At 44.5% G+C, this 144179-nt stretch overlaps 1 protein-coding gene across 1 annotated transcript; it reads left to right on the top strand.

Annotated features, from left to right (window-relative positions):
- Window positions 1-61175: 61175 nt before the first annotated feature.
- On the top strand, window positions 61176-139370 carry SMAD3 (SMAD family member 3). Its single transcript, XM_075159723.1, has 9 exons — window positions 61176-61690; window positions 118099-118292; window positions 119168-119302; window positions 120007-120081; window positions 120773-120823; window positions 126824-127036; window positions 128413-128550; window positions 130908-131052; window positions 134462-139370. Exons 1-9 carry the CDS (start codon window positions 61485-61487, stop codon window positions 134583-134585), a joined length of 1281 nt encoding a protein of 426 aa, XP_075015824.1. The 5' UTR covers window positions 61176-61484; the 3' UTR covers window positions 134586-139370.
- The last annotated feature ends 4809 nt before the right edge of the window (window positions 139371-144179 follow it).

Raw genomic sequence — 144179 nt, 5'->3', positions numbered from 1 at the left:
ATGGTATGAGGGTTGCAAGGTGCCAGCACAGCAGTACTGCGCTCGCTGTGGGAGCAACCCCTAGGGATTTTAGGATTTTAGATCAATGTGAGTAATGCAAATGCCTCTGCCTCAGTTTCCCACCCCCGAGTGGGGCCTGGGAGTATCTGAGTTGCTGCAAGTAAACGACAAGGAGTAAAATGCTTTAACAAGACCCGACAATGAGTCTGCGGAAAGCACGAAGGCTTCTGCTCAAGTAGCTCTGAGCAGCTTCTCCTGCCTCCTCCTGACCCGAGGAACCCTTCCCAACCCTCCATGCTGGTACTTCCCAGGTCGAGCTTAGCCACAATGTGGTCTGGATCGCAAGAAAAGCCCCTTAAAAAGGAAAAGTGAGCAAATGGCAGCCAGGACCAAGGGGGAGATGGCCAGAACCACTGTCAGCAGCGTCAGGGAGCTCATTTCATCTCCAAGCAAAGCGGGGCTGGGGATTAGCTTTGCATAAAAGATTGTTCTGAGGGGGGAAAATTTACTAATTAATTTGATTTTCATTTGGAAAAGGGGCGGTGATTTGAGAGCTGAAATTGCCTGATTATTGCCAGCACATAAATTTCTCCCAGAAATGTGTGTGCAGTTTATCCTAATCATATTCAACTTTAGGCAATGAAAATACTTCTTGCTATTTGTTTTGGCTTCTCTTGCTGTTACAGCGTCTGCAAAAATATGTCATGCATGAAATGCTCCCCTATAGTTTGACAAGTTATTCCTTATGCTCGCTAATTTTTCATTAAGAAAAATGACAGAAATGCCAGATACCCAGTAAGGTCTCCGTAATAGCTGTGCATCAAGATTAAAGACTGAGAAGTGTGGGTCTGCTGGAATTGCTTCATCTCCATTATTTGAATGTATTTGTTAAAAAGAAATTCTCCCGACCCGTTCCTGCACTTCTCGGCTACAACAGCTGGAATTTTGCCTCGGTAAAACATGCACGATAGGTTGTAATGTATAGTTTGTACAAGGCAAATCTGCTGGCGAGCCTGAGCTGTTACACGTGTGTTCAGCCAAAAACTGCCTCTAGCTGGCTCTGGGTGCTGCTGGTTGTTGAAGGGGGGCACTTAGTGTTATTATAGCAGAAAGTAGAGGTTCCAACCAAAACAAAGGGGTTGGTGGATTAGGCAGTCTAGAAAAAGTGAGTGCAGACAGTCTCTGCTCCAGCTCCGAATAACTCATGGGCAGGGAGATGCGCTGGGCGCAAGGGAGCACAAGGTACCCGGGCAGGTTGCTTGGGGATGCGGAGCAGAGCATTAGTCGTGGTCCATGCCGATGCCTTAAGGAAGAGCAGGAGTGATGCTCTGGGGGTTAAATTCAAGGCTGAAGCCTCTGCAGATACTTTCTCTAAATTCTTGCGAGGCCTGGGGAGGTCGGAGATGGGCAGAGGGCCCAGTGCGTTGATGAGATGATGGGGGTGAGAGGGAGGATTTAGGGATGCGAGGACCCCAGGAGCTGAGGCTGGAGAAACCGCTGCGAGAAAGGAGGTCAGATGTTTTGAGTGCAATAAGTGGTGCTTTTTACAATGACCAGTTTTATAACCTGCTGGAAAAACGGCATTGAGTGGTGGCCACGTGGAGTTTGGTGCAGCGGTGGCAGGGAGCGAGGCAGGTCCATCCCCAGCCCGGGAGTGCCCTTGCAGAAAGGGAATGTGCAGACATGAGGTAACTGGTATTTTAGGGTATTTTTAAGGCCGTATTGTGCATCTGCCTCCATACCCCTACCTTGTATTGCCAGCTTCCTAAAGCAGAGAGAAGTCTCTTATAAAACCCATTAAATGGGATGTTAGGACTGAAGTGCACAGCTTAACTGAGCAGTGTCTGATAGACGGCTCCTGCAACAAAGCAGCAGTAGGTGAGAAAATTGGTATTTAGGTACCCAAAGTAACAATTTCGCCGCACAGATCAGCCCATGCCTTAAAGCACGGAGCCAACTTGGAGATGCAGCTGCGGAGAGCCCGTGTACCAGCTTCCCGGGCTGCTTCTGAGAAAGGGGGTGAGGCTTTGCGCAGAGTCATTTACATGGTAATTAATAGCGTCTGTGCATGCGGAGGAGCGAGGGTGGGTGTCTCCCCGGGGAGCTGCCTCGTCCCAGTGTGCTCGCGGGGAGCCCTCGCCCCCGAGAGCGGGGAAGGAAGCGGAGCCCCCGAATAGCTTCATTTCCTCAAGGACTTTCCCAAACAGATGGGATAAAATTGCTATAAAAAAAGGAATCCCAAGACAGGAAAATATAATGAGCTATGGGCAAGGGGAAAAATAAATGCTGAGGGATATTTATGCAGCATGGGGAGTAGATACATCAAATCAGAAATTCCAATTAAGTCCATAATTTATTTCAACGGAAATAATAAAATTAGAGATGGGCCCAAGCGGCGAAATTCAGATTGGGATCCCGATCCAAATGGCGTGTTTGGGCTAGGTCCATGTCTAGCAATCTCCATCCTATCATAACGGACAGCATAGACCTGCACCCGGGGGCAGGCCCTCCAAAAGTTATGGTGGAACCTGGTTAGGCAAAGTAGCAGGCATTCAAAGGGCATCATAAATGGTAGATATTGTGAGACAGGATAATTTTTTAAAAATACATAAATATCCCTCAGCATAAAATTCACAAGAGGAAAGGATACATGATGCAAAGACAAAATATATACATTGAATACAAGGAGAAGGGTTGGTTTCCTAATGCATTGATTAGAAAGAGAGGTATTTATCAGGCCCAACAGCCATTGCAGTCACTGCTGAAAAGTCCTGCTGGCAAAAATGAAAAATCCCCTTGGTCTTTCTCTTCTTTAATCTAGCAAACTGGACCGATGTCCCAGCAAAAGCAGGCATGCATCCTTGCTAGGAAACCAAGGCAAACTCCAAAGAGAGTTTGAGAGGGACAGAGAAATGTAGTTGGGGCTTTTTTTCCTGTGTGTCCAAGTGTCTGCAGCTGCAGGGCATGGCTGGCACGTGGGTACGCCGGCACTGGTTTGTAATGGGAAGATGCAATTGTAAAAACGCGGCCAAGGAGCTGCCCTGCTTGCTGTAGAATTGCTCTTCACGGTACCAGTCTGCCCCACTATAATTCAGCATCAGAATCACTGGGATTGGCACAAACACAAACATTTCCCCAAGCTCAAAGAAGGGAAGGGGCTGAACAAATTTTTTTGACCCCCCTAACAGCAAGTGACAGAATCCCTTGAAACACAAAGGGGTGGTGAAGACAGATCGTTGTCTTCAGCTTTCACGTTCCAGCAGCCTGTGGCGAGCCCGAGGAGGACGCAGCAATAATCAATCCTCTGCAAAGTGCGTGAACCAGAGCTCCCTCCGCCCTGAGACCCGATCAAGAAATAGCACATAACACCCTGCCCAAACGGCCCTGGTGAAGCAAGTGGGAATTAGCACTGGGGAATGCCCAGAACTAAGAATGAGCAGTTCCCCTTTCACATGGCTTGGCTTATGATGGGAGGAATTAAAGACTGGTAAAAGCCACTGCAGATTTATAAAAGGATGAGAGCGCAGCATTTTTAATCTCATTTCAGCAGGACTCCATGTTGCAAGTAGTTACTTATTATAAAAAATTTCTCAGTGCTTGACCTGAAAATACTCTGGGTTTGGTGCAGGGCTCAGCTCCGTCACTATTGTGGGTAGCGTCCTGGGAGGGTCTGGGCAGCGGCCGCGGTGGCACGCAGCCTGTCCCAGCACCCTGCGCATGGCCGGGGTCGTGACTGGGACGTCCCCGCTGCCTTTGAGTCACTGGTGCCACTGACATGGGAGTTTTGAGGAATTACAAGGGAAAAGCCTCATTTTCTTCTGTAAAAGAGTGACCTGAATGAGCGTCGTCTTGGTGGCTGTCTGTGCAGCTTGCATTAAAAATAATAACAATAGGTAGCAAGGAGTGGGTCCGTATGGTTTCTTTCTGCCCGGGTCGCTCCCCGAGCATCTCGACTCAGGTGTGTGTTATGATGCTGTCTGGGATCCTCATCCCCTGATCCCTGTGCGCTGGCGGATGGGGTAGAGGGATCCCACCGCTGCAGATGCAACCAGGGACACCGAGGCATCAACAGTAGCAACCAAAGCTCTTCTGCAGGCCGGCAGGTTAAACCCCGCACGGCCGCCCCTGCCCGCGCTGCCGCTCCAGCTGCCGGGCTTTCGTTTCAAAGCCTCGCACCTCCTCGGGAGGCCGGTGTTAGCGTTTCATTTTAGCCTTCCAAGTGCTATACGTCCACAGCACTTGTGAGTCATGTTTTTCCACCCCCTATTATTTAACACAGCGCTTTCAGCCAACATATTTTATGGACCGAAGTCGTCGTGATTAGAAATGTATGTTTTCAATAATGACAACGTACTTTCCCTCCCTCCACCCCATTCAAACCCTCAGTTTACAAAACGGAGAAAAGTATTTTAAACATGTAGATCAAAATTACACGCTAGCTTAAATGTGTCACTTTTTGGCACAGCCATCTCATTTCTCAGCCAAGACTTGCAACTAAGATTTCTGCTCCTCTATTTTATTGATTTCTTTTTTTCTTTCCAAGAGCACAAATAGCCACTTAACAAAAAAAAATTTAACCCCTAAGCAACTGCTCCATCTGCTTCCTTGGGGCTTGGTTTTTGTGCCAATCCGCAGCGTTTCCCAATACCGTGGCGGCTGTTCATTCACCATGTGAAGTTTCTCAGCTGCTTCAAATTGTCTCAGGTCCTTCACTTCTGGCTGAGACCAGCTGATGGCTCCACCTGAGGGGTCCTTCAGCAGTCATGGGTTTTTCTAGGTGCAAAGATGGGTTTCTTAAATAGGAAGGTCCCAATCCTCTGTAAATAGAGGCTAATTTATATCCTAGCGTCTCATTTCAAAGGACCTCTGAGTTTCTCAGAGGTTGTAGCCTTTCATGCACTGTGTAATTAGAAGGGGGATCATAGCTGCAAGCGCGAATGGCTGCATTTGCAGCTGGAAAAAAAAAGAGAATATGAAACAGTATTTTGCACTGTATTTGTGCAACAGGAAGATCCCACCAGACAAGGGGGGTTGAGATGTTGAGGTTGGAAATGGAGTATATTCAATGACATGCTGCACAGAGGACATTTTGTCTCCTGGCACATGCAGTATAAACCCCAACCCTATTGTGCAGTTTAGGGGTTTTCCAGGCTTCTCTGCTGTATTTTGAACTCTGTGGCCTCAGGTAATAAATACATGCATACACACCCCCACGTTCATCGTTATCCCAGACTAGGAATTAACCAAAACAGAGAAAGGGCATCCCTGGTTGCGTTCAGTCACCAAAGCTGCGCTGGAGCAGCCAGGTTAAACCTGAGCGAGGGCTTTGAGCAGCAGGAACCAAGGGGACGGTGTGTGGCCTCCTGGGTTTGTGTCTCTGGGAGGCTGCGGGGCACGGTTTGGGGGTGGCTGGGAGTACGGGGTTTGCCTCCTGCTCCTGCCTGATGCCAACGGCAGCAGAGCTTAGCTGCCCGTTCGCAACGCACCTGGAAGCGAGCATCGTCCTTACCCTGCAAAGCAGCGAGCAAACCTCGTCCCCGTCCCCGCGGTGACAGCTGCACAGGCTTCCCAGGCTGACGGTATGTGACAGGTCTGATGGGAGCAAGGATTTTCATTTACACTATGTAGCAGTTAGCAACAGATGGAACCATAAGATCAATATATAGTCCAAATAATTAAGAATCGTGTTTTTAATTGTGCCTTTTCAACAAGCATTTCAAATGCTTCTTAAATCAGCTGTGCAGTTGTTGATATAGGGAACAGTTGCAAAATATTTCTTTTTGAGAGACGCATTGAAACTGCAAAGAGACTGATCCAAACAAGACAAGCGAGTGCCTTGTGTTTGTAAAAGGTTTTTGGCAGCTCCGGGGGGGTCACTGCGCACCATCACTTGCAGATGGGTGTGATACCCAAGAGATTAACGTGGCAGGCAAAGTAAAGCACAATTGATTTTATCCTTCTGAAAGCTTTGGGCTTTATCCTTCCAAATGCTATGCTTTCCAATGAATCAAACTGTTTTAAACTTTCATAGCTCCTGCGTGAGTTCAACTTTGTGGTATTTGGGTAAACTGAGGCACAGAGGTCCTATGGGCCAGGCTATTTGGGGGGGAGCAGGAGCACTGAGCTCTCCTTGCTTCTTTTTGCTTTGCTCAAGTGTTTGACCCAGTAGGACTAAAAGCCTTCCCAAAAGCGATGTGATCTAGCAGTGTTACAGCAGAGTACGATCCGAGCAGCCTGTTTTTAAACTCAGATGAACTGGATGTTCCCTAACATCAGTGTTCTCGCTTGAAAAGCTGAAATGAAAGATTTTGCATTCTTTGGAAAAAGAATCCTATTTGGCTATTCTTTTAGGCATTTAACCAAAGTAACTGGCTGAAAATCAAACGTCATAAACCAACAGCTTGGAAGCTGTCCTGTCGCCTGCCGCCCTTCCCCAGGCGCACAGCAGGATGCTCAGATCGGCAGCCTCCTCGCGTGCCCCTGGGAAGGGGCTGTGCCCACCCAACTGCAAGCAGCCCGGTGCCGGTGCTTGCACGGGTGCTGGGAAAGATGCTTTACTGGGCGAAGTTGGGAAAACATTCCCCCCTGGCCGTGGGACCAGTGCCCCCCAGCAGCCTTCTGCATGGTGCCGCACCGATGCTGCACGTGTGCACTAACGGTTTTGATTTTGGGAGAAAAGGTGTCACCCAGCTGTGTACCCCAGCTTCCCACCACCACAGGATGGACCTTGGGGGTCTCCCGAGATGAGCCGGGTGCAGGCATGATGGTCGCGCCGCAGCTCTGGGCTGCCTTTGCAAACGCGGGGGGAGATGAAGCCATGCCCCCCAACATTATGTATTTTTTACTATATCTTAGAAGGCCATTTGATAGCATCGCTTGTTCTAAGGGGTTTCAGCACCATAGCAAGGTGCTTTTTGGTTGTTTCCATTCACTAATATAATTTTGGGAGGTCATTTGTTTATCCTCTGGTTGGAACAGGAGATAAAGCCGCATCCAGATACGGCCAAGAACCTGGAGGAGCCTACACAGGTCAAGTGCCCAGATTTGCCGCTGGCCTCGTGGGTCCAGTCCCCCGGGAGCCTCGGCCGCCCCGTCCGAACAGGCTCAGCCCCAGGTCCAGCCCTGCCCTGCAGCGTGGGTGCTCGCAGGCTCGGGGGGCCGTGCCGCGGCAGCGGGGAGAAGGGGGGATCAAAGGGAGCATCCAAGCTCCACCATCCCCAGCATCTACCGGCACGAGTCGGACCACGAACGCTTCCTGCGCGTGGTTACTCCCCGGCTTAATTTATATTAAATGTGGCCACATCATTCAAACAATCTCCGCGCTCTTCTGTTTGTGCAGGTAATGATGATATAGACTCATTTATGCAAGATTATCCTTTTATCACATTTCCAGACTCATTTATGAGGCTCATGTTTTCCCCCCAAGGGCATCATCAAGTGAGTTAAGTTGTACTATTTGCCTCCCGCAGTGAACTGGCAGGAGCCTACTTCATTGACTGATGAGGGCTGCTGCCTTCGCCAAATAGGGTCTGTGTGATGGATATTTTACTTGTGAATATTATAGCTGGAAATTAGCATGTTTATTGAGGTAGAATGCGTTTGTTTACATTCTGCTACCCATGGTATTACCTTTTATGACCTGAGTTATTTAGCTGAAGATAAGCATAAGCGCTCCCCATCTGGGGGAGGGGAGAGAGGAAATAAAAAAAAAAAATTAATGAACTACTAGATATCAAATTATGCCTTAAGTAAGTGACAGCGATGCCTCTTTGGGAGCTGCCCCCATCCCCTCACCTGGGCTGCGCCAGCTTGAGCACCAAGGGGTGGGGGGAAGGGACTCGGCTCAGTTTTACCGACAGTTTTACCTATTTTTGCCTATCAAGAAAGAGGCTTTCCAGGGAGGAAACCATCCCATCCCACTGGAAGCATCCAACAGCAATTGGGTGCCCCAAGGCGGGGATGGTGGGTGGGAAGAGCTCAGGGTCTCAGCCCACCCTGCAGAGCAGCCCCTCCGGTCCTCTCCTTTCCAGGTTTGTTCACCATCCCATTGCCTTGGCTACACGGTGAGAGCCAGGGCGCAGGCAGGATAAAAGATTAGGGGAAGACTGATTTACTTTATATTCCTCAGGCAGCAGCTGCTAAATGAACTATTCCTGATTGTTAAAAGGTTAGGAAAAAAAATCTAAACCTCAGGTTGCAAAGCCACCCGGCGCGGTTTTCAGCATTACGGGAGCGTGCGCAGCACAGCGCGGTGGGTTCGTGCCACGCCTTGAGCTATGGGTGGGTAGATGCTGTCTTTCCCCATTTGCTTCTATCTTCCATTTTTCTCGCGGATGCCATCCATCCTTTCTGGCATCGCCTACCTCCGCGAGGTCCGGCCAGCTCACGGGCGCTGACTCTCGTTCCCTCCATGATGCGCGGTTGCTCCTCTGCGGTGACGATGTCAATTCATCGATGAGTGACAAACTCCCATGGGTTGTTTAGGGCTGGAGGGAGCCTGACCAGCACGTTTCAGAAGGGACATGCTTTCCCCAACCAGGACAAGCTCTGGCCTATAAGATAATACATAAAGTGACCCTGATTGTCTCAAATTTTCCTAAAAAGAGTCATTCCTTGCCTACTTAAAATGCCGCTGATACATTCATTATGGGAATTACCTGGACACAGAGCTGACCACCATCTGATGCAGCCCAGCCCAGCGGTCAGTAGGGTCTGGAAAACAACGCATTCCCAAACCCTACAAAATGGATGTTGTGAAACGTACTTAAATCCATACATTAGATCCTTGGGAGCACAGGCACGTTCTCTCCATATTCAGAAATGCCTTCCTGGAGTAGGGAATTTGCTTGGGCAAGTAGGGGACTGGGGACCCTGCTCCTGGGCAGGAGGTGTTTGTGGAATTACAGACAAAGCCTGCCCCGCAGTCTGCGTCAAGATTTAATTTCATTTTAAACGGTGCCTGCCAAGCTCTCTTTTACTTGGTGCACGTCTGCAGACAAAAACGTGTTTTATATCAAGTCGAAGAAATGCTCTTTTTCTCTTTCAGCAAGATTTGGCTCTAATTTTTATGGCCTTTAAATATATATTTTCACATGAGCAAAAGAGAAGGGAATTAGTGTCGTGTCAGCTAGAGAGCACAGAGGAGGCCTCAGTGATGGGCCGTGTCAGTGCCAAAGCTCCCACTGCGCCGGCTCATGAGCTGCGTCGGACAAAGGGGGGCCAGGAAATCCTCCTGCTGCCCCAAAGTCCCAGGAGCCTTTCCCTGGTCTGCCCTGGTCTGGGGGTCGAGACTGAACTCAGACCTACATCCCCACCTCCGTTCACCAACGTGCAGGGACCCCTGCGCGTCGGTGACGCGGTGGCCTCGGAGGACGTGCAGCTGGCACCGGCAATGCCGCCGCTTCGTCTGCAAGAAGTGACACCTTCGGAGAGCGGCGATAGCTTTACCCCCTCAGCATCTGCCTATCTTGCTTTGCTTACCGTGTTAATTTGCTGCTGCGTGACTCTCCAGGGTAAAATGGAGACAAATATGACTTCACTGTTACAATAACTAGTAATAAAAATTATGATTGCCAATATCTGGGAGGCACGCACTTGTGAATCGTAAGATGAAGCGAATTAACAGCTTGAAAAATTGTTGGCCCTGGTAGAAAGCAACGCTGTAAATGCTGGGATTATTTCCCCTGCGACTCTGCTGTCAGCAGGGGATGGTGCAAGCGGGGATGTTCTCCAGCCCCCAGAAGAAATCATTTCCCCTTTCCCTCGGCTGTGCAAAGCTCTTCGTCACAGGCCTCTGTGGGGCTTGGTTGGAGTGTTTAATATATGGCAAATGTGGACATGTTATGCCCAGCGGTCTGTGAGTGTGTAAATCTGCTTTCGCAGGTCGGGTCCGGGAGCATCCCCGGGCCACGCACGTGTGACAGCAGCCGTGATGGTTTTGTACCCATGAAGTCATTTCTTCCCGACCTCTTCCCCAACCACTTGGCCAAAACCTGGTGATTTATCCTGGTTCTGTACCTCTTCCTGCTCTCTAAAAGAGTTCTCAACACTCTCGTTATCGACGATTTCTCCTCATCCTACTTTTGGCCTTAAAGATACCATGATGTAACAAATTCTTGGGGCTAATTATGCGTTATGTAGCAAATATTCAAAGCAAACAGTTTGCCCAATGGGCTAAAATACATTTGCATGAAGTGTTTATTGAGCAATTATGAATAACCTACAAGTTTTAAAAACAGCCTCTCTGTGGATAATTTGACTGTTTGCTGCAAAGTGCAGCATTTGCTGAATTAATGAGTCATTACAGATATTTCACCGAGCTCTGGTGGCACTGCCTGCTGCTGCATGAAGGGGTTTTTTTCTTCCATTGCACCTGTACCATTTCAGCGACATGCAATGCTTAATTTCTGCCAATTACTCCTACTAGAGCAATATGAAATACAACTAACTTGGGGGATGGAGAGGTATACTTTAATTAAATCATCTTGCAATTAGTCCTTGAGTGATGAGGTAAGGTGTTTTATCTCTGTGCAAGGGGTAGCAAACCACCGAGGAGATGCACAGGGAGGGAATTCCAGAATTGGACATTAAAATCAGATGAGTTGTTCAACAATTTGAGATTTCGTAAAAGCAGCCAGCTAGCTATTTGGGGGTTACTTTTGCTGATTCCTTGGGACCATCCATATTTACAGCGTTGGAAGAACTGATTCAATTAAAATCGATATTTTCTGGAAGTGCATTTGGGCCCTAAGGACGATGGCAAAATACCCAGGCAAATTAAAATATGCCATCGATCAGGTGTTTGGTGATGAGGAGGATGCACAACATTGCATCTCTTGTGTGTAGAAACTGGATTGGGTCCTTTGAGGTCTCCTTCTCAGCTGTGGACTCTGGCTCTGCTCCTCTGCTCTCCGCAGCACTTTTGGGGAGCGCAGAGTGAGAGACTGTTAGCCATTCACACCAAATGTGGGTGCGATGGTCCCGTGTGTCCCTTCCATGGTGACACTTGCACCCTCAGAAGTCAGAGATACGGGCGCCATCTGAAACATCTCCAGGGTGGGATAGAGTTTTCACCACTCATTTCCTTTTGGATTCTTTGCTGGAGAAGGAGATGAATGGCTGAATGCTTCCAAATATATAACTCCCCCGACAGCATTTAGCACGGTGTAAAGTTTTCTTAATGATTTATTGTCCCTAGTGTTTTAGACAGACAAAATATGTTTGTAGTCTGTCCTGCCCGACACTGAAAACCTGGGCTGGCGTAGTAAGCCCTCCAAAAGAGAAGAACGTCTTGTTTGAAGACATCTAAGAGCCTCTCGGGAAGCAAATGTGAATTCCTCTGTGTCTCTGGTCTAAGTGTACGTCGCAGTTTGTGCAACCCAGGGCCAAGCCCCACGTGCTCCTGTAGCACAGCAGAGTCATTATTTATATTCAAGCCCAAGAGCCTTGTATACAAGCACTGCGCCAACCTCCGTTGTCTGAGCGTTGGACCGAGTTCAGGCGAGGTCTAAGAAGTCCGTTTCATCGGCTCTGGCAATGGCTCGGTTGGGCTTTTAATGCAGACGGAGTCATTCTTGCTGTCAGGTTCGTGCTCAGGGAAACTTGATTTCAAGGAAGGGAGCAGGCAGAGGCACTGGGGAGATCCTGTCCCAAAGTGAAGGGCAAGTGTCAAACAAGGGCAGGTGTAGGATAAACCCATCCTTAGACCGCTATTGTCCAGCTTAAAAAAAATAAATTTAGTCAAAAAAAAAACCCTAAGTGCAGTTTAGTAGCAGGATTTGAAATAAAATCATCAAAAGCAAGGAAATTCAAAGTGGCAGCAGCAATTTCTCCCTCTCCTCCCAACTGACCTGAGTGTTACAAGAAGGAGCGGGATGCGATCCAGGGACCTGCTCAGGGGTAGTTTCATGCAAAATGTCATTTCTTCGAAGTTTAGAAACCTGTGTATATAGTAATATAACATCAGGTTCATCTCCCCTGTGAAGCTAATAAGTAGCATGTTCATGAGTACATATACACGTACAATGGAGACAACAATAAGCAGAGCCCGGCTTGAATTTAGATTTTTGGCTTGTTTTAGATTGCATAACAACCTTAATGTTACTTAAATGTAGGTGTTTTGTGTGTGGGTGCACGCACGTATGTGTGTATGTGCATTAATAGCAATTTGTGATAGATGCCTTTGGGGCTCACACATTCAATAAGAAAAAAGGAGTTTTTATGGGAGATAACATAACTGTTTGCAATTTGGCTATTCATTGTATCTTTGGCATTTTATGTACTGCATTAGCTGAGGCAATTTCATGCATATGGATATAATGCATTAAGTAGAAGCATTTAAATATAGTGAAACTAATTTTATGATGATTAGTTGAAGGGAAACATTGCATTCGTATCATCTATATAGGAGCCAATTTGCATGAAAATGCCCAAAGTTGCTATGCCAACATTTTCTGTGTTGTCGGTCGGGGTCGTCTCTGTGTCAAGACTTTGTATTAAAAATCGGTCTCCAGTGCCCGTGTCTTTTAATTCATTGCAAGCTGTAGGCCATTTGCTCACAAAGCGCTTGCAGTAAAACAAATGAATAGCTAAAATACTCATTTGCATGATTCCCATTTGAAAACGATTCCCCTGAAATTAAGGAAGCGTGTTACTCGGTTGTGAAGATGGATGGGCAGATGAGCCATGCAATTAATATTTTTCGGCATTCTCTTTTAAAGCCCTCCGAAGACTAAAAGCAACACATGCTGCCTTCCAGACAAATTGGGTCCCGCAACAGTTCCAGGGCTGCCATGGCAGCAGCTTGTTCCCACTCTCTCCCCTTTATTGTCTCACTTACATTATGCAGTAATTAAAACTATTTACCATTCCTACTTATCTGCCATCTGCTGCCATTGAAGTTTCCTCTTCTTTATAAAGCCATCTTAAGCAGCAGCAAGAAAAGTAACGGATTCAAGGACGAGTGGGGGGGAAGAAAATTCTCCTGCTTTTTATTAACAGGTAGCGGACCAGGACGAGGGCTGAGTATTATAAACAACTGGGTACTTTCGTGTAGTGTGTCATTTACATCCAGGCCACCGCCATAAGAAGAGCTTTTTCTGGAGCAAACGTGGGCACGTGGTAGAGGGAAATAGATACAACGGATGTATATGGTGCTATAGGCGCAGCGGTGGGATGCTCCTCCAATTACACCAGGGTAAGGGGGAAGAAGGATTGTGCTGATGGTTTCATTCACTCCTCAGCCGGGTCGGGGGGACCGAATGAAAGATTTTGATTTGAATGGAGGCTGGCTTCGAAGCAGAGATGATTTTTAGCAGATCCTTGAATGGGACCTCGGTTCACGCCGGATGAAATCCTGTAGGATGCACTAATTGCAGTCAGGCGTGGGGGTTAGGCAGAAGCAGCACTTGCTGTCAATACAGCAGAGAAGTGGGGATGAAAATACCCAGAGACCTCCAGGCGACCCACGGTGCTTGCAGGTCTTACTGTGGAAAATAGGCTTAGTGCTCGTGGCCTGAAGAGTGCTTAAATCATCCCTGGTGCTGGCGGGACGGGGAGCGATGACAGCCAGGTAAACGGAGCCTGCGGGAGACTCCGGAGAGCCCAGCCCCGAAGGCAGATTTAGGGAGGGCAAGACGTACCCCAGCAGGGCTGTTATACAGCCAAATGGGCCAATAAAACAGCTCCCAGTGTGCTGTCGGTAATAAAAAGTGAAGAAGCCGGCAATTACTGTCGCCCTCATCGCATAACTCATGCTCCATATTATTTACAGTGACTCTAAAATTTAAAAAATCCAGTTAGCTTAATTGCCTTTCCTCCTGCACGGATGCCAGCAAGGGAGGGCGGCGCGAGCCGGCTGCTCCGGCTGCGAAACCCACGGACGGCTCCCGGGGACCGGCTCGCCCGGAGCTGGGTCTGGGTGGGGTAGCCTGTACCAATCCATAGAAACATCTAACTTTGCTGGGTAGCTGCTCAAAAGCAGTTTTGGTAGTATATTCTCCTTTATTAAAACTCTGGCAGTCTGAGTTACTGCTGCATAAACCCAGCCGTGGCACAGAGGATTCTGGCTGAGTTGGTTTTTTTCTTAGAAAGCCGTGGCACTTTCATTAGTTTTCCATCATTCGACTACAATTGATTTTCTCAGTATTAATTTTTTTTTTTTTAATAAACAGTCAGTTCTGTATTTCAACTATTTTTCATGAGAGTCTCTGTTTTTGCCACCATCTCCTGGCCTGAGTAAAAAGTCAAGGAAAAGAAAGATAAGAAAATGTTTAGTTCTGGGTTTGGGTGGGTTTTTTTAAACCCCAAGTCTTAAACATTGGTGATATTGGTGTAAAGCATCATCCAAAAAACTCCGGCAGAAATATTCCCAAATCTATAAAAATATGCAGCATGGAGAAAATTATATGTTCGCCTTACAAACAATGCTGGCGAAGAGCTGGCCGTTCACTGGGGTGGCTTATTCAGTTTTACGGATATTTCATTCTCCCCGCATCTGGAAGGATTTAATGGTTAGGTGAGAAACAGCATCCAGTTTTTCAGCACTTTGTGCGATTTCTCAAATACAGTGGAAAGCCTCACGTTCAAAACGACAGTCATTTTCCAATCCATTAAATTCCTTTGTTAACGTGCAAATACTTTTCGTTCCTTCCGAAGTACAGTAGAGCAGGCATTGTTGCACCAAATTATTTACAGACACACAGCTGAAACCTGAAAACACAGGGCTCTTTCTAGTCTTTTTTTGGTAACCGTAGTGGGCTTCTCCCCAGATCAAACGCCCTTCAGACACGGGGAGATGGAGCACCTCAGACGCATCCGAGGCCGTCCCGGCGGGACGGGACCACCCTGCTCTCCCCATCACGTTGTTTCTGCCTAGTGCAGAAACCTCATCCAGCTATGGCCGATAGCAGCAGGAGGATGCAAACTGGCCCCAGAGCAGCGTCATTAGCTTTTTGCTTGGTGCTGGGCTCCTCCTTGCAGCCTCCGAGCAGCCGTGGTGCGGTTGGGTTCCGAGAGGTGCCCGGCCGTTGTCACCTCTTGAGTGAAGGATCTCCTTCAGCACCAGAAAACTGTCAAATATTCCCTTCATCCAAAGCTGAAAAACTAGCTGAGTTTTCTTGACGCCATACAGCATTCCCATCCCTTTTAATAAATGATTTTGCATCACAACCCCGCAAAAAAATTACCATACAGATCCCATTTAAAGCAAGGGAAAAAAAAAATATGTAAAAGGAAATATTTTAGGTAGGAGTTGAACAGCAAATGCTTTTTGGTCTCTGTGGGGAGTAATGATCCACAACAAGGACACAATTCTATATGCATGTAATATTATCACATGCTTCAAAAAGCTTTTAAATCACATAAATGCAGTTATGGACCATTGTACAAAATAAACATTCCACTTGTGTTTAGGCTGTTTTTAGTTCTTTGATCTAAAGTGATGCTTGCAGATTTTATTGCTTTGTAAATTAAAGCGGCTTTGATTTGATTGAACTAAATTAATAAGACTTCTGCCTTGTTGCAAGATAACGGCTACAGTGTATTTTGGCTGCACTGCACATAAGAAAACTGCAGTCTGTAACAATTCCACTGAAGCTTCATGGAGGATTTCAATACCTATTTTAATTAAAACAAAAGCCTATGTAGCACTAATGTGTTCCTTAAAGAGCAAAAACTTAAAGTGTCCTTTTAAATCTATTTTAATATGTCTTAAGGACTGGAAGATAAATGGCAGGAGAACTGGGCTCTGACAAGGTATTTTTTCTCTGCCTGTTGAATTTTCTTCTTGCACGTCCAAGGCATGTCTCCTCTTAAATAATAAATCCCACATGGAAAAGCGAGCAGTTTTCAGGCATCCTCTCGGGCGCCGAACGATGGCAAGAGCTTTCAACCCAGCCTCAAGGACCACAAAAATCATCCCCGTCCGTGGGCAGAGCCGTGGGGTGCTCATCCCCGCCCAGCGCAGGGCAGCCCACGACCACCCCAGCAGGGATCCATCGTCAGGGCGGCTCCCACCCCACCGGCAACGTCCTCCGCCCACGCTGGCCAACGTGCCATTGTGCTTTTCTAGCAAATACCTCATCTGGGGGTCTTTTTAGCTACGGGGCCGCTCGGGGTGGCTGTGCATTGCTAGAAGAAGGGGGAGCCCCGACCGAACTCATAGCGCAGGCACCGTCTTTTAGATACTCCCGATAGCTCCCAGCAAGGTTTGTGACATGGGCAATCGTGGGATGAGGGTGTTTTAAACCTGCGGATGATTTTAAGCGAGCTGCTTGCTGCTTGTGGGTCTCATTGGCTTTTTTTTCCCCTCGTGCAGACTCGGGAAGTTTGAAACTGGCAATGTTTTTTGCTTAATTCCATTTACCAAAAATCCTTAAACAAAAGCAGCTCTTTGAAATCTGTAACAATAAAACAAAGCAAGTGCCAAAAAAATGGAGCTGCCTCATGCCGACCGCAGGGGCACCACGGGAGGAGCGGGGAACAGCTTCCAACAGGGAAACACGGGGGGCAGGGGGGCTGCGCCCCTCCACCCACACCCCCCGGCGTCCCCGCGGCCGGTGCATCCCAGGGCACGTCCGCATCCAGGGGAGCTTGAGCTACAGCTTTCCCCTCCACATCTCCCGAATGTGGAAACAGCCAAAGGCAATGTAGGAGCAAGGTCTCCCTCTAAACCTTCATGCTCGCGTCCCCCAGTCCCTGGTTCAATGCTGCTGCACGCAGACCCCCGGCGCGGTGCTGAAACTACGCCGGTGCTTCTGCCCCGGCCGAGGGGGGATCCGGGCGATGCAGGACAGCAGCGCTTGTTTGCATCCACTGTTTGTCTTGCAGTTTTCTCCTTTAAATTGAAAAGGGGAAAAAAAAAATCTTTTAATTGCAGGCACTGCAAACTTTGCCTGGAGTTGAGAGATCAGCAAATACGTCAAAGGGACGGTGTTTGCTCATCGACTGTAGCGTGCTCGTGGGCTCCATCCCTTTTGTCCCAGAAGCTGTGATCCATCCGATTCTCCCTCCTTCACTGTGACGGTGGCCCCATACAATAGTGCTGGGAGGTTTTGGGATGCTTCCCGGTGCCTCGCTAACCGAGTCGGAGGGACAGAGCTGCTGTCCCAACCTTTGCATGGGCAGGTGACCCATGGTTCTGTCGCTGAGACCCGGCTCAGCATCCCGGCCCCCGACACACCGCCCGTCTCTGCTGCGAGCTCAGTAGCGGGATGAAAAAATCCCCCCAGGCTCGTCTCCCCCAGCAGCAGCCCCCGCTCCCCATCCTTCCCCTCCTTCTTATCCTTTTCATAAATAATTTTAATACAGTACAGAGTGGCTCAAAACAGGAAACTCTGCTGTTTTAGTTTGGTCTGGAGTCAATTTTCCTAATCCCTGCGGTGGAGTTGCTAAGTTACCCTATCCCGGGGCCCTTGCTGCTGTTTTCATGTGGAAAAAAAAAATAGTAAAAAAAAAAAATCTGTTCTTCACTAAAGTACTGGAGTTTGAAAAAGCCGTGGCTCATTACTGCGCGAAAGGTCCAGCACGCCGTGCATTTACAGCGTTGTCATTTAGAAATCGCGTTTACCGCAGCTGAAATCCGGCCAGCGAAAAGCAAAGTCTTTGCCGGCTTCGCCGAGGTCAGGCGGGTCAGACATGAGATGAAATGAAAGACAAACAGTGGCCGTGGAAAGCTTTCACTGCCATCTCCTCCGGCGTAATGAGCCCTGGCTGCGCGCTTGGACAGAGGCCAAACATTCATTTACCACAAATCTTCTGTAAATGATTACATTACCTTACATTAGTTTCTGTAGTACCCCCAACTGTTCCTTCCAAAGCAAGTTAAGCAGAAGGAAAGCTGCCACTTCCCTGTAATTATTCTCCCGTGGCCAACGGGGGACGTTCCTCCCATCCCTCCTGCCCGGAGGTGTGGGATGGAGGAGGGACAAACCTGCCTTCCCGCAGTGGCTCCTTGGATGCTGTCGCCTGGGACGGAGGAACGGTGGTGCCACCGTGGATCGAAGAGCACGGATGCAGCCAGAGGCGCAGAAGCTCCCTGAAATTGCAGCCGGGAACGGGAGCAGACACCCGGCATTGCTTCATGCCCATGGGGGACGGTTTGCGCTTTTGCTCCTGAGTATCTCCTTTGCTGCTGGAGGTCCCTTGGGTTGAATTTTGGACCTCAGCAAGCATGATGTTGGCTCACACAAGGGAGACCGTGGCGTTTGTGAACCCCCGCGGTCCAAGCAGGGTGGAAAGCCGGTGCTTTGAATCAGATAACTCTCTGGCTTGCAAGCTCCGAGTCTAGCGTCATTCCAAGGTCCAAGATCTGGATGTTTTAGAGAAACCCCATATCTCCCCAAGCAATCCCTCTCTTCTCCCACTCTACCTCTTTCTTTCCCTGACCCAGATGAAGGCTAAAGCAAAAATATTTGACATAATCCCTCATCTTCATCCACGCTGATATCCCCAGCACACTCCTCTCCTGTACCCATTTGTTCAAGCTGCATTCAACTTCTGGGGGCTACTTTATACAGTTCAGCCATATGCACGTGGGTGATGAAAGAACAACCGGGACGTTATAGCCTGGTGTAAACTCACAGTCTGCTGGTGTGAACTAGTTTTCCTAGACGGGAGTGACAACCACGCAGTGATTTCTCCCCTCTCCAGTGCTCCTCAGATGACAAATTCCTGTGGCTTGCAATATGGGGCCAGTTTATTTATTTTTTCCAGTCCTACATGTGCAGCCCACGTTGCAGAGAGGCAGAGCGATCCCTATCCCGACGGCTTTCCATTTCTCCGAGGCACAGGAAATAGCATCGCTTCGCCGGCCAAGACTTACAGTTATGCTAGAGGCTGATGTTGGGGGAGCATGCCGCTCAAAAAGCCCTGGCAAAGATGCTGTGAGATGAGCAGCAAACAAAAAATGGGAGTTAAGCCCTGCTTAAGTTAAGCCGGGGAGCGCCGGCGCTTTCTGTCGTTCCCAGGTGTGCTCCCCTATGTCTCTCCCCATGTCCTCCCTGCCCTCTTCCAGCCTTTTCCCAAGGCCTTCTGCAAATCTGCCATTTGTTATCGATTTTATTTAAGCCGCAGCAGTTTGTTATTATTATTAATTCCAGGCGCATTTTTAACAGCACTAATAGGTTGAAAGAGAGAAATGCTCTCATTTGCACACTCCTTCTTTAGGCTGGCTGTAGCTGATTTAAGTCCATGCCTCTCCCCAGCACAGAAACAAATGGGAAAGGAAGATACAGGCTGTTAACAGTGTTTTTAAAATGCTGAAGTACAAGTGTGAAAGAGTGAGAGGCAATACCACGAGGTGTTTAATTGTCACCCTGGACGAGCACGGGGTGTTAAAAAGAATTGAGCTCATGCTGCCTTATGGGAACACAGAAAAACAGCAGTAATCCTGCAGCTCCTCCCCGTTAGATGGGCAGCCTTTTGCAATATTGCCCGAAAGGCAAGTGTTGTAATTTGGCCACAAGTTAGGAACTCGCTCTTGAATTTGCCCTTGTGCTGAAATCCATAGGCTTGGGCTGATGGAGGGGTGGTGGAGAAAGCATTACCATTCCTCATCGTTACATTTCTTATCTTGCTGCTAAGGTTTTGTTGCTGCTACGATGCAGAGGATTTTCCCAGGAAAGGAGAAGGCATTTGTTGGTGTGAATTTTGGACTAAACAACTCCTGACGTATGCTTGGAAAGTGCTGGCGTGTGTGGAGACAACGTGCACCCGCAAAGCACGAGGGTGCCCTTGGGGCTCCTGCCCTTACGCTGTGGCTGTGAAAACCAGCAGCATTTTCGCCACCGGCATCACCCCCTTCACCTCCTGGAGCGCAGGAGCCTTTGGCCGGGGACAGGGAAAGGTCACTGCTCGCCGTGAAAGACCTCGCGCGGGGCAGGAGCCGTCTCCGCGCTCCCGTGGGCGATGCGGAGCCGCAGCCGTGCATCCTCCCGATGCCATCATCACCATCGCTTCTGGGCATGCGACGCCGCTGTCCCCCAGGCTGGCAAGCCGGGAACCCTCTGGGCCTGCTGTAAATTAAAGCAATCAGATTAACAGTGGGACATAAGATGTGCGTAGGAAAAACCCAATTTTAAGGCATCACAAAGGGGCCCCGGGTTGAACCGAAGCTTCTGCTCCCAGGAAGTTTGCCTTTTGTTCGATCTATTTTGCACATCCCTATTAAATAACTAATTATTTAACATCTTTTAAAGCTTTGCTATATATTACAGCAGGCAGGACACAAATGGCTGCTTTTAATAATATAAAAGCCCATTAGCTTCATTTACTGTTAATGTTAAAATAAACATGAGGCAATTTAGATATACTATTCCAATTTCACGGAAACTTTGATGTTTTTCTTCTCCACTCACATAATTAAGGGAAAAAACTACTAATGATATTAAGTTTGTACAGTGTTAATGACAGAAACAAGCTGCAATAGAAATTGCAGCCATTAATATGGAAAAATAAAATATTTAACACAGGAGATAAATGAAAGCAATTTTAATAAAGTAAAATGAAGAAAATTAATTCTAGAAACTTTCAGCATTCCTAAAATGCTATCGGTTTATGACACGGCTTGCGTATTTTCCTGGTTGGGATTATTTATGGGTGGTATGGAAATCTATCCTCAGTATTACTTTTAACACCTACCTGTTTTCTCTTTCTGTTGCCCATTGTTTTCTCTGAAGGCCAAACTCTGCCCTGATTTACACCCCGAGGTCTGGCAGCAGCTAAAGGTAGGTTTATCCCTGTGACATGCTTTATCGCAAGCTTTTTGGGGAGGCAGGAGCCCTTCAAGCATCTCAAACAGCCGAATGCCATGCCGGGATGCAGGATCGCACCATCCCGCCTGGATGGGGCTTCTCCGTTACTCCTCCCAGGCGGCACCGGCGGCTTTCCAGCACGGACATAGAGCGTTTGAAGGGAGCAACGTCTGTGTGCGGCAGGGCTTATGTCTCTGGGGGGGCTGCGGTTAGGGGTTGAAGGCTGAGCATCAGTAACACTGGGAGCAGCTGACGGGGCTCTGCTGCAGGTGGGTCTGGACTGGGATCTACTGGATGGTGGAAATTTGAGTCCTCAGGGCAACCTGGAGCTTGAAGAGGAACAAAAAAGAGTCTGTACTGAGGTGGGTTGGAGCAGAGATAACCCGGTGGGTCCAGCAGCCGAGCACCGGCCTGTGCTCCCATCCCGCTCTGCTGCGATGGAGACGAGACCAGTGGGGGACATTGCTCCGCTTCTCAATTCAACCTCCCTCCCCCGGGAGAGAGGCAGGGGGCTGCACCCAAGGAGAGAGGCTCTTGCTACATGGCTCAGCCGCCCTGTCCCCAGCATCCCGCTCACTTTGGAGCCCCTCGGTAGCTAAAGCAAGTCCGTTCCCTAAGAAACTTCCCACATTTCCAAAGTTTGGAGGAAGGATGACTGGGATCCACTTAATATTTCAGCCTCTCTCCTCGGGTGCGAGCCTCTCTCCAGACCATCAGCTCCATCACGCTAACATGTGGCAGCCTTTTACAGCAAACCATTTTTAGAAACAACGCAGTGATTTATTTTATTCTGATGCATTTATTTACAGGAAATGATTAATTAAATCAATTCTTTTCATTGCCATTAATTGTTTTGCAGACAACCCGAAGAGATAATCATCCCATGCTGACAATCACTTGCCATCAATTATCCACTCGCCGCTGCTGTCAATGAATCACAGCCCCTACCTGGTGGGAGAGTCACTGCTGGTGCCACTGAGGCATTTCGCCAGTAATGTATAACGGGGGAGGATATTAGACGCTATTTTCAGACAGGCTGAGAGATTGATATGCAAGCCAAAGGGAAATGCATTAAACTATTTAACTGCCTGGAAATCCAGCATAATGAACATCCAAAGGTATCTTATTACTAGTTCACTGTTGCTTGCCTTTATTTATTTGTTAGCATTTAAATTTTGTTCAAATTAGTTCTTGGGTTGCAAACACTCTTGCTGCCAGCGTAGGTCCTGCTCATGCTCTGCTGAAGGCCATGGCTGAAGACCCTCAGGTCTATATTTGCTCAAGTCACTGCAACAGGGGGTGGAACGGGAGTGGGACGTGGGGTGGCAGACCCCGGGCACAGGCAGGTCGAGAGTCGTGACAGCGCTTGCGTGGACCCGGGGTCGTGGCAGTTGGGTGGGCATGGGTGAGCATGCCCCTGCTTCTGAGTGTGGTTGCCCCTTGAAGTCGCGTGCCCAGGATGCTGCACCTTGCCGCCGGGGCAATGTCCGCCGTGCTGCAGCCCAGGGCTTAGAGCAGAGACTTGCCAGGCACCGCCATCCTCGTGCCCAGGTGATATTTCTTATTGTGCTCGGGGATGGGGGAGAAAAGCAAGTGTCCTCTTTCCCCATGCCATCATCTCCCACCAAAGGCCCTATGAGCTGGGCTGGGGCTCATCACCACCTTCACTCCCTTTTCCCAAGTCAACGCTGAATTTGTTTTGCTGGTGCTGCCTGCTGCCACCTCCGGCATCGTGCCGGTTAGGTGTTTTAGAAAGAAAACCAAAAACTTCCTCCCGCGGCCAGCCAGGGCTGTGCGTCCCCCCCGCCGGGCGAGGGGACGCGGGGATGTGTGGTGGACTCCTGCTCTCCCTGAACCTCCCACAGCTGGCAAGAGCGAGGCACCCAGCGAGCAAAGTTGTTGTGAAACCGGACCAATGTGCTCAGCGATGTCTGAGCTTCTCAAACATGCCAGAAGGACATTAAATTGAATGTATTCAGTGCTAAGAATTATGGTATCTTTAGAACCTAAAGTGTATAATTAAATTATAGCATCTGAAATTGGAATTGCTTTTTCACTTGTAGGGGAAAAAAAATAAGACATTTTAATAACATGTCATAAGTTTTACAGTTATTGGATTTTCAAATTGTTTACAAAAGCAATATTGTTAAATTGCATAGTTGTTTTTTTTTTCTTAAGTCTTTTGATAAAAAGAATAAACTAACAATAATGTTCCCAGGAGGTAAAACAAAATTGCATTTCACTTTTGTTATTTGTTTAATTATCCATTCAGCCAGTCAGTATATAAAACTCATTTTCAGCAGATTTGTTCTGAAAGTCTCCGGCTCCAGCTGTAACTGCAAAGAGCATTCAACTTTTATTTAACATTAATAAGCCAAGGAAAAACCTGGCAGTTAAGGTACTACCAGCACCTTGTCTGCAATTCCAGCAGCCTTCAAAAGGGACGTGGGTAGGAGGGGGCATCAGGCTGGTAATTCCCGATTTTTAGGACTGGGGGGGGAACTCTGGGTCATAGTGTTCCATTTATTTTAAATAGGGAACAACTGGGGATTCTTCCTAAAAATCAACAGTTCCCAGTGGCCTAATATCAGCACTGTTTTACAAACCGTAATGTCAATTAAAGCTGGGTAAATCTTGAGCAGTTTGAGAGGGTTGGTGAACTCTCAACTCTTTGTTGGGTTTTTTCCTGGCTGTTTCTCCCCGTGGCTGGGAGGAGAAGGGAGCCCGCGCTGCAGGAGCCGGACCCCCCGTGCCATAAACTGGGCGAGGTGCACCTTTGAAAGGTGGCTTGGCTCAATATCGGAGGTGTCCCCATGGCTGGTTTGGTTGGTGGTTTTGAGGAGATTTAATGAATGGATTTCTGCCTCCGTCAAAATTCTGATATTTTTATGCAACCATCCCTAGTTAGGTGTGTATTTTTAGCAAAGGTGGTTTCAATAGCCTTTAAAACCATGATTTTCTTGACAAGGGGAAGCTTTGCACAGCTGGAAGCCTACCGAATCGCTCTCTGCGTAGATGCTACAGGATTAGTACACACTGCACGATACTTCCATAGCTGTTTTCTCTCTTTTCAGCATCTTATCCCAGAGGCTGATTTCTGCTGTGCTTGAAGCACCGATGCTGATACACAATATCATCTCCCAACCTCCTACAACACCAGAGAGCTGTTCTCAGGCAGCAGCAGGAGCCTACCCGTTCCTGGCAGCTTTGCAGGACGCGCCGTTGAAATGAGCTTGCTCTTTTGGACTGACTGCCGCGTAACCCACAGAGCAGCACCTGAGCTGGGGCCGGCGGGGAAACAACCAGAAACAGGTGATAAAGAGGCATAAAACCGAGCCACCTTCTTTCACTGCCTACAGGCAGCGGGATGAAATGAAAGAAGAAAGTATTTCATCCCCCTGGATGGCCAGCCTGCTCCTCGTGACAAAGCGCATCGGCTGTTAAATGCTTACCCGAGAGTGGGAGGGAGGTTATTAAGAACAGTGAATTCCTTCGATAAGTTCTCAAGTCATAAAGATGTTTGACTCCTCATTTGCACGTTTTCTCTTGGAATCAATCAAAGCGGAAAAGCTTGAGGATAAAAATCGATAAGGGAAAACAAGTCTGTGCAAGGCATGGTAAGACATATAGATACGGATGCGTAGGTGCAGGGCAATCATTTAGTGTGCTACTAGATGGGAAGATGATAATTCAGAATTGATCAGATGCTGCCTAAGCCGATGCGATTCAGCAGCTCCAGAAGTCCTGGTCTGGAAGATCTCGCAAAGGGATGCTTGGATTAGCTACGCGGTTCCCAACCCACTTAGCTGCAGGTCTTGGCAGGTATATTTATAGCACAGGGGAAAAGCAAAACGAGACTTGCTCTGGGTTAAATACCTAATAAAGCAGGACTTTGCTAATAAGTGCTCTCACTACTCCAGTAGGTATTCATCGCCCACTCCATCTTGCACCGTATGGATTCAGGGGCTGTCACTGCACCGCACGTGACCCACAGCCTGCTCCCCCTCTGAAAACTGCACTATCAGCTTTTAGCAAGCTTTGCCTTCCACCAAAGCATCACAGGACATCGGGGATTCATTAATCCTCCCGACACCCTCGTGGGCTGGCATTGATTCTGTCCAAAAGTCCCAGCAGGGAAACTGAGGCACAGGGAAAGTGAAGCATCTCAGTCTCATTCAAAGGATGGAGAAGACCTGTTTGCTCTTGAGACCCACCATGGGAGGAGATCAGAAATGTGCACCATAGCTGTTCCCTGTAGGTTGCACATTTTTTGCAGGGTGGTCCCAGGCAGGAGGCACTGCTGGTGTAGGACGCGACAGGAGTCTTCCCGCCCGAGGCTGCTCTTGAGAGCACGGATTTGACATTCCCAATAAGTATTTCTGGATGAAACTTCACTTGAACACACAAGGGAAGCCTATGGACCCTTTTTTTTGGAAGGCATGCAATAAGATAAACCAGCTGCGCATACCCTCCGGGGGGAATTTCATGGCAAGGCTGTGGGTCAGACTGTGCTCCGATTCCCCTCCAGGTAACTCTGCTGTTGGATGGCACCGTCCATGCAGTTCATTGAAACAAATGACGCTTTGAGGCCAATTTCTGGAAGATCTGCCCTTAACCTGAATGGGAGGAAGGTTTTAGCACGCAGAAGCCCATGGAAAACCCACCTCTGCTGCATGGCTCTGGCAGCGACCCCACCACCAGAGCTTTGGTGCCAGCCGGCTTCCATCACTGGAAATTTTGAAGAGCAGGTCAGGAAAACATGTCCAGGAGAGTTGAGATGGAGCTGAGCCCTGGGGCAAGGAGGTGGTAGGTGAGCAGGCAAGGTCCTCCCGCGCCTGTGCCCCTTCCTCGGCTGCAGGGTGCTGCCCGGAAAGGGGCTTTGGAGGTGCCCAGGTACCTTGGGCTTTTTCTCTGCCCTGCAGCCAAAAAAAGGAAAGGAAAAACAAATTTCTTGGTAACAGCTGTGTTTCCTTAACAAACAAATGTTCCCTTAAAACATCCAGGATGATGAGTTGACAGTAATGAAGTAACATCTGTCCAATCAGTGCACTTTTTGGCAGCTCCGGAGCCTCCGAGTGAACGTTCCCTAATGTTCACCAGACACTCGCAGCACCTGCTCTTCACCCCCAGCCTCGTACCGCTGCCTCCAAATGCAGAACAGATGTGAAGGCTGAGATAAAAAGCTTCCCCAAACAATCTATCAGTTTAATAGCATTGATCAAACAAAACAATCTTGGAACATCACTGGTTTTGCTCCGGGCACCTTCTACCTTGCTGGGGCATGAACCCTGCCATTAACCCTTGCAGGGATGCCAGAAGGGAGGACTGGGGCTCTCGGGACCTGGCAGGGTGCTTGAACGGTGCCTATTATGGACTATCGCTGGTGCTGGGACTGCAGCACTTAGGGACATACAAGAGTTGCTGCAAGGGTCTGCTGGGAGTAATAGGGGGACAGAAAGCCCATCCATGTAGGCATCAGCCCCAGGGTAGCTCTGAGCAAAATGCAAAGCAAGGACACACCAAGAGAGGTATTTTCCATGGAGGCAGGGGAACGTTGTTGGCATTGCACATGAGCTGGGGAGACCTGGTATATCCAGTGCAGTTCTGGTTGCTCGTACCCAAGACTGATGCAAGCAGCCTGGAAGGGCAGCTTGGACACTTGGGCAGCTGCAAAGTTCATCTCCTGAGAGGCAGCTTCTCCTGCCTGGCCCGGTGCAGGTAAGAGCAGCGCTCTGCAGCTTGGGAGGGAGGGAGGGAGGGAGCTACCTACAGTGCGAGGCCGGTGCTGTCTCGCTGTCTGCATCACCCCCGGGTCCCCGGCACCGTGCGAGGTGCTGTATGGGCAGGGCACAACAATCGCCCCGGCTGCCTGCGTTAGGCTTCTTGGCTGACGCCTGCTCCACTTAACTCTGCAACAACAGGGTGGGTGTTTTACACCCAAATTCAGTCAATGAGCATACACCAAGGGCGTATGAGCCACGAAGCCGCAGCCCGGGGGGTTATCCTCCCCGCGGCCAGCCATGCGTGGCATCGGCACTGACCCCATGTCTCCTGCTGCCTGGTCCCATTCTTTGGCACATGAGGTGGCGTGGGCCATTCTCCGCGAGGGCAGCCAGCCTGCCCAGGCAAGTGGCACTTCAGGACTGTTTATTTTCTATTTAATTAGCTCAGCTCTAGTCTGCAACTCGGGGGTCAGCAGGTCCCAGCCCTGAAAGGTGCTGCCATTGCTGGTTTGTTGCTATTCATTTCTCAACAGCCTCTTTCATCCCCTAGGCTTGGTGCTCTAAACCCCCCCCGAGAGGGCTCCCTCCGGGCTGGCCTCCTCCCTAATGGGGGCATGTTTATAGGCCTGCAGAGTGACAAAAAGAGCAGCTCGTGTCCTTGCTTCTTCCTCTGGTCTTGTCGTGAAAGGAAAGAGCAAACCTCTCTGCTCCTTCTGATGTGTGAAAGAGCCTCGAGCGTGCTGCTGCGAGGGCCCCAGGGACACCCCATGGGACACCCCATCCCTGGGATGGAGCTGCTCCCACGTGCCCAAACCCCAGGGCATGGCACAGCACCACCAACGTGGAGCATCAGGGAGGGGGACTGTGCAGGACATGGCCAGCGCTGGTATGAAAACGTGTCCCACGCTGATTGCAGCACAGGTTAAGTAAATGGAAGCCTTATTAGTCATAAAAGATGTGATATGGAAACACTTAAGGCGACCACTCAGATAGAAAGAGCCAATTTAGAAATCTATTAGGTGCAAAAAGCACAGCATATGTGGTGCAATAAGGGAGAGCGATGCAATCACCAAAGCATATGGACACCTTCCCGTGTCTAAACATATCTATTAGCTTGGCGTATCAGTTCCTGCGAGCACTGTCGCTCAGGATTATTAATGTGCTGTCTGAGCACTTGCAGGGAACAGCCACCGGCTCCTCTCTGGGTCACAGCCACAGCTTGCGTCTGTAACCAGCCTGGCCCCAAAACCCAGAGGCGGGGCTGAGGTCAGAGAGGTCTCGGGCGCTGCTTGCTGCTGGCTGGCACAGGGTGATATCCCCGCCATGCGTGCAGAGAGTGACCCAGCCACAAGCACGTACTAAACGGCGTCCGCTTGCTTCGGGAGCGGTGCCCTAGGCAGCTGCAGGTGGGGAAGGCTGAGTTGCTCTGCATGGTTTTCCATGGACTTGCCTGCAAAATGGAAACGGCAGCTGTAGACGGTGGGTCGTCGTACCCACCAGCCACTCACACTGTGTTATTAGGCCACTTTTATTTGCTGGGCTGTGAGAAGTAGAGATTGACACAGATACCGGGAGATACCAGCTGTGCTCGGCAATTAGATGGGATCCTTTCCTGCCATCCCAGTGCCAGGAGGCGGCAGGATGATGCTGTCTTTGGGGGGCCCGTGTGCTCCAAAGTCTTTCCAATACCATAATCTCCTGCCTGTGGTCGGACTTGGCAGCGCAGCAGAACAAAAAAACATCCAAGGCCATGAAAATAGCAGAGGCCACAGTCACAGCACGTCAGTCCACGACATCGTTTTGAGCAGTTAATGGCCCTGGCTGCCTAGAAGGGCACTAATCTGGAAAGAAACTGCCGCTGCCCGCTGCAGCAGACGCTGGGAAGTGCTGTAAGCCAACATTCACCCACACTAGGGCCAGGAGCCCCACACCTCTGCCCTGCCCGAGGGCTGCATCCGCAGCGGCGTCTCAGCCCCTCTTGCTTTCAGGGCAGGTGGGGCTGTGGGTGCAGCCCAGGAGGTACCCGGGTGCAGGGGCCCCCTCCGCCCACCCCTCCCCAGGCCACCAAGCCATGCTCCTGATCGTCTGGTCTGTGCGGGGTCACTGAGCAGCACCAGCTGTGGGTGCTGGAGAAGCACCCAACTTGACCCACTGCCGAGAGGGACGTTAAAAGCGGGGAGCAGGAGGGGCTGCCTTTCGTCTTACGGGGGCCCATCCTGAGGCAGCTGCATGGGGAAAACAGCAACACACAAGGTGTGGAAGCATGCACAGACCTGCCAGAGACCCCACATCATGGTCTTGGGGTCAGCGACGTGCCCGGAAGGGCTGGGCAGCGGGCGCTGGGCACCGTGCAGCCTGTGCCGTGCGCTGTGCACCGGGCAGCGGGCGCTGGGCACCGTGCAGCCTGTGCCGTGCGCTGGGCAGCGGGCGCTGGGCACCGTGCAGCCTGTGCCGTGCGCTGTGCACCGGGCACCGTGCGCTGGGCACCGTGCAGCCTGTGCCGTGCGCTGTGCACCGGGCAGCGGGCGCTGGGCACCGTGCAGCCTGTGCCGTGCGCTGTGCACCGGGCAGCGGGCGCTGGGCACCGTGCAGCCTGTGCCGTGCGCTGGGCAGCGGGCGCTGGGCACCGTGCAGCCTGCGCCGTGCGCTGGGCACCGGGCAGCGGGCGCTGGGCACCGTGCAGCCTGCGCCGTGTGCTGGGCACCGGGCAGCGGGCGCTGGGCACCGTGCAGCCTGTGCCGTGCGCTGGGCACCGGGCACCGTGCGCTGCGTGCAGGCAGCCACAAGAGAGAGCCCGTGCACCGGGAACGGTGCCGGCGCCGGCGCTGCGAGGGCAGAAACCATCCCGGCTGCTGCCGGCTCTCAAGCGCTGCCAGCTGCATTTGTTTTGCTGGCGTTGTTGTGTTTGGGGGCTCAGGGATATTTTGGCTGTTACCGTAAGGGTGATCCGAGTATACGGAGCGATGCGGTGACTTGAAAGCATTTGGTGTGAGTTTGTGTTGTCACTTCACGAAGTTCACAGGGTTTCTCACTTCCCATTCTCTGGTGCAGAGGCTGGTTTTAGAGCAGAAATTGTCCTGTTTTGTTGGCTCCTCTCTAACCATCATGTTCCTGCTCACGTAACATAATGAGTTACCTAAGCCTGGGCCACTCGTAAAGGTGAAATACATGAATTAGTAAGAATTAATATCCTTTAAAAGTCATTGGAGCCACACAGATTTATTCCAGCTAAAGGTCTGGCTCAGAGCACATGTGTGGACATACTATGGTATCTTTTGAGCTGGAACTGAATTTAATATTAAAGTAAAATATCCTGCCAAAACCTTCTGAGCTTTTGGGATAGAGATTGCCCTCCCGGGCTGACTGTAGAGCATGGCAGGGCGTCCTGCCTCTCCCATGCCTGCAATGATTAGATCTATTCTTGAGACCCAAAGCTGAATTTGTTGTCCCATTAACACAAAGCGAAGATGAATTAGCAAAGGTGGAAGGTGAAAGGTCTGTCTGCAGGCTCGCCCAGAGTCAAATAGAGGGGTCTCAGCTCATTTTGCATGAAGCGCAGCAAAATAAAGCCTCAGCCTTGGGGCTTACGGCCATTGAGTTTATGTATATTGATTTCACACCTTCACTCATTTGCCTCAGCTTTCCATAGTGCTTTCATGCGGACAAATTTAAGGCCCAGCAGAGAAAGAACATCCTTAGCTGGAAAAATCAACTGTGGCAAATTCGCGATAAAAGTCAATCTTCCATGCACCTTTGTTTTACTATGTCTTGTAAGAGATTAGACATTTATTTTATCCAGCTGGATTTTCACCCTGAGCACGCTGAGCTTTCCTTGGTATGGATGAAATGGGAGGGAGGTTGCTGTGTTTCACTCTCCCAAGAGCCCAGCCCAGCCGGCAGCCTCCCGAGAGCACACCAGTTACCTGAAAATACAGACCCTTATAAGAGGATGCTGGCGGGGGTGGTATTTCTTTTTAGGCAAATTCCAAGCAGCTGTGGTTTCTGATTGACTTTAATTTTAGGAAAATCTAATTAGCCGTGTAGGCACGTTTTGCTGAAGTGGGTGATATCGGTCCAATGTTGCAGCAATGAGGGGGTCACCTCTCCCCCCTCATTTCTGGTGCTGTTTCTGGAGCTATAGCCCCTTTCCTTTCTGGTTCGGTTTGATCTGAGCATCCCTGGGGCTCCCCAATGCAAACACTGGCTTACAGCTAGTTTACTCTTTCTTCCTGCCTTATGCTGCGACCTGAAACAAGTCGTTGCACTTAACACAGGACAAAATAAAGTCTGTATTGTTTCCTGCATCCTCTCCAGTCCCCATCCTCTTTCTCCACTCCAAAGAAGCTAAATCCAACTTATAAATTTGGCAAACACAACTTCAGGGCACTTCTAACCTCTAACCAAGATGGTTTTGTGGGCACCAGTGCGATCCTGGGCATGTTTTGCAAGAAGCACCTCTCAGCACTGAAAGCTGAGGGTCCAAAAGTGGGTGCTGCCGGTGCGAGTGGGGTCCTATCCTTGCGTAAAAGCCTTACCTGTCCTTGCGGAGGGACCCGCTCCTTCTGCAGGAGAGCTATGGGCCACCCTCGGATTTGCTGAGTATTTATCCCACTGAATGAGTGCAGCTCCAGCTTGCAAGTCACGAAGCTCGAGCTGGCTGAGGCATCTCCATCCAGTGCGGCTTTGTTTGGATTAAGCAGCGCCGCTCCCAGCTGCAGTGTGTTTGATCTTTTCCCAGGACTCGAGATAACAGCAAGATCACCACCGAGTTAGGAAATCCTCCCTGCCCGCCGGAGCTGGGGGTGAGGCGAGCACTGTGTGCAGGGCTGGGACCCCCTGAAGGATGGGCTGGTTTTCTCACAGTCCCGTAAATCAGGACTACAGGCTGCTCTGCCACCGGTGCAAAGCAGGGGAGGGTCGGCAGAGCAGGTTTTAATCCTGGATCTCCTCCGAGAGCCGTGAGTGTGCACTGGAGAGGCAGAGCTCGGTCCAGGTCTGGGGCTGTGTGTGCCAGTGTGGGCCGCTCTGCCGTGAGCTTTCATTCATAATTGGCAATTAAGAAGAGAGAAGGTCAAGGAAAAACACCTACAAAGTCATCATGCTTTCACCCAGAAGAAATACAGCTGGGTAGAAAGGGAGAAGAAAGAGGAGGAAGAGGTGACTAAGGGAAGGGGAAGAGGTTGGTTAATCTGGAGTAAGGAACGACCAGGTTGGCACCGCTGTGAGCCCCGTGCGGTGCAGCATCCTCCTCGTTCACAAGCATCAGCGTTGGGGACAGCTATAGGAAAAGAGTGACCAAAACTCCTTCTCCAGGCATTACATGGGCTTCGTTATATGTATCCCACAAAAATGTGCTTTAATCCTGGAGTAACGGGGGGAGAAAGTCTGTGATTTCATCCCTAGCATCTAAGCAAGGGATAAAAAAACCCCTATCTCCGCATACCCATAAATGGCTAATTTTATTAGGCAGAGCTGCGGGAACAGGGTGACCTGGTTAGGGGTGATTCATGCACGCCGGGGCAGCAGGCATTCCTTGTTAAAGGTGTCTTTCCCTCAATCTGCTTTGTCGCTGTGTGAGTAACAGGGAACCTCGGCGCTCTGTTATTAACATGCCATCGAACCATATGTTCTCAGTCTCAGCCCATATGTATTTTTGAAAAGAACCACCTGTGAGTAATTCTGCCTCCTCAGAGTAGCGAGTAAAATCTGCTGCGGTGTGTGTGCTGCGCAGGGAAGGGGGGCTTCAGCCTTGTACTGAATGTGTAGGAATGTCGTCGTCTTAGGGTCCTCCCTGTTGCGCTCAGGGGTTACCCCGGTCCCGTGCCATCAGTCGTGCCAGCTCAGGCACCTCACTTCTGCAGGAAACCAGCCCCAAAGAAGAGGCTGTTGTTGTTTTTCAGCCAACTGATGGGTCTGTTCATCTCAGGTTATTTTAACAGCTGTCATGAGCGGCTCAGTTAGGAGCTGGTATTTCAGCCGGTACCGAGGCACTGCCGGTGCCAAGGACAAAACCCAGACCTGCTCGGGGATGCCAAGGGTGAAAGGCTGACCTGCTCGGGGATGCGGGCGGTGCTCAGTCACCCCAAATAGGCAGAGGTGTGTGCCTGACGCTGGCCATCGGCTCCCTTCTATTTTCCTCTACTTCATTTTTAAAGGATCTCGAATGGACCGAGGCCCTTTTCGGAGCTCTCGGAGCCTCTCACCCGCTGCAGCCCCGGGATGCGCTGCCAAAGGATGTCCCAAAGACAGTTGTGACTTTCCCATTTTCTGAGGGCATCAGGACTGAGGGTTCAATCTCAGCCCCTCCGAGATGGTGGGGACAGCCGCACTCCCAGCCGGGAAGCAGGAGAAAGGCAGAGCCGTTCAGAGGGGTGGCTGTCACTCAGAAAAAAAATTCACCTTTTTGGTTTCGAGGAGGCTAACGTCTTTACCAGCAGCGATCACGGGCCAGTGAAAGTCTGGAAGTAGCTATTGTTTGCAGATGCAAGAGAAAATGTTTGCTAAACACGCTATGAATCAGTGTTTTAATGGATTGAAACCACATGCTTGTGTGGCTGGTGTGTATATTTTTTCACGGTAAAATGTTAATGAAAAACTTTTGGGCAAGCCGGTTCCAGTAAGCCATATAGCCCCTGTCTGTGCAATGCTGGGAATGCACGAGAAAGAGGGGCAGATTTACTGCTCCATCAGAGTTTAAAAAAAAGTGCTGTATAGGAAAGGCCGAGTACAACAGAGGAGTTGTTTCGCATCCCCTCCGTGCCCTGCCCGTGCTATCCTCACTCGCCCGGCACACACGTGGCGGAGGGCAGCTCCAGCACCTGGGATTATTAATGTGGCTTCCAGGATATTGCGGAGGGAAGTCTGCGCATGTGGAAACCTGGCACCTTGGATCACTCCCCTCTGTCTGAGCAGGCTGGCTGGAACTCACAGAGACTTTTTTTCCCTTGCAGACGGAAAATATTCCTCAGTGGAGCCCCAGTATTTGACTGACAAAACAATAATACTCCCTTTAAGCGTGTCAGGCAGCCAGGTAAACAGAGGCTTTGCTGGCATCGCCGGGAATGCGCTGACACCGACTCCTGGCCCCGACTAAGGGCTTCGAAGCACAGCACCATGCTTTCCAACGCCAGCCCTTAGCAAGCGGGGTTGCACCTGAAGATTTACACCTCCAGGCTGGAAGGAGTGAGCAGGAGGACAGGGCCCTGCTGAAACTGCGCTGCAGCCGGTGCCCAGGTATTTTTCCATCACAGGGTGCCTGCGGGGGGGTTAAAACCACCTGAACTTTACACCCTAGCTTTTACCAATGCCGGAAATTTGGGTCTAGGGAAAAAACCATGCTTTTGGGCAAGTTGTTAGATTTCGATGCTCACTGCAGCCGGTCAATGGAGCCATTCAGAAATGCCTGCTGCAAAGCCCCGTGCCTTGGGAGAGACGGGGCTCGGATCTGCTCCTCTCCCCCCAGCTCCCGGCACACGGTCCGATGCAACGGAGAAGCGCGTTCCCGAGGAGGTCACCTTGGGCATAGGGACAGCAGCATCACCAGCAGGCAGCGAGCTCCCAGGCACCCACCAAATGCCATTTTGGACAGGAGTAAGGCCAATTGCTGCTTCTCTGTGTCATCCAGGGCACTGAGTCAGCAAAGTCCTTCAGCCTACACTTAACGTCAAGCCCATTCAAGATTCAGTTAAACACATTTACTTATTTTAGTGCCTAGATGTGGCTCAGATACCAGATATGTTTGCTGTAGGTGCTTATTCCCTTTCCGGACTGCTTTCCTTGCTGTATCATTTGAGCAGCAAGTGCTTGCTCATCCCCGGTCTGCTCCGACTGCAAAGTTTCATTCTTGCTTTGAAGAAAAATTAGGAGGTTGTAAATTCTGCAAATGAAGGGTGCGTGTGTGGTGTGAGAGGTTCGTTCGTTTAAAAGCAAGAAATGAAGAGCAAAAGAGCCCAATGCAACTCAGAAAACAGAGAGGGGAAATAGTTCGAGCGAAGATGCATTTCAGGCCCACCGGCATTACCCATCATGTGTCAGGGTCTGGAAGGGGAATGGGTTTAACAGCTCCTTCACCTTTCTTTTATCTCCCTGCGTCGCAGTGGCGTGTGTTCGCAAGGGAACTCACTTCACCGGCTAGTAGCACCTTTTTCCACTCCTGGTATTATCCTTCTGGTCTCAGACAAAGCTTCAAACTCACTGAGGTCTTGTCCTCCGTAGCAGCGGCTTCCAGTGTGTAGTACCAACACATTGGCTTGTTATGGAAAGAGTTTGTACCGGTGAAGGACACGTTTCCTTATACGAGAATACCATAAGGTATGGCAGCAAAAGTCTTTCTTGGCTTGGTGCAAGAGCACGTGTGGGGCTCTGCCTGGTCCCGAAATGTGGTGAAAACCCACACTCCTAAGCAGGGAAGCTGTGCGAGGGAAAGTTTCCAGGGCAGACCTGGCCTTTGTTTATGAATCATTTGAATCATCCATTTAATGTCATGCAGAAGGATTAACCCACTACAGATTTTTGAAAGGAAGCTTTAGAAAGATCACACTCATATGTTGTAGGAGGTTTTTTAGAGCAATGACTCAATTTAATCTTTCTGGAAGCTATTGTTTAAGCCTGTTAAATTCCATAGGATTTCTCATGGGATTGAGGATGAGCGAGAGGTAGACAGACAGCTGATGACCAACACTGACTACTCCAGCTGCTGTTTTCTGTTCAAGGACTCTCTTTAGTGGGGGCAATCTTAAATGTCATGCCTTGAACAAGAAACAGAGATATTTCAAGGTCCCCTTTCCTGGTGATCTCATGTCTTCACCAGGGAAACCTTAATTATAAATCGTAGTAACACCAACGACAATGTATCATACCCATCCCTGCAGCCCCTCCTTGCAGCAGGAGCTCCGTTCCCAGCTCATCCCCCCTATCTGCTCCCTCTCAGACAGTGTTTACAGCAGCCTCCCAGCGCTGGCGGTCGGAGCAAAGGGAGGAGCGGGGTTTTGGCTTTAGGGATCAGGACCAAAAATAAAACCCTCTGCTGAAAGCCACGCAGCGCTGGGAATCTTGAGAAACGCTCCCGCCCAAACACACAGACGGGCTTCCTTGGGTGGAAAATTAGAGATGGGTATTGGAGCAGGCGTGGGCGGCGGGTCGCTTACATAGAATTTGCAGAAACCGATGCTGCCTTGACATAGACATCTCCAGGGCTCAAATAACCGGTGACTTACACTGGTGTAAGCAAGAGCAGATCCTGATGGGCTGTCCAAGCCCAGGTAGTTCAGGAGGAAGCCCCAAAGTCACCAGGGGTAACCATGTGGGTGAGGAAGCTGGGCCAGTGCTGCTGAGTTTAAGATTCTCACCGGCGTTTGACTTTCAAACTATGTCTTAAAAACATAAAGTTCGATGCTGCTCTTTCTCGAACTGGTCTAAGAAAAGAAAGAGTCCCCTGAAGCTCACGATTAGCTGGTGCAGGTCATGCCTCCGTGGTGATCCTACTTGGTGCCCTCACCATTTCCAAGATAAGCCCCGAGCCACAGCCCCCACCTCAGCAAAGGGCTAATTTTGTGAAAAGGCTTAAAATGCCAGATCGCTGCCAAGCACAGATGTCATTAACCAACCACTAATCATCCGGGCACCATCACGACAAAGCGTGGGACACAACAGCCCTTCAGCAGTACCACTTCTTACCTCCCCAGAGCACGTGTGTTTAATCTAAGTCAGAGGAGGTTCGGCTGATGGTAGCTGCGGTTTGGTAGAAGCAAGAAAGGAATCACTTCTGGGCAGTTATCTGTTTATTCCCTCCCACAGCGTGACTTAAAACATCCTGTCTGGATAGTTTTGCATAAAATGAATCCGATTTCATTCCATACTGCTGAATACATGGGATTAATTCTTTAACCTTAACTGTTCATCCTAGTTCATTGACCCGTTCCTATACAAAATGCAGCTGGAGTTTTAGAGGATTGAGTGGGAGATCAAGGAGCAAACTAGAGGTGTGTTTGTATAGATTAAGATTGAAACTGTAGAAGAAAGGCTTCTCAGCTAGGACCAGCAGGCAGGCAGCCGTCTGCTGGTGCAGGAACCCTCATGCCAGAAACCCCAAGCCCCACAGATCTAAAAATCTCCTGATCTTGCAAAACTACTCTAAAATTAGTGAATCACTGACATTCACCATGCATGAGCGGCACGGCCATTCCCCTGATCGGGGCAGCTCCAGCACAGCCAGGCGGTGGTTTTTCCACCCGTGATTTGGTTACACACCTGCAACACGGGTGGGTGTACCGCTGAACTACTGTGTCTCCAGGCAGGTACTGACCCCAGGGCCACCACCGCTGTGTTGGCCCATCTGCTTTTTAGTATTTTGAGGTCTGTCCTAGAGACACTCTTCTGGCAGCTACGAAGCCCCATGCTGCCTGCTGGACCAAACATCTCCCATAGCCTCAGGTAGGCACGTGCGGCGTGTAGCCCAACTAGGGTCAACCACTTTTCTTCAAAGACAGTTTCCACATTATTGATATTGATACATATTGTTTTGGCCTTGGCTTCTGGCCTTTGTCACCTATGCTTGAAAATGTCTGGTGTGACAAGACCGTTTTGTGTCACCGGCTTAACAGGTAACAGCAGGCTCTGGTGTGTCTCTCTGTTCAGATGTGTCCCCAAGACTTTACTCCTCCATCTGTCTCTTCTGATGCACCAAAAAATACCTATGGCTTTTGAAAACCCATAGAGTCAATCTCCAAATTCGTATTTGCAGAAAAACATTAATGTTTGCATGTGGTGTCAGAAGAAGATAAGTGTCTCTGCAATTAAGAAACAGCTGTTGCTGGCAGTCTGCCCCGACCAGTCTCAACAAGGAGCAAGACAGGTAGCCTGCTTTCATCAGACCCTGGAATCCCTTTCAAACCACCCCAGCATATTCACACCAAGAAACTAAAATAAACATTTTTATTAGCCTGTAGGAATGGCACGTTGGTTTGGGTCCAACGCACGAGATTAAGTTGTTCTAAGACATAATGCACTGTGGCGAGGACAGCATGTTTCCACAAACAACACCTGGCAGAAGGAATTAAAAACAATGCTGAAATCGCGCCAATCTAAAGATTTTCTGAAGTCGATAGTGATGCGAAACGAGGACAGGTGTGGCCATATTTGCAAAATCGCCCAGAGCCAGTGTTTCAGGAACTTGGCAGCAACTGGCAGGGCCAGATTTTCTAAGGAGGTCAGCATCCAAGACGTGGAGCTTGCCTGAAAGCCTGTCCCATAATATCTAGCAGAGAAATACATACCTTGAGGGTGTCACAAATGTTTCCCCACTGCACCGAACGCAAGGAGACCTAAGCCCCTTCTCCAGACCCCTGGACACAAGCTGGCAGTGCTAACTACCTCTCCTACTGCCATTCAGAGGCGAAGGAGGAATCCCTTCGAGTCATCTGGCAGCTTGTGGCTTGGAAGCAACGGCTGTTGTTTCTGAAATAAAATCTGTGCAATTCCTTTTGCTTTCTCTCCTTACCTCCTCTCTTTTCTTTCACTCTTGATTCGTCCTGTAATTGGCTTTAATTTCCAAAGCATTATGATTTGCACTTGTGATTCATTAATTGTATCATAGCGGGGAGCGTTCCCAGCACGATGCTGGGAGCTGTACAGACACCTCCGTCTGTCCTGCTTTCCCTACCCGGGGCTCGGGCAGGGTGGAAGCAAGCCAGCTCCTCGGAGCCAGGGCGGGATGCTCACCCCGCCTGCCAGGGCTGATGCCCTGTATGAAGAGGTGCCTCCAAACCATCCCTCTCCGGCCTCGGGAGAGGTGGGAGTTGGATCTCGGCACTTGGCATGCTTCATACTGGGCTGAACCAAACCCAGACAGGGACACCCATAAATTCTGGGAAAGTCTGGTTCTGAACTCTGTGGCTTGGAGTCCTCTTTAATTACAGGTCACTGGTAAAGCTGGTTGGAAAATGTTATATATATTCTCTGCTAAAATGGTTGTTCAGTTAAAAATTTTTCACAGATTTCGTTCCTTGATTATTGTATCTTTTTACTGAGGCCTCACACATATTTAGTTGTCCGTTTTTTCACTTAGCTTCCGTTTTTCCAATAGAGGCGCAGATTAAGTGACAGAAAATCAAAACCCTCTTGTGCATTTTTGTCCAAAAACTTGGAAAATTCCAACCAAAACAAAGAAGTACTTTAGCCAAGAGCCATTTTTGTCAATGAAGTGCTCTGTGAAAAACAAGATTGAAACCAGCCCTGGTCACAAAGCTGAACTGGCTGCCACCGCATCCACAAAGTGCTGTGGGAAGCAGTTACCCCAGCCCTCACCCACCCGCTGCTCCCTCACCCTACACCCAGGGCTGTTGTCCTCTGCCGAGAAACCCCACCGCACAGCTGGAGGTGGAGCAGGCTCTGCCGACCTCCAGCCAGCTTGTGCCCCGGGGTGGTGTCTCCACTCCTTCCTTGTCTTCAGGGCCGGAGAAAGCCATAGCCGCTGCGAACGCAGGGTCTGTGCACAATGTGCAAGTGGTGCCGTGCTCGGGAGGATGATCCGAGCGGGCAGATGTTCCCGGGAAGTGAAGGGTGTGGAAAGAGAATTTCTGCAGCACGTCAGTGGAAAAAGAAAAAAAAAAAAAGGCGGCCAAGTGTCTTAAGCAATGGTGCTTCCTGCAGAGCCAAACAACAGCGAGGACAACCGCCTTTGGGAATTGATGAGGTAGAAGTGCTCTTCTACCGGAGGAGGAAGCGAGGAAGCGGGAGGAAGCAAGTCAGCAAGAAAGGCCAACGCTTCTGAGCAGCTTGACCCACATCCCATTGAAGTCTGCATTTTATTATTAGAATCATTATTATTTGTATTGTGGCAGCATCCAGTGGCCCCAACTGGAAGAGAGCCTCATTGTACTAGGCACTAAACAAACACAGAATAAGGGACACTCCCTTCCCCGTGGGATTTGCTGGCAGAGAAGACATACGGAGGGCTGCAGAGGACAGGAAATTATCATTTACTGGCTTTCGTTATAAGTAGAACGGCACTTCTGTGCTAATGAGGCTGTCTCCCACTACCCTCATTCCCACCTAGGGCCTGATCCAAAACCTGGTGGAGTCGGTGGAAACGTGGACTTGAGCACAGCACAAACCAACACATTTATTGTGCTCCCTTCCTGCATGCCTGTCCACAGAGCTCCTAAATATGCAAGAATTCTGGTTTCCAGCCACCACTTGCTGAATAAAGATGCAGCCTCGAGACAGAGGAGAGACGGGGAGATGTGCTCATGCTCCTCCCGGAGCTGGTAAATCTAATTTTAGGTTTATCAGCCTTGATTAGGTCCTTTTAAAGACTGACCCAGCAGGGAAAAGCTAACTATGCAGCTGTGCAGAGGCCACGCACAAGGATCACAAGTCCCTCTGATTCCCCCAGCCTTCAGCTTTGTAAGATGGAGATTACTGCAGCAGCCTCAGAGGGAAACCTGAGATAGATCCAAGGTTGACAGGTCTCCCTGGATTAAGGTCACTTGTTTTAAAAATTATTTATTTCCACATTCAACGCTTTATATCTAAGTGACTGGGAGTCACTGCGTACATCTCCAGGGAAGCATATTCTCCAGGGACCCAAATCCCGAAAGACAGCCCTTGTGCTGCCAGATATGTGACAAATAATAGTTCCAATTTACACCATTTTTCATTCTTCTGTTTTATTCAACTGACTAGTACCAGAAGTCCAAGTCTGGCAGGTGATGAGCACTTTGAAATCCATTCGAAATGATGGGAGCTGCAGGGGAAACTCAGCATCACAGAGTTGCAGTGGACGGTGCTCCAAGGGAGGCATCACTCTGCTTCAAAGGCAAGGTCCAAAACCTTACAGTGGGTCATAGTAGGAGATCCCTTCCATACCCACATGCAGTCTGCTCGTGGACTGACACATAAGACTACATATTCCTAATGCTCTTGCCGAGCCTGACAAAAAGTCTCTGCCCAACCCAGCAGAAAAAAAAAGCTAGTGCTCCAACACTGCTCCCCCTGCAACGCGTGGGAGTTTTGCCATTTGCCACGGGCATGATCAAGGCTGTTGTTGGTGGAGGTGGAACAGAGCTACTCAAATCTCAAGCAGAAAAAATCAAATGTGCTGCTGGTGAACTCCAACCTGTGTCTCTGCATTGCTGATCGAGAAGCCATGGGTCTTTTCTCTCATTCCTATGTCCGGCACATGTCTGGTGGGCAGCGTTGTGCTGCTTGGGGCTGGCTGGCATGGCAGAGCAAGGGCTCCAGCCTTAGCCTGTGGCCAAAGGCCATCCTAGGGTTATGCTGAGTGTGGATGCACATTCTCACTGTCCATGCAGGGCTGCTCTTCATCTTCTGCTTGTGAACCCTGTGCCAGACACAACCCACCACCCGCTCTCCCCAGCGTACAGGACCATGGCACAGAAGGAAAACCCCAGCACCACACTGCAAAGCCTGAGCCACAGCCTTGGGGTCTATGATGGAAGAGATCAGTGAACGGTATTTAGCAGGTCGCTGGGAGAGCTGCAGGATCTGGCAGATGCTCTCCTAAGACTTACAGGCATGTTCTAGCAAGGGCTGAGACCACGCAACTCCCTGCGGCCTTCCCCAAAGGTCTACCTGCTGGTTCCCAGGAGAGGTGACCTGAGTGCAGACAAACACAGCAGCTTCTGCCCAGGTTTGTGGCAGCTCTGAGAACAGGAAACTCTCTCGACAATTTTTCAGAGAGGTGTGGGCAGGGAACCATCTGTGGGCAGAGACCGAAAAGAAAGAAATCTTTTCCAGCCCAAAGTGACCCCTAACCCTCTTCATTGCGCACAAGGTATCTACCTTCTCTCTGACTTGAGCTATGCTGCTTTTTCAGAGGAAGACTTATTTTGGTACTCAAGTGTCAAAATCAAGTACTCAAATGGTGATGAAGTCAGGTACCCAAAAGATAGGAATTGCCACTAAGAAAGAAGGATGCTCACTGAGTCTATTTGAACGCATATGTGCCCTTGTGTTACGATGTTATCTTCTACTATACGACTATGCACAATTTTCCTCGTAAGGCTCCTGTCTCTTCCCATGTACAAACTTGCTCAGTGAACCATTATTCAACCTCGTGTTCTTCCTTGTTGTGCAATGTGTGGCCCCATGCCTTATTTACTGCACACTCTTTGAATCCTGCTATGAAGACAGAATTATTCATTTCCTTATGAGCTCTCTTAGGGCACTGATGACAAGCATTAGTGAATTTATTTTTCACCGTTCCCCTGTGAGATGTGGGGGTGGTGTTATGCTTGGTTTATAGATGACATTTGAGGCAGAGAGAAATCTAGTTCAAAAGTATTCACCAATTCTGGTTTTGGACACGATGCGTCTGCAATCATAGTCCCATGCAGCGCTGCAGCTTCTCGAAGCCCGGCTGTCTTCAGATCCAGTCGGGAGTCAGGAACTCGGCGAATGAAGAATGGATATTTAGTGATCATCTGGGAGTATTTTATTTAAGTGACTTGCCTAATTCTGCTCAACAATTCTGTGGCAGAAGCAAGGATTTTACAGACATTTTTCCAGGTCGGTTTTCAGCTGCATTAACTGGTTCTCTTTCTAATTTCCTCTTTAATTCACTACATTCTTCTCACCTTCTGCCACAAACGGAGCAGGGACCCATCAGGCTATAGCCTCCATCACCTTGCAGTCCTAATTCACCCCTTAACAGGTTGTTGCCTACATGCTGGTAGAAACTGAGGGGAAAACAAGGACGTGGTTGTATAATCTGTATAAATGGGTTTGTGGGGGCCACAGGAGGATGACACAGACAGATCACCAGGTCTGTGTCTTCTCTGGTTCCTTCCACAACTCCTACCCATTTCCAGTTCTAGTCTTTCTCCCCACTCCCCTTCTGCACGTATCTCCTCTTCCATCCTCTAGCGCATAGCCAAGATTTCTGCCCTCTCTTCTCTCCTGCACCGGCATCCATTTCCAGTTTCATCGCCCAAACTTTATTCTGCGTGATTGCCACAGCTTCCAGCTCCTCTCCGTGTAGCATCTGAGGCCGACGGACCCACACTGCCTGCAGCACCCATGAGCTGCGGTGACAAAGCCAGCTCCGCTCAGCCTCCCTGGGTGCTGGGCTGATCCTGCTCTGCCAGACCAGGCCATCCACAGAGGACAAGTGAGCATCCAGCAGGTCCCTTCTGAGAGCTTCCAAACTCTTCATAGGTTTGTAATTTGGGAAAACTTGAGTGATTATTTTCCAAAAATACTCCCCTTCCCTTGCCAAATTTCAGGTTTCTCTTCTGGCAAGTAAGGATGTTTCTCCTTTCTAGAGGAAAAGTCAACAGAGTTATTGTAAAAAAGGCAAAATAACCTATTTTACTCTGAAATGGTTGAATGGTTTCACTTGATTTAATTTTAATCAAAAGAGCAAACAAAACCTCAAGGCAAACCAGACCATGGCAGGCCTTTGACATGAAAAGCTTCAACCCAAGCGATGAAAGTTTGGCAAAGATTTCAGCACGCCTTAGCATCGAGGCGAGCTAGAGCATCAACCGTAATAGTTGTGTTTTACTCAAGAAGACTGTAATGACCTCATACTGTTTTGCAACTAAAGAAAGTGAGACGAGACAGTGATATTAAAGGTATTAAATCATTAAAGATTGCAGAGGTGGTAATCTTTGGTTCAAAGAGTTTGCACACCCTTGTGCTGCCGGGTAGAGATGGCTGAAGACAGGGCTGAACTCTGCGCCCATCAGCAGGGACACCACCGTGCCTGGAGCTCTCTCCCGTGCAGCGGCTGTGCTGAGATTCCCAGAGAGAGAGTTAGACCAAGTCTTTGTAGCTCTTCCTTTCATTTCTTACGGTGGATTTCCAGGTGCGGAAGTAGTTTATGACAAAACTGATTCACTCCCATGTATCTTTTAAAACTATACAGGCTTTAAAGGTGAAAGCTCTTCTTTCGCAAAAGCAGGGCTGACTTGAGTCAGGGACCCATGTGATGTGATCACCGAAGTGAGGGGTTAGTAAAGGAAACGTAGAACAAGTTCTGTCTTGAAAAAGGCAACAGAAGTCGGGGAAGAGGGTACATTTTACCTAAAGTTTTAACCTGGTGGATGGAGCCATGGCAAGGGGAGCATTCCGATAAAGTAGGATCTATCTGGCTTATCCGGGAGACCCTTTCGGACGTCGGGAGGGGAGGGGGCTTGCCTTCCTTAAAACTCTCATAGTGACCTCCTTGCTGTTTAACAGACGGCTGGCGATGCACTTTGGCTGCCTGAACCTACTAAAATCGGAGATCAATCGGGACACAAAACTCAGATGTGATAAGCAGGCAAATGGTCTGTAGCTTCAGGATTTATCAGCATGGGTCTAAATTCACTACCAAGGCCTAAAGCAATGGCTCTCTTTCGAGTGGCAGATACTAATCATGGAAGTCCTTGGTCCTGCAGGTTCCAAAAAAATGGAATAAACCCTTCAAGGCTACTCTGCACTCTCCTCTTGATGTTAATACATGCTGCTTAGTTCAGCTTTGCATCAGCACAACTGCCCCGTGCACGTGCTTTGGGACAGGTAGCGTTAGTGCCCAGCAGTTGTTTTTAATTGCTGTGCGGTTAAGGAAAGTTTCACAAGAGGTTATATATTGCTCATAAACTTTTCCTCTAAAAAGTCTTCTGTTTAGAGAACAGAGTAACCACCATCCCTTAATATAATATATTTAAACATCATGATAAAAATCCTCTCTGGAGAATCTGACAACACACTATTCCACCAACATTATAATGGATGGTTTTCTTCTTTTAAATGCCTTGCCATTAAAGTTTAACGAGCAATACTTACTTTCATTCTAAACTTATTTTTCTCCTTGACAGATTGGATACTTAGTTTGGATTTGTTAACATAGCTAGTCATAAAAATGTCTGCTTCAAAGAAACGGATAGATACTGTCTTTAGGAAATCGGGCTTTGATGCCTTATTTGATTTCCATGGTAAAATAAGTTTATATTTTCTTATTTGGAAGAAATGAACATGAAGTGCTATACTATATAGAGCAAGCTAATAAGCTCATGCCCCTTTTTATTTGCCTGGAATTTAAGTTTATATCAAGCATAACAGATTGTGTAGCTCAGAAATGTCCTAACTCAGGACTGTACTTTTTAACGACAAGGGGGTTCATTTGTGGAATTTCTGACCTAGCTTTAGATGTTTGCAGGACCTTCCACCTTCTAATCCTTTACTTTAAAAATATGTAGTGGTAAAAGGAGTAACCAGAAATGAAATTGAGACTAAGGCTCACCTCTTTACGTAGAGGTTATTTATGGCATCACACATCTTAACCAAGTGTCTGGTAAACGCCCTTTGTAGTGTTTCCAGTTCTCATGGTTTTACTTTGAATCTCACAATATTAATATTTCTCTTAACCTCTCAATTTCCTTCCAGAAATTATTTCTATCCTTAAATTTGGAAAGGAAAGACTGAACTTGTGAATTCTCATGCTTCAAGACAAGTATACATTTTTTTGAACCATAAATAAAAAGAAACTGCAAGGAAGGAGGGATGAACCTGACTCTTACATTCAATCTGTCCTTCCTCTGATATATTCAGACTCTTTTAGAATAGTCTCTGTGATCTTGCCAAGCTTTGTGCTTCAAGAACAAACATTTGAGGAAAAGCTCCTTGACCCCCTTAGTGCTGTGGTGCCTAACGTGTTAGTATGTTGTTAAGAGTTACAGTAGAGGAACAAAGCGAGCGATTCAAAGGCTTGCTAGAAATATTCATGGGAAAAAAAAGCTGAGCAAGGACATTCAGAATTTCTTTAGCATCATTTCCTTACAACAGCTGCCGTCGTTACCCTCCTCTCCAAAGCTGAGCTACAGTACCTACTGATGAGCCTTTTCCTAGCTCAGACGAGGGCAACAGGCAACCGCTTGATACTTGAAGACACTAAGATCCGCTGGAAAAGAAAAAAGCAGACCACAAATAGACGGTAGAAACCCATACAACATCGCAGCAAACATTTCCTAATTTACTGCAATGCCAGAAGATGATTCACCCCAGTGTTCCTGTTGCATAATCTTCCCCACAGCTCGGGAGAGTGAAACTAGAAAACCAAAGGTCTCGCTGGGCTTTCAGTGACATTTATCTTTAGACTGAACTTTCAGTTAGGAAAGAGTGAGTTTTTCTCTGATGACAAAGGAGGGGGAACCGATATAGTAAGGTGTTGTTTCAGAAACGATAAACTACTGAGTGTACCAGATTGTCATCTCCCTTGGCCCAGCGTAAACCCCGAGCCAGACCACAGGCTTCGTTTGCCCTTCCTGGCTTTCACACGGGTCCCGTCGCGATGACAATCCGGCCCATTCAGCCTGCCTGCTCCCTGGGACGTCACAGCTGGACCCTGAGAGCCCTAAAGCCCCTCCAGATAAGCCATGCCAGGGTGCCCCAAGGCTTGGTTATCGGGGTGGAAGGTACCGTGGCGTCTCCCCCCCCGCCAGACCTTGCAGCAGCAGCAGGAGGTCTGGAAACTCCAGGCACGTTTGCTTTGCCCGAGCGTTGTGCACATGGTAGGTCCAAGGCTTTCCAAAAGCACCAGGCTTGCTGCACGCCTGCAGGATCTCCCAGGCTTTCAGGGAGCCCCGGGCGTAAGCACAGCTGCCAAACTGCCTGGGTAGTCACCGGGGAAATTCCACCCAGGCAGCCACTTGCTGAAGAGGGCAGGGAGAAGGGAGTAAGAAAGCAGCAGGCAGCCAGGATCACTACTTCAGAGCCTCTGTATCATATATATACAACTATGTGTTTTAGGGGCCCAATCTACTATTTTATTCCTTAAAATCAAGTCAAGTGAATTAGTGAACGCTGCACATCTTCAAAGGCATGCCAGGCTGAAGACTCTACATTCTTGTTAGGCTAAGTTCTCTTGGGTTAGTGACGGGGTGCCAGGCATTTTTTCTGGGCTGATTTGGTGAATACCGTTGCAGAAGAGCCAGCGTGAGCAGCACGAGTCCTCCACACCTCAGCAACTTTCCGCTCTCTGTTACACCAGAGCGAACCAGGTTAGTTCCTCCCTCAGGGCAGCATTGCTACAGGCAATGTAATTTCTTCCCCTCCCTGTCGAGAGTAGAAAAAATTTCCTTTATTCAGAGAAGAAAAAAAAAAAAAAGCTAAGTGTTCTGAGGGTGGCTTTGTTTTTCTCAGCGTCTCTTTCTGTGGGATTTCCAGTGTTGCCCTATTTCACATCCCCTCTTTCCAGCTGATATGCGGCACGGCCTAAGTGAGCTGCCACTTGGCAGTTTGTGGGGCAGATAAGACATTTGCTGATCACTTGTCTCGAACAAATGCCCCTTTTGGTAGGGAGGGGTGTTCTTCAGCATGGCCGTGGCTCGGCAGGTGCGTGGCCCTGACTCACGAGGCAGAGCTGTCTCTTTCCTGCAGCAGGGAAATTCTCCTGCTGGCTCTCTGCCCGTGCTCTGCCCTCTCGCCAGGTCTGGACGCGCCGTCTGCATCTGAGGCTGTATCTAAAGCATCCATGGGCCCGGCCTCGAGGAGGATCCCCAGGTGATCAGCAACAGCTGCTGTCAAAAGCTACGGGGAATCCCTAAACTAAAGAGACTTTAGGGTTTGAAAACAAAAGGACGGACTGAGGGCAACCTCAGTCAAATGGAGAACACTGTAAGCCTTGTGTTAAGGTTAGTGAAATGAAGGTTCCTCACATTTTGCCGGCGGAGACCACAAACCCAACAGGCAGCTGCCTGTGGGTGAGAAAGGGCTGCCTGACTCACCGCCTCTGAACACTTCTTCATGCCACCATGGGATGAGAGCGGAGAGCTGAAGCAGAGCTTTATCCCTATGAGCTAGGGTGAAGCTAAAGTAGGAGCATATGCCAAAAAGGGAACAAAACCTCATCAACTCAACCACAGCTGTGGCTAGAGAAGGGAAGATGGGGTTTCACAGCCTCTCTCCTCTCACATCGGGACTGCGTGCCATAGGGAAGGAGGGGTAACCCACATTGCTCCCAGGCACCGCTTCTCTGTGGCTGGGAGACAGAGCTTCGCAGCACGATTCCCCCATCCCGCTACGATCACTGCCCTCGGCAGCAATGTAGGCAAACCGCTGTGTCATTTGGATGAGGATGGGGCTGGAGAGCCCTGCCAGCAGGCAAAGACATCAAGGTGTAGGTGCCTCCTGCATCCCTAAAGCTGTTACATTAAACGGAAAGTCATCCATGAGTGGTAAGCAGAAAAAGAACAAACTGGGTATGTTGGTGGAAAGGTCTTAGTTGATAGCCTGAACAGAGAGACAAAAAGCTGGGCCTGTATTGGTAAAGATGATGCTTTACCAGGGCTTACAGAGCACTCTGAGGTCCTCAGCTGCGTCATATAGCAAAAGGAAAAATATAAATATGCGTGTATTTAGAAGCTACCTGAGAAGCCATAATTCATACCATAGACAATTCGTATGTCATGTTCTGTACCCTGAAGATTTCAACTAAAGAGTGCAGCTTTCCCTTGCACTGGTGAGCAAGACGGTGTCACAGCTCACTCAGAGAGATGAAGTTGTTTCGAAAGGATGAGAATACCTACCCAAAAGGAAACTTTATAAATCACAGATATTCTGCACTAAAATACTTGTGGAACATTCAAGACTTGGGAGGAGGGAAATGTCTTCAGAATTGCTGAAGGACTGATAATTTTCGATGCCAAGTCTCAGCTTGAAGCAAGTATTTATGGCCAAGTTATTAAATGGTGCCTATAATGTTTCTAATGGAAAGGCTGGCACCACCTTAACTGTAGTAACTCTGGCAGGGGCTGCTGTGGCTGATACTAACATCAGCCGTGGCTGCAGAAATAGGAAACAGCCTCTTGTTTGTTCCTCATTCTGAAGCAGGGAGGGCATATGTGCCTCCCGTGGAGAACCCCTTCTTCCTCTTGTATTCTCTAATTTGTAATTTTTAATATCCTGTTTTAAGTGGAAGTTATGATTTTAGCTTCATAATGCTGCCCACGTACTAGGAGTATGAAACTGAAGCACGGCACTGACTGCATGTTGACTTCAAAGTCCTTTTGCAAAGCAAATACATGTTTAAGTGTTCACTCAAATCCATTCTAAATCAGGAAAAAATACAAAGATCTTTCAGTGTTTTGATGAACAAAGGCAGATTTAAGCAAACACTTAATTTATTTGCAAAATTTGGGCCCAGGGCCTGCTCCAGAAGTGTCAGGAGATGTTCCCTTTTATGGAAGGTCTTTTAGAGAATTCTCTTTCCAGAGTCCAACGTTATTATTCTATCTTAATTCATTACAAGCTAGACTTTGCCATTTCCATTAATGCAAACCTACCCCTTCACACTGAGATGAAAATAGCTAAAAGTAAATATCTAATTTAACTCTTAAAATGAAAAGAACATTTGGAAGGATATGTTACCAGAGAGCGTAGGTTCTGCAGTGCTTGTTTTCTGTTTTATCTGTGTTAACTGCTGTAGCATTCAGGCCTTTGACAAGCATTGTTCACTGGAAATGAAATTGCAGACTGTCATAACAGCCTATTAACAGCACTGAATTTCTGCAGAACTCTACCTCTTCTCTAGAAGATAACATCTCTCTTTCCTTCCAAGGATAAAATAGCTTCCTTTCTTGCAGCAGTACATATAATGGTGCTATTGCTTGACGGGGATGTCAAGTTCCCTTGACTATTAAGGAGAGGGGAAATGTCTTTGTTACACATTTCAGTTCTCCTTTTATCCTCTTCAGAGAGGCCCCCAGCTCAATCTAAACAAAATAAAGCCAGGGTATCATTTAAAAACAAAACCATTTTGAAAACTCTTTCATCTCCCTGACTTCCTGTTAAATATACAATCGGCTGTTTCTCTACATCCTCGACCACTGCAGATCTGATCTTCTCTACAGTTTATGCTGTCTTCGGCACTACACAAAATTAACATAGCATTGGCTATAAAATCTCTTAAGGACAAAGAAATCCAAGCCCTCCTCAGCTCCACCTTTGCCTTTCTGTGTCCTCTTCTTTTCAGCGCTGCAACCTTTCTTTTTACGTAAGAGGACCCTGAGGTTGGTCTGTCTCTTTCGTTGAACTCCCGTTTTCCAACTCTTCTGTCAGTCCATCCTCCCCTTTCCCCAGTCCAGTGAAGATCCCTTATACACGTTAGCCCTGGAAAAGCCTCAAGGCCTCTTCACTCAGCTCTTTTCCTTTTGTATCTACACACTGTTCGGTTGTGTTTTTTTGCTCTGAGAAGCTTCTCCTGCCCTGCTCCACCAGCACTGCTACCAGGTCACGCTGTTGACTTTGGTCTTCTCCTCCACCATGGTGACTTTCTCCTCCACTCTTGCCCGAGGCTTGCACCATCCTCTGGGTGGGGAAGAGCATCGTTTACCCCTCCCCATGCCTCACCAGCGGCCCTGCACGGTCGGGCCCTGCCTTCCCTTGTCCTTCCCTTTCTCCTCACCGCTGACTCTCACGTAGCTCAGCACTCAGCTGCATCTCAGCCCTGCCATTCTCCCTCTTCAGAATTTAAAGTTTTCCAGTCTATTCATAATGCCATTTCTTCTCTCTCAAATGGCTTCATGCCTTCATCCTCACCCCATTGTAATTTGAACAATTGCCTTGTTTCTTCCTCTTTTTTTTTTCTTTTTGTCTTTTTTTGTTTGAAGGGATGAGAATGGGTGGATGGGAATGAGACAGCTCGCTGTCAACTTTCTACTCCTTAAGCTTCTCTCTTAACTGTCCAGTGTTCATCAGTTCTGGTGCGTTAATGACTCAGGCAACATATTTTAATTATTTAGGGTGAGAAGGGAGTTATATCTGATATAGATGAATAGATGGTAAGGTATTTAGGTCTCACTGTATTTGTGCAAAGCACTGCACATAATCTATTGAGCTCTACAAGTAGCAACAGGAAGTCTAATCCTCTGTACTGGCAAACTGTTGACTTGGTCTCTTCCAGATTTAATTACACCGGAGAAAAACAAAACATTGTAGCTTTAAGGACTAACTGCTCCATTAAGTGTAACATTTTAAGCAAGAGAAATGTTTGCACACAATGGAGAGACACATGATGTTGCTCCATGCACAAATCAGATAAATTGTTCTCCAGCTTTAGTGACAGCAGAGACAAAAGGCTCTGTCTCCCGCATTGCGGCAGCAACATCTGGGTGGCTGCCTTCAAATTTCTCCCCCTACTTGAGGCCTCTGTGTTCAAATAGCAGCAGAAAGAACGTTGTTTCACATACCTCAGGTAGTACCAAAATCGGCCAAAGCCTGAAGCAGGCTGTGGGAGCGTGATGGATGCAAGTTTTGACAGGACAGTGCAAAAGTGGGAATTGAGTTTGCATGCATCGTGGGGAGATTTGCTGTCAGAATAACAGATCTCATGGGGCTTTGAGTGGCTGATCAGAGAATTGTTTTGCAACTTGCCTGGTTTCCCTTCTTGACTCAGAGGTATTTTATAAAATGAAGCCAATATTTCATAAAATAAAGGGCTCAGAATATCAAACCAAATTGCTACGTAGCACAGTCACTTAGGTTACCAAGTACCAACGAAATGCAGACCAAAGGCCGAATTCTCAGCTTACCTAAATCCATTCAAATCCTTGTCTTCATCCCACCTTGCAGAGCTCTCATAACCCCAGTAGCAACGGCCCTTTTCAGGATTCTCCTCCCATAGAAGCACAAACCGATGATGAAGAAATGACATGGGTATTGGATCTTCTTCTTCCCTGCTCACAGCACCCTTATAGCCGCCTCCGCCTTGCTCCCCGGCCCCCATTTTAATAGTGGGAACTATTGACAACTGGGCGGTGTCTAAAAGCCACCCTCCGCACGATGCCAGGCTGCAGACCCAAGAGATCCTCAGGTTACAACTCAATAATCTTTGAGGAAAACTCGCAAGCCTCAGAATTGTCAGGAGAAATAAAAAATGGGCTGGCTGATTTCAAATGTGCCTCAATCCCCACCTCAGCAAGCTTGGTTAAGTTTTTTAAAACCAAGCCAGAAAACACAAGCAAAACTAAAACCAGAAATCAGAGTTGAAAAAGACCATCTTTGTACCCTTTCATTGCAAATTTAGTGTCTAGCCTTCTAGGCTTCCTTTCTTTTGGGAACAGTGCATCTCTTTGGAAAAGATCAGTCCTGCGAACCTTTGTACCTCTGGTTTGTCATTACCGCATCTGCTCAGAAAGAGCGATGGTACAGGAGACGAGTTAACCATTTCTCATTTACTGAGTCAGCTTCACTAAAAGAAAGGTCAGCCAGGAGGTCAGCCCCTATAGACCAGTGCAGAGATATGGGCCCATTTACCAAACATATGCTTTATCTAGCAGCACATTCAATATCCTGTAAGTATATAGCATAGTGAGGTTTCTGCCTAAAGTGGTTGTTGCTAATATTTTCTGTACCCTCTTGTTATAAAAATATTCTTACTTTCAGCAGTTTGTCTACATGACTAAAGGTCAAGTGTTCTGGGCTTAGGCCATAACAATTTATGCAGTATTACTAGTGATACTGAAACGTATATGCATTTTTTTTTATGTGAATGTATATGAGAAAGCAAGGAATCAATGAACACTTAATAACTGAGTTATAGCATTCTGTGTTTTTTCACCCAGGGATCTTCACACTCATTACAAACCCAGATTTCTTGCCTGCGATGGGGTTTGGATCAGGCCCCCCAAGATAAAGAAGCCAGTTCTCTTTTACCCAGCTCCTTCTTTGCACTGTAGGCGTAAATTACATTTTACTTTCTCTAAGTGGGGAGCTGCAAACAGCTCTGGTGCCTTTGGGGTAGGCGGGGAAAAGAAGTATGGCTGATTCTAAATAAAAGTTACTTGTCAGATCAACCTTGATAGCAGAGATAATGAGGGTGATCACATGGGAATATAGATTCAGGGTTTAGTTTAATCATCGTTCTGTATCAGCTGCACTGATCCAGTTCTGCGTGACTAAGTCAAATAAATGTTAGGTAACTGAAATTATCTGTAGCTTCCTTACTTTTCACTCCCCCCTCCAGTACTCACAGCGTTTGTTTCAGTGACTTTAAAATAGGTAAATCTATAAAGGACATCTATAAGTGCTAATAGGCAAACAGAGGACAGAGTTTTCATAAAGAGGTATCTGAAGTTAAGCTATGAAAGAGATTTCTAAAGGCAAAAAATAGTAGTAAGGTCATAAAAATCACATGTGCCTTTGAAAATCTCTATCAAGGCTGTACCCAGGTGCCTAAATTGGCTTCCATTAACTTCACAGGGACTCTCTGAGTGCTGAAGCACGTGATTTTCAATTCTACTTCCAAATCTATGTTGGGGGAAAGACCATCAATATTGAAAAAACTGCTTTTTGATACATTACAAAAAGCGTTATAACCAGTGATGTGGCATTATCATAAAAAAAATTCCCAAAACCTCATATCAAAACCAGCAAGAAGCTTTACATGGGCAGCTTTGGGCTTTGGTTAGAAATCTTGATGCAGGTCTAAATTTTGCTTTCTAAAAGAAAGAATCCTAGTGCAGGATCCCAACATGTTATAATAAAGCAGCATTTGAGGTTTCCTTAATTTGTTCAGTATCTCAGGTAAATTTATAATTAATTGCATTTTCTCCACAGCTCTGGTTTCTTTTGCACTGCTCCTACCTCTCACAAGTTTACTGCAAGCCTCACACAGGTGATGTTTCTTAAAGCCCTTAGCTCTTGGAAACATATAATTGCATCAGAACCTCAGCCTTCAGCTCATTTCATTTCGTCTCTTATGTGGGCCAAGACGAGGTAGGAAACATGAACCCTTTGAGATGCAAAAAGAGCAGAAAAAAGGTAACAGCATTATTATTTTAATTTAATTGCTACAATTTTAAGCCCATTTGATGATATGCTGGGGTCTTGACTCAGGAGTTTTTAATGCTTGAGTTGGTAATTCTGCCTTTAGCCTCCATATCAAGTACTACACTGTGTGCTTAAACTGAATTTGATTTGAGTTTAGTTTTAATTTAGGGCAGTCTGCCCAGAGTGCTTTCCCCTCTCCTGACAGACTTGGCAATGCTTTAGCACGGCCCTGAGAGCATTTCAGCCTCACGAGCAAAGAGCCCTCACACAAAGCACTTTATTTCCCCCCAGAACAAATAAACAAGGAGTAAACATCCCTCCTCTCACGCATGGAGCAGGAGCATTTCTTTGTGATTCTCTTCCTCTTCTGTGCCGTTCCTATAGCCTAAGTAGACTTGAGCTTTATGAAAATTTTATGAAAAAGCAAAGCTGCATTTTTGCAATAGTAAGCACCCAGAAGACTAAAGAAAAGAGTAAACCCAAGGTTTTTGTATATGTACACACACAGCTCGTGGACTCTCTCCAGTTCGTGTTTGAGGATCCCCATATTAATGTGACTGTGCGCTCTTCAAAATGTAGTGAAATCCCCAGCAGAAAAGAAGAGCAGGCCGATTGTAGGGGTTTGATTTTCCTTTTTCACACTTTTTTTTTTTTTTTTTGATCCTGAAGAATGCACTTTCTGGGGTTACACATTAAACTGTCAGGAGGCAAAATCAACACTTGGGATTCTACATGGAGCTTGAAAAGTTGCTCCACAAAGCATGGCCATACAGAGCTTCTCCCATAAATCTTCAAGTTGTTTTTCTTATCTAAGCAAGCTATGTATAAATATTAACATATTATTCATGGGCAAATACTTCCACACAACTTCTTACTGCTGCCTTAAAGAGGATTCTTGATTTAAAGAGGATTCTTGATTGAGATGAGGTTGACAGTCCTTTTGTGGGGCCTCAACTGCATTTCAGGTTAAAAGAATTAAAACGAAAAAGCAGGTAATGGCACTTCTTAATTAAGTAAACCTCAAAAATGAAAAAGTAAGCAGCCATTAACTGTTGGTATTAATGTAGAGGAGACACCACATAAAAACTACCGGCTAAACTCTATAGTAATTGGAATTAGTGAACTCCCACTTGACTTTGGTGAGGCAGGGCTGAGATCCAAAGCATTTGTTCTCCGGTGTGTGTGAGCATGGCTGCGTGTTACAAGCGACCTCAAGCTCTGCCTGGCTTCAGCAGAAATGCTATAGGTAGCAGACAGTGTCTGAGCCACGCGGTTTGAATCTGGATCAGGATCTCCCTGTAGTGCTGGGGGTCAGTTCCAGCACGCTGGCCGGGGTGGTTTCTGCTACCCAAGACTGCAGCACAATACTGGGATTTCCCCCTGCAGCACGGGTGAATTTTTTCGTTAAATTGTTCTTTAAGAATCTCCCTTGTGCACAACAAGGAAAAGTGTATTCCTCCAGAAGCGTATTCTTCCTGTAGAGGGTTTGACATGCCAGCAGTTGTGGACAAGAGGCCATTGCAAGTGGAACATGTGAAAACAGGGGCCTATTCATAAAAATAATATATTTATATTTACTTGTTAAAGGCCTTTGCTTAGGATCTTTTTTAAAGTTCAGCTGGATTTAAAATGCCCACTTCAAAAGCCAAAATGAAGACTTTAACAGATGTGCCCTGGCAAAGAAAAGGGTGTAGACACAGCAAGGAATTCAGAAGGGACAGACAGGCATATATGGACATAGGAAAAGAATCTCAAATAAAATGCTTGTGGCTGGGAGCTGGTGTTTTTGTGTTACCTGTAATGAGCCTCTGTGTTTGGGACTTTGGGGCCCAGCCTATTCCTTTCTTTTTTCTGGCTGCAGCTTTTTTACTGGCACTTTTTGTACCACAAGAGACTATCTATCTGTGTAATTTTACATGGACCCCGGTCATTCCAGAGGTAAAGAGGAGGGAAATGTCTTATAAGGAGAAACTTCCCTAAAATTGAGAATTTGGATCTTATTGCATGGCATACTTTAAAAAATACGAAATTTCAGGTTGCAAGACTTGGAACAGGCAAGTGTTTGTATGTGTGTGTGTTTGCAATTGCACTGAGGAGCAGCCTGACAGCAGCTACTTGTATGCAAAGTCCCAGCAGTGCTGAGCGTTTGCAGGTGCTGCCACCTCGCAGAGCCGGGTGTTGAAAATACTCCACTCCATGCCGTCAGGATATCTGCATGGCCTAATGGATGTCTATAGTAGTAGGCAGTTTTATCTCCAGGTTAATTGAAAGCGTATTAATTTCAGGCTGTTAACACATTTGTAAAGATTAGATCAGGCCTTATCCAAGTGACTGTGGTTCAACCGAGGGCTCAGCCTCAGGAGGCTTTTGTGTCCCTGCGTCACCTCTCGTGTCCTCCGAGAGCTGTGCAGGGGAAGATGCCGTGGTGTCCCCAGCAAGATGCTTTATTATCTCTCATGAAACAAAAAAAAAAACCAAACCAAAGAACTATCCTCCATACTACTGACTGCCGTCTCCTGTCACTCACTGGACACATGTAAACCATGTTAAGCATTATCATATAAGGTATACTAAGATTTCAAAGCCAAGCCTTCAATGAGCAGGGAAAACCAGAATTAGGATTGCCATTTTCAAAACGCTGCTAGATGTGTGTTTTTAAGGAGGTCCTTAAGGACCCTGACCCCCAGGACGTCCCGCTTTAGTGAAGCAGAGCTCTCAGCGGCTTCCCGTGCAGCTGCGTGTGCCCTGCTGCAGACCTGACCCCAGGGGAGCAGCCAGACCTGCCGAGAGTGAGGTGCACACAATAAACACGCACCGTTTTGGCTGAAGTTGCCTTGTATCACGCAGGAGCAGTGACAGAGAGGGGAAAACTCCAGTTTCCCAGGAGAGCACTCGCCTGCCCTAACCACAACACTGCCCTTTCTCTTCCTTGGTATGTCACCAAGTACTGTCCAGTTTGTAAAATAAGTAACGAGGGAATCTTACAGGCGATGTATTTTTGTTGGACAACTTCAGTTCATCTTTAGAGTAGCTCTATTCTGTGTCGCAGATGGGACGCGGGGGTCTAGTGGAGGCTCCCATACATTTAAGTTGGAAGCAGAGAGGTCTTGGTAGGAATGGCCTACCCGTGGCTCTCCAGGGAGGTCAACTCCAGTTCAGGAGTGCCTACACAAATAATTACCAAAAATTGGGAGAGTGTATTAGAAGAAGGATCACTCTGGACATGTATTTTTTCCTTAGGGAAGAGGTACTGCCACGGTCACAGACAGGATTCTGGCTTAACTAGACCTTTGGTCAGAGGTGGTTGTGTGATTTTTACGCTAATGAGCCTCTTGGAACATGCGGGTGAACTAGCTTGTGTGTATTAAGTATTATGAATTTTCAACAAAGCAACTTTTTATTGTATATATATATGTTTTCTCATATGTAGAGAAGAATAATTGCTGTACCCTGAAAGGATTTGTCTGAGCTGTGTGTTTCACAGCATTGAACTTAACTCTGAAGACATTAACTTAGAATGACCTTGCTTTTTTCATGACTCACCCCAAAAGTTATGTTCCTGTAGGTTTGTTCTGGGTGATTAAGATAGGTTTGCTTGCATATAAATGCTGTTCTACATATATATATATATAAAAATATATAACCTTAACCAAGGAAAGCTCCCACACTTTCCCTTGTTTATGCATATTATATGTGACATAGATTCAAAGTTAAATGTCATAGCTCTTATTTACAAGTTAACATATGACTATAACCCAATTAAAAGCTATCTCCTCATTTTCACTGCTGCCTCTCTCACCCTTCAGTGGGGCTGCTACTGACGTAAGGTGGAGCAAATCGAGTTGAGGAGGCCACAGCCCTCTTAGCTGCTCTCGTAAATCCCTCTCTACTGTGAACTTCACAGGTTGTCCACCTGCTTCTCGGCTGTCTTGGTCAGTGCCATTGCAAAATTCCCTTCCACATACAAGTAATGCCCACATAGGAAATTATACTTAATATTTCAGTAAGTGAGTGAAAGAGAGATGGGGGCAGTACATTAGAAGCTGGTTCTCAACCACTCCCTGATTTTCAAACTAGCCACAATTGCATGTTAAGACAGCCTGGGAGCTGTTTCAGCAGGCACCAGGCTCCCCTAAGAACCGTCTGTCGGCTGAGCGTAGCCAGGGAACAGCGTGCTCTGGCCACGCTTCCTCCAGCCTGCCTGTTCCAGCACGCCCCTGCACAAGGGCTGTCGGGGAGAGCGGCGGGAGCGGATGGAACCTGCTTCGTGTCTGCCTGAAAATCCCTCGCTCCCCTCTCACTGCTTGAAAGCTATAAAGGGAACATAGGCGAAGCACAGAAGCTATTCTTCAGTCTCAAAAGCTGTTAAAAATATTTCTAATAAAGGTACATATGCGCGCGTGTGAGCTTCAGAGGACACCTTCTTGTTTCTCCTGCTAATTTTATGTTGTTCCTGAATCAAAGCCCAATTTTTCTCTTTGTGAAAGTGAAGTTTAAATTCTGTTCCAATTTATTGATTAATCCTATTAATAAACAAGGCATGTAGAGATTATTTTTTAGTAATTGTTAAGATGCTCGTGTATTAGTAAAAGGTTAAGAAATGCAAGATAGCCATAAAGGATATGGGTTTTTTCTTCGAGTATGTGAACCAAGTACATGGTTTTGTCACATTATTGCAGACTATATATATCTTTATTTTTCAGTAAAAGCAAACTGCAATAAGTGAAGTCGCTGAACCCGTACTATGCCACAAACATACAAAGATAATGAGTTTCAAAACGCAAAGAAAAAATTATATCACAAATGAATGCATAAACTTATCCTGCCTAGTGGTAGCTTCCAAGACGTCAGACATTTTGTAAACCAGCAAACAGATCCAGACCGTGCAAAATTGGGATGGTCCCGTCTTTTCCTGTCTGTTATTTTTTCCATTATGAGTGTGTCCAAAACTCTCTGAAATAAAGGATTACTGTCTAGGGGTTCAGAAAGTCATATTTTCATAGAACAGTTCATTCTGACAGGTAACCCCAGCAGGCACACGAGCTGTTCCATAAAATGTAATGTCCCTAATCTTACAAATGAATTCTACATCCCAAAAATAAATGTTTGTTTGTTTTTAGTACTGTTCACAGTGCTGCCGTGGCTCAGGGTTTACATCAGTGATTTAGCTGCCTACACCTCGTTTATGACACTGTAAGCAAGTGAGACCCAGTTCGGTTCAGCGTTTAGCAAATTCTATTCGCCCTCTTGCCACTAAATCACTGTACAAGTGTGAGCAAACCACTCGGCTCGTCCTCTCCTTCCCCTTATTCAAATTTACCCAGTCGATCGCTTGCGATATGACTGTAACAGAGTGAAGATTAGCCCATGAATATGTACAGAAAATTCTGGAAGCCCTGCTGAACTGAGGTCACAGCATGAATTCTGAGTGTAGAGATGAGATTTGAGTATTACTGCAAACTTTCTGGATGAAAAAAGTATGGAATGTCCCCATGATTTTCTAGGCAGAACAGCTAGAAAGAAACGGATACGGTCCCCAGCAGAAATCTGCACTGAGATCACCCTGACGTAGCATTGATTTGCCAGGTCTGAGACAGGTCCTTCAGGCTCAGTCTTCTTCTGGGCTTCTTTTAATTGCACAATGTGCTGGGTCAAGAACTAGGAAAATAGAAAAAGATTACTTTAAACTTCACCACATTTAAAATTGTAATAAGTACTTATTTCTACATAAAAAATGTATTTCACTTCACCATCTGTGTTTCGCTTGGTTCACATATTCAGGTTATTCTCTAAAGTTGGGAAAAAAAATTTTTTAAATGAAAGTTCAGGTTCCTAACTAATCAGCAGCTATCAGGAACCAGGCCTTTTCAGAAAAATGCAAATATGCAGCAAGTCAATGGCACTAGCAACAGTCAGTAATTTAGGCATCCTGCTTCTAGTGTAATCAGTGTTAAAAAGTTTTTGCGTTGTTTTAGAGGTATTGAGGAACTATTTCCTCACATGATGTCGGGATCATCTACAGGGGTTCCACTTCTCTGTACTTCAGGCATCTCAACCGAGGCAGCCAAAAACTGGGTCAGGGCAACATTCCAAAATTTTAGTGGTGAGCCTCCAAAATTCAAGACACTCAGGGAATGCATGTTGGGGAATAATATGAGAATGTTGGAGGGAAAAAAAAAAAAAAAGAGAAGGGAGTATTTAATTTGTACTCACTATTGATATTTTCAAAATTTGGTACTGTCAATTTGGAATAAAACATGCTATTTGTTTTAAATCCCTGTGAAAGCCAAGCCAATTGCCTCTGAGCCTCAGACGCTGTCTGAACCCATAGGTTCCTAACTTGCCACAAGGCAATCTGTATGGCTGGCTGCTTCGAATCCGCAGGCACGGGAAGTTTTTGGATGCCGGCTTTCGAGGAGTCTCCCCACTGGGTTGCACTGGAACCTGGAATATGAGAATGTGGGTTGGCAAGAACCTGCATGTCTGGGAGCTGCCGAGCAGCCCCGGAGGCTTCCCGAATTTGGGCTCACCATCATCCCTTCTGATAGGATGGGGAAGACTGGGAAGCATATCTCAGCTCGAAACCTCAGAATTTGGGAGCCGGGTCCCCCGAAACTTTTACCCCTTTGTTCCTGGGCAGCTGTTGCAAGGAGCTGTGAAGCAGCTGGAGTTCAGAAACGGGAACCAGCCTCAGCGGAGGCACCTGGTGACTCTGCAGGTGGCCCCCAGCCTCCTCGCTGCTTGCCAAGCTGTTACGCGTGCCGCTTGGCACCATTTCGGGGTGGTTTATCAGAGAACTGGAGCCCTGAGGAGCTGTGGTTTGTATTCACATGGGTTTTAGGGCCTGGGCTCCCTTTCGGCACCGAGGTCGTGATGCTAGAGACTGGGGAGTGTGACAGCCCAGTCTGTCCAGCGATGGAAAGTGAGAAACTGGAAATTTACCTGGATGCCACCCCGCGTCAGCCAAAACTGAAGCATCTCTACAAAACACCTAGATCTGAACAAACTGCCATCCTCTGACAAAAATATTCCGTCTGAGAATTTCTGACCAGGTCTGGTGGTAAACATCTCCAGGGTGTCATTTGTGCCTGATACAGGCAAGAATTATTCGGGTACCTGGTGCTCGGGGTGGAAAGATGAGGGAATGGAATAGTAAATTAAAGGGGTTGAAACAGTAACTGCTGATTGTCTGAGCACGACTGACCAAGCTGTGTGCAGCCATCTCTGTGTGGAAACGCACCTTTCCACAGAGGAAACAGCCGTGGCGGGGGCCACATCCATCCCACCCTGCCCGAGGACCCTCCATCCCTTCCCTTCCCTTGCTTGTTTTTATTTTTGCTGCTTCCCCCTCGGGGATTTGTCCCAGGCACCGCTGCTTAGCTCGCTTCTGGGCTTTTACGGCCGCGCTGACCCTCTCTGTGAGCCCACGGCTCCGGCGGCCCTGAGGAGGACGAACCCGCACCGCCGGCCTCCCTCCGGGGAGCAGCCGCCTCGGCGGGTCTCCGCGCTGTGGGGAGGCCGAGGGGACGCGGCTCGGGCGGGCAGAGCCCACGCGGGTCTCCCGGAGCGGGGTGAGGACGCTCCTTCCCGCCGCGGCGGCCCTGAGGGGAGCTTCCCGCCCTGAGCTCTGAGGGGGATCGCGGCGGGAAGGCCGCGGGTGCGCGACGCCGCTGAGGGAACGCCGCGCTGGAGCGGGACTGAGGGAGGGAGAGCCCCGTCCCGCCCGGGGAGCAGGGGCCTCTGCCGGGAGCGCGGGGGCTGCTGCCGGCGGCGGGGAGGGGGAGAACGGAGTTCCCGGCGGGCCGGCCGCCTCCCCGCCCTCCCTCGGCGGCGTGAGTGAGCGTGTTTGGGAGGGAAGGAGGGGGTGGAAGCCGGGCCGGGGCGGCCAGCAGGCAATTTGCATGAGAGACAGACTGGGAATGAGCTGGAGTGGGCGCCTCTCCGCGCACACAGAGCGGGGCAGGAGGGGGAGGAGGGAGCTGCCGCCGCCGCCGGGGAGAGGCGGCGAACTCCGGGCAAAGTTTGGTGCCGCGGGCCCGAGGCGCTGAGGCACCGGCGGGGCGGGCGAGCGAAGCGACGCGGCGCCGGGCCAGGCCAGGTCACCGCCGCCCGGGGCCGGGCTTTGTGCTGCCCGCGGCGCGGCGGGGCCTGCGCGGAGCGGAGCGGAGCGGCGCGGGGGGCGGCGGGGCGAACGTGGAGCCAGCGGCGGGGCGCTGCCGGCCCTGCCGGGCGAGCCAGCATGTCCTCCATCCTGCCTTTCACTCCTCCCATCGTCAAGCGGCTCCTGGGCTGGAAGAAAGGGGAGCAGAACGGGCAGGAGGAGAAATGGTGCGAGAAGGCGGTGAAGAGCCTGGTGAAGAAGCTGAAGAAGACGGGGCAGCTGGACGAGCTGGAGAAGGCGATCACCACGCAGAACATCAACACCAAGTGCATCACCATCCCCAGGTAGGGGGGGTGCGCGGGGCGGCGGTGGGGAGCACACGAAACGAGGGTGGCCCCCGCCCGGGCACAGGAGCCCCCCGCACGGCTAACCCGAGGGGTCACCCCCGGGGCGGGCACGGTGGTGCTCGGAGGCCCTTCGGTAGCAGCTTTCTCCCGAGGGACTCGGCATGCTCTGGCACAGCCCTGGTAGGGGGCTTGTTTTGCTTTGCAGCCCCGCCGCACTTCGGTGCGGTGTTAGTCCTCTCCTGCATGCTCTATCCTGGCTCTATATATAGTTTAAAAAAAAAAAAAAAAAACTGGCTACAGAATTGGATTACTGTCTAGTAACAAGAGAGGAAGAAAGTAAGAGCGGAATGTAGGGGAGAAAATATGTCTCCAGCCGAGATAAAAAAAAAAAAAAAAAAAGTTGGAAGCGCTCTGGATTACAGTTATACTTACTGTGGATACTCTCATTGTCAAAAGTTTCAGCGTGTTCTCTAGTACTGTTACATTAAGATTTTCTTTTGATTAATGTATCAGGAAAATGGTTTTGTTTGGGTTGCTTGGTTTCTTCCATATTAGCTAGACAGATATTACGCTGAGGAGGTGATTTAGAGCCCTGCTGTGCATATGTTTTCAAATTACTTTTTAAATCGGGAATGCAAATGGCATAGCTGAAGGGGATTGTTTGGAGTGCAAAAAAAAGCATGTGAGGGTGAATATAACTATTTTTTTTTCAATTTTTTTGAATTAACATAGATTTTATTTTTAGCCTCCATTCCGAGATCGATCCCTAAGACCATTATAAATCATAAAGGACGTGTATATAAGTATCCCATCTAAGAAAAATTTTCCAAGTAACTTTCAAATAGCTGGTCACAAGTGGTGTTTTATTGCTGAAGATTTGTTGATTTCTGTAAGCCTAACCAGATGACTGCTGATTCTGTTACTGATTGTTGTTTGAGGGTACTTTTTTTTTTTAAACAAAGGCCAAAGTTCATTCCAAATATTTGAATGCTGCATAATTGTATGCTTCTGCGTGAGAAGATATCTGTGTGTGTGTGTATTCATGCTTCTCTCTCGCGCAAACAAATGTATGCTTTCTTGGTTGTCAGAATGATTTAATATGCAGTAGCTAATACAAAGCAGCATCTGTTGCATGAAAAAGTGAAGCAAGTAGTTTAGAAATGTAGATATTTGGAACTCCTTAACTTTTCTTCCAACAGCTATAGTGGTTTTTTAAAGTAAAAATAAAGTCTCCTTATCTTTTTGGTGGTGAATGACTGTGGCTAAGATTTTGGCCAGTAATGCAAATAGACCTCTCAGCCTTTGTTAGAGTTACTCTAGCTTCGCCTAGTTGAAGCAGAAATCAAAACCCGTAGAGCTATCACCTGATACAAATGCCTTAAAACCTATATTTTCAAATTCTTGGTAAGCAGTGTGCTTTCCACATAGATAACACGTTCTTTAAACACTTCCCTGAAATACTTGTCATTTCAAAAGAAGAAAATTACTTGAGCAGCCCTGCTGATGTGACCTGGGTATTGTGTCTAGCTGATGCTGACCTGTTAGGGCGCAGAGTGTGAAGCCTCTTAGTACTTCTTTTACTAGTAACAAGGTGGTTTAGATAAGGGAGGAAGGTTTTGATATTTTATGATTCAAAGGAAGCAAAGAGATGGGTAGAGTATGATGCTTTAATTTAGAAAAATAATTTTGAAGCTTGAAAATAAGTAACAACACAAGCAGATATCACAAGTCATAAATATTATCACCTCCAGAGATTGTCCTGGCTGTGCAGAAGTGAATGTCCATTTCTCTTAGACCTTGTTTTGTTAAAGGACATCTGTACAGAAATTAAAACATTTCATGTTCACTTATGACACAGAGCCTGGATCCTGCAGATCTTAAACCTTGGTATGGGGGAAGTGTCAGCATACTTTGATGGTAGCTCCTTATGCCTTGGCACTAGTTTTTAAACACGACACTGCATATGGACTTTTATTGTTGTTTAGTATGTGTATTACAGAGATGCAAATGAACGTGGTTAGGTTAGTCTGTGCCGGACCCTCTGCAGCAGCATACTGAGAGGTTAGTATCTATATATCAGAGATTGGGGAATGGTGTGGAAATGCAAAACAGCTTGTCTAGAAGTCAGTGGCAGAGCTGGAACTATAACCAGGCCTTGTGACTTTAAGTGCTGCGTCTTCTCCTCCGGACTGCGCTGTTTATCCTAACATATCTGTGAATCTGATTATCGTGTCACTTGAAATTAGCGTTTGCAAGACAATTTTAGTATGGTTTTAGTTTTTTGTTTTTTTTTAATAATTCTACATATGTCCTTTTACTATTTAGTCAACTAAGTATGTTGGGGGGGAAAGGGGGAAAAACCCATCATTAAGGATTAGATCATGTTGTGCATTGTCTGTAATGCATCAGTAGACTGAATTACAGTGGAGCTATGCCAGTGATGACTCTGGCCCAGCAGGAGTAGGGTAAGTCCAAAATTAGCTATTGTATCCATGAGACGAAGCAAGTTTCAGATGTAAAAGTGCTTGAGCTTTGCAGAAACATTGCTCACGGGAATAAGGGCTACACAGCAAATTCCTGTAGTGATCAGGTGGGATTGGTTTAAGACAGAACAAGAAAAAATTATTTTTGTGATAGGGCTAAAGAATTAGAATGCCAAATTTATTCCTGCTGTCATTTTTATCTACTTGGAACTGGAAATATATGTACTACATTCTATCTCCTGATGGATTATTAAACAATGAATAGTTTATTTGCTTGTGTATTTGTTCAGTATGTATTACTTTTCCAAGTGCTCCATTTTTAAGATTGATGTGACAGATGCCTCAGGCCCCAGGTTTTTCTGTTGGAAGGGCCTGGGGCAGACAGCAAAAGGCTGGAGAGACCTTCGAGGATTTCAGTGTAACACTCTGCTGGCGTTTTTCCTTCTCGTTTTTTTCTGCTGGAGCAGGAAGTAGTTTCCAGCTGAAAAACCTACCAGTCTCAGACCATCTGATTGTTTCTTGTGCCACAGTTACTGGTGCTTGACAGAATGGCTGGTTTAGAGGACCTTCCTCCCTCCCTCGTCTGGCGCGCTGCTGCCAAAGCCCATCCTTCTCCAGAAGGGAGCTGACTTTAAACCTCTAGGCACTAAGCTGGTGGGCTTTCGTGTCAGGAGCTGACCTAGTGAGTTGTAGCAATCTGGGTCTGCATGGCAGTAAGACATTTTTTCATTCTGTATTGGGTGATAAAGTTGAAAACACACATTCTTTTGCCCATTAAAACATATCCTTTGTGGTAGTTGCGTTGATCTTGAAAGCCCATCTTTCAGGATGGATATTTCTATCACTTTTCAGACAAGCTTGAGGGTAGTGTGCCATTAGCACATACCCTGGCACAGCCACGTGTTTGAGTTTGTGGCCTCTCTAATTTAGGTCTACTCTCTCAAGCTTAGGTCTACTCCAGCTGCTGTCAGATATTTTGAATTTTTGATGGCTCTATTTGTTTCCAAGATCAAAGAGTACAGTAAGCATGGAATCTGATGGCAGCAAAGTCTGCAGCTGGCATTACCCGCAGAACCCTATGGACTTAATCCTTGGGAGAAGAGCAATGAGTTTCTAATACTATTCCTGATCTGAAGAGAGGACATACTGTGCACCTGACAAACTGTCAGCATTTTTCCCTAGAAATGAAGTGCGTTAGGCTGAACTGTGATGAGTGTTTAACTCTTAACATATATAGGGGTCTGAACTGCAGAAGCCAGGAACATGTGATGAGCACTTAGTAATTTCTAAAAGCTGTGCAGTATATATAGTTTTGCTGATATGGGATGAGATAGTAAATACTTTGTTTCAAGAGCTTTAGTGGTACTACACATATTAAGACATAAATCTCATGACATTTTGTGATATATTTTCATATGCATATTTTTCTTTTGAACCTATTACTGTATTTGGTTTTTTTATATCACCAGTAGTTTTAGGGGAGCCAGGGTTCTTGCATGTAAGGAACACCTTTTAAGTGGTGTTTTTTTTAATTTAGAAAATAGTTTTGAAGAGAAGTGGGTGTTATTTCTTGTGGAACTCATCTGATAAGGATAAATGTACCAACTGAAATGGAAACGTGGCACATTTGCTTTTTAAAACCAGCTGAACAAGGTGTTCCTTAAATGATTTACATTTTGGTGGGGAAAACCACCATAAGTGATTTTAGGAACATCTTGGGTGTGAGCATACCTTCTGTTGTGTTGGTAGTTGACCGTACAATGTTTACAAGAATTGATCATGTTCTTAGAATTGCCTTGATACCAGGAAAATATGAAAACTGTAACTATAGTAAGTGGCAGAGGCTGTCTGCAAGACCGTGAAGCATGTTCTTCTTCTGAGACTGGTGCCCATCTGGTTTCAGTAATAAGCAAAGGGCCAGTCATAGTTTTGTGTGTCCACGCGCAAATTTGTATATTGTTTTTTAATGCCGATTTTAAACTACCTTATTTTCAATTTGGCCTGTCCCTGTATGTGAGGAGCTTTAATATTGCATAGAGTTGTTTAAGAGTGTCTGCGCTTAAGATTAGGTTGTCGTAATGGTGGTGCACTGGAGATGATTACAGTACAGTCCCTGTGTGCAAACACAGTCCTAGCTGCCATTATAATTGTTAGCTCCCTGTTGCCGGTAATTTTACTGCTACAAAACCATGTGCACTAACCTGTGTACTTACCTAGCTTTATGGGCAGGCTTTTACAGCCCTATCCTAACCTTTGTGCTGCCACAACTGTGCTGCTGGCAGTATCCACGTGAGCTAGTTTAGCTGTGGCAGTGATAGCTGCAGGGTAGACACCGCTTTACAAATCTCTTTGTAACTAGCTTTTGTGGCATTAGTGTAACTTTGCAGATCAAGTCTAAAGGTGAAAATACGGTAAGTAAGTGGACAGAGGCCTTTAGTCAGGTGTACTTTCTGCCCGCAGTCCCACCTGTCCATCAGTACCTTTCTCATCTTCCTCCTTGTCATCTCCCCAAAGTTCAAACCCCTCCTCTCCGGGCACAGAGGTTTCTGCTCCCCACAGCCCATCCAACTTCTTCTCTCCACCCTTGCATCAGAGTTACTGCCTCTTATATTAGCCTGTATAATAGCATTTGTAGTTGACTTCTAGCCCACACTATGCCATTTTAAAAAACAAAACGCTACTGTTAAGCTAAAGCAATAACGTTGATACAACCAGTTAGGGAGCAACTACACATTCAGTTATGTTGGCAGAGACGAAGGAACTGGGGAAAGGGGGGAGGTCAGGGGAGAAAGCATTGTCCAGCATTGCAACCCCTTTCCTCAAAGTAGTTGCTGCTGGAATAGCATGTCAGACCCAGCCCTTAGTAAGATATCTTAAATTTGTAATCTCTCTGTCAGCAGCCAACACAATTCAAAACCTTTTGTCTATATAATTTTTTTTTCCCCTGAGATGTGCAGGCCAGCTAACATTTTGCATTAAAATGGGCGGTAAAACTCCTCTTGACTTGAAAGACAACACAGCAATGTTTATATAGAACGTTGAAAGGCTAAGGGGAAAAAATGTATTTTACTGTTTCTTGATATGTTTTCAAACATTCATATCTCTGCCTTTTTTTCTTCCCCCCTTTCTCAAGAGACTAAAATATTTAAAATAGCTTCTGAAAGGACTCATAAGATTCTCATTATATTGTGTAGTAAGTGTTGAATCTTTGTGAAATAAAATGTTTAAAATGGTTGCTTAACTTTTATACTATTAGGAGAAGACCCTGAACATTGCAGTCATTTAAATATAATGAGAAATAAATGCAAAAATTGATGAAATCAAGAAATACACACTGTATGGGATTATCACATCAGGGATCCAATTAAAATGAGCTCTTCTAATAAATATTGGTTTAATAATGTAAACTTGTGATTGCTATATTATTGCAACAAAAATAAAATTAACAAGATTTAATGGACTGAGCAGCCATTAATTTTCACTTGTTAATTTATTAGGAGCTTTTAATGCTGTTAGATGCACAATAATGCCATTATCCTGCATGAACTACTTTATGAAATAAATAGGGCCAAACGGTGCTTGAATTAAATTGAAATCAGATTTTGTTCCCAAATTATCTTTTTCTGTTTTTTATTTTTTTATTATTATTATTTTTTCTAGCTTTCCTCTATTGAGTGCAATTAAATTTTCAGGGATGGGAAGCAGCACTCTCTTCCAGTAAGGCTTATGAATAGTCCTAATTAACTTTTGTCCTTGTCTGCCTTGATGTGCTGTGTAAAAAGCTTTTTCCAGTCCAAAGCTGATTGTGTTGATTGGCAGTGAAGAGAGCAGACAGGAGCAAGGGGAATAAAGACAGGGCAGAGGTTCTTGTCCAGACACTCTAGTTCTAGTAGGCTGACTCCACCAAGCTTAGCAAATGTTTGCTAATTACATTTTGTTACATGCGACTTGAGTCCAAACATAAAGACAAGGAAGTTGTTAATAATTGGGCTCTTGTACTTGTCACTGGTAGCACAACTTTCTCTGTAACTGAAGAGACAATAATGTGTCAATTGTTGCAGTTAATACTGCTTTTAAAGATGTTTTGAAGCCTTTTAGACCTGATCCTCATTTGCTCACGCATCTCTTTACCATCACTGTCAGAATGGTGGGACTTGCCCTTAGGCAAGCAGGAAAGTTTGATTGCTACTGGTACGGTGGCTCTGCAGAAAGAGAATAAAAAGCCCGAGCTCGCTCTTTCTGTGTTAAAGGCTTGGTCCCTCAGAAGCATAGGTCACAAATGTGAGTAGGAATAAACTACTTTTGCATAGTAATAGAAGCCCTATTTAAAAAAAAAAAAAAAAAGGTAACCCTCACCTTCAGAAGAGGCCAGCCAGGCAAGAAATAATAATGCCCTGCTTTTTAGAGGATCACCCAGGAATTGTGTGAGCTCCAGAATAGGAAATCTTCATTATCAAATAAGAAGCCCGTTAAACCTAAGCTGCTGTAGCTACACTGTTTCGGGTATCCAAATTTGCTCATTTAGCAACAAGGTAGGTTTCTCTATCCTACGTGGCCATGTGTGGTGCAGACAGACTTAGGCTATTCAAAATGAGTAGGTCACAAAATCCGTGGGATTGTGTGCCCCAGCAATTTCTCCAAGTATTGAGCCATCATTCCTTTCTCTACAGCAGAGAACCTCCATGTGAACAGGCATTACTCAGCGTGAGCAGTGATTGCTGCTATTGGCCTTGCTTACATCAAGAACGCGTTTCTGAAGTAGCAGATGTCAGTGAATAGGAGCAGCTCTGGGGAAAGGACACCGGGAAGCATGGGGAGAAAATGGTAGTTGTTCCTTGTGAGTTTGATTCTTCAACCTGCTTGTATTTAGAATCATGTTATTCCACAAGGAGTCGATTTGATTGCATTTTTAAAGCATTAGGAGCTGCTGTTGATGTGGAAGACACGATGAAATTATAAATCTCATTGGTGAGCCTCATGAAAGAACAGGCTGAAAAATCCAGTAGGAACTACCTGTTAGAAATGTAACCGGTGTAAGTCTAGGAAAGGTCAGTAGGTGATCTTGATAAATTTTATTGGTCACTAGAAATATCTTTACGGCCCACTTGCTGTTCAGCACTGAGGTTTTGATGGCAAAGAAGTTGCACGTTTCAGGTAGTCGTGTGACTGGGGTCTGTGTGTACCTACCTTGTCCTAGAGCACCTGCACACTCACCACAGATGGGCTGTGTGCCTGACCCTGTGAACAGGAGCATCTGCTTTTCGATCTCTGGAGGAATATGCATCAGTTTATGAAAAGTGAGGTCTGTGAATCATGGAGAGAAATTGCAGGGGACAAGGTGTCAGGAGAGTTGGTCTATCTGCCTGGGGCCCTTGCTTCCTCCAGGCTTCGAGGTCCTCAGGAAGGAAAGTCTCAGGGTCAAGGTATTAGGTGGACCATCCTTAGCTCACTTAATAATTTGTAGTTATCTAATCTGAAAATTTCTTTTGCTTACAAATTTTTTGCTTACAAATTGTGTCATAGGAAAGGTCAGAGATTATCTTTGAATTGGTGACGTTCATTAACCATAACATAATCATTTTAAAAAAGGAAGTCAAAACAGAAATTTCCTCCTTTGTGGTGAAGTTGCAGTCAGCAATGGTTGAATGATGGATGCTGATACTGACTCTCCTTTTTCACAACAAAAGAGGAAAAACTTTGTCCTTCCTGTTCTATTTGCTTGAGTACAAAAAGAGAAATTCACTTACTCTTCACAGATGTAGAACAGTTAAAAGTTCACAAAAATATTGAGCTTAGTAGAAGACATCTGTGGAACATGAGCGTCCCTCTCTGTGTTCATGTTGAATGAGCAACTGTTGTTGCTTTGTCTACCTAACAGCTAGAGAACACTTTTCTCCCCAAATTTCCTTTCCCTCCATGACTGGATTTTAAGTGTTGCTGTGTGGGAAGACCCAGCTACAAGCACCTTTAATTTTGTTATACTCGGAAAGACCAGATGTGGTTTTTTTCATAGAGATACAAAGTCTGTGGTTTCTACACATGTGGAACTGTACAGAAAGGTCCTTTTCTTCTTATTATTTGTTGAACAAATTGTTGTTCCCCTTGAGTCAGATGCATAGCCAATTTGTAGCAAACGTGTAACAGTATCTGAAAAATTATATCAGTGTTTAAAAAGCACTCTTTGCCTAAAAGAAAGGCTAATAAGCAACTGGAGTCTGAGTCTTTTCCCAGTCTTTTTGCATTTGTGTAATTACATGGATTTCGGTAAATTTACTTCTGATTTACATGCAAGTGAAAGGAGGGTCATGTCAGCACAAGAAAGCAGGGAACTGAAAACAGAGGATAGAGGTGTTTGTAGGTTGAATATTGTCCATTTTTCTCTTTTAAATTCAGGGCTTTGGGGGCTTCTGTGGGTTCTTCTTTGCAGGACTTGAAGCCTGCCCAGCAGAGCCTGCGAGAACTGAGGGCTCCAGTCCCACGAAGACTGGACTTGTCAGCCCTAGGCTGGAAATCTGGCAGAAAGCCAGGCAGGATTTAGCTGGAAGTTTGTTGAAAATGATACTTCTCTGCAAAGCATTTAATTTTTGGAGGAGTTCTCACTCATGTTTCATTGAGGGTTTTCTGATGGGCACTAGTGTGGCTTGGCAGAGGCCCTCCACATTTTGTAGCTGAGATACCACTGGCAGTGGGTTTGGCATTGACAGTGGCTCCTGATCCTCTGCCTGTGCAGAAGGCGGCATTTGGCTATTCTCACTGTGGGTTTTTTTCTTTTTCTTTTTTCTTTTTTAACCATTTTTAATCAGCTTGCATACCAATGGTGAAGCCCTTATAATGTGCTTCTCCCTGAGCCCCCTTCCCACCTCCCCTGGCACACAGCTATACAAATACAGGAAGGAGTAAGGGTTTCCTCTTGCATGGCTAGATAAAGCCCACCTACAATTATAGGCCTTGAACTCAGAAGAGCACAAGGTCTGCTAATAACATCTATCCTTTCTTACTTCTCCCATGGTCAGCAGCCTGTTGGAGGAAAGGTCTAGAATAGTTCTTGATGTTGGCCTGGAACCTTCAAGCAAAACTCCAGTGAACTCTGGAGACCCCAGATTAATTACCTTGTAAGAGTTTCATGAGCTTGGAATGGTGAAACTTGCATATGATTTGCCTAATCTTTTTCCGTATCTGCTTCTTGGGCCTACATTTACCTGACTTACTGAGCATGAGCTTTACCGTAAGTCGGCACTATCTTTTTGGCCTGTTTAATGTTATTGTTTTCTTTTCAAAATGTTGTGGCTTTTTTTTTTTTTTATAGCCAGTGGAGTTTTTGCAGAAGACGACTGTTAGAATAGTGGAAAGTGAAAACCAGCTGATTTGAAACCACTGCATTAGAAACAAGCTTTACAAAAGAACTAAATGTAAATGTTTTTTAAAAGTAGATAATCACTGTCTGATTATTAAAGCTAATACTACTTTATAGCTGATTTCTGTCGCCAGTAAAAGTCTGCTGGCAGTCTGCAAACTGTTTTGAGCTTTGCTCTGAATTAGATGCCGTAAATAACTTGTGTGTAGGTAGACAGCTGATCACTGAAGCTTTTTCCCAAATCTGGTTTTGCTTGTTTGGTAGAACTATAGGCTGAAAGTTCATGTATAGAGTTGCAATTGCATATTTGTTTTTCCCAGTCATAACTGAATTAAGATAGGTTTTCAGTTGTGGATTACTGCATAATGAATGTACGTTGTGGTTAGGGAAGACTGAAAACATCAGGTTTTGTTCCATACCACTATGTAGCATTGAGCAAAATGTTTAACCTGCTTGTACCTCACTCTTAACTACCTAGCAAATACAGTACTTGCCTCACAAAGATGTCAGAGAATTTAATAACAGTTGTGAAAAGCTCTTAAAATCTCGAGAGGTAGACTCTGTTGCAAAACTGAATATCTCGCTACTTTAAAAAGCTTTCTGTTGCTGTTCAGCGTCTTATTTGTATTAAGAATGCAGTTTTATTTTTTGTTGGAAACTTTCTTTGAAAATATGTAGATGCTACGTCAGTGAGAACATTAGAATTCCGTAGATATTTAGTGGTAAACCTTAACTGGGTTTGCATAATATTTATCTATTCATCTCTGTGCTGGTGCCTCCTGTACACAGGGAATATTTTGACTGGTTGATACACATCATACCACAGAGTCTGCTACTGAGCTTAAGTCTGAAGTCTGTTAGCACAAGTCCAGGGGAAACACTATACATGTAGCCTCATGTTTTCATTTAAGTAATATTATATAACCATATGTGAATTTAATGCCATCCAAATACAAAATGTTAAATGAAATAAATGTGTGTCTGTCAAGTGATTGTGCTGTTGTTAGTGGACTTTTACGACCATGACCCACAGCAACATGGGTTGGAAAAACTAACCGCTGTGTCTTTTACTGAACATTTTGGCAGCCACTGAGAGTGCTGGGCAGTCACATCTATTTGCTTTATAACTCCTTTGCATCTGAAGACTTCTGGTGAATTGTTTCGAAAGAGATGACTGAAAACTAATAGCTGGCCATCTGGCTGGAAGCAACTTCATTAATTAAGCTTTCTCTTTTAAATCATTTACAAGTTTGAAATAAATGCTCTTTTCAAGGTATTGAAGCAAGTTGAATTTGAATTCTTTCTGTGGGAAACAGTGTATTTAATGTATCATTTCACTAAAATAAAGGGTCGAGAAGTAATGCTTGAGATCATGGTTACTTAGATTTCCTGAGAGCAAAACAGCCTCTGCATTAGTCCTTGTGTGTTTTAAATGGTTACTTTCTATGAAGGACAACAATTAAGCTCAGATGCTGTCAGCTACTCCCTTCCATTTAAAAATTTAAAAATCTTTACTATGCAATATTCATCAAGTCCTTTTAAAGACCTTTTCATTATGGCCATTCCACAACCTGTTGAAGGGCCCATGCCCTGTTGAGGGAGGAGTGTTTGTGACTTGTCATTTTATACCATGGATCTTGAGTCTCTTTATAGGAAAAGGATTTTTACCTCCTTTTGCTGATGGGGAGAGTGAAATCCTGAGAATTTGGTTCACTTGTCTGAGATTCATGGGGGGCAGAGTCAAAGCAACATTTAGAGTGCAGACATCCTAAGGCCTGCTACAGTGTTCCATATACAAGATAGAAGTGACATTACTCTTCAGAGTGCATCTTCCCATGCTCTGGTTGGAAAACGGATCAGTTTGAAAGTTGCTCTTTCTGCGTTATAACCAGTAATTCATCACATATTCGTAATGTAGCATTGATAATGATATTCATAAAACTAATGTTCAGTTAAATGCATGAAGAGGTCTGTAGCATTTTAGAATCGCGGAATCATAGAATGGTTTGGATTGGAAGGGACCTTCAAAGATCATCTAGTCCAGCCCCCTACCATGGCCAGGGACATCTTTTACTAGACCAGGTTACTCAAAGCTCTGTCCAACCTGACTTTGAACACTTCCAATGATGAGGCATTCACAACTTCTCTGGGCAACCTACACACAAAGAAAGTATGAAAGTGCTGAGGATACACCTCCTTGGATACTTGAGAGATGGTATTTCGTTATGCATGCATATTTTCCAGACTTAAGATGGGTACAGCTCCCTGTTGTCTTGATTTTTCAGTACCTTAAGTGTACCTAGCAATTCTTATTGATATGTTTGAGGACCAGAAGAACAAGCTTTAATTAAAACCTATCTGTAAGTATTGCAGTTCCTGATGATTGCACTTGGAGAATATGTATCTTAGGATATCAGAAGAACTGTATAGCCATTTAGATATATGGAATGGTGTACAGTTGTGAAGGGAGAACTCTTAAATAGTGTTCTGGGTTAAAAGAATAGTTTAATGTAAACATCCCCTCAGTTTCCTCCCTTTAGTTCTCCATTTTTTGCTAATGGTGTCGGTGCTGTAAAATATTGGTGTGCCAGACACAAATGAACCCGTATAAGCAAGTGAAGGCCTTGGAAATTATGGCTTGAAATTGAGTTTTGTAAGTCACTGCTTTGCATGCCAGGCTCTACTGGTTTGAAAGCCCTGTTGAGATAGCTGCTTCTAAACAGGAATAAAAATAGACATTTGAGTGTTCTGATTTTAGAAAAAAAAAAAAAGCATTTATTGGATTATGATTGGCTGATGACTTTGAAGCTGGAGACAGTTTTATATTACAGAGCTTCTCACTCTGCTTATTCTCTCAGTTCCCGTTCTCCCCCACCTCTTTTTTTTTTTTTTTTCTCTTTTCTTGCTTTCTATTTTTAGGATGGCATTTCAGAGTTTCTGCTGTACTGGCAGGCCAGCTATTCCAGAAGAAAAAGAAAGAGGAAAGGTGGGAGGTAGAGCTAATGAGCACTAATAATCTGTTATTAATTTGGCTTTTGAGTGCTTACATTCAAAAGTTTATATTTTCCCAATTTATCTGATGGTTGATGAAAGATCTGCTTGCGCTTGAAGCTATTGATTACATGCATTTTGACAGTCTTTGTGCACTTCAATAGAAGAGAGGAAAAAGTAGGAAGTTTAGGACTAGAGAAAGGCCATTAGAAGTTTTAGGACAATTCTTTGTGCATTTTATCTTTTTTATATGTGTATATATATATATTATTTTTAAAATATGTGTATATAAATAAATAAAAAACTGCGTCCAGTAGAATTAGCTTCAAGTAGATACTAGCATTTTAATTAACCATTCTATGGAGCAAAAAAAAAAGAAAGTATTGTAACTTCATTAAAAAAAATGTTAATGCTCTATTAATATTTGAACAAAATATGAATAGCCCTTGTTTAGTATGTACATGTGCCTATATAAATGAAATAATGGGATAATGGTTTTCCAGTCAGCTCTAATGCTGATCAGAGATTTGTGTTGCTTCAAGGGCATAAAAGGGAGCGGGAATTCCACAGGGATGGAGTAGGAAGTGCATATGGATGTGAAATTCCTCCATCCCTCCTAGTGAAGGGGCCGTGATGCTGTGTGGCCCTGCTAAACTGTTTCGTGAGGTGCAGCTGACCATAGGCTCTTTGCTCATTTGTGCCTTTGTGACTTGCATTCTCCTGTATGTGTGTTTTTTAATTTGTTTGTTTGTTTAGGGGTTGAGGTGGGGTTTCTTGTTTAAATATTATTTTTCTTCCTTGTGCTGTGTCTGAGAACCTTAAACAACAGGGAAAGATGGTTACTTGGAGGGTAAAGAAATGAACAAAAATGTTCTCTGTTATGAAAGTGTGACAGTTCGTAAAGCAATCCAGGCATAGGCGTTCTTGGTTTTGAAGCCTGAGTGGGATTTGATTTTTGTTATTAGTTCAGTAAGTCACATATTTTTTCATCTGTGTGAACTTCAGGGCTGTCATTTTTGCACATGCAGGGCAGCTCTGAATTTACATCACTATGAGAGAATAACTGGGGAAGCGTAAAAGACTTTGTCTCACTTTTGCTTTAGAATCACATCTTGATTTTACAAGTCATACTGTATTCCATCCTTAATTTTGGTTTGCAGTTACTGTGCTACTTGGATCTATGAAGAATACTTTTCTAGGTTCATTTGAGGGTTGAGTGTTGTCAAAAGCTGGCTGAAAGTTGGTGCAGTGTGACTGCATATGTAATGTATTGCTATAAATTAAAGCACTGAAGAATTATTTTTAGAAGACAAGGATTATTTCAAAACACAGGCCATAACTTTTCTAACAGTGATTCAGTAACTTATTCCCGTCAGTTAAAAATTGCACCTCACGTTGAGTTGGATCCAATGCTAGCTTGCAGGATTTTTAAAAAATTTTTATTTTTTTACAGCAAGTGAGGTTGTTACTCAGAGGTACTTAGCCTCCTTAGAATAAACATGTCTTTAGAATAAACAGGAGACAAATATGTCTCTTGGTTCACAAAAGCCAATATGCGTCGTTCGTTTTGTAGCTATCATGGGGACCGAGGTCTGCTTCTTAATCTGAAGTTGGCAATCCTTTGGGAATGCAGTGTACAGGCTTGCTCATAGGATAACCTTTCTCCGGTTTTGTTTTCTGGTATTATCTCCTGGCACAAAAGACTGGAGGAGGAGTAAGCAAGTAAAGTGTTTAAAATTTGCATATGTTTATATCTACTGCAGTAGTTTTCAGGGACTGAAGAAGAGGTGACTAAGCAAACTATGTTCGTGTGTGTTGTGCAGCAGTCTACATGGATGAAACTGCTCATGCGGTCTTTTCTTTCGGGAAAATTTAAAAAAGTTTTCCACAGGCTGAAGAAGTTGAAAGCCACTGTGAATGCATGCAGTTGGCTGGCAGATGCATCCAAGCCAGCTTGTCGTAGCAAGCGGCGTTATGTTGGTGGAAGTTGTGATAGCAGTAACGCCGACTTTTATGTGTCAATAATTTTTTGTCTTGTACTCTAACCCCAAATATTTTAACATGCCAATAAATGGCAGAGTGGATTTGGACAGAGTAGGCATCTCGGGCTGTGCTTTTGGGAGTTAGACTTGATGATCCTTATGGGTCCCTTCCAATTTGAGATACTCTATGATCCTATGATTCTGTGTCTCATTAACGTTGTTTGGAAGCCAAGTTCATTTTAACAGAAATGACAACTCCGAATTGTCTCATTTCCATGTACTTTTATGCTGTAATATCTCTACATATTATGATAATGATACATCAGTAACATAATGTTATTTATGGTTTCCACTTCTACAAGCATAGTTCTTGTTACCTACAAACCACTGCAGGAATATTACTCACTGGGCAAACCACTTGACTTTGAAGAATGTGACTATGATGAAGTGTTTTGTTTTCTCACATCCTACGCCAGTGACTGGTAGTTTCTTGTCACTGTTGCTACCAAGGACTATTCAATAGAAGTTTGTGGCTTTACTAGCAAATAGGTATGTAGTGATTCCCTTGGTGAATAGGCATCTAACCACATGCAAAGCCATTACAGGTGGCCATTTGGTAACTGTCCTTACAAGGTGCCTCTGAAGTGACGAGCACTGCAGATGCAGACTCCCTTATGCCTTTTGATGTCCCCTTCAAAGAAAAGACTAAATGATGTCTCATTGTGTAAGGTAAGTAGCCTGTTAGTGGTCATGTCGTCTAATGAAGAACTTGAGCTCTTGAGATATCCTTAGTCTAGCACTTTTCATGAGAATTGAAAGCATTTTGCTTGCTGGAGCAAGGTGTTACAACAAGGCGAAATGTGGGTGCAAAACTGTCTGGGCGTTGCTGGACTCTGCAGGGATTTGGCATTCTTGGTGTGGAACATGAGTAGCCGTGTGATCCTTGTGCAACAAGTAAATGAGCAGCCTTTGAAATATTCCTCCATCTTCTTAACGAGTCTGTCTCTCTGCAATTCAAGCATTTTTTAACACACAGATAAGCTAATTGTACAAGAGGCAACATTACCTGGCAATTGCCTAATTTTCCCATGTGCAATAATCTGCTACTCAGATATGTTGGATAATGCAGATGTGAAGCGTTGTAACTTTATGGGACTCTTTTTTTCGTTGAGAATTAGCTAGACCACCACAGTGCATTTTATCAGAGATGAGAGTGTTTCAGAGCATGGATGTGTAACTGTCATTGACAGGAATTGTGCCTGAAGTGTAATGAATGAAAATATGCTTCTTAAAATACTTTTTCTTTAAGTTACATCAAAAGAATCTTGTGTAAGTTTGACATATTGTTACCATCAGGTGGTGGTGTTCATATGCATCTCTAATCAATGTAGCATTACTTTCCTCGTCTTTTTGCCTTAGTTGAAGCCCTCCATGAGATTATTTCAGCTAAAACCTCTCATTCTCTGGCATTTGGTCTCTTCCTCTGCACTGCACTAGCAATACTTAAAGTGATGGATCAGCACCTAATAAAAGTGGGATTATCTCTAAGCTGAAAATAAGTAGAAAGTGACTACTGTGGAAATTACAGGGTTTGGTTGTCATTACTGATTCATTTTGTAATACTTGTAGTAACTTTCAATGCAGGAATGAGCAAGGTGAGCGTCTTCAGAGGACTTTCTCACTAACTTTTTTTTACTACTTGCAAACTATTTAGACTTTGGCTGTTCAGACTGTTCAGATGATCTCTCCCCAGTCATGCAAATATCACAAGCTGTTCAACTTGTTCATTTATTCTGTTGGAAAGGCAGAGGGGAAAAACAGCCTTGACTTGCACCCTGGAGGGACGCTATGCAAAACCAGTCTAAGGTTTCTGGGGTTGGAGCTGTGGAGTTTTCTATTCTTTTGTTTATTATACTTTGCTTTCTGTCATCTCTTAGCAAATAATGAGTAACAGTAATAGTATGCTGCGAGACATGAAATCTGGAAGTGTTTATTACAATATGTGTGTGAACCATAGTCATCACCAGAACTTATTTTCTCACGGACTGGTCTAGTAACTGCCTGGGGGAAGAAGCTTACAGCTATCTTTGTAATAAGGTCTCGGGGACTCTGGTATTTCTGCTTCCGAGGTTCCCTGTGCATAGCAATTACTGTCCATTCTGCAATCAACACCTGTCTCTAATTTCCATTAGTAACAAAGGACTCTGCCTGCTGTATAAAGTCCTTTGCTGTTTGTGTATAGAGTACTTTGCTTTTATAGTCGAGGGCTAGGAAACACCACAAAAGCAGATAAAAACTAAGTAAAGCAGTCGCTGCAGTAGGCCTAAAACAAACATAAAATTTTGTGAGGTTTTTCCTTCCTTCCCTTTGTGGTTTATTTTTGTCTTTATTTTTGATATGGGGGAGGGGTGTGAGTGGGGAAGATTTATCTCTAAGCATGAACATTAACATTTTTGGGGGGGGGGGGTTGTGCATACTATTTGTTGGGGTTTTTTATCACCTTCCCCTCCTTTAAGAACTGCTTTCTTTAAATTAAGATTTCCGTGATCTCAGTTCTGCAGTGAGATTCCCATGGCCAGCCCTGTGTCCGTCTAGAGCTGTAGGAAGCCCTTTTACCCTATGAACACTTAGGATGAGTAATAGCAGTCCCACCAAATTCACACGCGCTTGAAGTCAGACATGTTCTGAAGACTCTTGCCAGATCGAGTCTCATATAAGTAAGTGGGACTAATCACACATCTAAGTCTAACCATACGATTCCGTTTCTAAAATCTGCAGCTGCTCGTGCATGGCTATGGTGTTGCATGAGGTGTTGTCAGATGCGTGTGTTTCTGAGGGAACTGCTTTGCCTGCAGTAATATTTCTTTAATTTTATTTTCTACTTTTCATAGCAGATCTGTTTAACAGTGGGGTTGCTGCTACTTTGGACTCTAAAAGCATTTTGGAGAGGATTGCTTGTAAAGTGATTTTTCAGCTTGCTGTGATTGCAGTCTGCTTACTAAATATATATTTAATATTATTCTTCGGGTTTTTAAAGAAAATGGAACATCAGATAATTATTTTAGCTCCTTGTTTCTAGAAATCACATCTCTACTGGCAAGCAAATGTAAAACAAAAGGAAGCATTCTGGGACTGAGTAAGGATGCAGCTTCATGTTACACCTCTGATTTAGTCTAATAGTAGATTGCCATTAAAAGGCATAATCCCATTTCTGTCTACCTCTGTTTGAGTCTGCTGCCTCTTGTGCAGAGTTTACTGTAGTTCTCAGAGTGTCTTTTTATCTTTATGGCAACAAGATCACCCAGCCTGATATCTTGTAAATCGTGCACTTTTAAATCAGACTTGTGGGTAGAGTTTTGACCTCTGTATTGAAATTAGTAACTGGTACAAGTGTGTCTTCTACAAATGCATCCCATCTTCATTTAAAGATACCAAGACAGAGATTCCACTATGGTCTCCATTTTTTTTCAACAGCTAATAATCTCCTCACATTAAAAAAAAAAAAAAGGTACCATATTTCAGCTGCAATTGGCCTGGTGTCAGCTTACAGCATTGCTTCATTATACTTCTCTTGGCTAGACTGAAGAGTCCTTCAGTATTCACTTTTTCCCTTCCAATAAACATACTCTTACACTGCTGTGATTCAGTCGTCATTTGGTCATTGTGTTAATAACAAGAATGGATTGAAATTCTTATATCTTTTGTTTTAATACATTTTCTAAATGTAGCCCTAAACTGTTTTTGTGGGTCTATGTTTACCAAGCTGTACACAGCCAATTGCCTTACAAAAGTCTAAATATACTATGTGTAGAAAATTACCTTTTATCAACCAAATTTCTCCTCTAATAATGGAATGAAACAAAATTTGAGAAGAGTTGTGGTGGTCTTTAGTTCTGCTGTGGTCTTCTAATTTTTTTCACTAGAGATAAAACTTACCCTGTACCTGCTTCTAGAAGTCCCTCACCCCTCAGATGATGTTAAATTTTGTCCCATGATGGGGGTTTTTTATGTTTTGTTTTGTGTGCCTTTGTAGCTTGTGCAGTCCTTCAAAGGAGCTTTCTGAAGAGCAGTTGTCGCCAGAAGCACAGCTTTTGGGTCTACTGGCTTCAGGAGGGTAAAGGCGCTCAAGCAGTGAAATATATAGCTGACTTATTCTGAATTAAGGTCTGTGGTTTGCATCATGATTTGAGAGGGATGAGAGAGAGCATGTTGGAACATGGGTGTCCCCATGGCCTGACACTCTGACTGTGGAAACAAAATTTCAGAAATTCCTCTGTAGAGGCAGTGGGAGGTGAGGCAGCTTGCCACGGACCTGACGTCTGATTCAAGAGGCTTGATTCTTTCCACCTGGAGAAGTCCTGTGATTTTTTTTTTTTTTTTTTTAGTACTGCTGATTCTGCTTAGAAATAGTTTTGAATAGTATGGACTCTTGTAGGAAAGTGGGCAAATTGTCCAGGAAGGTGTCTGAAAAAGTTTCATAAAAAAAAAAAAAAAAATCCGCTGTATACATCACCTGTGTTGGAGTAGAACAATGCCAGGTCATGAACAAACTCACGTGTGCTCTGCTTACAAGCACCGATGAGGCAAGTCAGAGTTTAGATTTGAGTGTGATTTCCGTAATTTTATCAAAAATGGAAATTTAGGGTCTCCAATATTTTTTCCAATTCATATTTGTTTTTATTTAAGATGCTAGTACGATTTTCACAGTTTCAAGAGGGGTGTGGGAATATATTAACAATACTTCAAGTATTTCTTTTATGGGTAAACTCAGGACAAAACAGTGTCTTGTTGTTTCAAGCTACGCTTAGCATTTCTGCCCTGAGGAGAAGAGTATGATTACACAGCATATAAGGCTTGCTTGGACAAGTTGTAATGAATGTTAAATAACCATTTGGTAGCAGCGCACGTGCTTTTAACTTAATAAATATACATTGTGGTAATGTTAGAGAAGACCTCAAGATTATAATTATTTGAAATATGCTTTACAAGTGCTTAGCAAAGCAAACTAGTTTGTAGTCTCTGTCAGGAGTACACGCTCTAAGGAGATGCAAGGAATTTTCATTCACCCCATGTGGTTTAAACCAGCAGAAGACATCTGCCTCTCTTTTGGCAGTCAGCGACTTTACAAGGGCTGTGTAGCGCTCATTGCAGTAAGACTGAAAGATGTATTTAAATACTTGCGCGAACTGGGACTTGTGATGGCAGACTGGTCTTCAGGTGGCTTAGGAATCCAAAGCTGCTGAAGACCAGTTGAGTATTAAGTCACTAGAATGGTGCTGCACTGAGACTGGTGCCCAGAGCTTCCTGTGCCTGAAAAACTGCAATTCCAGGGAATAATCAGGAATCAGGAAGATGCATTTTGACTGATTGATAGGCTGACACTCTTGCAAAGCTTAGAGACCTGGTGGGGTGAAGGGGAGCTGTTTGTCTGAGCAAAAGGGTGAGTAATTTAGCATTCACCTGAGCAGTTCTGAGATGCAAAAGAAGCTTCCTGTGCTTGTTATTTCTTTAGCTTTTATAAAAGCTAAAGAGTCCCTCTTCAGTGTTATCAGTTTGGTTAGAGAAAAAGGGCTCTTACTACTGAGTTGTATGATGAAGGATGATTGCCGTTTTGTGGAATTTTTTCTTTGCTTCATTCTTGGTTTTACTCCAGTGCAGAATGAACTTTGACACTTCTGGGGAATTAAAGTAGATAGGATTATAAACTGTTGTGGTGAAAATTGTCAAAAGGTGATTAATACTAGAAGTCCTTTTTTTTTTTTTTCTTCAATTGCATGGACAGTCTCCAACATAGAGCTGCGTTGTTAATTGTTGTGGTGCAAAGTCTGTAGGCAAAGCTTAAGGCTATTGTATTTCGATTCAGGATTTCTCGGACAGAAACGTGTGTGCATCTGTAGTATTACACACACCCAGTAACTTTGCAGTTTTGGCAAGGTGTTAGACTTGCAGTATCGGGCTGCCCGGATGGTCTCGCAGTGTGTGAATTGACTCTACAAAACGTGTGGTAGCCGAGACGCCTCTTCAAAGTGTCACGTGTTGCTGCACACGTTTGCAGTTTGTTTGTGCACGTGCAATGAACTTACTTGGACTTTCTGGACCTACCGCAACGTGTAGCTTTGACCAGGCTTCAGTAGGTCTGGAAAGCATGAAGAAACGTAGAAAATCTTCAAGCTCTGCCTGAACACCTTTTCTTTTGGGGAAACCTGGAAACACGCTAGATGGAGGAAGGCTGTTTAAAATGGCAATGTGATGAATTTCCACTTCATTTCTTTGGCTAGAGTCAATACTTGGACAAGAGTTGCTCCCTGGGAACCAAGCATTCAAATGCAGACTGAGAAGAAAAGAGATTGCTTGCATACTTTTTGGCTTGTTTCTGTTCAAAATAGCACATACAGATGGAAATTGGTGCCCAACTTCTGCTAACTGGGCCCTAAGTGGGTCCTGTTCTTTCTCTCAGCAGTGCGGGGTGACTGTTAAGGCCCGTTTCTAGGTAAGCCTGTAGCATGATGTGTATTTAGTCATCTCTCATTCCTCTGTGGAAATTTTAGGGTTGTCTTGTTTCTGTTCAGGGTCTTTCAGACAGAAATGAGAGCACATCCAGGGTATAATACACGGACAACAAGGAAGCGCTCAAGCGTTTTTTGAAGCTCTAAATTTCCTGGGTGTACGCATGCAGTAGCTTGTGGTAGCTCCAGTGCTTTGTGGGAGCATATTCCTTACTATTAATTCTCTGTACAGCACATGAGCCCGTTTCCTGTCGGCAGCCTGTTCCCCGCAGGGAAAAGATGTGGTTTAAAAGCAGCCTGCCATTGCATTCCAGGGCAATATTCAGCCAGCTCCCAGCTGCCCTCTTTCCCAGACACTCTTCAGATCTAAGCAGGGGATAGGATGCAAACTGGATTGAATTGCCTTTGTGGTAGCAATAGGCCTTTTCCAGCCACCATCTTTCCTAGAGAAAGTTTGCCCTCCACCGCATGAAAGGGAAGGAGGGTGGTGAGGATCGGGCCAGTTGGCTCTTGGCTGAGCAGCCGGGGACGGGCAGCACAATGTGTGTGTTAACTTCCTCCTCGAGAAAATGTCCAGACTCATCATGTGCTGTAGCAAAATTTATGGGATACTCAGATGTACAGGTTTTTTGGTTTTTGAAAGAAGGATCAGCTTGCAAAACATTAGATGTTGATGCCAGATGTATTTGGATGTGGTTTGCTTTGTTCTTAAACAATAGACAGTTTTAAAGAAAGAGGACTATTACTTGTGCCCATATGTCCCATTGTTTCCATCATGGGTATAATCCTGGCTACAGAGTTCAGCATTATCATGCTGATTCTGTTTGTAGCGACTCATACAGTTGAACATTTGTCATCCAGTTTGTTGAATCTTTGATCGCTTCTTTTCTGATCAAATCTGGAATTTGCATCCTGTGCTGTAGTAACTGCATGGTTTTGTGAAGCAATTCTGAAGGAGTCAATTCCATCACTGCACACCTACTAGGTGCTTGAAGTGTTAAGTATAAGCATTTAGTTAGTTCTGCATATTGCTGTCATAGTTCTTCATGGCCCTGTATTTTACCAGCAGTGATTTCAAAGGGAAATAATATGCAGATTTAAAAAAAAAATATTTCTAATGGCAGACCAATAGCATGCATTTAAAAATAATATTCTGAATACTCTGTTGAAAAAGAATCAAGAAATCCTCCTGAGTGACACTTGCTTTGAATATAAGCTAGGCGTCTTTTCCTTCCATGAGGCTAGATAAAATATACTTTGAAAATGATAGGAAGCATTCAGGAGATCATGCAGATGAGTATCATTTAGCTTTTTTTTATTTGGAATTCTCAGGTCTTTATTAATTTACCTAAGATAACAGTGAGTATCTTTCATTTCTCTCTGAAATGCAGGGCTGATCATTGAATTTAAATAAACAGATACCGTAACACAATTTCCTGGCTGTGTGAACAAAACTTGAAAAACTAAGAGTGATGAAACCATAATTGGATTAAATGTATTCCTTCACCCGTTGGGAATATGGATAAAATTTCTGTCTTTCAATAGTTTTGCTTTGACCATGCTAGTTAAAGATCCTAGGCTGATGGCTTGTGTTACAATGGGTTGAATAGCAGATGGCAACTATGGAAGTGTAAATTAGTTAGCAGCTGACATTACTTGGAGAGCTATTGATTGTGCTGATACCATTATATGAGGATAAGTGCTAGATACTCAGTCAATCAATAAGGGGAGAATAGAACTTACTTGGAATCATTTCATTAAGTTAACCTATCAAGAGTTCTTACTTTTATCTAGTTACACAACGAAACTTTTTTCTGTTTTTTTTTTTTTTCCCCAAAATAACTGTTGCTTTGAAACCTGGACTCTAATTCTTTATGGACAAGAATTCCTAGGCTTTAGGAATTTAGTGGCAAAGATTTTTATGTTTATTTTTAATTTTTTTGTCCCTAATTCCTGGACTGTTCACATTCAGGCACACAAAGGGGAGGAGAGGAAGGAGACTGGGCCAGACATTCCCATTGGAAGAGCCTGGGGGAATCTTTGTTTCTCTCGAGCAATTTCTCGCTGACTTGGGAGTGGTGGTGACAGGTTTTGCAGAAAGTAATATCCGGTTTCCTTGGCCAACAGAGTATACTGAATGTGATTCAAGGTTTTTCAGGGAAACAATGGATTTAGCAATACAGGATTATCATATTGGCTCACCAACTTGGGTACCTGCCTTGGATCATAGCTGGTGTGTGATGCATCATAGGAGTTTCCAGTCCTTCCTGTAAAGATCTTGGCAAAGCTAGCAGCAAAAGAAAATAACGTCTCTGTGCCTTGATACAGCACGCAGCGTAGGATGATTGACTATCTTCTACAGAAAAAAAATTACTCATTTTTTACTCAGTTTTACTCAATTTCTCAAAATGGCAATCCCATTTTTAAATCTGCCTTTAGTATTTGATTTGTTGGGGTTTGGCGGGTTTTTTTGCCTCAAAGAATTATAAAAGTCCAATCAAGGTAAGGCATAACATAAATGAAGTGAGTAGAGCAGCAAACCCAAAGCATTGGACTTTTTCCCCAGCCTAATAAATAAATAGACGTACAGCCTGTGGTACAACAGTGTTTGGATGGTGATGCTTTACTCCATGACTGTTCCATAGCATGGAAATGTTATGTTAACACTGGACTAAAGGAAAATATAGGACTTAAGTTCAAGAGAGATATATGGCTTCCTGTTAAAGATCTTCAAATCCAGCTGCTGCCAGATAGGTGACCGATCTGGGAGTTACTGTTGTGTGGTGCAAAATTTCTCTACCAGGTGCTCCCTCTTCAACCCTGGGAAGTGTGGGAGGTAAGCATTGTGCAGAATATCAACACTTACGACACTGAGGTGAGGCTTTTGTTACCATTCCCGTCCCATGTCACATGTTCGACTGTCAGTTGGCTGGCTTGCAGCCAAACGGAGCAAATGGAAATTGAGAACTGACTCTGAACTTCATGTTAGATAAAGAAGTGATTTTAAACATAAGCAATTTATCTGCTTTTTGTTGATAATTTATTTGTGGCCTGATTTCAACATTTGGAAATATTTCTGGTTTTACTCCGAGGGGACAGGTTCCTGGGGGGGCCTTTGCTTTTTGTGGTTCCACGGTCCAAAATTGCTTCTGCAGCTGCCAGAGGCTGTGTGAACCTTCCATGCTCTCCAGCCAGAGATGCTATTCCTTTCTCAGGATGTTTCTCCACTTTTAGCCCGGAGCAGCTGTGTGTGCTGCCCCCATTCCCTAGAGCCATATTATATCCAGCAGTGCAAGGAGGCCTCACTGGGTCAGATGGGCAAAGCAGTGAGAAATGGGATCAGTACTGCAAGAAAACCTGCTGCGGACCTGGAGGGCAGGTCCTGTTCCCTCCTGCACGAGAAGGGGACCCAAGGCTGGCGTGGCAGACTGAGGTTTCTCCTGGTATGGCAGCCCAAAGCCAGCCTGTCTGGGGTTTGCATGCCCTGTGGTATAAGGTGCCTTTTTCCTCCTGAGAGAAGAAATGAGCTCTGGGTAGGTCTCTCACTCTTTGACCAGACTGGTTTCATGTTTGGCTTTCATGCCTGAATTAGTGAGGATGCGTGTGGTATCATTTTTGGCATCATTTTGGAACAGCATCACCCAGGAGTTGCATCTCAGACCTCTTCTTACTTTCAGTGATTCTGAAACAGAGTTAGGACACAGCTGAGGGATTTGTTCTTTTATACTTTATTTCTTCTTTTCTTTTTTTTTGTTTTTGTTTTAAATTTGACACTTTTTTCTTTTTTCTTTTTTTTTTTTTAAGTAAGAAAAAGAAGCCGGGGCATCTTCTTTTTAAGCTACACTTAGAAAGGAGTTGAACTGAATGCGTGAGGTGTGACACAAGCTGCCATTCCAGCATTGATTCTGCAATAGAGGAAGGTCTCTCTTAAGGCTTTGAGGAGCAGTAAGAAAGCGCAGCATGGACTCAAAGAGACTGCTGTTATTCAGCGCTCAGGAATGCAGAGGCATGCTCCAGCCAGGGTGTGGGCGGCTGTTTGGTTTGCGGTTCTTGCTAGGGGGTGGGTGATTTTTAAAAGCGCTTGCTGAATTCGCATTTGGTTGAATAATGGCTACTTTATATACAAATGATAAATGTTAGTCACAGCGGAGCAAAAGAAGTTTCTTGTGTTGGTCATGGATTTGGCATATCAAAAAAGGGAGAGGGGGGGAAATAAAAGAGGGCAAGCCTAGGGTTTCACTGCTTCAGAAACTGCAAAGTTAAACAGAGCTGCGTTTATGTTATGTGACATCTTTAAGCCTTTGGCTCTCTCAACTTAATGCCAGATATCTAATTTGGAAATATTTATTGTAACTGGCATATCTTTTAGAAGCCTGTCATCGCGGAAAAACTGTCATCAAACTGTCCTTGCTAACTTGTTTCTGTTAAGTGACTTTTTTCAGCGCTTCAGAGTTAGATGAATCATTTCTGCTTTTCCTATGGCAAGTAGTGGCTGCTACAGAAAAGCTTATAGGATCTTAACTGGATTTATGTGGTGGTTGTTTTGTTGTTTTGTTTGTTTTTTTTTTATTCTAGAATCAAAGATTCTGCAAAATTAGATGCCTGAAACTGTATTTTTAGATTTTTAAAAGTACCTCTGACTGAGCACCTTGATACTTATTTATTTCCAAGTGCTGGAGGCTCACCAGCCCCTCTTTGAGTCAGCTTTGCTGACCTGATTTTTCATGTTACTTTAGTGCATTAATATGGAATGAGGACGGAGTTGTTCATGAAAAAAGAACAGGTTAGACATAAAACTCATTTGAGAATGGAATTTTATTTTCCAGCTGACTTTGGTTTTTCAACACTTTATTTGCTTTTTGCTTATTTGCTACTATTGCTTATTTTGAAAAAGCGAAGTTCAGTGCTCCACATTTGGCTGAGGTTAATCTCGGTGCATGGGCCGCTGTGATACTTCCTGGGAAATGGCCTTCTGGATCCCATATTTTTGCACTCCTCTATATTGGCCCTCTTCTCAGCCAGGCGCCCAGATTCTCCAGCTGTAGTGCCTGTCTTAACTTGGTGTCAGATCCCCAAAAGAGATACCACATGGCAGATCCTAGGATGTAGAATCCAATAACGGACCTTGCCTTTAGGAAAAAAGTAGGCTCAAAACAAACTACATCATCAGCAACTCCCAGAAGGCTATGAAGTGGTTTAGGTGGGTACAGATGATGTTGATTTAAAGCAAAATGTTGCAAAGCTTTACTAGTCTGGTTTGTCACTGCTCTGCTCCTGGGGTTAACATTGAGACTTGTTTAAAACTCTTCTTCGCTTTGCTTATTTTAAATTACCGTGTGTCAAGCACTGAGACTCAGACCCAAAAGGAACCAATTCAAAACACTCTTGACGAAGCTGAATGCTGGCTTCTTGCTCTGCTAAACTGCAAAGCCCTTCCTGGGAAGAGTGGGTTATAGAAATCCTGGTTCCAGTGAGGGAAAAAGGATTTCTCCTATTGACTTCTGTGCAGCAAAGGCCTTGTGCAGTGACTAAAGAGGGTTGCTGAGGCAAGTTTTTAATTAATGGAGGGGGGAGGAATCCGCAAATATTTCCATGCTTTCTGAAAGATGAAAAGGGGACTGCATATCACTTTTAACGTCAATAATGTTAATAATGCAAAGCCACAAAAAGGAAATTAAACTTTAAAAACCATGTTAAAATAACACTGAGGATTTGACTATAGCCCACAGAGGCAAGAAAGTTCAAAGGGAAGACTGAACTTTATCTGACCCTGATGTGCCTAGGAATTGCAACACAGTTTCTCTGTAATATTATCCAATTTTTAGAGTCTTTACCAGAGCAGGAAGAGGAAGGTCAGTGGCACCCTATTTAAACTTGAAGTTGTTCCCTGTGTAGTTTGTACAACATTAAAAAGAAAGATTTTAAAATTGCAACTTAATACATCCAAGCTATCAAATTATTATATATGTCTATTTATATGATACCTATCAGAAAAGTAGAAATCTCCTTAAACGTACAAGTTTTCTGTTTTGTTTTGTTTTTTTTCCCAGAGAAGGTATATGAGTAAAATGTCTTCCCCTTGGGATTAATACTCTGTTGTTCCTCTAAACTTTTAGACTTTTAAAGTTGTAAATCACGTCACTTGATACATGCTTCTTATTAAAAACGATTAAACTTTTCTGCTATATCTCCCTGGCTGGTGTTTTGTGGTTTTTTTTTTTCCCCCCCCCTTGTTGTGCTACAGATATCTTGGTTTTGGTATGCATATGTGTGTGGGGAGCTTTTTTAGTGTTTTTTTTTGCTAGTTTGGAGTTTTGTTGCAGATGTTGGTATTTTTTGGCCCTGCACTTGAAATACTGTCAAGAAATGTAACACTTAACAAGCTGGGAAATTCTTGAGTTAATTAGTGCTGCCTTTCTCACAGGTGTTACAACTGTTTCACTTTTGGCTTCAAGGGGAGTTTTTAATCAGAGGTTTGAGTGTTTGCTTGTGCCTTGGCAACCTGCAGAAGAGATGTATGCCAGCTATCTTCGTCACAACATAACTGGGATAAACTGTTATTGCAAAGGAGAGATTAACTTTATGCCGTAACTTCAGTTTTATACCAGTCTAATGAGATGAGGCTGTTCTGAACTAACGATAGGAGCTTGCTCTCCGTTCTTTGTTGTATTCACCCTTGAGCTCTGAGCAGAGGTAGTGTGTCCCCACCAGAGCCCATTCTCTGTGCCAGCAGCTCGACACTGCGGGGCTCTATATATCCTTTGTTCTGCCCATCAGGCCAAAAGCCTCATGTCGCCTTCCCTGCTGTAATGGTTTCCACTCCATCTACCTCTGGAGCTCTCTGCAATTCTCTGTCACCACTTTTCCATCTCCCCTGGATGCTCATGTCCATCATTTTTTCTCTCTTGGCTAGTTTTGTCCCTCACCAGTGAGTCCATCTCCAGTCTCCGTTTCTTACTGCAATGTGCCAGACACTCAGTGTGACATTCCCCCTTGCCCATGACAGGGACAGTCTGTGTATTTCCGTTTCCCTCTGCCTCATTATCTTACACTTTTTCCTTTCCACTTCACTTTGAGGGTAGCACGCATTGGACCCACAGACAGAGTCAACATGTGTAGATGTTTCACTGTAATGTGGTGCCATGCTGTTAGCTTGCGCTGTGATCTGCAGATTGTTACAGATCTTGTTTAAGCCGTTGGCAAGATGCTTTCTGTTTTTGATATCTCCTGTCACTTATAGTAGGTATTTTGGTTTTCACCAGAATTGGGGGGTTTCTCGCTAATGCTCTTAAAAGTTACTGTATTACAGCAAACGCTGGTTTAGAGAAAGGCCAGCAAATTGGGCATACAGCCTTGTGTGCTTGGCTGACCAAAAAAACCCCAAAAACCAGAGTAGCCCAAAAGATGTAGAGGTGTTTGTGGCCTAGGTTGGAATTTGGAAATGAGTAATATGGTGTACAGAAGTAGCGTGAAGCTGCTCTTATGGACCCCTGACGTCGTGGTTGGGTAGTTTAGAGTAACTGAATCTGAGAGGAGGGAAGTCCCCAGAAGATCCCCGCTTTCATTGGGGAAGCCAGTGGTGAGAGAAAGTGCAGCACGGAGCTTCACCGTCTGCCAGCTGGGTGCCTGCCGTGGGTGCATTCGAAGACTTTGTGTAAGGGACTCTGCTCAGGTGGGGTGAAAAGGTTGGTGAGTAGAGGTTTTTCCCTAGTCTGTCTGCCCTAATGTTGGCTGTGCAGATCTATGAACTCCTCAGTTTCAGTAATGCCGTTTGGAGTGGGTTGTCAAATCCCTGTGGTTTTACTGTGTGTGTACTTCACATGTGTACTTTATTGATTCCTTAGAAGGTAAATTTTGCTGTTTGTCAGTGTGAGGGGGAGGGTTTTTTGGTGAAGTGTGAAGTCTCCAACGTGGGTACTTGAATTTAGTTTTGTATTTACTCTTTTGGAGAAGCTCCAGTGAAGCTCTTCTCTGAGTAACTCCGAAGGCCTCCTGCACAGACTGAGCAAATGGAATTCCCACAAGAGACGCTCCAAAAAAATTTTTTTTAAATATCAGCCAATTAATAAAAGACTGCTGCTGTATATACTCACTCCGTACTCATTCAAAATGTATTTGATTATACCAAACCACAGAGTGTAGATGGGACAAAGACATTATAACTTGCAAGGGGGGGTGTCGGTATTTCATTTTTACAGTGACCTGTGAGAGACCCGAAGAGGCTGACTGGTAGAGGGCAATCCGCAGAATTCACTGCTGAAGCAACATGGGAATGACGTGTAAGCCCTGGACTGTGAGAAGATTTTTTTTTTTTCCTTTCTTTCTTTTTTTAAGTTATACTAAGCAAATATATACACAGACATGACTGGCCTGATCCAAAGCCCATGCACATTTCACAAACTCTTCCTGATTTTTGGATTAAGTCCTAAGTCTCCGAAGGGGAACTGGGGAGTTGCAATTGGGATTGCGTGTCTGTCTTTCCTGGGCTCTGCCTGATACTGCAGAGGTGACTGTTCTGTAAAGAAGATAGCAAGGAGGGCATGCATGATAGCAAGGAGGGTCGCATAATCGCTTCCCCCCTCTAGACACACATGCTTTTAGAAGCCTTTAGGCAGGAGGACTGTAACAAGCAGTTACATATAGAAATGTCTATGTAAGAATAGCATATATATAGTAAATGTTACTCTTTACTGTTGTAAATTATTATAAAGAATTTCCTGTCTTGCCACTGTGAGATATAAGATAAAGCTCATTATTTCTTGTTGCAGTTACTTTCTGCAAAGAATATTTACACACATATGTGATATGGAAACGGCATTAAACATTAGGCATAACAGAGAACTGGTGGACTTGCACTCCTCTTCTCATCATAACTTCAGATCAGTTAGTCCCCCTTTGCTTCAGCTTCCTTTCTTCGAAATGGAGCAAATAATTCTTTTGGACACTGAGACAAGTATGCAAAAGCATATCAGGCACTTGGATGCTATGGTAATGGGGACCATGTAATTGCATAATTATGTATAAAATGCAGTTTTCTTTTTCAGGTTATCATAAACACTTTGTTGTGTAATGATGTAAGGAGGGAAAACTTAATGCTCTTGAAAACATCATGTAGAATTTCAGCATCATGAGCAATGTTTTTACTTGGGGATAGAGATGCTGGCAGCATCCTTTTATTAATGAGTAAAGATAATCTGTGCAGCCCTCAGGCTTTGCCCCAGCACTGCAAGGGAAGACAGATGCTGCGCTAGCAGGCAAGCAACAAAGTGTGACTCTTTGTAACCCTTGCCTGCTATGTGACCACAGCCAGGAAGGGAAATCAAGTTGCCTACCAACACTGCTGTGCGTGAAATGCAGCTGACGTAGTGCTCAAATACCCTTTCTGGGGACTTCTGAGCTCTGCAGGGCAATAGGCACAGTCATCTTCTGCGCTTGCCCCTTGTCATAGCTTTGCTTTTTTTAGCGTAAGAGAAGACGTAGTCATGGGCAGGCCTAACTTCTGATTCAACAGTAGTTCTGCTTGAACTGCATTTCTGCGACGAGGTGAGGCATTCTTGAAAGTTGCCTCATATATCCCCCCTCTCCTCTCCTGCCTTCTCTTGGGGAATAACAGAACAGATCCCTGCCTCAGTTAGGCACGGGAGGGAGCGGAGCGGACTGTTCATAGAGAAAGCTGACATAAAACCTAAACTGGTTCCTAAAGTGGCTAGGTTAGGATTGTTTTGGTGCAAAATATCTCCTGATGCCATCCGGAGTCATAATGGGCCAGTATGTGCCAGGAAGGATGCTAGCAGTCGGAAAAGCATTGGATACCTTGCAGGTCGCATGAGGATGATGAAGCAGAATTTTCAACTTGAGCTTCTAAATCAGTTGCATTTTTTTAAAAAAAGAAACTAGCACCAATTTTCAGGAGAAATGGAATCAAAACTTGACTTGCCAAGAGTCATGAGCAGATTAGTAGGAGGAAAAGAGCAGTGAGTAAACATGTTCATTGGGAAGGTATTTTTAAGGCAAATAAGTACAGCCAATGAGTTATATTTTGGAATCATGAATATTTTTAAATTTTATTGGTGAAACATTTGGTCTCTCAATGACTTCACTCAGTTAATTTTGGTCAATTATTTTGTATAATTCTGTCTCATGGGAGGGTGCCCTCACAGTACGGAGGATCTTGTATCAGTATGTATCCTGACTTGCCACTAAATTTTCTGAGAGTTTCAACCGAGGCATGTGCAGCAAAGACATTTTGACTGTATGTCTCCTGCTAGTGAAGATCTGGCATTTCAGATGGCTTTTTGTCTTGCACATATGGATAGGACCACATTGTGACAGCAAAAGGTGATGGAAGACGGTAGCGCTTAAAAAGGAGGACCCTGCTAAATTTGAGCATTTTGCAGCCCCTCCTGGAGTGTGTTCTTCCTCAAGTTGACAGCGACTGTGATGGAGACTCACAATGTCTCTGCCAGCTGGTTGCCACTAAGACCATATGCAGCCATACTTGGTGCTGGGCTGGTAAAGAGTGCTCACTCCTTGCAGAGCCAGAGGCTCCAGCAGAAGCCTTGCTCTTGAGCCCTTATTCCTTTATCAGAAAGAAGAAGATCCTTAGGGGTCAGCTGACAGGAGACGAGAGGTTCTTGCACAGTAACCTGGGAGAGAGAAGCTGGGTATCTGGCCTTGATTGCATTGCTGTTAGCTCTAGGTCTCAGTCCCTACTGAAAAGGAGATTAATGGAAGCAAGGATGTTCCCTACAAAGCTGGTACTTAGGTCCTGTATTACTCTTGCTTCTGGGCAACAGAGCAATCCAACAATCCAACCAGCCTTAAGAATTTAACCAAGGTTGGAAATCATGCATTTCACAAAAAAAGCTAAGTTTTACTGTGGAGTATTGTGCCTTAGTAATATTCTCCAAGGTAGCTAAACAGTCTGCCAGTAGAATTTTATAAATGTTAAATAATATATAACGGTAAAAAACGACGTCTCTTACTGATACCACTGCCTCAACAGTAGGGCTTTTGGTGCAAAAATTATTACCAGAATCACACTTTAATTCACGTTGCTGTGCCAGTGAAGATTTCAGGCCTGGCTTCATGAAACAGAAGATAAAGGAGCTGAGGTTTCCCATTCTGAGTTTTCATCCAAGAGTTAGAGCTGTGCAAAACCAGGCTGGAGCAAAACAGAACTGCGCAGCGATGAGATGTTCTACCACATGCAGGGCTGAAACGTGTCTCTGTGTGTGTGCCTTGTCAGCAGAAATACCTTGCTGGGGGAAGAAGAAAGTCACAGAGTTGTGTATGGGATTACTGCCAATTTGAAATTCGGTCTCGTGCTTGCTTGCCTACCTGCATATAACATGAAGCCCTTATGTTGGTTAGAACTGTAGTTAGATCATGGTTAAAAGTGAAAGGACTTGACTGCATAAACAGAAACAAAACATGAGTAACAATTGGTGGTAGAAAGAACAAGGAGAATAAAAAATGTCTTCCTAAATTGTTTTAACCAGTAACACCCCACATGAAGGAGGGCTTGTTCTTTGGGAATGTAGTCCCACAAGAAGTGGTGAATACACGCAGCCCACAAGTTTGACAAGGTCAAGCATCCATTTTTAGCAAGGCTTATTCTTTTTTTGTTGTTTTGGGAGCTTGGGGTTTTTGGGGTTTTTTTGTGTGTGTTTTTTTGGCAATGCAAGTTGCTTTTACTTTGTGATCTTCGGCATGACTTTTCAGCATCATTACTGGGAAGTGTGCATTTTTCGTCAATGAAGAACATATACTTGGATGTTTTTGGTATTGTTCCACCTATTAGTACCAGTTCAGCTAATGGTGATACTGACCTTCATTTATCACCCTTCATACTCAATCATTAAGATCTCATTGTCTGGCGATCTATCCTGAAATGCCATCAAAAAGCATTTCATAATGTAAATGAAATAAACAAAGCCCAGCAGTGGTTATTTTAAAAGTGTGCTATATCTCTGCGTAGTGTGTGGAAGATCTTCCCATGAAAGAATGTTAGGCATTACCTGGAAAAATAAAGGCAAGTATTACAGAGAACCTACAGAGAGAAAATACAGAGTGGAATGACAGCAGAGTTGAGTCGGACCCAGCTGCCTCCTGCATTTGCAGACCAGTCCTTTCACACATTGTCAGTGCCAAGGTAGCTTTCCCTGTGCCTAATATGTGGCTACCACCGGTAACTGTACCTTCTCCAGTTAGTCTCTCTCAAGTTAATGGAGCTATTTGTGGATACAGGGTTATAGAATTTAGCCTGTGAGTTTTAATTCTGCTTTTCCTTAAGTGAATGAAAAATTTTTCATGACCCCACAGTTGTGTAATTTCATGCTTAGTGACAGAATTGATAATCTATTTAGAAGCCTAAAGAGTAAAGAAGGAAGAGCTCATATATAATGCCAACACAGATTCTCTATAGCATACCCATTAGTGCTTTTGGATTTGTGCTGCGGTTGTTCATACCATAGTAGATGGGTATGTCCCTCAGCAAACCAGCTTTTCATTAAGGGGACTACGTTCAGGAGGGCCCTGGGTCAGGGAGAGCATCTGTTTGCTGCAGAAACAAAGAATATGAAGTATTAAGGTGTCTCCTGAAGCGGCACAGCCAGATGGAGGCTAACTTCCCATTAGGCACTTTGGTCGCTGTGTTGAGAAGGCTCTGTTCTGCAGCCTCGGTTTTCTGAAGCCCGAATCCACTACGTTATTAAGGCACCTACATAAAGCTGACAGTCAACGCTCATAATACAGGCATGTGAAGTAGGTGCCAGTTGTTTATCACTGGCTTTAAAAGTACCTCACTAAACATGGCTTAGAGTTTTTGGTTTTAAGGATTAATTATTCAAAAAAAAGTTGAGGTTCAAGCTATAAATAACGCAAGTGAGGAGGGTGCCAAGCAGTGGTTTGAAGATAAAATTCATTTCCCGCACAGCCCGTGTACATGCGTTGCAGCAGCAAGGTAGCTGAGCCCTCCTTCCCCCGTGCAGCCAGGGGTGAGCAGCGAGGCCAGAGCTCCTTGCTGGGCAGCTCGCTCTCAAGGTATCTCTGATTTGATCATCTCTAAAACGTATATCTTCACTAGAACCTGCTTCCCTGGTGCTGATAGATGGGTTCATTCCTCCTCACTCCTTTTGTGCCGGCACAAGTGCTTTATTGCTGCCTTTAAAAAGAGCCCATTGTGCCTCTCGCCTTCCTGTCTCTATTTCTTTGTGCCTTTTTCCGTTTCTAGATTTCATATTAGAGGGCTTGTTTAGTTCATTTCAGGGAACTGCATACTCCCTTGGGGTTTAGTTTCTTTTTCTGGGACAAATCGTGACGTGCTGCCATTTTTTCTCAAGCCACTGCCACCGATGGCATTGAAAAGCTGCAGCCCCCCTCCTTCCAAAGCCTCTGGGGTGCCCTGTGCCGCTGCACCCGTGCTCTGTCCCAGTTGCCCACATGGTTCCTCAGTGTCGATTAGTCTCATCTGTTACTGCTCTGTATTGAAGAACAGGAGCATACTAGAGATGGGAATTTGTGGCTGGACAACAGAGTATTTTGGGTTTTAACTTTGCCTCTGCTATGTTATGTCACTCTTGGCCTAATTAATCTACTAAGAGGTAAAAATAGTTGTTACCAGCTTCTTTGCAAGTGGAGACTTCCAGGTCTGATCAGAGCCTGTTACCTTTTGTGCTCTTGATAGAAGCCAAAACCCTGATTCAATGGGAATTTTTTTCAGTATAGCAGTGAACATAGCTATTAGTTTTATGAAGCCTGATTATTGCTATGTTCTGGAAGGTGGATTCTGGACAACCATACTGCTAAAATAAACACACTGCTGAAGGAAATCAGCTTGTGGTTAATTAGCAGCACAGAGAATGAATATGTATCAGTGTTCAGATGTTTGAATTGGAAGTTCTTTATATGACTTTATAGGCTTGGATGCACAAGCATTTTTTTAAATGCTAAAGAGCTACCGAAAATGTATTTTTAAAAGCTTCTTTGAAGGCAGCTTTCTGTATTAAGCTGATTGAACTGAGGGCTGGTGATATCATTTCCCTCAAACTTGCTGCAAAACTCTCCTATAAAAGCATAATGTTAGGAAAACCACAGCAAAATGAGAGAAGCACAGGCATGTGCCCAAGGAATAATGCCATTGAAGGCAGAGTAACAGCACCACTCTTGCACCACCGACTGGAAAGGGCCCAGGCAGTGTTTCACTAAGGAGAAGTTTGAAAATCTCCCTTCTTTCTTGAAGCCCGTTTGTGCAGTGCTGACACTTTTCAGGAAGGGCGTCTTGAGGATTCCTGTGATCCTGACAAGAAGAAAACACCCTTGTTGTAAAATAGCCTTTTAAAACAAAATGTTCCATTGAGAGCAAGTTGGCAGCATCATTGTGTGCTTTCTGTGAAATGTCTACTGACTTTAAGTAAGGCAATTCTGATTTGCCTTGTCTGTGAGCTCCTTCAGTATATTTTCTTTCGTGGGTTCCCTGGATCTTTTTTTCAGGTGTGCATTCTCCTCAGATAGGACTTGAAGCAATGCTGGGAGCTTAATGCAATCACTTCAGATGCATTAAGACCTGCCAGGAATGCTGTTCTTAAGCAGTAATGCACATGGAAAGTCCTGGCATTTTTACTGTGAAGGGAACCTTATGCATAGAGTAACTCAGACTCTGTGTGTGGGGGGGAAAGTAATCAAGTTTAAAAAATATATATTGCTAAATTTGCCCACACATCTTGTACACATTCTGTGTAAAATGTAAGTCAAAGTGGTTTAGCGTTGTGACAAATACGAAGTAGAACAAAATAATCTTACAGAAGAAATGTAATGAATCCTTCTATGTAGCAGTCTCCATTCCTCTGTTCCCTCCCCAAAATATCAGGCAGACCATTTTTAGAATGATATGATAGAAATAACCTTGTGCATTTCCTGCAGTCTGCTGTGCTGAATTTTGGGCAGAATATGCTTCGGGATTTCCCTAGTGAAAGTGAAGTACAGATCCAGATGGATTTGGGAAGCTTGGGCCAGGATAGGTGTACAATCAGATTAAGTCTGTTGAAGCATGAGAATAAGTGGCCTGATGGGGGTTTGTTTAGCACCCAGCAACTCCCACAGAGCACAACAAGCCTCATTTTCTCTTACCATAGACCTTTTGTAATGATTTCCACTACCAAAGCAGAAATCTACACTCACCCAGCAGCAGTGTTTCACACCCACTCTTGCACTCGCTGGCCCAGATCCTCAGCTGTGGAGGAAACATCAAGAAGCCATAGTCCTCAGAGCAGTGCTGCAATCCCTGCACGGGCTGGAGCTTTCCAGAGCTGCTCTGGCCTGGGGACAGGCCTCTTCCAGCTGCCCACGCACTCAGGTGTGTCCCTTGCGCTGTCAGGAGGGGATTGGCATAGGGCTGTCTGTCCTTCCTTGGAAAATGCCGGGTGGAGGAATCGTTAGCTATGCCTTCCTAAGCTTGCTTTACATCTTCTCTTGGCTGAGCTGTGCAAAAGTGCAGGATGGGGCTGAGCGTCTCATCTGCTTTGTGTGGTGGCTGCACGTGGTGCTGGGCAGTACAAAGCCAAGTCAGCTCTCACTGACTTAAGGTTGTTGGATTTGTCCCAAATAGAATAAGCCTTTTGGACGAAGGAAAAAACAGGAGACCTACTGGCTAAGAAGTCCTTCATAGAGCACAGTAGACTGGAGTGATGTTAACCCTGTATCACTATGAGTAGCAGAACTGGTCCTTCACATAGGCGGGTGTAACTTCATCGTTTATTTTTAGGGGAAAGACTTTTGAAGTTACCTTTTCCATTCGGTGAAGTTTGGCTTTAAGTTTTTTCAACTGTTCCAAGAAAGAAAAAGAAATGTTGACTTTAAGCACCTCAGTTAAATACTCTGAAGCTGTGAAAGTGCGTATTTCATAGGGGAAAGTTCTGTTTTTAATGCAGTAGTTTGCATTTATAGGAAAGATAAACCTAGTCTGAAGTAACATTTCTCTAAGCCTTTTTTGGTAGAATTTGATCAGTGGTTTAAGCAACTGTAGCTGATTCCAGGAACACTTCAAAGCAGGCACTTCTCATTGGCCATTTGCAAAATCACCTTCTGAGACTGAGGCTCTGGAAATGCATTTATTCATCGAATATGTCTTGCATTAGTCCTCAGTTGGCCAACAAAATTATCTGAGGCATGTCTGAGGCAGCTACTAAAAAGAAACTTAAAAGGCATTACTGTTCTAGTGAAGATGATGCAATACACTTGTGCTATTATCAGTCTCAAAATTAAATACATTCAAATGAACTTGTTCTGAAGGGATTTGATTAATATAGAACTTTAAAGAATTAAAGTTACTTTGAGTAAAGGCCCACCCTTCTTAATTTATTATGCATGAAAGCTTAGGTAAAAGGAGAGTGCCTTTACCCGCCCCCATTCCTTATCCCAGGTTTGCATGCGATGAAAAGGAAGTGATACATGATATTCCATGTTGTTTTTCCTCATCTCACAGACAAGGCCTACAATTGTCAAATCTTTACAGCAGGAGGCAAAATGCTAAATATGTTGGCTTTTATTCAGATAGGAGTTTGGAACAGAGTAGGGGTGAATATTGTCTTTAAGTAAGCATGCATAGTTGTTGCCTTGAGGTACATTAGACAGGATTGCCTGCTGGGGTTGAAATAATAAGTGCTCGCAAAAGAAAATATTGAAGGCCTTTTTATTTTTTTTAAAACACTTCATTATCTGAGATAACAGTAGTGCTTTAAGATTTCAAAGTCTCTTTCATCCTAACTGAGCAAAGCATTTAAGTGCTTCCTTAATCCATCTCCTTTCTGCAGGGTCCTCTAAGTATGTGCGTAGATTTAAGCAGTTAAATTAATGAAGCTGATGCACAAAGTCTAGCAAACGCTTAAACGCAACATCGAGGGGGCATTTCTGGAGTGCCACCTTGGGCAATGAGGAATTGTTCGCTGGGGACCACACTTAGAGCTTTCTAAACACATCAGCAGGTGAGAATGGCAGAGACGAGACGGGAAGCAGGTGGTTGGTTTGCTCTACGCCGGCTGGTGACAAATGGCACACTGTCTTCCAAATTTCTGGCTTCACAGCCCTCTGGAGAATGCGTCATGGCTGTCAGAAAACAATTAAGAAGCCATTACGAGGGAATGCTTTTGCCAATCCGGCACCTGACACAGCCACCGGATGCACCTTGGCTTATGAGTCAGGAATGCACCAGCCACAGCCTTGGTCATGTAAGGATTCCCCTGCTGCTGGCAGGCACCCTGGCCCTTCTCCAGCCCTTTTCTTGTCTTTGATTTTTTTTTTTTTTTGACATCTGAAGGATTTGGCTAAAGAAAATCCAATGCCACCTTTTCGCACAGTTTCCATATTACTGCTGTTTGTTGAGAAATAAATGCCTTAAAACTATACAATTATTCATTGTAAATAAACTGTGTTTATTTGCAGTGCTGCTGAGTCTCAGGTGCTGGTCCTGCCCACACAGCCTCATGCAGCGCTCCCGCTCCTCCCACCCGTGGCATAGTTACAGAGGTTTTGTATAAGCAAATGTGTGCTGTGTGGTATGCAGGCATACCGCTCAGCCCTCAGCGGCTTCTGGGGGAAGTCATTTGTAAGTTATGTTTTTGTCTTCTCTGCAGCGTGCATCCAGGAACGTTACAAGGTCTTAGTGCCTCTTGTAGCGGTCCATGCTGCCTTTTTATTGCAGCAGAGCTACTAAGTAGTAGCTGGCTGAGCAGCCAGAGCTTTTATAGCAGTGAAATTCTTCTGTGTGGGAGTATGTGGCCCTTGTTGAAGTTTCAAAACTGGAGACAACCTTATCTTCCTTCGAAATAGGAGTAATAATAAAAAAACATATTTAAAAAATCCCTAAGAGGGTCATGATAATTTATCAAGGGTGAGCTGCAGAGGAAAGCAAAAATGGTTGGTGCTTTTTGCTTTACTGATATACATATTTCACCACAGCCTCCTCTTCCTGATGCCACTCTCTGATTTTCAGAAAAATGTATATTATTAGTTTTGTGCATATTTTTTCCCTTCTTTCCTTCCCCAGCATGTAAAAAGAAACAAAACACTTCCCAGATTTGCCCACCTCGACTTTAGCACACACGTTTTGAAAGTAAAATCTGATTAATTGCTAGAAGAAGAATGTGGTCGTGATGTTTTTAATTTCTTTTCCCATGAAGCTACTTCACACTTCTGGTATATAATAACTGCTCCTGTGATAACTGCTCCTTCCTGTTTGTCCGTTTCATTTACCTGTGGCATCCTGTTGTAAATGGAAATCAGGGACTTTCTCTTTTATGCTGGTTGTGTATTAGCCTTGATATTTGATTGGGGTTTAGTGGGGATTAGTGGATACTACCATAAAACAATTAGCATCCTCAAAAGTCAGTGATCTAGAGGTCTGGAATGGAATTTACTGAATTCATTGCATGTGCAAATGAGCGCACACCATTCAGCTGGAGGGCTCTGCTCATTCCCTTCCTGGAAGGTAACTAACCTTGCAGGTTTTGGGAACCTGTTTTTGTTTGCCTTTCTGAATACCCTTTTACACCTTAGAACTTTACTTTACATAGCTCTGGGCACATTGGAGGTTCTGAGAAAAGATTAGACTGTCTGAATGATCATGTGTATTGTTATACCCAAGGATTGTTTATGGCTTTTTGTTTTAAGGACTGTTATGCATAACTGCATTGAATGCTTTTAAAGTTTGACATCCATTCTTGTGGTATCGAAACTCTGAAGTGTTTCCAGTGTCCTTACTTCCACAAGAGGGACCTATCACATGTATTTTATAGAAAAGCATTGAGACCAATGGGGACAATTTTGGTAAGAATGGAATACCTAAAAGGAATCTGAAGGTTTTGGGAACTTGGGTCTAATTCACCAAAATCTAGCTAAACTACATCTACTAGAACAAGAAATGAATCTTACTTTCCTCTGGTGGAGAACTGTGCCCCCAGTGCTTCACTTTTTTCAGTCTGGTATGGCTTTTACCATTCTCTCATTTATGCTAAAGGAAATATTTTCCCCTTCAAGCCCAAATTTTGCAAATGGGAACAAGGAATGCAGAATAAAATGTCTTCTAGTTACCCGGGGCACTTCTGTTTTTTCTTTGATTAGAGAAAGGTAGAGAAAGGAGATAGCAACGGCCCTTCGCTTGCAGGGAAGACTTAAAAAACACAGCCAACTGCAAGGAACCACACTGCAGTGAGTCAGCACCTCTCAAGGCTGGGTTTCCTGCTGCAGGCAGGGCATAGTGCTCCTACAGGTGCTGGCCATATCAGAAAATGGATGGTAACACCATTTCCTCCTTCCACACCTTCTCCCCATGCCCCCAGCAGGCATGTGCCGCTGGGCTGCCGGAGGGATGGGCAGCCTGCCTGTGCAGGAGGCTGAGGCAGCCCAGCCGTGCTCCCACCAGGTTTCTTGTTCTTGCAATATAGAGCAAGGTATCTGGGACGAGGAGCGTAGTGACTCTGGGATGAAGGCTGCAGTTTATTACAAACTACTGTCCTACTTTTTGTATGGGTGGCCTGATTTGTACAATAGTGCCAATTCGCATTGTGGTGTTTACAGAGTAAAGACAGGATGTGCGCCGGCCTGTCTCAGTGCATTATCTGCTCGTGTCATATTTTTAGGCTCTTGCTTCCATGACAAAATATTCAGTGACAGTATATTTGCCTACAAGCCTTTGAAGGTCTGTTTTTGCCTCATGTAAGAGATCCCATTGTTTGGGATTCAGCCAGCATTTAAGCAGCAACGCTACGTTTTACATGTCATCTCCATAATGTTTCTAGAAACAAACTTTGTGTTGCTTTCAATAAAGCCACGGGTCCCGCCTTAAAAAGGTTGAGTTTGTGGCAAGCTGACTGCTGATCAGTTCTTTGTGCCAAACAAATTGTGGCGAGTGTTATGAAAGCAATAGGATGTGTGTGTGGTGCTGTTAATTATAATAAACATAACAGCCTGTGGAGTAGCTGCTCTCAGGGGCCGCTCCTCAAGCTTGTCTTACAAGTAAGCCCATATTCATAGCAGGGGGAAGACCTACCCAGTGATCCTCAGTTCATTCAGCAAAGCAGGAGCAAAGACTCTTGCTGCAAGTATTGGAGCTGAAATGTGAGAAAGTAGTGCTCAGAGGAGGAGGACAGATACTCCTGGTGTGAAGAGCTGGGCCAGAACTGTGGAACTTTCCACCAGCGGAGAGAGAGCTAATTCCCCAAGCTCAGCATATTCAAAGCCTGAATGCAAAACTCATCTTTTCCTTGAGTTTTTTTTTTTTTTTTTCACAAGCTCACAATGGATAAAAATAAAATCTTAAGAACTAATCCTGTTAAGCTTTTTCTTGCCGGTTGAGAAGAAAGAGAGACAGAAAGAACAATAAATGCTTTGTTTCTCTTTTGCAGTATCTGGTCAGTGGTCAGATACAACAGAGGTAAAGAGGTCACATAAACACAGATAATTTGGAGCTGGATATGCTGCGTTACTGGTCTGGGTGGGAGACTGAGATTTTGGTGGGGACGGAACCAGGACAAAGCCATATGGGCATGATGACTTAGATGACTGAGTAAGACAAATCCTCTCTTTCGGGATCATCTATAAATCAATTACCATTTGTTCCTTATTAATAATTTAGCTGCCAAGAATGTACTTATTGCTTTAGAAGGGGGGGGAAGAATACAGGCTGTCCCTGTACTGAATAGCTGGCAGTCTAAAAGATGCAAGACAGTACTCGTGGGAATATCCAGAGAAAACTGTAACTGGGCTATATTAATTACTTCAATATTTTTGCACCATCTCCTCCCTGTAAACCTTTTTGTCTGCTTGCATCATGTTGATAGTGTATGGCGCACTCAGTTTAACTGGCCAAAGAAATGAGACAGTGAAGGATCATCCTTCCATCTCATCAGGGCTGGAAGGGTTTTCTATGTCCCAGTGTAATGCTGAAAGCTGCACAAGGCAGGGAGAGGGGCCGAGGTGGGGAGGGAAGGAGAAGCCAAGGGGAAGCATGTGGTGGATGTCCAGTCTGGGCAAGGGATTTGGGAGGAGAAGCTGCAGTTGGGATGAGCTCTCAGATGTGATATAAAGAGGGCTGGAGTGCCTTGAGGACAAGGCTTTAGGCTGTTTGAACTTAATACCTCGTAGAAGATACCAGATAGATTAAGAGAGGAGTGTGATTGATGGGTCAGAATGATAATTTTAGCAGCTGTGTTTTTTGATGGGTTGGAGGAACAAGATATTTATTTGATATGCCAGAGAGGAGGAAAAGATTAGCTGGGATGACATAAGGACAGGAAAGTTGTTTTGGTTGCTAAAAGGGAAAAGAAGGGGTAGATCTTCATTTGCTTTGGGGGTTTGCGTTTTTGGTTTTTTTTTTTTTTCTTAAATTTTGTGCAGGAAAATGTATCAAGGTACAAGTCGTGAACAAAATAGAAAATGGCTGGGAAGGCTACTAGTGGTGGTGCGGAGCAGTGGTTCCAGGTGGTGGGTAGATTCCTAGAGTAAGGTTTGACATCGTTGTTACGCAGCAGGTCTCTGTCAGGATGGGGATGAAATCTGGGTTTTCTGCCTCCAGTTGCAGGCAGTGTCCTTGCCATTACACCAGCAGTGCTCAGCCAGCACAGCAGCAGCACATTAAAGGTAAGGCATGACGCAAAGCCTAAGTTAATAAGCTCAGCGGGATGTTGGGAAGGCAGTGAGGCACGGAGTGCTGCCAGTGCTCTCCCATACTGAAAGGCAGGTACCTCTGTGGCACAGCCCACCGCTCTCGCTTCCTTACCGTACTTTTCAGCACTATTTTGGGATCAATTCTGGTCCGTAGTACACTCAGCACTGCAGTGTCTTTTCCCTGGAAGCAGCTAGGAGGGATTTCAGAAAGTTTATCTGGGCGAACGATGTTGTCTGCAGACTCGGAGGTTTGGGAATGGGATAAGGAAAATGGAGAGGAGTTGGACTTGCTAGTGGTTAACGTCTCGTTGGGAGAGGGAGTTGGATCCTGTTACGTACAAAGCAGACAGTTGGTGCAGACTCTTAGTAAATAGACTTAGTGCTGTGAGGAGGAGGTGTGATTGGTCATCGCCTGTGTGTATTTTAGAGCAATCAAATTTGTTTCATGGAGTTGTTTTTTGAGGATGGAGTGGGTGTGTGGACCAAAGGCTTAGTCACAAGGGGAGGGGAAAGAAAACTGTCTTGACTTGTGAAATCAAATATTTGTGACTTAGCCCATTGTTTCCCTATCTTCGTGTAGCTTAGGCCCGTATTCACATGCTGTAGGAGTGAGCAGTGCGGCTAGATGTGTGTGTGACTTGTATTCCTTTTCATAGCATTCAGGTATTCAGAGAGGGTTGCCTGCTCTTTCGCACCCTTGATCGCGTGCGCTCTCTCACTCATGCCTCGGACAGCCCAGTAAGTATTTAGGGAAGGTGTAGGTAGTGAGACATCTCCCAATCAACAAAACCTGGAGGGTGCTTAAAAATGTGTGGATGATTCACTGGAAGGCCCTCTGTTCTCTGAGTCACTGCTGACCCAGGGACCTAGCAAGTGCATTATGCTGCTGAAGAGGAGACATAAAAAGAAGGCCGTAATTGACTGTTACGTCTATATGCATCATTGTGTTGTTTTAGAGAAGCTGGGTGGTGTTCCTGGGTCTCCTGTCTGAATTTCATCTTGAGTAGCTATTATGGTTTGCTTCTAAAGTTTCCCTCAAGCTTTGATTTGGAGTGAGTGGTGGTGGTCTTCATGTTGACCATGAAAGTGCTGTAGTGTTGCTGTGAGCTGTTAAGCAGTGTTTTATTGTTACTCTCATCTTGGCTACACCACAAAGATGGACAGATCTATTTGTACACTTGTATAGTTCTGAAAACACGTTAGGATTTGAAGAACTGAAAATTGTTTTATCTTCTGTGGATTGCCCCTTCAGGTCACAGCAGAGGGATGCTGGTCTACTGCTGCAGGCCAGGAGGGATCTCTCCTGTGGCTTTAAAGAGCTTCCAGTCTTTATCTAGCATTATTGCTCAGGCCAGTACTCATGAAGGTTGCCAGATGGCAAGGTGATATGAGGCCTGGGAAAGAGAGGCCTGTGTGGTTACAGGATGGGAGCAAAGAGGAGGAGAGTTGTGCTCCCGAACAGCATTCCTTACCCCTTTTGTGAGTGCCAAAACCACACACAACAGTCCAGCCAGACTCCTGTGTGGCTGGCATTAAAGGCACCGGCCAAGAGGGGCCAAAAAGAAAATGAGGAATAAAAACATCCCTTGTTTCTGGAATTCTGCTGATCATTTTCCATAATTTGGCTGATAATGGCTGGCAGTGTCACTGTCACCCTGGACCAGCTGCCAAGGACACCAGGCGCTCGTTCCCCCTGCGTCACCCTGCCCTACCAACGTTTGACAGAGAAAGATGTGAGGTTGGCATGAAAATCAAAAGCAGCTTTAAAATGTGCTCTGGCTTTTTCAAGTACAAACTAATATTTACCTGTGAGTCTGCTTCCCTCCCTGTTCCCCTCTCCTTGGCAAGCTCTAGAACTGCTTCTAGTTTAAGCTTAATGTTTAAGCATTTATCCAGTGAGGTTCCCAGGACGTGAATATTAAATAATCTTTTTAGTTTGGAGAGGGAAGGGGGAGATGACAACAGGAAAGCTACTTGAAATGTCTCTCTGTTACTTAAATGTGAGTTTTGATGCAGTTGATATTTTCAGCTGTTCGTTATGGACACCTCATGGAAAACTTTTGAAAAACATCTCATTTGGGAACAGTTCTGTCTCCTGTGGTGGTTGAAGGGTGACTTGTTTTCGTGTTGTTTTTTTCTGGACTGTTCTTTAATCACTTCTTGCCTCAAGTTTTTATTACTACTGACATTTACATGAAAATAAGGTATTTATGTTGATTTTGGCTACTTGCTTTTTCCTGCTCCTTTTTATGTCATACCGGCTGGATTTCCATGCAAGCAATAGTAACGATAAAACCTTTACAGGAAAGGTACTGTGCACGCACATGCTTGAGATCCTGTTTGGATGATAAGAATGACTTAGCGTGATACTGATACATGCTCTATAGAGCTGTTATTCATGCTGCTGTGCTGCTCTCCCACACATCCTGCATTAGTCAGAGTTAAGCATTGAAATTATACATCCTTGCTCCCAGCCATATCACCAGTGCAGAGCTGGTGCAGTTTAGGGCAGGGGAGAGTGAAGGATAGAGGCAAAACATCTGTGCTTGTGTTAGTGCTGCTTTCCTTCAAATGGATAGTGAGTGCTGCAGATCTTGATGGGGAAAATGGTGCATCCTGATAGAGGGAGCAACAACATGTAAAAGTTGGATTTTTGGTGAGCAAGGGAATTCCTCGTGCCTTGCAGCACAGGGAAAATACTCTTCCCCCCTCCATTTCTCAAAGTTTTTCAGTGTGGGTTTTTTTTTTTTTAACATAGTATGTTATTTCGGAAAGCAGAATTGGGCTTCCATGAATAAGATAATTATCTTGGCCGGAGGGGATGCCTGAGGGAGTGACTTTCTCTTGCTGCAAGGCACGCCTGCCGTGCTATTAGGCTGCGAGGGGTAGCCTGAAAAAAAACCTTTCAACTGATCTGTAGATTTACTAGAAGAAAGGAAGCTTTCAGGTAGGCCACATACACAGCTTCCTTTTTTGCTGCTCAGAGTTTTTGGTGGGGAAAAAAAATATTTCAACTGAAGCATTTTCTACCTCTCTGGTACAAATAACCCTCTTCTCTTATTGTATAGAAGCAGTCCCCCAAAATAAAACTAACAAACCAAAAGCCCGTAACACCACCTCCTCTCTTCCCTCGCCTCCTCAGATGTGTTGTAAAACCTGATTATGAGACAGAGAAGTTTACAAAGTTGTTCCTCCAAATACACATGAACTCTTGCAGAGTCTTGAGTCTCTGATTTCACTAGTAATTACAGACATAAGAGACTGTAACATATTAACTTCTGTGGGCTTTTAATGAGGCGTTTCATCTTAAATCTGCAGCATTCCCCTAAGACATCACACTCTTTTAGGTTTACTTTTTAAGCTGGATTTCTCCTGCATTGCCGGTGACTCATAATTAAGGAAGTCAGAGTTGTAAAATTAACACAGCCTTCTTCCACTACCCTTTTCACCTCTCTCACACGGCACACACCTTCTGTTAACTCCTTGTGGAAACTTCAAGGCCTCTTTTGGTAGCAGAGGTAGTTCTTTGTCATCGGGACCGGGGAGGAAAGTCTGTGAGAATCTACTCTGTGATGAAATACGCAGCCTGCACATGGGAAATGATTCATGCAGAACTGATTCATTAACAACTCGCAGGATGCCAGAGCGGGTCCGAGGCTGGGAAAGCTCGATTGGAAAAGAGAGGTGGTTAATTGTTTGGGAGAACGGGAGAGACTGAAGGCTAAGGAACCCAGACTAAAGTTTTTGTAAGCAAGCTGCATTTCGTTTAAAGTTGATCAGCCTTAATGAAGAACAGGTCCTCCTCACAGAGCCATCTGAGCACATGTGGAGCTTTGCTGTTGAATGGATCCCAAAGGACATCCCTGCGGAGGGGCTCGGGGTGGGGGAGGATGTTGGACGGAAGTGTGAGTGTTTGTGGGACTGGGTCCCCTTGTTTGTGGTATGCTGTTAATTAGTACTGGTTGTGCAAATAATTATATATCTGAATTGCTATTAAACCAGCTTGAAAAGCAATATAATATAGAGCCAGTGGAATTAATGGAAGACTTAAAAGGCCTATGTAATTCAAGGAAAGTATCGATCTATGTCTTAAGTACCTGAGTTACTTTTGAAAGTGGGAGATGGGCACTCTGGAAAATTTCACCCTGGATCTTGTTATCCATGCGGGGGAGGTACAAACACAGATGTCAAATCTTGAAATAGCTGCTTTTCAAATTACAGGAAAAGCAGCAACATTTTCACTATATAATAAAGAAAATAACAGCAATGAACCTCAAGTAGCCTCAAACTATTCCAAACAAGATAATTGGAGGCTGTAGCACAGTGTATTTTTAGTTATATCTGCTATAAAGTAAACATGTTCTTTGCCCAGGACCACCAAAAATGTTTCCATAAGAAATGCTGGCTTTGTCCCAACTTGATAGAATGCACAAACATTTGTCTGAGAAGTCAGTTCCGACTCCTGGTATTTATATGAAGTTTCTGTTGAAGGCACTGGCAATTGTATATATTTTGAAGGAGAGTCCAAGGTTTTAAAACTGTCATTTTTCAACACTCACTATGATAATCACTTTTGCTTTTGTTAGCAGACATATATATTTGGGGCAACAGTTCTTGGTGTGAGACTTCTATTTAAACATTGTGCAGTACATTAGTTTCTTTTCTCTTTCAGCAATTAAGCAGCATATTCTTTTCTTGGTTCTTTTGCTCTGGTTTATTTGGGCTATGTTGACAACTGATGCTAATTTGCAAAGCTCTTCTGACTTCAGTGAAACTATGAAGATTTTTTCCCTACATTATCAAGAAGATACATGTTGAAGCTAGATATTAAATGTAAATCAGTATAAGTACCACGGAAGCTAACAAAATAACAGAGTTTTATAGCAGCTTTTTTTTCCTTTTTTGATTGCTAGCAGGACCATGTGCTCCTAGACGTTATTCAGTCTTTCTTTAAATACTTTTGTTTTGAATGCACTCTGTGTTATGGAAGATTATCTGAATCTCTTTGGCATTTCCATCCATCCATTTTCTCCTTATGAAACTCCTCTGAACACACAAATACACAGACCCATCAGTATGCCTGGAATCTCCTTGGAGAGAGGAAGCTACCAGTTCGGTTGGATGAAAGTGTGTTGGGTTTTGGATTTCATGATTGGAGTTAAACGCGGGATTCTGGGAAGAAATGACGAGCTCATATGATAAATGACTTTTCAAAAAGGCACGCTCCTTTTGAGAGGCTGAGCTTCTTACTGTGTCTGGTTCCTCCACCCCCAGTCCCCTTAAGGCTCATGCACAAATAAATTTAGATGAGTCTGACACAGATTTGGGCAAATAAACTTTGCTGAAATAAATAAAAGGACCAGAACTGCTTAGAAAAACTGGATTTAAAATTTAGAGGAGTTATAAAAATCATACAAAAAGTCACATTTGTTCCACAAAAGGTAACTGGGAAAGGGCTTGGATGCGATACCTTCGGAAACGCTTCTGGCCTCAGATTCCACTTACATTCCTTATTCTCCACCGATTTCTATTCATGGTAAATCAGTAGTAGTGAATTACCACATTCTTACCAAAATAAAGCTTGCCCTATCTGTCTCTTGCAGCAATAACCTGGATAGTTAGAGGTTTTTCACCTTGCTTTGCTGACAGCTGTGGGCTTCCCCAGGGTAGAGGGGTACCATTGGATAAACTGTCTTCAGTTTTGTGCCTTGCTGGGGAATTCATTGCTTGCCTTTGAAATGTCGGTAGTAGAAGAATGTACCTTTTCTGAGAACTGCCATCCACCTTGCAGGTCCAAGTGCAATTGGAAAAGCGTAGATGGCAGAAATATTGGGATGTTTATTAGGAAGTTTAGAACTGGGTTCATGGTTAAGCCTTAACTAAGCATTAGGATATGTTATGTCCTTTCTGAGGTAGGGAGGTGAAGGACATGCATGGTTGCGCCTCAGAAGTACTCATCTTCTGTGCTACTGGCTATCAGAAAAGGGAAGAGGTGAAAGAGAATGTAGGGGCATATAATTACAAAATGGCTAAAAATAGAGGAAAGGGAGCTGGGTTTGATAGCCAGTAGCCAATATCCTGTAACATAAGCAGAAGTGCTGTAAATAACAGAGATTAGTAAAAAGTACAGAGGAAAAATAGTTAGATCGTGGTACTACATGACAAAACAAGATCTATCTGTAGCTGTAAAGAAATATAAATTAAACTAAGCTGTTATATGCGTGCCAGCAGGGAGTAGAAGTGGACACAGCTCGGAGAAGAGAGCTGTGGAGTACAGGACAAGCAGAAGGCGGCTTTAGAGAAGCAACAATGGACAGACAGTTTATGGTAAACCAATAAAACGTACTTATGTCTGAATCTGAAATTAGACTCTGAAAAATATGGTCTCAAGGCACCTGCTAAAGAGCTTAGCATTACTGGAATCTTAATAAATGACTCATGCTGTCATAATCTGATCCTGACATCAACTCTCCGTGCTGTATTTCTTCAGCTTTCGAGTGGGGGAAGGGGAAGTCTGCAAAGCCTTAGTAAAGACTGGGAGATGTAAATAGGCAGTAAGAAGCCCACACAAGATATATTGGTAATGTCTGTATTGTCAGCTACTTTTCAAACCCAGAACAAATGAGACTTGAGTAGAAGAATTATGCAGCATCAGAAGAAATGGGAATTGCTCTTTACCTTTAAAATGTTTACCTGATACTGCTGGCTGTAGATTGTAGCAGTCTTTGTGCAAGACTTCATGGCCAGCAGACGCGTGGAGCTGTGCCACTCGCTGGCTGTGATCCTGTGCTTACCTGTAAGTACACGCAGCGGTCCGCCCAAAGGGTGCGATATCCTTTGCACGGGTTCCCATGCTTTGCCCATTGCTTCCTCCTCGTGCCTTTGCTGCAGTGCTCCTGCTCCCGTTAGCAGCTCCTTGCAAAGGTCAGAAGCATCTGAAGTCAGCTACCCTCTGCCAACGTGGAGGAGATGTGTTTTTCTTTTAAATCCGAAGGAGGGCTTTAGTGGGAAGAATAAGTAGTCCAAATGAGAGAGTTACCAGCACAAAATAGCTGTGATCTTTGATAGGTTTGAGGGGGGTGATGAACTCCTTATTCCTGGTGTTGGCTCTGACACAAACTTTTGTTTTGCTTTGGGAGAATCATTTAACTTCGTTGCTTTGGGGCTGGTAAAAACTTACCCTCTCTATAGAGATGTGTTGCAAATTAGATGTTTGTTAATTCTTTTAATCTTCTATAAATTTAAGTGCTAAGTAGAAGTATTAATTATTAGTTTCCTCTATGGCAGTGTGATAATGTGCATTGCAAACCTCAGTTCGACGCAGTTACTTCTATTTCTAGAACTTGAATGACAGTACTGTTAAAACTGCACCAGAAATTGGAAAATTTAGTGATGCTGAGCAAACTGAGAGGAAAGAGATGGCAAGGGATCAGCTTTTGAATTACAAATGTGCTGCATGGGTCATTTTTTTTCTTCAGTGTTATTCATTTGGCCTGTATTCAGGGAAATTTGAGTTTTTATCCAACTTTTCAGTGAAGCCCTGTGGATATTGCAGTGCTCTGCACACAAAAGCCAGATTCTGCTACAAGAATAAATGCTTACTTTCCTGGTGTAGACCAGATGCAGGGCCAGTAAGGAACTACTTATCATGTTTTGTGCTTCAGAGAAAATCACAGCCTGTGGCCATAGTTCTTGGTGCATTTTAGAGCATACTGGCAACTTTTTTGTCGTGGTTTTAAAAACCAGCTTCTGCTTGTGGTTTTTAATAAGAATCCCTTGGAAATACATAACTTAAACTTTTTCTTCCTAATTGTTTTTCTCTTTTCCTTACCCCTTTTTGCACATGCTGTTGTTACTGGATACCTGAGCTTTCAGGCATTTTGCTCTCTTGGAAGATTAATGACAGGGATATAAAACTGATGGGTTTTGCAAACAGGAATGTATGTGTGTGAATGGTAAGGGGAGGGAATGGATCTCTGATAGAGTAAATCGGAACCTTGACAAAACCCCCCCTGTAATATCTTATTGCATATATCACTTTGCTTAATTTGCACTCCTGCATTCCACTGATTTCAACTTTACTTTTAAAGGAAAATGGGTGCAAGGAAGAGTTTCATTACCTATCTGGAGGAAAGATAGCTGCAAAATGCTTTAGAGGAAAATAAGAAATAACAAGTACATCTCTAAAGTGTGGGGTTTGTTTTTTTCTTTCCTGATTCAGGATCTTACAAATTAAATCAGGTTGAAAAAAAACAAAAAAAAACAAAAAAACAAAAAAAAAACAAAAAAAAAACCACCCAAAAAACCAAAACAAACTGAAACCCACACACAACAACAACAACAACAAAACCAACAAAAAAAACCAACCCCAAAACAACAACAACAAAAAAACACAATCAGGCCTGGAAATCAAATTCCTGTTATGCAATGTAATGTTCTCCTATTTACTCCTCACTCTTTTTCAGAGAGTTACAGAGGATTGGGTTTTTTTTAAAAAAAAGCTTCAGTGTTTCTGTCATTCTTTTTTGCTCCCTTCTCTGTTTTTGCTATTAAGAGTTGCTGTTGCCCTTTGTTCTTTGAGCAGCAGTAGTCTGGACAGTTTGGAGTAGCAGTTTCATGTGTTAAACTTTTCTGGTAAATGGCTTGTAACGACATATAACGATGGATCAATCCTAAAGGTGTTCAGCCTGAGGGGTTGTTTGTTTCTTATGGACACTGCAGTGTTGTCCTGACCATGCCTTATGCTGTCGTGCAAGCAATTAAATTACCTGACTGCATTCCTGGAGTCTTGGTCTCTCTTTCTTCATTCAGTATTTTTTAATCTCTGGTTATAACTGCCCTAGGTGTGGAGTAACCTTTCCACTCTTGATCATGTTTGAATGCACCGTATTGTAACCGTCAAGCCTTTGGCTGACTTCTCCTTGGGCATCTTTTACCAAGCACTGAGTCTTCTGAGCTGTATCCTACAGGCAGGATATGGGTGCACAGTCATTATCTTTACTGCTAACACCCACAACATGGGTTGGGACAAACATGCTGTGAGGCATCAGTCTGCTCTCCTGCCCCAGCACAGCCACCCAGCGGGTCTGCTGGCCACGTCTGGCCTCTGCATTCTTCTCAATGGGCTGATGCTTGACATTGCTGAGCCATGGTCTTCCTCCTCTCTGCTGCTTCTTTGTCCTGTCATATCAGGACTTTGTTTTTCTGAATCATTGTTGAATTCATTTCTTTGTTATAAACCACTGCTATCTGGTATCAGCTCAGCAATCTTGCTGTGTTCTGGTTTTGTTTTTACTTTATCTTGCAGGCTCTCATAGCCTACATGCTCTCACACTCGCAGGCGGTGATAACTACAGCTCATCCTATTTCCCTTAGCAAAACAGGCTTGTGGATCACAATATTTTCTCATTCTTATATTGCAAGTTCAGGATCCGTGCTAGTTACGAAAGATGCACTAGAACACCCTTTGGCAGTGAGAATATGCATCGCCTGCTCGGTCTAAACATCGACACTGTGAAAAGAAGAGCTCTTTACAACTTTTGCTATTTAATCCCACCATGCAGTATAGAGACACTTTGAAGACATAGTGTCCCACCAGAATAAATGGTGCTGCTTTTGGAGAGAACCATCCAATACTGAATTTTTGGCCAAAGAAGCTTTGGTATTTTTAAAAGAAATCCTGCTAGGTAGTATGGAATAATAAATGTATCAAGTCAGTTTTTCAGGGAGATCTGTTCAACACAGGCTGGTTAAAAGAAAGGTGAGAGGGAGGAACAATTCAGTAACCCAATGGAAATATTGGCGCTTAGGTTCTGCTAATTTTAATGAAGCCTGGATGTGCTGAGCTCTCAGGTGGTTGGGGAATACTTGAGCCTTTGAGATCAGACTGTGCTTCAGAACAGTACCAAGAAAGGGTAGAAGTTGTGTGTGCTGTGGAGTTTATTAACAGATTACTCTGCACATGGATGTGAGAGACGCACCTGCTTGGGTCATCCCTGAGGGCTGTGGACTCCAGAGATGGTGAGCCAGTCAAATGCATCCTCAGCTGTCGTGTATGCTAACTCATCTCGCACCAGCTTTTGGCTTTCATCAGGTTCCTCCAAGAAATGTTACAGCCTGCTAACTCATGAAAAAGAAGATAGTCTTCTGCCAAGTTAGAGGCCTGAGCCAGCTTGTGGTATGATGCTGAGGGGACAGGAGCCAACGAAGGAAGGGAAGAGATGAGATAGGGCAGGACTGTGGGAATGGGAATGTGTTGGATAGGAGGAAAACCATCTCACCAAGGCAGTGCTAGTCCCGTAGCTTGGCGCAGGTGCCCTTAAGACTGCAGCCTAGGTCATTTATAAGTGAGATGACTGGGTGCTCAAGACAGTTCTTGTGCTCTATCAAGTGTTTGCGTCTACGAATGAGCATTCAGTTAGCTAATAAAGACGTGGCAATTGACTGTGGTAATTGGAGTGCTGTATCTACCCAAAAAGCTGCCTTTAGTAGAACACAGTGTTTGCTCATCTCATCTTGTGTCCCATCTCAGCCATAACAGTTATTTGTTGCTTTGGAGAAAATTCTCCTTGAGGGTTGAGGCAGGACAGCAGAAAGAAATAAAGCTGCCCTGTTACTTAGCCACGTTCTTCCCAAGAACATGCAGACGATGTTGTTTTGTCCCAAGTCCCTTAACAGAGAGCCTGAGGACAGATTTCACAATCATAAAAATGTAATTAGCCCCCAGGGCTTTGGGGAAATATGATTTCTTTTACCTTATCTTCTTATTGGGGGGAGAGGGGAGAAGGGGAGGTTATTATATTTGAAAATAAAACATATGGCTCTGTCATTTTAAAAAGTCTTTTTAGATAAGATTGTAGAGCAGTCCATCTCTTCTGACTTACGGACAGCATTCATGCCATGAGCAGTGGTAGATAGCAAGCACAACACGTTTTCCGCAGCGTGCAGTCTCTGCTGACAAAAATGAGTAGCTGCGATACTAGTGGTGAGAGCTGTTTTTGTTTTAGATAACCACTGAAGCTGTTCAGGATTTGGGGACTGCTCAGACCACAGTGACTTGGTGTCTGTCTCCACTGTCTCCTGCGAGAACTTTGTCGGTGGAAGGGCTCCATTAAGCTGGGTGGCGAGGGCCACTGCATCCAGAGAGTGAGTCAGGCATGTGGATGTACTGGCTCATCTTCTGTAAAGACTTCATAGCTTTTACCAAGAACCCTGGGGTGATGGGAAGAAGTGCACTTTACTCTCCAGCTGACTGGGAAGTTTGTTGCAGGTATAAAGAGTTTCTTCTATCCTGGGAAATGTAGGGAGAGACCCATCCTTGCAAGTAATCCCAAAGTCATACACTTTATCTTTGTGTTAGTCCCCCCATCTCAGCCGCTAACCTCAACCCCAATCTCTCTGTGCTGCTGTGATATCCATGTGCTGGTGGTGACTGGGAACAGTAAGAACACTTGCCACAGTCGTGTCTCCTGCGGGATGCTTGGAATAATCTCTCCGAGTCTTCTTTTTTCTCCTCTACCCTCACTTAGATGTAAGATATCCTTCCAAGTGGGCAAAGATGTTTGAAAGGGGAAAGGGGAACAGAAAAGCAGTCCTGTTTTGTTCCTTGTTTCAGCCTACTCTCTTTTTGTTAAATTTAGTAAATATTTTCACACTTTTGGTTTGGTTTTGGGTTTTGGTTGTTTTTTTTTTTCTACTTTTTCCAAACTGACGAGTTTTGGGGTCATGTAAGTCATGTCTTGGCCCCATTGAAATCAATACCAAGATTCCTACCTTCCGCAGAAGATCAGTTCTAGACACTGGCACCCTCCTTTTGAGTCTTCCACCTGGGAAGACCAATTTCTGCTTTCTTGTCCTCAGAAGGAGCTTGGCATAAGAACACACTTGGAAAATGTGCCAGATACTCAGCTGGTTGGTCACCCCGTCACAGAGCAGTCTGAAGAGTGAAGTCTGAAGAGAATGCATGGCCCATAAATAACTGGCACAATATGAAGAAATACATACTATAAATACGTACTATAAATAATAACTGGGCGTTGAGCATTTTTCAGGGCTGTAATATACTTGCAGGTTTGAGATGTTTTGTAACCTGTACCAGCAAGTCCCTCAGTGATGGCATAGACTTCTTATATACTTCATATGTAACAGTTATAGGACATGTTTTGCTGCTCCCCTAAATCAAGTGCCTGTCAGTAATAGCTTGAATTGGTTGCGTTTCGCCTTCCTTGTTGTTGTAGCAGTGTTACAAGAGGTGTGCGTGTTACCAAGCTCTGCCAGAGAAGCTTTTGGGAACATTCTCTTAGGGCAGCCAAGACTAGTGCAACCACTGTTTGAATAATTGTTTGTGTGTTTTGGTTTGGTTTGGTTTGGTTTTTCTAGATTGGCTGCCAACAGAAAGAACCAAGGGAAGTAATTCCGAGTAAAATTTCAATTTTCTTTTTTTTTTTCCTTTCCTTGACAAATGAAAAAATAGAAATATTTCATTTCACCAAACCCCTGAAGTGTTTCATTTTGGTCATTAAGAAAAGCAAGGGAAATGAATGGTTAGACTTCAAAGAAAGTGCCTGGGGGCAGTTCCCATTCAGTGGCTCAGGGAGTGGAGCCCTTATTCAGGATGGAGGAGACCCTGCTCCTTTCCTCTGCTGGAGAGGATTTGAACACGTTTGTCTTGCTTCCCAGGAAGGTTTGCTAGGAACTGGCTATTCTGGGGGGAGGGTAGAATTAGGTGAAAAATGAGTTGGAGGAGACACGGGCTAAATGTAAAAGCAAAAGTGAGCAATGCTGAAAAAAACCTATTTTTTGTTTTCAAGCTGCAATTTGGAAAATTAAACTGGAAGCCTTGCTTGTTTGTAATGTTTGTGAACACTGTTTAAAGAAAAGGTATCTATATCAATTTTGGATGATTTTGTCACAACGGAAATTTATATCTCTGTTTTTTGAAAGTCCAGTTTTATTAGCACGTATTTTAAGGTGTGCACATGCACAGCATGAATTGTTGAGAGCTGTGCAAATGGCCTGTTCGTTAGGACACACATAAATGCTTAAGTACCGCCACTAAACTATGTATTCTTACTTGCCGTAGCTCTTGTCTCTGCCTCCAGATTAACCTCTTTTCAGAAAATTAATAAATCCAGAGCAGGGCTATTACAGAAAACAAACATTTTGCAGTTTTCAGAGATAACTTTTTGGCCTGATGTCTGGGACCAGAATGCCTCCTTGCAGCACTGTCTCAGCGGGTTTTGGTGACTAGCACCTTTTGGGATCGTGTCAGGACTCTGAGTTGGCTGGGCAGCCTATGCTTTGAGCCTCCAGCTGAAGTCTGCGATCTTCACATTAGGTTCCCCTGTGTAGTGTTTGGTGGGATGTGGTCAGTACTACACATGTAGTAATGCCAGTCTAAATTGCTATCATCTTTATGTTCTGACTGCAGATCATTAGATGGACGGCTGCAAGTATCTCACCGGAAGGGTCTGCCCCATGTGATCTACTGCCGGCTGTGGCGGTGGCCAGACCTTCATAGCCACCATGAGTTGCGTGCCATGGAGATGTGCGAGTATGCCTTTAACATGAAGAAGGATGAAGTCTGTGTGAATCCTTACCATTACCAAAGAGTGGAAACCCCAGGTACTGCTGACCCTATGTGTGGATACCTCAGCTTTTCGGTACCAGCGTAAGGGATTTATAAGTGCATTTCAAAATTGAATTAAGCAGTAGGCATAGGGTTTTAAAACTGAAGTGTATTTATTATTGATGATAATCTCTTACTGTACACAGTAGAATAATTTATGAATCTGCACTCAGGGGGAAAATATCATTTTAAATCGATAAAATCCAAGTTGAGCAGGTTGCATTGTTGCCAGGTTCCTAATGTGGCATTGTGTGCAAGTAAACAACTCACACACATAGTAGATACAAGTATGAACTAAGGCAGTGTTCTATGCATCCCCAATTGTTGGTATTAAATTAAGGATAAACTTAAGTTGAAGTGCATCTAAGAATAGCTCCCAACACAACTGACCTTCCTGTTCTGAAGTCTCCTCCTGCCTCTGAAAGAGACTTTTATCTGGAATTGCAGATAGTTCTGCTGCATGTCAGTACAAATCTGTAGAACCAGTCTGGATGTTTATGCTAATCCTACCTTGCTGTTCCATTTTATGTGAAATTTATTCCTTTTGAATCATGTAGTATAACTTTTCTTAAATGGTTTTTCAAGACGACCTGTTTTCTTTGCCTTAGCAGGGGCAGACAGACTAGGTGTGTTCAGATAAGCACGTATCCCATCCCCAGCTGAGATATGTTAAGAATAGCATCTTTAACTGCTGCTGTTATTTCAGAAGCAAGTATCAAATTGTGTCCCTTAATTAGTGACTCTGGTGTTGCATGTATTTAAGGGTGTTACTCCAAACTGGTTTCTCTTCATTTTCTAGGGTTTCAGTCATTTTATTTTAAAGCTCTTAACGTTGCTGTTCTATTTTTTTTTTTCCTTTCCATTTGTGCAGTGTTACCTCCAGTGCTGGTGCCTCGGCACACAGAGATCCCAGCTGAGTTCCCGCCGTTAGATGATTATAGTCATTCTATTCCAGAGAACACTAACTTCCCAGCAGGTATTGAGCCACAGAGCAACTACATTCCAGGTACTGTATATCTTCCATACAGCGAGCGGAGGGAAAAGGGTCATATTGCACAGTGAATCGTGTCTATGTATGCCAAGCTGGATGACTGGAAAGTCTTTCTTTCCATCGTTACTATGAAGCTAAGGAGTGGGAACCTATACAAAAATAGATGAAAGCTGTAAATGTAGACACACAACAGTGCTGTTTATAGTTTTGTTTTGTTTTCTTTAAACTCACCTCTTCCCTTCAGTAGTAATGTACTCAGTTTATTGTGAAGTCTAAAGCTGAATGTTCCCTTAGCAAGTCTAGATTTGAATGAAATTCAGCCATTTTAATTTGAGTAAAACTCTCTAAATTTCTGATGGAATTGAGCTTTTCTATTTATGTATCTCTTTTACAAGCAATTTACACCTTATTTGCATGGACAAGCTATGCAGCTGCACACCAGGAGAGGAAAAATATGTGGACAGAAAACTGTCTACATGGCTTAAAGTTTTATGGGACTAAAAATCCGGATTTTTTTTGTTTCCCCCTCCTCTGTTATTCAGAAATATGCTATGACTATCATCCTGGTTGTGCCAGCTCCTCTTTTCAGCAGCTTGAGGAAGAAAAGTAACAAAAAAGAAATTTAGCTCCTTGTGAATACCAAAATAAATGTTTTTCGTGTCTAAAATCCAGACTTTGCGTCCAGTTGCAATGACAGTATGATTGTTTTATGCTTCTAGAGACACCTCCTCCAGGCTATTTGAGTGAGGATGGAGAAACTAGTGACCACCAGATGAACCCCAGCATGGATGCAGGTAAGCCATCTTTTGCCATTTGCTGCAGCTTTCTAGGTCATATCAGAGGCTCTTTCAAAGTTTTTCTTTAGGGCACTGAAGATCAGACGGTGGTTTGAGGTATTTTATCCCTGTAGGAGTGCAAATGCAGCCTGACATCTCAAGTAAAGCACAGGACTGTATGTTTTAGAGCTGCTGGTGAAAGGTGCAGCATGTTCCTGTGCTCCCCAACATCCATCATTAGACAGGACAGTACTAAGCAGGAACGTGAAACAGTGGAGACACATCTAAGGATGATAGTTTGTTGTGTTTGCGTCCATGCATCTGTATGCACGTGAAAATTTTGCACATATCTGGTACTTTTCTGTAGAGGCGTTTTTCTGATAGTTTGGTTGTTTACATACTGAAAGTTTACATACTGTAAAACAGGCAGCTGCATGCTCAGTTTTGAAAATTAATGGGTTAAGCTTAAGTAAATGCATTATGAAGATGCTTAGCAGTATTGCAGATGTAGCAAGTTGATATCGTAAGTAATAGCATTTGGAAGCTCATGTAAAGAGTCATCAACATCAGAGGAGCTGCTGGTGTCACAAAACGAGACTTAAGTGAGAAGTAGGTTATCCCTCCAACAAGCCTGGGCAGCACTGAAGATTTTGTGCTAGTGTTTTTCCTTGTGTGGATGCCATACTAATAATAATGTCTTGATTTTCAGGTTCTCCAAACTTATCACCAAACCCTATGTCTCCAGCACACAATAATCTGGGTAAGTATGTGATCTTGAGAACTGTGTGTAATTACAGTCAAGATAGTGACAGTTTAATGATGATGTTATTTCTTGAGGTCGTGCACTTTTGATGAGATTGCGAGCACTGTTGATGTTCCTTTCCGCTAATCCTCTTTACTGTGATAACAGTGGTTCATAGTAACTCTATATGAAATAAAGAAATCTGAACTTACATCAGAGAGTTAAATAAAAAACCAAGAAATGTTGGCAGACAAATACCAGAAAGAATGAGCGAAGGACTGCAGCAAAAATACACTTGTTTGATTACATGAGTTTGCAAGGAATATGTCCGTCTGTTTTGCTGATGGTTTTGTGTTCTTATATTTTCAAAGGACACAGACTGAGGCTAAATTTTGTCTCCCGGAAAATTACTTTGTAAATTTGTGGTGCTTACTGGTCTCTTTTACAACGTACTGGAGTCCCTTGCAATTTTTTTTTGTTTATTAACTTGGTGCTACATCCATTATAGGGCAAATGCTGCTATCCACATATTGTGGACAGACGGCTGAGGTTCAGAGCAACAGGTTTGCCTGCACTGCTTCATCAGCTCAGGCACCAGGAAAATAGTCCAGCCCTAAGTGCTATATTAAACCACTCATGTCACTGATTCACTCCATAAACTGTAGACAGTAAACCGGAGGAAAGCTGAAGAAGGAATAGCGGTTGAACAGGGCCTTTACCTTTGAGATACTATTAGAGGTTTTGTGGCTATCTCTGAACCTCTGTTATCTTCTCAAATGGCTCTGCCCTTTGTTTTCATATCTACAGACATAAAAGGTCTGATCTTCATCAGTTTGAGCTCTTACCCTATTTGAAATTGCTCTCAACGGTCTGTCATAAAAAGTACTCATACCTCTGGCTAGCTGCAGGATCAGTTCTCTAAACGTTCATTAAGCCAGCAGACAGAGGCCACTTGAGATTACTCTTGAATAACCATAGCTGTAAAGTTTACATATGCTTTTAATCCTGGCACAGGGTACTTTGACACTGCTCCAAAATTTGTTAGTCATTGGCTGACTTGTGGATACCTTGGGGCTGTTGAAGGGGGGATTTCTTTTCTCTTCTTTTTTTTGCCTTTTTTTTTTTTTTTCCAAAGCATGGAATATATTGCCATAGTGCCACTAAATTTTTATTTGCTCTAACTGTTAAAGCCTAAGAAGAGAATACATGGCTGACTTATTTTTATTTCCTTTTTTCTTTTTTTTTGTTTGAATCCATTATGCTCCCGTGTGCTGCCTAAGAGTTGGTGAGAATTTCTAGCATTTTTTTCAACCTAAAAATAAAAAGCCAATTACATGTAACAAAACCAACCTGGCAAGTTGACTGTGGCATCTGCCTTACATAAGGAAGAAAGCAGTTTCTAGGAAAGAGGCCCCATCACATATCCCTTCTAACAAGGACACTGGTTATTAACACATGCTGCTCAGCTGATGGGTCTGTCAGATGTCTAATGTGCTGTCTGGTGACAAAAACTAAGTAGGAGCAGATGAACCTGGTTAACCACAAGGAATCTCTTTGTAGTCTAAGGAGCGGACGTCAGAAAAACATTTTAACTTACCGACATTGAAAGATACCTTTAAGTTTTGCAAACCAAATATTTATTGCTTTAGACAAGAGCTTCCACAAATTAAGAATTTCTTGTCTCTTTTAAAAATTTTATTGTAAATTTTTGCACGTGAGTAAGCTACAAAATAATAAATGAAATGGCATGTAGCTGAGCAACTCTTAAAACTGTCAAATGACAAAATTGTCATCATCTGTACCTTCTAGATGGCATATCTGAAGTAAGGAGCTGCTAATAGCAGTGTAGGTGAACATACCAGCAGCCCATCAGACTTTCAGCCTTGAGAGACCTTCTGGTCTCTGCAGCCCAGCTGTGAGAGCAGAACTTTTTCTCAGCTTTGCAGGTTCTCTCTCCGCTTAGACAGAAGTTAGTTGGTCGCTGGTGACCTGCAATGCTCCTGCTTTTGCTGTGCTATATAATTCTGTGGATAAGCAGAACACTCTGGTGTCTAGGGCTGTACTTTGATCTGCAGAAGTTTAATCAGGCTTTCTCTGTGTGTTTCTTAAGAAAATTGAATAGAAATTAAAAAAAAAACAACAGGGTGCATTGAGGAAAATTATCAGCAAGCTCTCATCAGCAGTGTGCAGTGGGTTTTTGCAGTTCTGCCATTAAGAAAATAATGTCACAGTATTGATGTCCGTTTATTTGACCAGAACTACCTGAAGCTTTTAAGACAGTTTACTTTGTGTAAGCTGAACTTTGGACTTAAATCCCATGGCCATATTGCAGAGAATTACAAAGGCAATAAACTAGCATGGACAAACCAACTAGGACAATAGAAGCTAGGTTTGTTTGAGGTGCAATGTATGTATTTCAGGATAAAGCTGTAAGACTGTAATATGGTGTTGAAGGAACTTGGGGAGTTTAATCTTTCCATTCACAGGCACAAAAGTGTTGCAAGGTAACATCTTGGGATTTTTTTTTCTTCTTTCAGCTTGTGCGTTTGATTTGGTAGCATTCTAGTTTTGGTCCAAACTTTCAGTTGTCAAATTTTCAGTTGTCAAACGTAAGCTTTAAATGGAAGTTATAGATATCCAATGATCTCTTCTGTATTACTGAAATATGAACTGGAGAAAATACAGAAAACAACCAAAATGAAAGGAGAGTTGCCAGCATTATGTGGACATTCGGAATGAAGTCAGGGAGTTTACGCTGGCCAAGGGCCAGGCCTGAGGTTGCATGCGTATTGTTATTTTGGAGTGAGGCAGTCCCTTGGTGTACAGGAAATCCATTGTCAGTGTTTGCTCCGCAAAAGACTTGACGCAAAAGCTGTAAGTGAAATAAGCACATACCCTATGGTCAAATCCATCAGTAACATGAGCCTCTGTTACTCTCTGTGTTGAAACTGCTATTTCCCCAAGCAGTGAAAAGACAGCCCTTCTCAAAGTACAGCGGGGAAGGCGGCGTGCACACCTATTTATCTTTCTGTTTCTGAGGAGGGAGTTAGAATTAATGTGGCTGCAACGAATACAGTTGTATAACATGTATCAGTAACTTCTGATATACATTGTGTATCAAACGCATTAACAGAAACTAGGGTAACAACCGCTCTTATGCTTAGAGCACACATTGTAAAGTGTGCAAAGCAGCCAGCAGATTTTTTTCCTTCGCAGCTGAACAGATAGTACTTTAATCTTGCAGGGAAGATGCAATATGGATAGCATCCCAATACTCAGTGTACACTTGTGAAGGCAAAGCTGCAGTGAGTCACGGTTGAACTTGTATGGAGACGATTCAGGCAGGATTTGCTTGCTTTTAATGCATGATGTTTTAGCTGGTGGTGTACCCCCTCAGGATTCTTTGGCTTTAGCAGAGCTACATTCTCTTAGTGTTCCCCAAACGGTAAATCCATAAATTGAAAATGAATATTCAGGACAGCTCTAAGACAAGAGGTAACGCGCCCATCCCATGACAGCTTAAGCTGAAGCCTAAGACCACAAATCACAGGAGAAAGCAGCATCTATAAAGCTTGGTTGCATTTTTTAGAGACAAGTTTTTCTTCAAGATAGGATTTGTTGGTTTGTGTCTTTCCTCAAGTTGCAAATAAGCTGGAAATAAAATTTCCGTACATCCTTCAGTGGTGAATCCACATTTCCCTTGAGTCACAACCAAGCGGAGGTGGTTTCTGAAGGAAAGGACCACGAAACCATAGAGAGCAATACAGGCTTCGGTGTTTTTATAACTTGAATAGTACCAATCTGAGGACATTACTTAAGGATCAACAAAAGTTGATTTGATTTTTCTGATCAGATTTTTCTGAAAAGCTGAGCAGCTTTTCAATTAGAAAGACACTTACTGTGGAATAAGAGCACAGTCGTGTGGAACGCAATCTGTTTCCTTAAGTGGGTGGACACACCTTAAGAGACTCTGATTAGTGCCGGTGTTTGCTGTACCTCTATACAAATTGCACTGGAGTCATGTGAAGCCCAGAGTCCGTTACGATGCGTACAGATTACTGCTGCAGGCCACAGCTGCTAATTGATGAAATGAGGCTGGTATTGGAGAAATGTGCCTGATGTGGCAGTTTCCAGTGGGACAACCAAATATGTCAAACAAGAGAAAAAGGCGGAGACAGTAAACTTGTGTGACTCCTGGATGTGTTCAATGTCATCTGTGCATGTCAGGAGAGGGGCTTGCTTTAAGCTATAAAATTGTTTAAAATGTGAAGAAACTGCAGGTATGCTTACCAGATCTCTTAAATTGATGTAGCGACCCCTGTTCTATTGAGCTGCCTTCTGTTAGCTTTTGCTTTGAACATTATGTCCTTTTCCATAAAAGGAAGATCTGCTTTTTCTTTTGTGGGTGTAATGTGTGGAGGAGAGCAGGAACATCGGGCTTTGCTTGTGATAGAGCATTTTTCTTTCTGATGATATAATTAAGGAAAGAGACTGTGAAAGAAGCTGGGAATGGGTATAAGCTCCAAAATTTATAGACTTTGAAGATCTGCTCAGGATTAGAGAGTTCCCCAGATGCACTTTTATTCAATTCCTTATTTGCTGTCAGCAAAGCTTGTAACAAAGCAGAAACCAAAGTTTTTTTCTGACTATTAGCTGCTTTGGGAACTCATACACCACAGTAACGGGGAGGAAACCGGCATGTCTTTTGGATGAAGCCAGGCTGCTTCAACCTATTTCTAAAAGTTAGAGAGTAACAGCAGGTACCAGATGAGAAATGACTCTCAAACCTCTGTAGAGACACTCTCTTCGGTGTGAGAGGAGGCTGGGATGGTAAAAACTGCCTTTGATTTTTTGGAGCTGATCTCTTAAGCCCCAGAATTGCCCAACCCTTGCAGGAGCAACAGATGGGAAAGCCTATGGAAAAAGCTGGTTTTTGCTGCTCAATGTTAACTCTTTGGCCAGATGGGAAGCTGTTCTCTTCAGATTTTAAGCTCCATTTGAATGGGGATGAAGTGATAAATTGAGGGGAGGACTGGAGGGAATTCTTCTCTTGCTTTTATTTCTTGCATTGAATGTGGAGAATAGAGCACTTACCAATTAGCTTAGCCTGCTTTGCACTTCCTCTGCTCAGCAGACTCTTGGCTTACAGCAGGGCTGGGCACCATCTAGCGCAGTATTTTCAAGAATATTTGACTTGAGCTTTCCTCTGCTGAAATCTCATTAGCTTCAGTGGGAGCAGTTAAATCATTCGATGCCATTTGAATGTCCCACCTTTCACGCGTATGAAGTATTGTCTTCCTGAGACTGCCTCAGCCTCAGTCTGCTCATGAACTTCAGTCCTTTTGCTTCGGTCCACAGGCCGAGTCAAACCATAACCCCAATAAAAGAGATCTGTCATCATCTACTGGGGATTTTCTTTTGAAAATTTGAGATCAAATGGACTGGAAGAAAGGATCTAATTTTTAAATTACTTTGATGCCAGTCTTACATACAATTTGGTGCGTATTGCAGACAACTCCACTGGTTTCATGAGTGCCAGAGAGATCATAACAGAGTCAGTAAGAACGAAAGCTGGACTTGCTGGCTACTTGGTGTAAGTGCACAGCAATAGGGTTCTGGAGATCTGTGTTACTGAAAGCAGGTTTGTGGTCTGCTCTTTCTAAGGTTTTCTGTTTCTTACTTTTCTCTCCTTTTCTTTTCTCTTTTTAGGGTACCGGCTACCTAAAAGTGATCCCATTTCATAGTAAATTTTCTCCAAGTATGAAGATAGTTAAGTGACACCCCACTTGCTAAGTGACTAATATCTTTGACTATTTGTGATTGTTCCATGTGCCAAAAGTTTCAAGGGTGATGTAACTTTCTAGCTGCGGTCCATTAAAATCTGTCAAGTAATTAAAGTTTGATGGTTAAAGTGAGCCCAAGGAATGAAGCAGAACAATGTTTCAAAACGATCGCTTTTTTTCATCCCCCCCCGCCTCCTGAGGGCCTGTGATTCGTTTTGCTTTTTATTTTGTGCAGACCTGCAGCCTGTTACCTACTGCGAGCCAGCTTTCTGGTGCTCAATATCCTACTATGAACTCAACCAGCGAGTGGGAGAGACTTTCCATGCCTCTCAGCCTTCTATGACCGTGGATGGTTTCACTGACCCATCTAATTCTGAACGCTTCTGCCTTGGTTTACTGTCTAACGTGAACAGAAATGCAGCAGTGGAACTCACAAGACGACACATTGGTAATTTCTATTTCCTTGTTTTAGACAGTGTCTTTCAAGGTGGAAGGTGGAGACCTGCATGTAAAGCTTTTTATTTACCTAATCGGCATGCAGCTTGGTCAGTTTTAGAACGCTGCGATGTTTGAATATCCATGGTGTTTTAGCAGGCTAATCTTCCATAAAGGAACACTAATTGTATTTTTTCATAAAATATAATTAAAAAATGCACTGAGGAACACCAAAACTGCATGTAATAGAGAGAGACAGAATTTAAACTTTTACACGCACTCTTCTGAACTATATTTGGATGGATGTTAGTGATAATCCTGTGTATTCCTGATCCCTTCTGCACTGTGTTATTTTCTGACTGTTCTTTTATAAATGGAAGCTTAGTTCCTTGATTTTCATCTCAATTTCCACTTTTCCTGCTTATACTGCAAGGTAACATTCAATTTTGTTTTCAGTTAAACTTGCGCTAAATAGAATATCCCAGATTTATGCAGTTTTAATAAAAGGCAAATTGCTTATACTTTGCTGTGTTTTCTGCTGACTTCTATCAAAAATGAACCTGCTTTTTGTCCTGATTTTGCTCCCCTTTATACCCTTTCCTGAGCAGTAAACTTCATACAGGAGGATCTTTCCTTACTTGTTTTTAATATGATTTCTAGCACCAAAAAAACACCAACCCCCAAAAAACCATCAAGATTCAGAAATCAGTCTTTAAATTCAGTAGGCTCCTTATGCTCTATGGAAGAATGAAAGCAAGATATTCAAATAGAAATGTAAGACCACAGCAAATGTTTATTTGAGCAACAAAGACTTATTCCTGAAATTTGTTTCTTTATTAACTGAGATTTTAATAATTTGTGTGAACTCCTATGGGAAATGTATGTTTGTCCTTGTATACAATGTAATCTCAGGCAAAAGGCAATGATTTGAAAACGTTGTATAATTTAATTCCAAATCACTAAGTAAATAAACGAACAGTTGTATCCAGCTGCGCTGACTTTCAGAAAAGGTTGAAAACCGTATGTTAACTGATAGCACATTCATATGGAAAATATCAGAGACATGTATGTTTGGAGTAAGCAGGCTGTGAGGTGGTAAGTTTATGCAGTCCAGGCTGTGATTGACAATGGGGCTGGAGAGTGCAATTCTGACTTTATAAATTGGTCTTTCTGCCTTGCTCAGCTTAACTGGCTCACAGAGCAAATTTATTGCTCCCTGATGGGATTACCCAGTGGCCAAAAGAGGTGGTCTTCATTTTCTGTCGTTCATAGTTTAGCTGCTTTTTGAGAGCTGTCTCATGCAGAGGTTGTCTACGTCTCTACCAGCTCTTGCAGATTTTGCAGATGATTGTTCTAAGCTAAACCAAAACTGTGCCATGTGTTTCCTAGGAAGAGGAGTAAGACTCTACTACATTGGCGGTGAGGTGTTTGCCGAGTGCCTTAGTGACAGTGCCATTTTTGTCCAGTCTCCCAACTGCAACCAACGCTACGGCTGGCACCCAGCAACAGTTTGCAAGATTCCACCAGGTAAGGAAGTATGCCTTATCTGTGATCCTGCACAGGCTTCACCTTTTGCAAACGGGGACTTGCTATGGAAAGCGAGCTCTTTGTCAAGGTAGGCATGGATTTGCTGACCTCCGTTCTTAATAATAATCAGAAACTTGAACCCTATTATAAGCAACTTGACAACTTGAGCAGGGCATTTTTTTATAGCATATAGGATGAAGGTACTGATAAAAGAAGCTACTGTGTATGCTCCAAAAATTGTCTGCACTACATTCATACAAGTAGGAAGAAACAGTACTTAAGTATCTAAGCAGAACTAAGAGCAGAATCTGCCACTTTTTCGGTGCCGTGTTTTATCAGTCCATTATGGTATTGTAATTATCTGATAGTCATGTTTATAATTTTGTTTGTACCTTTGAGTAAAAGAATATAATGTAAGAAATTTTTCTTAATTTAGATTCACCCATAATAGACTTAAATTGTTACTTTTTTCTGTTCTGCAATAAAACTTCCCCACCACCACCTTTGTGAATTAGTTTTATTCTAGGGAAATCGCATTTGCAGGCACCTTGTTGTTCTGGTTACAGCAAACGTATGTCTAAAGTATGCTGAAAGATTACAAGAGAATTTATTGAATCTATCTAGGAAGAAAATACTTTTTTGTAAGATACATGCAAAAGAGCTAGGATGAGAGGACGCCATTCAAAAGGGAATTTAGTTATTTAGCTCGGCTCACAAAAGCTAATTTTTTTACAGTTAAAAGTATGTAGATATTTAAAAAACAAACTTTTTTGTTTACAAATATTTGAATAAAGATTGTCTTTCTTTTGAGAAGAGATCCATACACTGCAAGCTCTGGCCCATCTTAATGGGTTTCCTTTCTCAGATGCTTAGGACGCAGCTGCCAGTGTTGCAAACATGACTTAACTCTCCAGCCACATCACAAGAGTCCACCCCGGCTGGAGTCAACATCTGAAGACATAAACAACCCACATTTCCGCTGTAGATTCATCTAAGGCGCATTTTTGGACTCCAGCTTTCCCCACTTTTGCCACAGTCTTTGGCAGCCTTCTCAGCCTCATCTTCAGATCTTTGCTGGGTTTGAAGCAGTTTCTTCATTCCCTTGTTGACAAGATCAAGTCCTACCCACTCCTCCCAGGCACAGTCGCGGAGAGACCTGTTCCCATCCAGTCCTGAAGTCTGAACAGCTTGGCAGTCTGATCCTGATCAAGTTTTTTGCTTTCCTTGTGATAGTTCTTTCTCTGTGCTCAGCCTGGCCCTGATGCTCTTACTCTTCTTATTTCCCCCCCTTAGACGGCGATATGCTTCCCTTCAAACTCTGCAAGATACATGGCTCTTGGGCTGTGCTCTTTTATGGTCACAAAAATGGGCAGTTGTTTCTGCAGCTGCTGAGCTGTTGCATGCGGTTACGCTTTGCTATATGCAGTTCGACCCAAAACAGATGACAGTATGAGTCCAGCCCAAGAGAGTAGGCTCAGAAAGTGATTTTAGAAAAATACAATTCATCACAGTCCAAATGGTTGTTTTTCAGACTTGGCTCATATGTAATCCCAAATGAGCATTAGTTGTGTGCCAAGTTTCAGAGTTTAACTTGTTTCTGGTTATCTGGGAGAAAGCAGGCACAGCAACACTTTTTTTGAGAGTTGTGTATTTAGTTAGTTAGTTAAACTATGAAGGATGTTGTTATATTTCACCTTTATCACCTAAAAACAGTTGAATAAATTGTTCCCAGTCTTTCAGCTGGGACTAACCTAAGTTGGGGAAAAACTCCAGTTTTAAAGGAAAATTCTTTGGCGCATGATAGTTACGTTTAAGAGACGATTATAGCAGAAGCAGCTCTGCTACCAGCCTTTTTAACCCTGATAACTGGTTTCTGGCTTGCCAGAGCGGTTTCACTTCAGAACTTCTCCATTACTTCTGCTGACGGACACCATGTAAATCCAACACCAGTGAGTTCCTATTTTTAGCCTGTGCATTCCTTTCTTTCAGGCCCCGTAGCAATTGCCATTGTTAAGTGTTATGTTCATCGTTAGGCTTTTAAATTACAGTATGAGGGAAATGATTGTAAAGGAGATAGGAGGAGGTTCCATGTGAGTATCCAAGTCTGGTCTCGTAGATCACAATCTGCTGTGTGGGCACTAGCATCCATCGTTCTGTCTTGTAACATGGTTTTCTTCCTTTTCAGTATATGAGCTGTGGAAATGTGGCACCCTTGATTCCTTTTCTGAAATGCTGGGTTTAAACAATCTGTGTATATTGTTCAAGCAGCACTGAGTTTCTTTCCATCCTCAGAAAGAAATGGATTTCTTAATCTCGTTAAGCTAATGCCTTGTTCTTGTCATGTTCTTTTTTCACAGGATGTAACTTGAAGATTTTTAACAACCAGGAATTCGCCGCTCTCTTGGCTCAGTCTGTAAATCAGGGCTTCGAAGCTGTGTATCAGCTGACCAGAATGTGCACAATTCGCATGAGCTTTGTCAAGGGATGGGGAGCAGAATACAGGTCAGGCCTTTCGAATGAAACTTTGCGGTATGCTTGTGCTTGCCATTGCCACTCCGGTCTTTCACAGCCTCGGATAGTGTTCTGCAAAGCTGCTTTACTCAGCTTTTAAGATGGGGGGAATTAGCACAGTGTCTCTTTAGTAATGCAGGTAGGTTGTAGTTGTTGAGAATGTGTCGATCTCGTCTCTTGTTTTTCCCGCCCTACTTGTGTAAAACATACATCATGTGATATACATGGAAGACGATGTGCATTTGGTCACAGCATTGTATGAACCAAGAGCTTTACCTGAAGCACAGTAGATACGTCCAGATGGCCTGTGTGGGAACAATTACTTTTTTTTTTTTCCTTAAAATTAGATGTATATTTGATAGTTTGAGTGTCTTTATGACTACACTGTTATCAGGATATGATCAGTGTGAGTGCTTCCTAATAGATATGGGTTATGATGCTTCTTTTATCAGGGACTAATGGGATTAAAATAAAAGCACATCAGCTTGAAAATTTACATTTGGAAGAACTGTTAGAGTTGCTGCAAAATTATACTTAAATCTCCTCATCCTTTCCTTAGTGCTTGTCATAGGGCAGTTGCTTAAATGTGACCAGAAGGAGTGGGAGAAACAGGGTTACTATTTTTCCCACTGAATATTGAAGATAAAAAAGGAGATGCAGTAGGGCCTGGTGTTTGGAATCAATGATATGGTTGTTCTGTCAACATGGGGACAATAGTGACAGTGTGAGGGATGGAGTACGCCATAGCTTGTGTTGCTGTCGCTCCGCTGCATTACCAAGCAAATGTCCCAAAGTAGCAAAGGGAGTGAAAATCAGTGTTTAATAGTACAAGTAGGGGAGACGAAATTCATTGGAAAATGAATGTCGTTTTATGAGAGAGAAAGCTGGCAAGGATTTAAGCCAAATGTGATTTTGAAATACTTACTTAACTGTGTACCCTTTAAATCTGTGGCCTTATTTGAAAATCTGGGGGCAGTCCCTGCCTTCCGGAGCAGCGAGGCTGTCTGCCGATGCTCCCCTTGCACAGCTGCCTGCAGCAGACGGGGGAGATGCCATAGTATCAGCTGGAGCCTGGGCCCTGCACATTACTCTCCCACTTTCTTCATTTCTCCAGATGTTTGGAGTCCATTTTGTTTTGAAATTGTCCTGCACCCGGGCCAGAGCATTTCAGCCCTGGCTCGCAGCCATGGCTCATAATGAAATCCAGATGAGCATGACTTACGGAAAGTCAACTATCTCATTAGAGTATTGTAGTCAGTGAAACCCTACGCTCAGGCTGACCGCGCCGAAGCTGCTCTCTTGCTCCTTCATTTCCGTGCCACAAAATACTACATCTGATTGCCTTTGTCAGAGCACGTTTATTTGTTGAACTGATTCATATATGAAAACGTTACTGAGGGAGCCGCATCCAGAGCGCTGTTCCAGTGATTTCTAGTTTAGCTGCTTAGCCTTTTGAGCAGACTAATTCGTGGGGTGTTTAGTGCTCTTGTGTGCCAGGGATTTGGTGGCAGGAAGGGGGGAGAAGCCAACTGCATAAGCAGTCTGTGATGCAGAGGTTCTCCTCTGTCCAGAGAGAACCCAGTGGATCAAGCTGAAGGCATGGAGAGTTTTGAGGGTTTGCCTTTCTGAAAGCTTGGAGCCAGCGTGTTGGTCGTCTAGGTGGGGAGGCAGAATGAAGTTTGCCATGATAGATTTGCAGAGGGCAGAAGTGTGGCAGCCCCACGGGTAGTGGGTTTCTGTACAGTGTCGCCGGGACAGTTGTTGGACTGCTCGGCGTAAAGGCTGGTTTCAGGCAGCAAAGGGGAATGCTCTGTGTTAAGTTCAGGGAGACTGGTTTTTCCTGCGACCTGAGAGGTTTGTATGCTTCACTGAAGCCGACAGAGCGAGAGGTGCTCTGCTTTCCCTGTCCTGCAGTCCTCCTGCCCAAACAGCTCACCCTTTAACGCAAAACACTTGCCATTAAGTCGCTGTATAGGACAAGCCCTGCCCATACACCCACTCTTGGGGCATCGCCTGGCCTGCCAGCTCCGGTCAGCCTCGTCTGAGCTGGGAATGGGTGAGGTGCCTTCAGGGAGCTGCTTCCATTTTCAGTTCACAGGATGAGAGATACAGAGGCATCAACAGAAAGGGCTACAGCCCTTGGCCAAAGCCTTGCAGAGCCGTACCCCAGAGCCCCGCTCCTCTGCCCTGCCGTGAAGGGGCAGGGATGGGGGTGGGAGCGCAGGGCAGCCCCACAAAGCAGAGGGTCCCCTTTTCAGCAGCGCTGATTCCCTGGGCCCCACAGACTTCGGCTTCTCCCTCCCGCAAACAGATTCCAAGGACAGCTTCTGTGGGGAATGAGGGTGTAAAACAAGGCTGTTTCCAGGCTATTTCCTTCTCTTCGTAATCCTCCTCCTCCACAGCAGCTGTCCCTGCTCTCTGCCTGGAACAAGACTTAGGCTACCCCTTGGCAGAGGAGGGAGAGCCCCTTGCCCTGTGCCTTGGCCTCCCTTCCCTTCCTTTCCTCCCCATCTCTTCCTGCTTTACCATCTGGAGACACTCCATGGGGTCTGGCCTCAGGGAGAGTAAGAGAGGCAGGTAGGAGAGGGGGAAGGTGGCAGGGGAAAGTAAAAGCACGGTGTGCGCTGACCCAGCAAGGCATCCCCCTCTACTCTCTGGCCACAGCCGCCAACTCTTGAGGGATTTTAAAACACATGGTTCAATACCATGTGTCTGCTGTTCAGATACCCTGCACCATTTCTGCTGCTTTTGAGGCAGCTGATCAAATGCGAATCTGATGGAGTGCCCCATACACAGCATGTGTAGTGTAGGGTTCAAAGCGCATCCTCCCGAGCTGTGCAAAAAGGATGCTCTGGCAGCTCTGGCCGCACAAGGGAGAGGGCTCCGCGGGGCTGCAGAAGGGAGTCTGAATGGCTGAGTGGTGATCTCTCTCCGTCACTTCCATGTTCTGCTAAAACCTAAGGATATGGTAAAAGGAGGATATCCTTGTCTTAGAGAAATTTAACGTATTTGGTATACTGCTTACGTTGTTACCTGATTAGGAGAGGCAAGGTCTACAAAATAAAACTGAAGAATTCTGCTTAGATAAACACCTTCCTTTCTCTTCAGGGAATCAGATGCTGCCAGTTTTCAATAGTAAATAGGTTACATGGTGAGTTGCTCCTTTGGGATCATAAGAAATGTAAAGAGCAAAGGTAGAGTTTTTAAAAGAAGTTGGCAGCATAGGCCAAAAGCGTGTTATAGAGGAGAGACATTCCTTTGGCCCCACACGGAAGACTATTGTCTAAGCAGGAAAGAATGCTTCAGTAGCTGTAAAACCTTTTCACATTCGTAAAGTTTTGTAAGTCACATTTATTTTCTTTTTTTTCTTCTCTCCCCCCCAACCCCTTCTTTCTTGTAGGCGGCAGACTGTGACCAGTACTCCCTGCTGGATTGAACTGCATCTTAATGGTCCTTTGCAGTGGCTGGACAAGGTCCTTACACAAATGGGCTCCCCAAGTATTCGTTGTTCCAGTGTCTCCTAAGGAAACATCTCCTGGGGTGGGCGGGGGGCACAAAGACTCTGGAAAATGGAATTGGCTTAACCCTTAGCAAAATGCATACTGCATAGCAAACAAATTCCCAGTTATTGAAGTGATAAGAAAAAAAATCTGCTTTAAAAAAAAAAAAGGTGGGTTTTCTTTGTTTTGTTTTGCTTTTTAAACTAAATACCCATTTAAGCCACTTCCACTGAAACTGTTAGCACTTTGGTTACGACGCTATGGGCCATTGCAGTTAGAATTTGAAGCTGAAGTTTATCATGATAAAAAACTGGACTTTGTTTCAGCGGAGAGAAGCCAGTGCTCTGCCTCCAGCCGTGTCGTGCCTGTCTGGCCGCTCGCTCCGTGCTGTTGTGAGCACGCAGGAGCCACTGGCGGCTCGGAGGAAACTTTCCATTTGCCTCACACGACTCCAGGCTCGTGTCACGCAGCACCTCTGAAAAGCCAGATACCGTGGGACTTTGGGATGACTCTTGCTCATGCATTCCTGTCTCCATCCACCTGATCCACACCTGTCCTCCCTGGGATTGCAGCAGTAGGGGGAAAAGGAAGCGTTTAAAGCACACACAAGAACTAATTCCCCCAGTAATGTTCCCAAAAGGAATGGATTTCCCACGCTGGACTACTAACAAGGAGGCAGAGCCTTGCTTCATGCCTGAGGGATGCAGCTGATACCCTGATGGTCTCAGGCCGGATTGACATGAAGCAAAAGGCCAAACTTAAGGCTCCTTCTGATACTGCTGCAGCGACTTTTGACTTGAGCTGCTCACAGACAGACATTTGTCATGTGGGGAGCTCTGGCTGGATAAGTTAAACCTTCGTTATTGTGCAGTCTATTTGCATTAACTACAGAAAGTTTGTATTCTATTTTCTTGGTATGTTGAATGGTATCTGCCACTTCTGAAGTCTTAGGGGCTTAGTGAATTCAGTGTCCAGGTCTGCTCTAGTGATAGAAGTGAACAGGCCCATGCTGCCATTTTCAGAATATGCAATTTAATAGGTTATCCCATGCTGTCACATGTGACTGCGCATGAACCAGGACATTTCAGACACACAAAACCCTCTGTTTAAAACTTATTTCAGCTGATTAAAATGCTCTGAGATGTGTTTTTGCCTGGAGAAATTGGGAGAGTGTGTATTTACTTGTATTATAAAATGTTCATTTTAAACATACATGCTCCAGACTGTTCAATATTTTTTTCCCTGCAGCAATTGTCATGGCAAACAACTTCCACAATTGGAAAAAACCCTTAGCACTTGTTTTTATGGTTCAAATTTGCCAAATAAGTCTCATAACTTTGTCAGCGCTATCCAATTATCTGTTTCTTTATATCTGCATTGAATATCATACGCATTTGTGCCAAAATATTAGAAGGGGGAGGGGAGAAAGTGATAATCAGTTTCCTCTGGAAATCTTTTCTTTTTTTTTTTCATATACGAAAGACAAACACACAAGCTAGGCCTGGCTCTGGGAAGGACAGACTCGGATGGACTTTGCAATGGTTTGTGCTAAGGCTTTAGTCCTGCAAACTTTTGTGCTCCCAGATGCGAACGCGAGCGGCCCCACCGAGTTCAGTGGAAGTTTTCCTGCGTGCCGGGTTGAGCTCCAGAGCACCTGGTCCCATAATGGGGTACCGACTTGTAATAGCATTTCAGACACTTACCAGGAATTTCCATGCACCTGCCTATTTGCAGAGAGGCTTTTCCGATGTGCTTGTTCCTTTGAGACCACTCTGTTTATCAACCCCACCACTCGGTTTGCAAAAAACCACCACTTTTGGTACCTGAGGCATGGGCAAGACAGGGTCCGAGGCGCCCTTTGTTCAGTGGACACAGGAACAGATGATCCGAAAGGCTCGTTGCTGGTGTTTGTTTTACCAGGCAAATGAAAGGATGCTTTAGAGGAGAGTTTTCTTCCAGAAACAAGAAATGACTTTTTGTATATGAAATTTAAATTCTGAGGAAGACTTTCAGTGGTGGTTGTGCTCCTGAATGATACAGGCACTTTTGAATATCCTCTTGCAGAATTTTGACTGGAGCTTTCACTGTGCAACACGGCTTGTATCATAGTGCTGGAGGTTTTCTAGGATTTTTAATTTTTTTTTTTTAGTTTTTGCAATGTGTCTGATTTTAGTTAAATCTCTGATTGCATGGACTTGTGCAATAAGAGCATCTGTATAAAATAGTATTTTCTAGGCACTTAAAAAGTAGGTCTGTCTGTCGTTGTGGGTTGATTTGGCATATACTTTCAGAAACAGGTTTCTAACATAGTTGCAAACAAAAATTTATCCTGACTTTCGTGGAAGTATTTGACTTGCTGTTTTAGTAAGAGAGGGGAAAAAATCTGCTATGTAAAATGGCCCCAGGTTTCCTCCCTGCGTGTCTTTAAGTCATATTTGCTTATTTTAGCGAACAAACTGTTTTCATTGTCCACATAATCGTGGAGGAAGTCGGACTCTGTGGTGCCTTGTGCATTAGCAACAAAAATGACATCTTAAATTCCAGTGTCAGAGAGTTCATCACACGTGACGGTGTGTGCAGGGACCCGGCCTGACCCAGAGGCTAGAAGCTGGAATAAACCCTGACTTTAATATGAAGTTTGCACACAGAATCGCCTCCCTCAGCCAAACTAAGAATTGGACCTGGATTTCCGCTAGGAACCAGATTTATATCTTCTGCTTGAGAAAGGATAATTCATTGCTAACCGTTATTAATAGATGCCTTTTGAAAACCAGGATTCAGATGATGCATAAAAACTTCAGTTAATCTCACCTCATCATCCCTTAAGTAAAATGACTTCAAATGGAAAATGTAAGCTGGTCTAGCAGTACAGTTAGATAAAATTGAGACAATTATCTCCACTAAAGTATTAATTTCCTCTCCTCCCCTTTGTTTGCCTTCTCACTAATTCATAAAAGCTTTATGGTTTCTAAAGTTACCTTATAAAGTCAAATGGAAAGTCCTGTACCATGCAACAAATGAAAAGATAAAGGTTGGGGAAGGGGTGTGATCCAAGGGACGTTACGGCTGAGTTTCCTTTTATGTTGCACAGTTGACGTGGATCGTGCAGATGAAAGCTAATTCCCCCCTCAGATCTGAAACGTGCTTCATCATGCCATTCATGTGGACACTAACGAAAGGGAAGAGGTAGCACTCGGCTGTAGATTACTGTAGGCAGCCGTGCCCCAGAGGTGCACGTGGCTTCTTCTTGGTTTTACGTTTTTCTAAAACTTTAGTAGCTTTGATATGTAGCACAAATGTATGCAATCGACCATGCCCTAGCTTAGATTACACATCTGTACTGGAATATCCTCTCATTTAATGGTAGTCTTGGCTAGTCTTACCAGGATTTCATACATTTTTGTTACTAGTAGAGAGTCACTAGCAGGAACTTTGACTCTTTTTAATTGGTGTAGCCATACACAAGGGCCTGGCTGCTGGCAGATGATATTGATGGCCTTGTGGTTTTAAATGACTGTGGTGATTTTTTTTTTTATTATTATTAATGTATTGAACTGAATTGCAGTTTGTATTTTGTGTTAAGCTTGTCTTAGAAGTAATCCAGTGCTGTCCATTTGATTTAATCGCCAGGAATCAGCATGCGTATGTACAAAGATGGAGAAATCTGATCATAATAAATTTCCCCAAAGCTCTGGCTACCCATATACGCCATGAAAAGGCTGGGGGTAGCCTTTGAGGAAGAGTTAAACAAATTAGTTTCCTCTCCCCTTAAGGATCAGCATAGTTTGAACCATGCAGAGGGCTCCTTTGCAGGGTGAAGACTATTCAGGACTCCATCTCAAGCAGCAAGTATTGACATCCCTGCCTTGTGCTACTTACTAACCGGAAAAGCACAAGCAGCACGAAGAACACAGCTCAGTGAAGGACTTCAGCCATATCACAAAACATCTGTGAGCTTTCCTAGTTCTCTAAGGTACTGGATAGGTAGGAGGAATGGAATTTCACAGATCAGCTGGTAAGCTAGAATGAGAAATAATTAGTCACTATATAGTAGCTGATGGAGCGTTATGGTTAAAAAATTCAGTATATGTTTTTTATTATGTACATGCTTTTGTATTTATGTTGTCTTTCTTGAATATTCAGATGAATCAAATATTTAATTTTTAACAGAAAGGGCAATTAAGGACTCAGAGTATTCAATCTTTCATATGCTCCTTTCTGATGATTGCTAGAAATCAGGCAGTCACTGATCTGAGAACAGGAGACTCGCCTCAGAACTGAGCATCAAACCTGGCAAATAAAACGGAACAAGGACTTCTCCAGCAGGAGCCTGTGCCTGAGTTGCTGTTTTATCTTTTAGCAACAAGTCAGGTTCCCAGATGGGCCCTTGAATTGTGCTCTTCAGATTTATGAGGCTTCAAAAAGGAAATAACGTCTTACTCCATAAATGTTTTGGTTCATCTTACGTTTCCTCCAGTACGTGGATACTGGAGGAGTCTGCACCAGTCTCTGCTGCTGAGACGCATCTAGTTCACTCTCCCAATGGAGGCAGCCTACTTCCGTCACGCTAGATTGAACTATTCCCCCTTTGATAGATATGTATGAGCATGTTTGCATTAGTGTTTAGACTTTCTTAACCTGAGATTGTATGTTAATGACTGGTGATGTCACCTACATGCTTTAGCTTGTTAAGCATTATTCACCTATTTTGTTACTAAAGGCCTGTACTATGTATGCCCTCTTATTTCATATGTGAAACTGTAAGTTCTATTTTTTGACATTTTAATAAACTTTGATTTGAAAACTGAGGCTCACGAGAAAATAAGGATATTGTAAAAATGTATTTAAGGACACAAACCGAAAGCATCTGGAGTTTTGAAACCACAGATAATTCGGAGACAGCAGCATCTCTCGGTGCGTATAATGAAGGCTGTTCCCAGTAATTCGCCCGAGATCTCAGTTACAGGTAAGATCTTCATTCTTTTTACAGTGTGGACAGTTTTGTTCAAGAATTTAAAGCCAGATATAAAAAATAATGTAAAAATTGCAACTTGTTCTTTTAACTGACGGGATTCAAAGGTGAGTGGAAGTGGCTCAGAGGATTCATTGTAGAACTGCTGGAAAAGTCAGACGTAGCTGAACATTCACTCTTGCCCGGTATACTAAACTGCAGCTGTATTTTCACCTTACGGCTGTGAATTGGGAAACTCCGTTATGAGAAGTGTGGGAGCTGCAGTGGAGTATTTACTGCTTTGTCCTCAGTGTCTTGTCTTGAGGCAGACCCTAAATTACCCCTGGTGTCTCTGTGTTAAGGAGTTGTCTCTTTTTTAAGTCCCGTGCTGAAGTCGTGGGTTTGGCCACTCAGTTGGTCGCTCCCGCAGAACAGAGGAAGGCTGGCGCATGGGGATAAGCGTGGTCCGGTCCGTAGTGCATTGGGGATAAGGTGTTAACGCTCTTGGAACGGCACGCGTTGTGGGCCAGCTCAGCAGCCCTAATCCAATCAATGTGTTACCTTTCTGGAAAACACGGCTCCTCTCAGACCTGGTTTAAAAGTGCCCCAACTGTTTCACCAAGTCAGAGAAATGATGGTTGGAAGAGACTGCTGGAGGTCTCCAGTCCAGCCTCGTGCTTGATCCAAGGCTGTTGCCAACACTAGATCAGGTCAGCTGGGCTTGTGTCCAGATAAATCTTGAAGAAAAATCTTAAAAGGACAGAGATTCTACCCACCTCCTCCCCGGGTAAGCTGTTCCATGGCTGCATTATGTTCCTAGTGGAAAAGTTTTCCCGTCTTAATCTCCCAGGCTATATTTTTGGCTATGACTCCTTGTTACAATAAGTTTCTTGAGTCTGTGGTCTCTCTTTGCAGCGATGACGCTGCTGCTCCCTGCCACTCGAGGCAATTGCTGTCATCAGAAATTAAACAGTAGCCGAGCTTGAGCGGTGGCAGCCGCTGAGTGGAGCGAGTCCTTCGCGCCCACCCCGGTCAGCTGTAGAGAGCTGGATGCCGTGGACACGTCCCTGCTGCTGTTGTCCTTACTGGGACTGCGCCTAGAGCCGGCTCCGGGCCGTGACATGTCCAGCGAAGCAGCGGTTTCCGTAGAAGGCAGGTAGCCAGGGCAGGTCCCGTACCGGGGGGAAAAAAAATACGTATACGCTGGCATTCGGCTGGCCTCAGGGAGGGCATTCTCCAAATAGCATTACCAAGCCAAGGCACACTATGATCTAATTCTGTGAACTCCTAACGTTCCTCCTAGGGTTTCACTGAAATTCAGAATTTTTTTTGTTGTTTTTCCTGACAGAGGATTTACGAGAATACTTTTTCCACTCAGTTTTCCAACAATGTGGTAATAAAAGGGTCTCGTCCAGGTTTTGTACTGGGGTTGCCAAGACTCAAGTGTGATGCAGTAAATCAGCTCTGAGCTGCGAGTTCTGCTGTCACCTGAACGTATCATGGATTTCAGGATCACAACCTTCTCATCTGCACTGAAAAGGGGAAGCTGAAGCAAAATACAGGTTTGATAACAAATGAAAAAATCTCAAAGCCATAGCCAAAAAACAAAGACAAGTGAATCGACATTCCGTGGAGGTTCCAGTTCAGGCAGAAGCTGGGGAACAAGCGGTTGGTCTGCTCTGGCAGGAGAGTCCTCTTGCAAGTGTCGTCCTCGACCTTCACCCGGAGTGCAGCCTGGCGGGTACAGCCACGCGCGAGCCAGAGCAGAACTGGGAACGCCCTGCCAGCCACGGGTTACGCAGAAAGCGGGGGAGCGGGGGTCTCTGGTTTTACACTTGCGATGGGTGGTTCTGCGCTGAGGTTTCGTCCCCGGCTCTGCGCTTGCTCCTGGCTCAAGGGAGAGGCTTCTCCTCCCCGGGCTCTGCTGGAAGCTCCCTTGCATCAGGCGGTTGCCTGAGGCCGGCTGCACGGGAGGGAGGGAAGAAGGGGAAAGCAGCGACAGCGAGCCTCACCGGGGCTGGGAACCAGAGTCTAACACCACAGCACCCACCTTATAAAGGATATAAACCTTCTTCTTTTATTTATTTTGCTATAATCTACTAATTGTGGGTGTTTAGGACAAAGTTTCCACAAGTCCAAAACACTATTGGAGTAATCCACTTTTGTTTGAGATACACATTACTGTTATTGTATGCAAGTAACATTTTCTCCTTTTAATAATTAATTGAACGCAACATTTCTGTAACTTTAGTGGGAGCTGGAAGTTCACTAGCAAACAGTGGCATACGTGGAGTTTGTCAGTTTAATTCTGTACTCGATTTACTTACAATGACCTAGCAACTAGTTTAATCACAAAAAGAAATGCAAACTGAACTGGCTACTTGGCCTCAGAAGCCTTACGGACTGTTCCGAATCGGTAACAAAATCAATACCAGACCGCGTAACAAAAGCGTCTGTTCTCAAGTCAGGAGGGCAGGGGTATTGCAGTGAAAAGCCTTCTAAGCCCAGGAGAACTACAGCATGTTTTGGCTGTATTTCAGGATGGATTAGTAAAACTACCAAACCTGAAGCAAAAGAAGACTGAGCCATGTTTGTAACAGATACAGAGTCGTAGCTGACTACGGAACGTTCCTCTACGGCCCCCAAACTCTTAACTTCTGCAAATGCTCCTTTGGACAAGAAAGTGCCACTGTCCAAGCGAAAGCTGGTGGAGAGGTAGAGAGGAGTCAACTCCTCCTCTCTGCGTGTGGAGAACAGACCTTCCAACAGAGCAGCTAGTCTGCTGCTTTTGGGGGAGGGAGGTTACTTTCAGAGCGTAGAGATAAAATCTGTCTGAAACGCTCTACGCCAGACCTAAGGCCACTGGGTTAAACCAACAGCAGTGGGCTGCAAACGGCGCGGGGAGAGTCGGGCGTTCTGCAAACCTTCCCCGGAGCGCAGCCCGTGCCACCGCGTCGCTCCTGAGGCTCTTCCTTGACGACGGTGCGTGTGCTCGTAAGGTCAACAGCTGCCTCCAGCGTGGAGCAATAGGAAGACGATGTTTCAGTACCGTCTGATTTCTTCACCGCCTTCCACACGCTCCGCTTCTGTTCTTCATTACATCCCCCGCTCAGTTACTCTCTTGCCACCAGCCACTCATGTGGCCGCTGGGGACCCCCAGGGAAAACTAACTACCGGCAGTCAAACAGGAAACGCGTAGACTGACGGAGCCTTCAAAGCTTCTCGCTACAGCGTGTTTTCATGAGATTCAGTGATCGTTGTGTCACAGCCAACACTGGAACTGCAATTTCTTCAGTTCTGTTTAGTTTAAAGGTCTTCCGCAGCCTTTGGAGTGGTTGCTGGAACCCTTTTTGATGCTCTTTGCTAACACAGACGCAGTCATTTTCCTTTCAGCTTTCTTGCAAAGACCACAGCCAGAAACCGATGCTTCTCATTTTCACTGAAGCATCGTCATGTTTTCCCTCAGAATTGTGTCTTAAAATTCATTTACGGTATATCTAGATTCTCTTGTGACCATCTTTACCCAGGAAAAGCCGCTACATCTAGCCACAGTGCATTAACTTAACTGCAGAGCTGTTCCAGAGCGGAGCCGGGTCAGCACTGGAGTACCAGCACCAGGGAAAGCTAACAACTTCAAAGCTGTTATAAAGACTTAAAACCAAGCTGGGAATTCTTTTGTTGTTGCTAAACAATGCCGTGGCATACAAAGAGAAACTAAGTAAAAGACACAAGTTTCGGGTTTGCTTTTCCACAAATGCCCCTTTTAGTCATTTCTGTAACATCTATTTTGTAAAGAAATTCTGTAGCCAAAAACAAAGCCTCTCTTCAGAAAATAACAATCCACAAAACAAGAAACAAGCTGCCAGCAAAGTACACTTTGATTTAAAAATACAATACAATACTCTTTAAAGGTCATTGAAACCATTTCCTAGTATCTCCTAGCCACGCTTCCTACCTTGAGGAATTGCGCTTTTTTAAAGCACAGGCTGCATCTACAAACAAGACACGCATCTTCCACAAAAACACGTTTGAAAGAGTTCTTGGTGTGTTAGTAAGATCTGCACCAAGATGCTTCCTGTGCAAGTGTTTTGCCAGTCCGAGGCAGAAGCAGCCCGGACGCCTTCCCTGCGGGACGGTGGCTATCGGGCCGAACGCCTACTGCACCAGACTCCTTGTCCTGCTCAAATCACGCTTGCTTGCCCAGTCAATGCTTGCTCTGCGCTTTCAAAGACTTGTTCTCGCCACTGTCTGAACCAAGAGCTGTGACTCTTTCCAGGATATGTTTCTGTAATACAAATCTCCTCCTCTTATTTGTAACAGGCCGAAGAAGTGTGTTCCCCAGCTGGTAATTCTGATTCCTGGCACAAGGCATCATTTGCGGGAATTTAGCTGCTGCTACCTTGTAAAAAGGCAGCAAAGAACTTGATTTTAGTTTGTAGGATTTTATTATATTTAAATAAACTGTCACACATATATCACGTGTATAAAGAACTGGTTTTGTAAAGTATTCAAGTGCATTGTGTTCCTCACTGTGTTCAATTAATTCACTCTGCACTTTTGCCATTTATCGCTATTGCACAACAAATATTTAGAAAGGAAAAAAAAGTCCTCAGCTACCAAGAAGCAAACATGGAAAACTGTTCCCTACTTGGACGGAACCACCTTCA

This window comes from Calonectris borealis, chromosome 11 (assembly GCF_964195595.1).
Source record: "Calonectris borealis chromosome 11, bCalBor7.hap1.2, whole genome shotgun sequence".
Classification (NCBI taxonomy): domain Eukaryota; kingdom Metazoa; phylum Chordata; class Aves; order Procellariiformes; family Procellariidae; genus Calonectris; species Calonectris borealis.
This window is presented reverse-complemented; position numbering and strand designations above follow the sequence as displayed.

Coding starts and splice junctions, on each gene's coding strand:
- SMAD3 (XM_075159723.1), top strand. CDS start 61,485: ATGTCCTCCATCCTGCCTTTCACTCCTCCCATCGTCAAGCGGCTCCTG. Junction 118,293..119,167: donor CCAAAGAGTGGAAACCCCAG/GTACTGCTGACC, acceptor CCATTTGTGCAG/TGTTACCTCCAGTGCTGGTG. Junction 131,053..134,461: donor GGATGGGGAGCAGAATACAG/GTCAGGCCTTTC, acceptor TCTTTCTTGTAG/GCGGCAGACTGTGACCAGTA.